General features: G+C 43.3%; 1 protein-coding gene and 1 long non-coding RNA gene across 2 annotated transcripts; one reads left to right on the top strand and one right to left on the bottom strand.

The window, feature by feature from the left end:
- Positions 1 to 4,566: 4,566 nt before the first annotated feature.
- Positions 4,567 to 80,032, bottom strand: TUT7 (terminal uridylyl transferase 7). The gene is made up of 29 exons (XM_044273587.1): positions 79,899 to 80,032; positions 73,972 to 74,446; positions 66,032 to 66,204; positions 52,764 to 52,880; positions 52,479 to 52,656; positions 49,594 to 49,682; positions 49,322 to 49,373; positions 49,119 to 49,188; positions 46,627 to 46,753; positions 41,935 to 42,054; positions 41,514 to 41,648; positions 40,171 to 40,351; positions 36,944 to 38,010; positions 32,386 to 32,536; positions 30,030 to 30,116; positions 29,783 to 29,883; positions 29,636 to 29,693; positions 28,123 to 28,226; positions 21,348 to 21,437; positions 21,148 to 21,261; positions 17,463 to 17,540; positions 15,758 to 15,935; positions 15,103 to 15,150; positions 14,924 to 15,015; positions 13,646 to 13,761; positions 11,378 to 11,682; positions 11,193 to 11,269; positions 6,287 to 6,344; positions 4,567 to 5,410 (listed from the first exon to the last, which is right to left on the bottom strand). Exons 2-29 carry the CDS (start codon positions 74,417 to 74,419, stop codon positions 5,343 to 5,345), a joined length of 4,482 nt encoding a protein of 1,493 aa, XP_044129522.1. The 5' UTR covers positions 74,420 to 74,446; positions 79,899 to 80,032; the 3' UTR covers positions 4,567 to 5,342.
- Positions 33,040 to 40,012, top strand: LOC122922841. Its single transcript, XR_006387198.1, has 3 exons — positions 33,040 to 33,102; positions 35,023 to 35,083; positions 39,976 to 40,012. It is a non-coding gene; the product is annotated as an uncharacterized LOC122922841 (long non-coding RNA).
- Positions 80,033 to 103,421: the final 23,389 nt, after the last annotated feature.

Genomic DNA, 103,421 nt, shown 5'->3' with positions numbered 1-103,421 from the left:
TGGCATCCATGATGCAACGCTTAATTTGAGGAGCTCACGGATCTGCTGCAAGAGGTCCAAAGAGCCCCCTGGACCCTTCAGACCTCCTAGGGTCCCAACCACCAGAAACTACAGCACGAATGACCCCAGGAGACAACCGCTGACCCTCCAGAGACTCCCTGGGAAGTTCTAGATCTGCGGCAAGTATTTATAGGGTTTTGCTGGTGAGCCATACCTCCTATAGGCCACCCAGACTAAATGGACCAGCCCATCTTCTTACTTCCAACCAGGAGCCATATAGATAGTCCGCCACCAAGACATGGTTGCATCTCAGGCACAGCTAGTCACGGACACCTGCTCAGAGCCAGGTATCGTCATCCAGATAATGTTGCAAGAACCGTCAGTTATGAAGACACAGCGGCACGAGCCGCAAGCCACACAGATATGGCGACCAAAGCCGCCAACCAGGCAGACAGAACTGCAGAAGCCGCCAACCATGTAGACATGGCCCATGCAATGTAAACAGCTTAACAAACACAGCTGCACTAGATAAGCCCAGCAGCAGAAGCAGCCAGCTACAATGCAAAGCTGGAGGAGCAGTCATCCCAGGCAAGCATAACATAGAAGCAATCAGCTCTATAGGAACACAAGGCCATGAAAATAGTCACCCTGCCACAAAGACTGCCTTTATTTTTTATTACCACAGGCTCAAGGCAGTGAACCAGAAAGGCCCAGGCTCCCAGGCAGCCATCATTTTTTAGGCATGGACCCAAAGAGGTAACCAGCCAGCCAGCCATAGACTCAAAGGCAGCCAAGCCTGCTTAAACAGGCACAGACTCAAAGGCAGCCAAATAAAGAAATGTAGCTCACCATAAAATTCCCTCTGCATGGAACACACCAGAGAAGTCCTTGTCGTATATGCAGAAGAAAAAGTTCCAGCATCAGGATAAAATGTTGCCAACTTCTTTATTAAATCGGTTGCAATCCAATTAAGGCTACTTTCACACCTGCGTTCAGGTGTCCGCTCGTGAGCTCCGTTTGAAGGGGCTCACAAGCGGCCCTGAACGCAGCAGTCTGGCCCTAATGCATTCTCAGTGGAGGCGTATCTGCTCAGAATGCATCCGCCTGCCAGCGCTCAGCCTCCGCTCCGCTCAGTGAGCGGACACCTGAACGCTGCAAGCAGCGTTCGGGTGTCCGCCTGGCCGTGCGGAGGCGAGCGGATCCGTTCCGACTTATAATGGAAGTCAATGGGGACGGATCCGCTTGAAGATGACACCATATGGCTCAATCTTCAAGCGGATCCGTCCCCCATTGACTTTCAATGTAAAGTCTGAACGGATCCGCTCAGGCTACTTTCACACTTAGAAATTTTTTCTAAGTTATAATGCAGACGGATCCGTTCTGAACGGAGACATCATCTGCATTAATATGAGCGGATCCGTTCAGAACGGATCCGATCGAACGCTAGTGTGAAAGTAGCCTAAACAGACGACATGATCTCCCTCCACGGCTCGGTTAACATATTTTAAACCAGCCAGGTTCTTACTCAAGACCTGGTTAACAGAGCGGTGGAGGGAGATCATGTCTGTTTAATTGGATTGTAACCGAAGTTTAATAAAATAAGTTGGCAACATTTTATCCTGGATGTTGGAACTTTTTCTTCTGTGTATATGTCAAAGACAGCCAGCCTGCTAAACAGGCACAGACACAAAAGGCAGTCAGCTGACCCAGCATGGATGCACAAGTGTTCAACCAACCAGGCATAGATACACAGGCGCTCAGCAGACCAGACTTTCAACAAAGCAGGAATAGATGCAAAGGTGGACCGCCAACCAGGCGTTCAACAAAGCCGGCATAGATGCAAAAATGTTCAGCCAGACAAGCATAGGCATATAGCCAAGCATGCACAGGGCATCAGTATTCAATGAAACCAACGTAAGATCAAAAGCATTAAGTCTGTAGGCAACCAACCAGGCCCCAAAGCTATCAGGCCTTCCCCAAAAGCCAAGAGACAGTCAAGCAGGCCCTGAAGCAAAGAGGCAGACAACCAGCATCTGAAGCCCGACATATTTAAACCTATCAATCATGCTGAAGGTATTTGTCTATTTTCTATAATAAATATGCATTATTCCATTTTGGGACTTATGCACTTTCATTTTTGGAGATTGACTGTAACCATTGGTTGACTTATTTTGAGTTAGGCCTCATGCACACAACCGTATGTATTTTGCGGTCCACAAAAAATACGGATGACGTCCATGTGCATTTGGTATTTTGCGGAACAGAACAGTTGGCCCCTAATAGAATAGTACTATCCTAGGACATATTCTATATTTTTTTTTGCAGAGCTGAAATACGGACATACGGAAACAGAATGCACACAGAGTACCATTGAAATGAATGGTTCCGTATACGGTCCGCAAAAAAAACGGAACGGACATGGAAATAAAATACGTTTGTGTGCATGAGCACTTATTTTGTTATGCTTGAATTTCTGCAAAATAGCGCATCTTAGGCCATGCTTCTCTCCCATAAAGCTCCATCCACTTCCAGTTAAGCACCATCCCTTTTCAAGCATGTTGGGAGAAAAGTGTAGAAACTCTAGATGCGCCACATTGCGCCATTAAGACAGGTTTTTGGAGAAGATACATTAGTAAATCTGGGCCAAAGTTCATTAGCCAGCATCACCCAAAGCTTAGAAATAGAGTTTTAGTCCCTCCACAAAATCTTCTAGCAAAGACACCCAACTGGTTGTAGAATGGTAGAGACACATAACATGGACTAAAGTATTGAGACACCAAATCAAGGTTTTATGACATCCCATTCTTAATCTATATCCATTAATATGGAGTTTGTCTCCTTTTCTGCTTAAACAGCTTCCACTTAAAAATTGCTCTCATAACAGCTCCATATACACATTGGCATAATACTCTGTAAAACTACACTCTCAAATCCCCATTACTGTTAAGTGCACGGTTTCTTTAATCGATGTCGCTTGATAAACACTGACACTTTTCCTGACCAGAAATGTATGTATATTTTAGTCTACATGTTGAACAGGGTAAAAGAGGTGGCCGTGGTGGTTTACGTAATACATTTACATGACCGTTGTGCACCCGTTCACCACATCGATATGGTTTCCAGAGTATCTCAGCATCTATTAGATATTTATGACCGATCCTGTAGATATGCCATTAGTCTCAAAGTAACTCTTTAAAAGGATATTAATCAATGCAGGACTTTCCAAGACTGAAAGTTACATTTAGAGCATGTTAAATGATCAGTCTCTTAAAATATATTAAACATACTTTGCCACCAATGATAGCTGTGTCCATCTTATGAAGCCGAGGTGGATACACAAGCACCATTTGTCTTTGTCTGCTAGCTCCGGCTCAGGGCTGCACACTAATCCAGTGTAATGATGCTTCTCCATTTGTCAGACAAGTAGAGAAGTATCACCTATACTGGACCAATGCATAGTCCTGAGCTATCAGACCAAGACAAAAACTGTCCACCACAACTTGTGTCACTATGTAGACACCGCAACATAAGATGATAAGACAGCACTACTCACTGTAATCCTCCAGAGGAACCTTGTAGTGGCGGTACCAGCAGTGTTGAGTCCCGTCCTGCTGGGCTCCCCAATGGCATAAGATAGAAGATACTGCAGCTCTCTGTCTTTTTCAAAATATTCCCATAATTATTTCACCAAACAAGCGACGTTTCGACTAGGACTCTTTTTCAAGCTCCAAAGGTTTGAAAAAGACTCAGTCGAAACGTCAATTGTCTGGTGAAATAAATAAGGGAATATTTTGAAAAAGACAGAGCGCTGCAGTATCTGCTATCTTATACTATGTAGACATCGGTATCAGCAAGTAAAAACTAAAAAAATAGGGGCGTTACCACTACCACCAATGTAAGCGATCTCGACAAAATATTTTCAATAAATTACTTCTTTCAACATGATTTCCCACTTTTTTTTTTTTAGACAAACTTCCTGGGCCCTAATAAAAAATAATAAAGGCATTTACACACACCTTTCCGATCCCAATCCAGAGCTACCACTCAATCCTCTTCCCTGGATAGCCAGTGACTTACTGTTTTGGCTGCATTGATGACATCCAGGACACCGCAGCAGCTAATCACTGCGATAGGACAATGTGGCAGCACTGGAACTGAAATTTGAGCAGAAGTGCTTTCAATTAGGCCCCCTTTCACGCGTCCGTGAGATACCGGACTGGCTGAGTGCAGGAGCGCATGGCATCATTGGTTGCTATGACGCCGTGTGCTTCGTGCCGCCACTGCTGTACATCAATGCACCCGTATGATGTATACGAGTGTATTACTATACAACAGCGGTGTCACGAAGCGTACAAGGTCATAGCAACCAATGACGCGGTGCGCTCTTGCACCCAGCAGGATGCCAGTCCGGTATCTCACGGACCATGTTTAACGGACGTGTGAAAGGGGCTTTATTCTCTCAGGGCCCCGGCAGTTTACCTCAATATTTAAAATAATGCGGACAACACCTTTAAGAATGTAAATTATGCCATATCCCTTGGTACCATAAAAATAGAAGTCGTTGTATGAACTTTGCTCCTTTTTATTATGACCGTAAACTACATAACTCTTTCGTTTTTTTTTGGACATTAGCAGCAAAATACTGGAACAACCCGCTTTCAGAGTCAAATCTCATGCAATACATCAAGAGCTGTTTCTCAGAACGATGTTGAAAACATACATGAATGATGAAGAGGATCAATAAAAGAACAAAATACTAGATGTAGCAATACATCCAATGAGGTATTTACATAAAAAGACTCAAAATTGAGCTGGACACAATAATTAGAGTAAAATCATGTGTGTAAATACAGCAGCGGATCACAAAGGGTTCAAACAATTTATACAAGGACTCCTGACACAATCAATAAATATAATTTACCTTTCAAAAATATTCATTTCTGTGAAAAGGAAACAAGGAATCTATTTTATAAGGGCAACCCGTATAGAGATTAATACGTCTGCTGCAATTAAAATGGTGGGGCATCAAATTATAATTTAACAATTGTTCAACTTTGTATACAAAGGTCTATTTCTCTGGATTTTTTTTGTTAAAACGTTAAAATAAAATAAATTAAGAAAAGGTGCCCAAGGTAAGAGTCTTACATTAAAACAAGGCTTCTAAATTTTACATTTTGAAATTAAAAAAGAAACTGTTCGTTATTAATGTCCAATATTTCATTGCTGCTGTTTCTTGTACAAAGATGCTTTGCTCAACGTAAACTTTGTTCCAAAAACAAAAAGGAGAGGTGTATTCCTGGACGGCCTAGGGCTACATCTCTGGCAGTGTGCTTCTTCCATCTTTAAAATTCCTGGTGTGCCTTCTTACGAGAGGCTTTTCCCTGAGTCATGTATTTAGTGGAAAGGCTGCCTAGGGGAGGGAAAAATAAAAAAATTAACTAAAATGTAAAATCAGTAAGGGGCCCAGAGAGGTGCAGCCTGGCAGATAATGGTAATTTGTATGCAGCTACTGCATTTCGGCCACAACATGTAAGGGCACCTTATCATAAGCAGACACATACTACCTGCTGATGAGAGAAACATAATAGGAAACATTCAGCAAGGTTAGGCCCGTAACCCTGTTGGAGGTCTACCACACTATTAAAGGTATACCCATGCACACTGACATAGCATGTGCCAAAAGGACATTCGCCAGGTGAATGGGAACCTATGTGCCCCGGAATATTGCTTATGTTAGTTTACAATATACACTTTTGTTTTGTTCTACAGAAACAAACACTCTTGTGGCAGCAGTGCAGAAAACAGCCCATGAACATGAGCAGCACCGTTTCAAGATGAAAGACGACAAGTTTTATCTAATTTCTTATAACCCCTTTAAAAAGGAGGGTCGTCCAGGATTAGAAAAACATAGCCACTTTCTTCCAGAAACACCAACACACTTGCCAAAGGGTTTAGATTGGTACTGCAGCTCCAATGAAGTGAAAAAAGCAGATCAGCAGTACCACACACAACCTGTGGACAGGTGTGGAGCTGTTCCTGGATGACAGCAGCCATGTTTTTTGGTGTGAAAGGGGGTTCAGACAAAGCATTTGTATAAAGCTTTGCACGCTGTCGTTCCTACAAGCATTTTCTGGATTTGGTTCTAGTAAGAACATTCAGGACTGAAAAAAGCTGCACTGACGACTCTTCTTTTTCACCTTTTAATTTTAGGATTGTATCCAATTTAATGCGTTACAAAAAAACTAAACAAAAAACACTAAAAACTGATACTTGACAAACAGTTTACCTGACTGAGGACTGAAAGACATCTTCGGTTTCCATTTTTCATCTGGTGACTGTACTACCTGAAATTTTGCACAGAATCATTGTCTGGATTCAGAACACAGGCAGTACAGATTACTACCAAACTGCAAATAAAGGCTAAAGTGCAATTTAATCTGAGAGTGCACTTTCACATATTTTGGTAATATGGTTTTAGACTTCAGGGTGAATTATGGGACTCTTGTAAGTGCTGGTCCATATAAATGAGCTGGAATTTGTAACTGCAGGGTACAGCCATATATAACCTTGGCAAAATCCACATAGGTTACAGGCGTATTTGTCATGGATTTCATCCTGTGCACTGCAGGTGGGAGTACGCAGCATACATTTATGTGCTATGGTCAATTTATGTGGATGAGATTTTGTAAAATCTCATTGACTTTGCTTATAGTGTAATACACTGTGGATTTAGAGCAGGACACAAGCAGACCGATATATATTAAAGGACAAGATTCAGTAGAACTTGTATTTTATACATTTAAATTCCTGCTCATTCTGGGCTTTGAAGTCAATGAGACTCCTAACCTCTAGGACTGAAATAGCTGCCAATCACTGCTAGGACCATCTCCTCGACTTCAAAACCCAGAATGAGCAGGAATGTAAATGGCCAAGTTACATAGTTAATACGGTTAAAAAAATAACAAGTCTATCAAGTTCAATTGAATCTTTCCCTATAAACCTACACATCAGTCTGCTCAGCTCAGACACCATGTTCAATGTGACAGGTCCCTTTGACTGTACAACGTTCACCCTTGCTCTGAAGGGTAAATGCAGGACTGTTCACTGTGCTTGTCTGTTACTGTAAAGGAACTTCCTGATAAAGGAAACCCTAAAATTATTTATTGGGAAACACTAAAAACTTTCTGCCCTGAATTCAACTAAATCAGGTATATAGTGGTATCAAGCCAGTGTTGGGGCCCCGGATAGATTGTCGGGGCCCTGGGTTTCAGTAGTTGTTGGCAGGGGTGTAATTTTCACTATATATTACTTATTAGCCTATTCTGTTGTGACGACATTACACTATGACTATCCCTACTTATCTTGCACCATCTAGAGTGGATATCACTATATGCTGCGAGGCCCCCTTGTATGATACTTACAGTAATTCTTTGTCATGGCGCGTCTGGTCACCGTCTTATCAGCATTATGTACCCATATATATATATATCACCAAATATGATATTTCATGGTGCTGTGGTCACAGCTTTCTGTATCCCTCCATCAATGCTGACTAGCATAGGTATTGATACCATGATGTGTCCTCTCCAGTAAAAGCTGACTTATTTACCATGATACCCTCTTTATGATATCTACTATGGTATAATATCGGAGTGTGGCTCCTTTGAACATTACTAGTTTTAACTGGTTTAATTGATATCCGCCTTTAGCTGCACTCACCTATACATAGCACGATCGTGCCAAATTTGGGGGCATGCTCCTGCTAACATAGGATGATGTCTTGCCACACCCCTGTATCCGATTGGTGTGTCGTCAGTGCCTGCATACGCCCCCTATAGGCGGAGTCTGCCCTCTTTCATAGCCATACTAGTGCTGCAGGGCCATGATGCCTCCTGATACCAGTGGTGGTCAGCACATTATAGGATTTTTTTTTTTTTTAAATCAAAAGTGGTGTATAGGAAAACTGGCTTAGTTACCTAATCAGATTTCACCTTTCATTTTCCAAAGGAGCTGTGAAAATGAAAGGTGGACTCTGAGCTGAGCACTGCTCTGAATTAGACTTTAAAGGGAACCTGTCATGTGTTTATCACTAGCCCTTATTATAATGACTCATTTCAATTGTATATTCTTCCCCCTTTTTTTCACATTAGTAATATAGTACCTTTTCATTCCTCGTTATTCATTTTCCCGCCAATTAAAATAAACGAATGACGTCACAAATCACGCCCCATCTTATTCTCTACAGCTCTTTTTTTATTTTCATTGTGGCTCCGAAGTCTCATTTCAAATCCCGCGCATGCGTGCAGTAACGCCACTCTCCCGGCCTTCTTTCTTATACAACGCACATGCGCCAGTTATTTGCCTTCCAGAAGCTTCAAGTTGTTGTTTAGTCACGTCAAATAACTCCCGCTGCTACTAGTTTACGGAAGTGAGGATAGACCGCGCCAGTATATCTCCAACGGATGCACAATTTACTTTATGACCTTTGAATGGAAGTCATTACACTAGTCAGACAGCACGCATGCGCAGGATTTTGAGCGTCTGATCATGTGAATAGGGGAGTTGCTACAGTGCTGAATAGAAAAAACGCTGGACTCAAATCAGCTCAAGAGCATGCGGTGCAAGGCTTCTTTACGTGTATATTATGAGGCTAACCGGTTGTCACACCACTAAGTGAATAAATCTAAGGTACTTTTTAACAGTTAGGCCTCTTTCACACGGGCGTCATATTTTTGGCCCGCATAAGAGGCGGGTGCGTTGCACTCGCGTGAGAAAAATCGCGCATGTTTGGTACCCAAACCCGAACTTCTTCACAGAAGTTCGGGCTTGGGATTGATGTTCTGAAGATTGTATTATTTTCCCTTATAACATGGTTATAAAGGGAAAATAATAGCATTCTGAATACAGAATGCATAGTATAATAGTGCTGGAGGGGTTAAAAAAAAAAAAATGTACTCGCCATCTCCTCTTGATCGCGTAGTTCCTGGTCTCTTCTTTACTTAATGATGAGCTGTGGGCTAAATGACCTGTGGTGACGTCGGATCACATGCTCCATCATCGTGGTGATGGAGCATGTGATCTGACATCACCACAGGTCCTTTAGCCCACAGCTCATCATTAAAGAAGAGACTGGGAACTACGCGATCAAGAGGAGAAGGTGAGTTAATTTTTATTTTATTTTTTTAACCCCTCCAGCACTATTATACTATGTATATGTATGTATTCAGAATGCTATTATTTTCCCTTATAATCATGTTATGAGGGAAAATACAGTGAATAGACTGTCACCAAGAAACCATGCGTGAAAATCGCACCGCATCCGCACTTGCTTGCGATTTTCACGCATCCCCATTCATTTCTATGGGGCCTGCGTTATGTGAAAAACGCTGAATATAGAACATGCTGCGATTTTCACGCAACGCATAAGTGATGCGTGAAAATCACCGCTCAGGTGAACAGCCCCATAGAAATGAATGGGTCCGGATTCAGTGCGGGTGCAATGCATTCAACCCGCGCGGAATACTCGCCCGTGTGAAAGGGGCCTTAATAAAATTGTATATAATGAGTTATATTATAATCAAATAACCACATGACAGGTTTCCTTTACACACTGAAAAATCTTCTCCAACAGCTCTCTGCCTGTGTGCTCCTGATGAACCACTCCCTTGAAGTTAGTGGGGAAAGGCATTGAGCAGTCGGGCTGATTATATCATGTCGGCTCAGCTAAAATTCTAATTCAGAGCAGTGTGGTCAGCTCAGATAATATGCTAGTCTAGAGCAGTGTAGTTGCAATTCAGCCCAGCCTTTGCTTTGATCAAGGAGGAGGACACATTACTGACACCAGCTACTATCCTTGCTGCTGATACAATATATTTGGATCTAGTCAGAGGGTAGCCATTATCCCTTTTGAGCAGTCGGCAGTTGGGCTGATTATGGTTTGTCAGCTCAGTTAATATTTTCATATTAAATCCAGAGCAGCATGGTAACTGGGCTTGCAAGTTGCAACTCAGTCAAGCCTTTGCTCTGATTAAGGGACCATTCAAATAGACCAACACGTGTTTTGCGGATCTGCAATTTGCAGACCACAGAACACAGCAGTCGCCCGTGTGCGTTCCACAATTTGAAAAACGGAATGGGCTGCCGATTACAGAAATGCCTATTCTTGTTCGCGACTGCAGACAAGAATAGGACATTCTCTATAATTTTTGCGGGGCCGTGGAACAGAACGGATGCAGACAGCATACAAGTAAGCTGTCCGCATCTTTTTGCGTCACCATTGAAATGAATGGGCCCGCACCCATTTCGCAAAATCGTGTAACGGATGCAGACCCATTCATACGATCGTGTGAAGGAGCCGTAAGGCGGAGGGCTCACTACTGGTACCAGTCAGAAACATATTGCCAATATCCTGCTGGTGATACACGTGGATCTAGTCAGAATTGAACCTTTGTCCCCACTGCCCTCTTCTTTTTATTAGTGGACTCAGAGAAGGGGGGTTATACCTGTAACTTGGAACTTTATCATCCCCGCTATCTCTGGCCGCAGTATTTAGTGATGACACTCCGTATATAGGTTTCTTTTCATTCCCTTCCTCCTTACAATTCATTAGGCGGGATTAGTATCTAAGTTGTGATCACCACTGAGAGGAAGAGCCCCGGCAATCTGTCAGGGGCCTGATTTAGTTGAATTCAGGGCAGAAAGCTTGGGTTTTTAGCGTTTACCTTATTAGCGAGTTGTAAACGCACACCTAGTGTTTAGTTAGTCAGACATGCTGTAGAGTAAAGCTATAACCAGGCATGGTCAAAATAAAAAATTTGATCAAATATTAGTCTTTCAAGGCAAGGAATCAAGAACCACATAAGGATAGGTCATCAGTTTATGATCTGTTGGGGTGTGATCACTGGGACTCCCATTGATCTTGAGAATGATTGTGTTCTAGTGTAGATTCAGCGCTGCATACCCTTTTAAGTTTTCCCTGTACAGAGGGGCTCTGGCTATCTGTCTGCAAAACAGGAACTGCAGCCCACCCCAATGACTTTAATGGGGTGGACTGAAGATACCTGTAGAGCTGGTGGTCATAAGGTGATATCATATCGCCAGGATTTGCTACAACTTTCCGCACTGCATTTACAACACAGAAAAAGCCATTATTGTCCCTTGTTTCTGGTTTTAATTTTGCTTGAAATGGTTACCTGGATAAACCTTCCCTGGTGTTTCAGTGGACTGGATGCTGATGGAGATCCAAAAGGTGCATCAGACTTGGGGCTGCCTACCATTAAAAAGAAAGAAAATTCTAGAAAAACGAGTTCAAAATATTCAGGTCAATAATATCAGCAAGACACTTCCAAAATGCCTCCAACAGGTCAGAGCTGCTCACCTGCTGCCCCTTTGTATTGAGGACACTCTTTCTTGATATGGCCTTCTCTTCCACATATGAAGCAGCGCTTTTCCCTCAGTTCATCCTGTCGTCTCCACTTTTCACTAGAATGTTTGGGTGTCCTCTCTCTGCATGCTTCAAGCGAGTTTCGGGCCCCCTGATACAGCTTTTTGGGTGTGGTGCACTGCTTGCCGTCCATATAAAAGCCATCACCTTCCATGCTATTATTCAACTCCTTATCTTCAGGTTTCCGTTGTTGCCGTTTGTCCACATATCTTTGGTTTTCATTATTTCGCCTCCTAACTCTAAAAAAAGGAGCAAAAAAAGAAAAAAAAAAAACACACGGACGTCATGCGTATTTTTTGCGGACTGCAAAATACATTAGGTCGTGTGCACGAGCTCTTAAGATGCATTTACATGAACTGAATGAGCAGGCATTTACTGGGGAAGAAGCGTTCCTTCCTGATAACTGCCTGCTTGTCAATGGAGGAAAGGGCTCCATTTACATGCTGCAATCACCTCCACTGTATGGGGACAAGTGATGGTTACTGCTTATCGCTCGTCCTCATGCAGATTCATTGCTCATGAGCAGCAGATCATGCTGTGTAAACAGCAATCTGCTGCCCTAAAACAATGATTTAATGTGCCGATAAAGTCACTCGATAATCAGAGGCACCTTTACACTGGCCGATTATTGGGAACGAGTATTAGTACTGTCTATTTCCGATTCTCGGCCGGACAATTTGTCCGGTGTAAATCCAGCACTATTCTCATACACTTTATATTACGTCAACAGTACATCCCTAGTTTACATGGAGTAATGTGCTGCTGAAAAAACGGCTGATCAGTAGACTGTACATGGGACAATGGTCATGAACGTTTGGCTGGATGCTGACCTGTGTAAGGCTCCATTCACACGTCCGCAATTTCGTTCCGCATTTTGCGGACCCATTCATTTCTATGGGGTAGCACATCCGGGTCCGCAAAAAAAAAAAAATAGAACATGTCCTATTCTTGTCCGCAATTGCACACGTCCGCAAAATACGGAACGTACATTGCCACTTTCCGTGTTTTTCGGATTTGCAGCTCTGCAAGACACGTTGCAGACGTGTGAATGGAGCCTAAAGAGACCTCAAGTCAGAACAGCCACTATCTACCTATATCATTCAAGAGAGTTCTATAGGAACTGTCTGAGATGGGAATACCCCTTTAAATGTTTGGAAATATGTTTCAAAACACAAACTGAATACCGTATTTTTCGCCGTATAAGACGCACTTTTATCCCCCCAAAAGTGGGGGGGAAATAGCAGTGCGTCTTATACGGCGAATGCAGCTTATTTTGCGATTTGCGAATTTTCGTGCGAATTTCCGCGCGAATTTTTGCGCGATTTTTTTTGCGCAAATTTTTTGCGGAGTACTTACAACTACAAACGCTCGCCGAGAGGAGGCAGGCTGGGAGGACGGGCGCTGGCAGTTTGTGAGTCATGCGTCACGCGCCTGCGCCGCCCACTTTATGAATGAAGCAGGCGGCGTGGGCGCATGACGTATGACTCACGCTGCCAGCGCCTGTCCTCCCGGCCTGCCTCCTGCCTCCTCCCTCCTCCCTCCTCTCGGCGAGCGCTTGTAGTTGTAAGTACTCCGCTCATTATGCGATTATGCACATAACTATTTACAATTAGACATACGATTATACAGTGAGCGGGGCCCGTGTAGTAGAATAGTCACTGCACGGGTCCGCTGTCATTATAAAGCCAGATGCCGGCCCCCAGCCCTGTATTGAGGGTCATTCACTGCAGGGACACTTATGGAGGGGATCTGTGGATGACACATAGCATAAGATGCTATATATGTGTCATCCACAGATCCCCCCCCATAACTGTCATACACAGAGACCCCAATAAGAGCCACCCCCAGATCCCCCATAAGTGTCACCCACAGATCCCCCCATAACAGTGTCCGTCAGCCACAGATCCCCAGTAATAGTGCCATCCACAGACCACAATTAGTTCAAAACCCACCAAAAGCACACCTTTTGGTTCAAAATATTTTTTTTCTTATTTTCCTCCTCAAAAACCTAGGTGCGTCTTATAGGCCGGTGCGTCTTATACGGCGAAAAATACGGTAAATTACTTTTTCCCTGACTTTACAAAAATCATCCAAAAGTGTCCAATATCACAGAAGTACACTTCTATATCTCATCTACATAGGCTATACATGTTCAGAGAGTTATATTGTTTTTATGTCAGGAATATTAAGCGATTTACTTACTTTCTCCTCATAGGGCAGTCTTTCATAAAGTGTCCAATTTTGCCACAAATGCGGCAACATCTGTCATTTGGAGCAACTTCTCCTTCAGTCAAAAGTTCTGGATCAAAGAAATATTCCTATAAAAAAAGGAGAACAAAAAAAATAGCCAGCTAGCTTTAGTTGTTTTAGACAATTAAAAAAAACTTGGCCAAGCCGTAAAATGGCCTAACAGGTTATTAAATCAAAAAAATAAAAGTTATACTCCTCCTTTTCTCTAGTGCCATTCTCCTGCCACTGTTTGCAGTGAAGTGCTAGGATACTTCTTCTGCAGCCAATCATGCCCCTCAGAGGTAGTGATTGGCTGCAGCAGTGACATTCCCTATAGCTGTCTATAAACTAACAGCATCAGGAGAACCAAACCAGCCCTGCCGAGAATGGCACTGGAAAAAAAGGGGGGAAGGGGGATATAACTATTTTATTTTATTTGTCCTAGATTACTGAAAATTCCTGATAACATTTTTTTATCCATGTTAAATGGGTTATCATCCAAATAGGTTCAAAATTCTGTGTTCAGTTTTATTTATAAAAGTTCTCCCAAGCCCATGGGATAGTAATAGATTTACCTAAATAATAACATGCTGCCCACAGCCACGACTAGAGGGTTCTTACGAGCTTACTGCACAAGCCCCATTAGGGACATCTTGATGCTAATGTCAGTAAAGCGCTGCGGAATATAGTAGCGCTATATAAGTGCATAAAATATTAATAATAATAATAATAATAATAATAATAATAATAATATGGTGTCATTTGGCTCAATGTAGAACAGGCCACTGTTTCAGTCTACTGAAAAGCAAAATGAAGGACACATGGAGAATCTGCTGGAGGATAAGTGAACCCATGCTCGTCCACCTTCAGCAGTCTCCATGTGTGATATTCCTTGCCCTTTTTATCCTGGATTGCAGAAAGATAACTTACACACTTACTTTGATGGGAGCAGTGCTGCAGTAACCAGCTCTGTGCAATGAATGATCAGACACCCTCACCACAATGAATGATCGGTGAGGGTGTCTGACCTCCCTGCTTTTCCCGAGACTAAGCCATCAATATTAGAGTACCAGAAAACCCATTTAAACAACAAATGCATATATTAAATGTAGAAAAGAATCTCCCCTGGTAACCACCACATACTGAGGCCAGGGTAAGCGCATTTGAAACAATAAATATATGTGTATGTGTTTGAAGGGTATAAACACTGGTAATTATAAATCACATTTCCAACAATCACGTTCCAGTCACCATTTTGGATGGATATTCCTTGGGGATTCCTTTCACTGGAGTGCCAAATAAGCGCCTTCCATTGATAAAAGCTTTCATTATAAAATTTGTCACTACGATGGAAGAAAGAGAAAATAGTTATATCAAGTCGATAATCCATACATAATATAGTACAATATGCACATATTTCCAATACTTACTTTTCCTGGATAATCCAGCTCCCAAGTTGTGAGTTAAGTCAAAAGGATCTGGTAATATAAATGGAAAAGGTGGACAATCGGTATATGCCCCATATTACATCCAAAATATAAAAGCCTAATGTTCGGAGGACAATGGTAAGTTTTAAAAGGGCTTTTCTGGGGGGAATCATTTTATGTAAAAATGGGCTTAGAATGAGTTAAAGTACCAATCACTACCCACCTCTCAGACCCTCTACCGCTGCGGTCCCCAGACCTCTCCACTTCCAGGTCTATCACTAAGGAAATGGCTTGGACTGCCAACTCAGCCAATCACTGGCCTCATCAGCGACCCACTTCAGCCACTGACTGGCTGAGCATTTCCTATGTGTGGAGCAGGGAACAGAGCCGCGGTTGAACAGTAGTGGCAGGCAATCGGTGAGGGGAGTTAATGATTGCTTCATCACTATTGTATGCAGCGCAACCGTTTTCTAAATGATGTCATTTTTTTATATTGCTAATTTCTACATACACATTTATACAGTGTAAAATAATGGAAAGGCAGAAACATTACAAGTTTAGGAACACATATATAAATGTCCATAATTATGCAACACTAATACAAAGGATTCTGCCATATTATAGCCGATTATTAAGCGGGATATCAACACGGATGTACCTTCAATGACAATATACTTGGAGGTCCATTGCTTTTTAAAAGTGGTCAGCAAACTCTTTTTTCTGATTGAGATGACATGCTCTTTAAAATCAAAGTCTTCAGTGTAAAAGCGAAGGAGGCCCACCCAGAGTTCACCAACAGATTCCTTATTTTTTCCAAATTCTGGCCAGTACTTTGCCTAATAATTAAAGTTTGTGTTAATTTTTCACCACTCAGTACAATATTGTAAAGTACACTAGTCGGCTGTGAAGGAGTTCAAAGAGAAAAAATGCAAATACAATGTGCATGAAGATGTGCCATTAATTGTGCTGGCCGGAATATCTAAATAAACAAAGAATTGTTTCTGTAATACAGACCCCTAAACACGGCTATATTATGGCTGTGCACAACTTGTAATCTTCGGGCTCTTTCACACAAGCGAGGTTTCCATCCAGACTGAATCCTGACCCATTCATTTCAATGAGTCTGTGCACATGAGCATTGTTTTTCAGGCATCCTCTCTGCGTTCAGGTTTGCCCGCTGTGCCCCTGTTCACTTTTCTCGCCTGTAGCATCGGTACAGGGAGGAGGAGACTGCCCTGTTTCTCAATGGGCGTCTCCTTCTGGCTGTAGCGCTGTCCAATCACAGCGGAGAGCATCACAGCCACTGAGAAAAAAAATAAAAAATACTTCCCTTCTCCCTGGCTGTGACGCTCTCTGCTGTGATTGGACCGCGCTACAGCCAGGGAGAAGGAGATGCCCATTGAGAAACATTAGCCTACCAGGCGAGAGAAGTGAACAGGGGCACAGCGGGCGAACGGAGCGGCGCCCAGAAAAAAAAATAAATAAATAGTAAGCGATCTTGCATCCATGGACTATGCCCTACATAACCTGCTACTTATTTCATAATGTCTGGAGCCATGAAAGCTCATCTTTCAGTTTTTCTTCATTCGCTTGGGAACACATGTAATCCAAATACAATATGAACAGAATCAATGGAAACACAACACAAATCGCAGAACAACTTATTCAACGTGTATGCAAAATCATCAGTTTATTTCCTGAACAGATCCTGACAATCCGTATTGCTCAAGTAAAAGAAGCCTTAAAGAGAATCTATCACCACGAAATGCAGTGCAATCTGCACGCAGTATGTCATACAGCAGGAGAAGCTGAGCAGACATATATAGTTTTATGGGAAAATATTTAGTAATAACAGCATTCCCTGTGTAAGTGTGTATACATAGATAGCTGTCAGTCACTGATAGCTGTACACGGGGGAGGTGTTATCAGCGATTGATAGCATTCTCTGCGCAAGTGTGTATACAGAGAAAGCTGGCAGTTACTGATAAAAAGGAAGAGCCGAGACTTAAATGTAAAAATTACAAGTTTTGCCGAAATCTTTTCCTATAAAACTATATATGAATCTGCTCAGCTCCTGTTCTATAACATGCTGCCTGCATTTTGTGCCGACAGGTCCTTAAAGATGGCTTGCACACAGACACAATGAGCCAGCATTGTGTAGTCCTCATCATATGGGAGGAGAGACAATGAGGCCAAAACTAATCTCCAAGCTCAGTGTAACAACTACAATGCCAAGTATAAGACCAGCTACTTCCATTACACAAGTAGCATTATTTTGTAGAACAATGTGTGGCGTGTATGCAGCTCCTAGAAACAAAGCTCCTTACACAAAGCAGGAGCTGGGAAAGTGGGCATATACTTACCAACTCTTCTGTCTGGGAAAAGAAGTACACATTCCAGCCATCAACCAGTATTTCAGGCTTACAGCCATTAGTGTAGATCTAGAATAAAGTTACACAGTAAACTGGTTTATAGATGGAAAAACTGAAAAGCTATTCACGTACAAAGCATTCCTGTCGGCAGCAGTAAAAGATTCACACAAATCGAAAGTTTCAAAGAAATGTCAATTTGTTCGAATTTTCTCGACAAAATTATGGGGGGGGGGGCATCAATATTTTTTCTGAGCTCTTGTGAACAGCATCCAGAGATGTGCATTACAACAGCCATATAGACCATAGGAACCTATAGACTGGATGTGTTCATTGATTTCCATGGGAAAGTTTTCTAGGTATTCATTATATATGTTAAAAATCTTGTAACAATAGGCCGCTGCAACTTCGGGGACCACCACAGGCTGTGCATTGAAAGTGAAAAATGTACCGACATCTGGTTTGTTGTCTACGTGGTTTACATTACTAAGCGGCTGAACATGGACCATGCTGCTCTCAGGTTCTATTACGCTACAATACGGTGTTAGGAGATCAGAACGTGTTAGCAGTTTTTTTTACCAATTAAAACAGAATATTAGAATATCCTTCAATTGAAATCATTAATTTTCTGATTTTGGATAATTTTATTTTTTATTTTGTATACATGATTATAGTGGCAGCCATGTTGCCAAACCTGCTGCGCTGTTAACAGAGGTTTGCTTTACAGCAGCTATATGGACATAGGGTCCAGTAGTCTGGGGATGAACCACTGAATTCTCTATGAGAGTGTTCTAGGCATTTAATGTCATGTGCAGAGAGAATTGTGCTGTGAAAGGGAGGAGGTGAGCTGTGTTCATCACCGATGTTGTGGATTCTTTGTCAGACTTTGTTCACATCTCCATTAGGAGGTCCGGCAGGCTGTTCCGGCACAGAGCAGCCTACTGGATTGTCTACTTCACTGCCGAGTCCCCATTGACTGGAATGAGGTCCGGCGGAGACCTGGGCCGATTTCCGGCATAGATGCCAGGTTTCAGATGGACAGAAACTGTTGCATGCAAATTTCTTTTGTCCAGCCAACAGCTGGCATTTGCACCAGACCTCCGAAATGAAGATGTGAACGCAGCCTTATATGGATCCAGCTTTATAACAGGCGATTTCTATCATTATGATCCTGCACGTGATGACAAAATAATCACTGAGGAGTGATCTCGCAGGATAGGAAGTGTCAGTTTATTTTGATGTTTAAAAGCCAGTGTGAAAACGGCAAGATTTACAGTACTGTGCAGAAGTCAGGCAGGTGTGGAAAAATACAGCAAACATGGAAGTGTTAATAGTTTATTTTATCAATTAACAAGATGCAAAGTGAATGAACAAAAGAAAAATCTAAATCCAGCTCCCAAGTTGTGAGTTAAGTCAAAAGGATCTGGTAATATAAATGGAAAAGGTGGACAATCGGTATATGCTCCATATTACATCCAAAATATAAAAGCCTAATGTTCGGAGGACAATGGTAAGTTTTGAAAGGGCATTTCTGGGGGGAATCATTTTATTTAAAATAAATCAAATCAATATTTGGTGCGACCACCATTTGCCTTTAAAACAGCATCAGTTCTTCTAGGTACAGTTACACACAGTTTTTGAAGGAACTCCAGAGAGGTTGTCCCAAACATCTTAGAGAACTAACCACACCTTTTGTGATGTAGAGTTGCTCAGATTCTTCTGTCTCTTCATGTAGTACCAGACCGACTGAACAATGTTGAGGTCAGGGCTCTGTGGGGGCCCATGTCGTCACTTCTAGGACTCCTCCTTTACACTGAAGATAACTATAAATGACATTGGATGTTGTTTGACATTGGCCTTGGTATTGCATGCTACATAAGTATCTGCCTGTATTTCTCAGTCTTGAGGAAATGCATGAAATGGGCAACGTTGAGGACCATAGAAAAAGGGCCAAATGCATGAAAACATAGGAATCTGATTCAGAAAAATTGCAGTAGGTGCTCTGGACTGAGGAGTCAAAATGTGAAATATATGGCTGGAACGGAAGGCAGTTTGTTTGTCAAAAAGGACTGGAGAGCGCTGCCTTCTCTTTAAACAGCTGATCGGGTGTCGGACCTCCACCGATCTGATATTGACGACATATCCTGAGGATAGGTCATCAATAATAAAAAGCAGACAACCCCTTTTAACAGCTATCTTCAGAGTAAAGAACTTCAAGGAGTCCTGGAAGAGATGGTATGGCTCCCCCAGAGCCCTGATCTCATCATCAAGCCTCTCTGGGATTACACGAAAAGAGAAGGATTTGAGCAACATCCACATAAGATCGGAGATTAGTTCTACAAGATGTTTGGAACATCCTTCCTGCCAAGTTCCTTCAAAAACAGTGTGCAAGCGTACCTAGAAGAATTGATGCTGTTGTCACACCAAATATTGGATTTGACTTAGATTTCACTCTCATTCACTTTGCATTTTGTTAATTGATAACCAAACTATTACGCTGGGTTCAGACTTGAGCGTTCTGAAACGAGCGCTCTGTATGCGCGATTGTACGGGCGTTTACAATCGCGCATACAGAGACAGGGGTGCACACATTGTCGCGCGTTCCCGAATATCTATGTGCGGGAACGCGCGACAAACGCCCAAAAAAAAGCTCAAGCACTTGTTTGAGCGTCGGGCGTTTTACAGCGCGATCGTACGCGCTGTAAAACGCCCAGGTGTGAACCCTTCCCATAGGGAATCATTGGTTCTTGCCTGTTGTGCGTTTTACAGCGCGTAGGAACGCGCTGTAAAACGCTCAGGTGTGAACCCAGCGTAAGGGTATGGCTACACAGCGACAGTAGTGGTGATCCCATAGAAGTGAATGGGATCACCACTACCCAGCAAACCTGTCTGCGATGGCTGTCGCCCGACCAGTGTCGCCGTACCCTTAACACTACTATTTTTGAAAGCATTCTTACTTTGCAGATTTTCCACACCTGCCTAAAAAACTTTTAATTAGTACTTTATTTTATTTAAACATGGAAAACAAAATCACCACAATTCTAAAATAATACAAGGTCATACTGCATAATATATAAAATATATACATTTAACATAGTAATCTTATTTTCTGTTTCTACATTCTGCAAAACAAAGGGAACACTTTTGAATCCATTTCCATTTATTTATAAACTAAATGTAGGGAGGTTAATAATTTTGTTCTTCAAACCATTAGCTTATGTCCCATTCATGCACTGAAGATTGGTGCTTTCTGATCCATTTTTAAGCCAAGATTTGAGACTAAAAAGGTTAAGTCAGGCTTCTGTTTCCTTTTTACTGACCCAAATCGGAATAAAAAAAAAACTGTGTTGTTCATACTGTATCATAAAAGATTAGTACAATTACAGGATGTGAAAAGTAGTATGTTAACGTGAAGAGGATTAAACTGCAGAATGTATGAACATGCACAGTGAGAACACCGCAAGCCTGTTAACATCAAAAGTGTATCGGGGCAGGGTACCATTTCTTTTTGTCGAGGGCACATAGTAGGGGTAAGGAATCTTACAGGCTATGCAATGCTCTTCTGGAGTAATCACCCCATAACAGCTCCCTGCAGATGAGATACTGGCTTAGCTGTAAGTTATGTCTCAAGGCCCCTTTAAAAGGTCGAACAATGAAAGTTCTAGCAATCCTAGCTCACCTCTTGGAGAACAGGTATAACAGGTGGGTTCCTTTGTTGAAGAAAGTACAGCACCATAAGTGTGTATGCATATGAAGAAAGGCTACCACGAGAGGCATCTCCTATGTCGCACATCTTTTGGAAAAACAGAGGGACAGTGTAAGATTACATCTACAGAACCGATCATGTAAAATTGAAATCTTTAAAAACAAAGCCAGTACCTTGGTGAAGACTTTCATAATGTAACAGAGATATTTGACTCTCGGGTCAATAGCAGCATACGATGATAAAAGACGAGTGTTATGAAGAGCCTGCAAAACAAGCAATGTGGGAACGTGATAAAAGAAATAAAAGCTGAAATAAATCATTGTCTATAGCACTATTCTAATCCTAACTCACCTAAGAGAGGGAATGTGTACTAGTATTAAATGTCAGAATTGTAAAAGTTTTAATGAATATGGCTCAGGTGTATGTAAACTTATGACTTCAACTGTGTATATTCAGGATGCATCAGTATACAGTTTGCATTGAGCCAACCAAACAAGCTCAATTTAAATAGCTCCACACCTAAGGGTACTTTCACACTATTCTTTTCTGGGATTGAGTTCCGTCCTAGGGGCTCAATAAGAACAGATCAGTTTTATCCCCATGCATTCTGAATGGAGAACAATCCCTTTCAGGATGCATCAGTTCAGTCTTTTTGCCTTTTCAGGACACAGATAATACCGCAGCATGCTACGGTTTTATCTCCGTCCAAAAATCCTGAACACTTGCCGGAATGCCGGATACAGCATTTTTCCCCATTGAAATGCATCAATGCCGGATGCGGCCCCGAGTGTTCCGGCAAAACTGATCTGGCATAACGGTCTGCGCATGCTCAGACCGCAAAAAATTTGAAAAAATTAATAAATGCCGGATCAGTATTTCCGGATGACACCGGAGAGATGGATCCAGCATTTCAATGCATTTGTCATACGGATCAGGATCCTGATCAGTCTGACAAATTCCATCAGTTTGCACACGTTCTGACGGATCTGGCAGGCAGTTCCGGCGACGGAACAGCCTGCCGGAATCCTCTGCCGTAAGTGTGAAAAGTACCCTTAACCATGTGGTTTCTCCAAATTCAACACAAAACACCTCATTTAGGGTTCATACACATTAGCTGTTTTGCGGTCCGCAAATTGCAGATCCGCAAAACACAGATATCAGCCATGTGAATTCTGCATTTTGCGGAACAGAGCGGCTGGCCCCTAATAGAACAGTCCTATCCTTGTCCAGACATGGAAAAAATATGTTTGTGTGTATGAGCCCTTAGGGCAGGTATGCTCAACCTGCGGCCCTCCAGCTATTGCAAAACTACAACTCCCAGCATGCCTGAACAGCCTACAGCAGGGCATTGTGGGAGTTGTAGTTTTACAACAGCTGGAGGGCCGCAGGTTGAGCATGCCTGCCTTAGGGTATGTCCACATGACTGAAAATACAGTGGAAAAGACTGCTGCAGATAAAGAATGCGCAAATTGAATGTGGTTCTAGCCGTGGATTTCACCCTCTCCATTGCAAAGGGTGAAATGAGTGGTGGCGATCTGCAGCATAAATAGGCATGCTGCAGATTTCAAATCCGAATTGCAGATCAATTTACAAGCTTTTTTTTATGCAGTGTGTACACTTCGTACTATACCAACAAGGCAATTTTTGTCTATGATTAGATTTCACTCATTTTTGGCGAAAAAGCATTACTAATTGGCCTTTATTAAAAATACTGAGCTGTTCTGTCACAAAGGGTTAACTGTTTTTCTAACTGTGTGACTGGTACTTTCACTTTGTGCCAATGTCAGAGAGCAGAGATAAGGAGCCTGTCAGTTCCCCAACTGACGGAAAAGAGAAAATCCAGAGGCTGATACTACAGCATATAGAGCAGTGATGGCTAACCTTGGCACTCCAGCTGTGGTAAAACTACAACTCCCAAGATGCCCCCCTTGCTTGACTGCTCTCAGAACTCTGTAGAAATAAATGGAACATGCTGGGAGTCGTAGTTTCACCACAGCTGGAGTGCCAAGGTTAGCCATCACTGATCTAGAGGATCTGCGCCATCTTGGTCACAGAGTGGCGATGCTAGAGACAAACCAAGATGCCATGCTAGCATTTAAAAGATAAAACGAGGGACCTGCTGAATGTACATAAAACCCTCCTAAATTAAGCTTTCCTCAGAATTAAAGATCAGGAGAATAGGAGCCGCAGGCGCAATATTCAGTGTAGAGGCCTACCTGCAACAGATGCTCCTGATGCGTTGCCTCAAGTAGCTAAAAAGATCTTCGCTACCCTCCTTGGTGAAGAGAGCGCTAATCAGGTCACCATTGAAAGAATACATAGGGCTCTAAGCCCTAAGGCTGGGTTCAGATCTGAGCGTTTTACAGCGCGTTCCTACGCGCTGTAAAACGCTCAACAGGCAAGAACCAATGATTCCCTATGGGAATGGTTCTCACCTGAGCGTTTTACAGCGCGTACGATCGCGCTGTAAAACGCCCGACGCCCCAAGAAGTACATGAGCTTCTTTGGGGCATCTTGTCGCGCGTTCCCGTACATAGACTTCAGCGGGAACGCGCAACAATGGGCGTTCGCTTGTCTCTGTATGCGCGATTGCAAATGCCCGTACAATCGCGCATACAAAGCGTTATTTTCAACTTGTGCCAAAAAAATAAAAAAAATTCTAGGAACTCGCCATGCCCCTCACGGAATACCTTGGGGTGTCTTCTTTCCAAAATGGGGTCACATGTGGGGTATTTATACTGCCCTGGCATTTTAGGGGCCCTAAAGCGTGAGAAGTAGTTTGGAATCCAAATGCGTAAAAAATGCCCTGTAAAATCCTAAAAGTACTCATTGGAATTTGGGCCCCTTTGCGCACCTAGGCTGCAAAAAAGTGTCACACATGTGGTATATACCCATACTGTGTGTGAGAAATATCTCTGTAAATGACAACTTTAAAAAAATATTTATACAAAGTTGTCAATTTACAGAGATATTTTTCTCACGCAGCATGGGTATATGTAAAAATACACCCCAAAACACATTGCCCTACTTCTCCCGAGTACGGCGATACCACATGTGTGACACTTTTTTGCAGCCTATGTGTGCAAAAGGGCCCAAATTCCAATGAGTACTTTTAGGATTTCACAGGGCATTTTTACGCATTTGGATTCCAAACTACTTCTCATGCTTTAGGGCCCCTAAAATGCAAGGGCAGTATAAATACCCCACATGTGACCCCATTTTGGAAAGAAGACACCCCAAGGTATTTCGTGAGGGGTATGGCGAGTTCATGTAAAATTTAATTTTTTGTCACAAGTTAGTGGAATATTAGACTTTGTAAGAAAAAAATAAAAAAAAATTTGCACCATAGTTTGTAAACGCTATAAATTTTTTTTTTATCAAAGACATGTAGAACAATAAATTTAGAGAAAAATTTATATAGAAATGTAGTTTTATTTGAAAAATTTTACAACAGAAAGTGAAAAATGTCATTTTTTTGCAAAAATTTTGATTAATATAAAAAAAAGTAAAAATGTCAGCAGCAATGAAATACCACCAAATGAAAGCTCTATTAGTGAGAAGAAAAGGAGGTAAAATTCATTTGGGTGGTAAGTTGTATGACCGAGCGATAAACCCTGAAAGTAGTGTAGTCCAGAATTGTAAAAAGTGGTCTGGTCATTAAGGGGGTTTAAGCTAGGGGGGCTGAGGTGGTTAATAAGATGCAGCCCTTAGCAACCAGTCTGCATAAAACTGCAATCTCACTATTCAGTTAAGATGGCCACCACTGCCCTCACCCTGAGGCTAATCCTGTCTGCCCTCACTAGCCAGTAACAATAGCCCCCCGAAAGGGTCAGTAACCAGAGCCCCCCCCCAAAGGGTTAATCTCCTGCAGCACAAAGGGGTCCTCTTACCACATGTTGCTTTCATTTATACACTGAGCAGACGGCAGATCTCCCTTCCCTGCTCTGCGCTGCTTCGGCTCTGCATTCTCCAGCTCTGCTGAGTGAGGGAGCGTCTGCCAAGCGCAGGGACCGGGAGAAGTGCACACAGCCCAGGCACTGTTATCAGCTGCTGGGGAAGACCTGGCTTTAATCATTTACTTATAGCCCCTGGCTGTCTGTAATCTGACCTTGCACGCTGCTGCTTCTGCGTCCTCCAAACACAGACGGACCATGCCTAGCAACCTGATTTTAAGCACAGGTAAAAGTGGAAAATGTGGAATTAAGGGGTAATTGAATACACAGTGAAAAGTTGAAATAGGGCCACCAAGGTGATATTAATCACCACAATCCAATACGCCAAAAAAAATTAAAAATACGACAGTTATACTTTAACATATCCTGCCACCCTCCATTATTCACTCATTAAAAAGAGCTAGTAACTTTCACCTGGGCGACCAAAAGCCTTCACTACTTGGGAACACAGATATCTGTAGACACTGGAGAGCTATATGCACTCAACTATACTACCCTCCCTCAAAAGCATTAAAACTCAACTGAAGAATACACAAATCCCTTTTATTTTATGGACTGGCAGGAATAATTTCCTTAAAACCTATATTGTACCAAATATTCTTTACTTACTCCAAACTCTCCCCATATGGCTCCCCCTTTCCTTTTTTAACTAAATCTGTTCAAGCTTTTCTGCTTCTCTCTGGGGTACAGGGGTTTGGTGGCTTTGGCCTTCCAGACATGGGTCATTATTATAAAGCGGTGTATGTTAGTAGAGGTTTATTACTCCGCTCACAAAATCCTCCTTTGCCATGTACAACTCTACAGCATCTGTTATCTCCCCAAGAGAAGTGTATCCTTTCGGGACTACGTTCTTTAGTCCAAAATACTATTTTTCCAATGCCCTATTATGGAAGGCACATTGTCAGTATGGTCCTCCCTACATAAATTTCCTACAATTTCCACACCCTAATATGCCTTTAGTTTTTTTTATAGGGATGAGCGAATAGACTTTGGATGAAACATCCGAAGTCGATTTGCATAAAAATTTGTTCCAATACTTTACGGAGCGGAGCTCTGTACAGTATCAGACTGTATTGGCTCCAATGAGCTGAAGTTATTACGGTACTTCGCGAAGTCTCGCAAGACTTTGCATAATAAACTTCATAAATCAATTTCTACTGTAAAAAAATAATTTCCCAAACTTGGGTTCGGTTCCAAGTGATACCTTGTAACCGAACCAGAGTTCGGGAAATGTTTTTTAGAGTAGAAATTGATTTATTAAATTATGCAAAGTCTTGGGAGACTTCGCTAAGTACCATAATAACTTCGGCTGATCGGAGCCAATACAGTCTAATACTCTACGAAGAGCTCGCTCTGTACAGTATTCAAACAAAGTATTATGCGAATCGACTTTGGATGTTTCATCCGAAGTAGATTCGCTCATCCCTAACAATTTACAAGCACATTTACATCCACATATTAATCTGGACCAGAAAAGGCTTTCATTCTTGCCCATTCTCATGGCTTCAGCAGATGTATCAGAATTCAAAAGAACTCCTACAAGCTCTTGACTAGATGGTACAAAACCCCTGTGTTTCTCCATATGCTTAACACAGATATACCAAACACTTTTTGGCACCCTTTTGGAAGAAAATAGAGGATTCAATGAACCAGATCTGCACCTTCCCGAAAACCACTGATCGTAAACTTATTATGCTTTGGTGTCCAAATCATAGCCTTACTCCCGCGGCCACCAATCTCCTCACTATGCTTATAACTGCCACAAGACAACTGATTCCTTCCTATGAAGAGATCCCCTCCACAGTTAATTCCTGGATAAAGCGGATCAAATATTTCGTTTTGGAGAACTTGCCGATTGGGAATTAAACACTTGACTGAAACAGTGGAGCCTGTGGATGGGTTTCCACATCTAATGCTCACTTTCATAGATATGCTAATCTATTACCGGGGTGATTTTATTTTTAATATATCCACATGCCATATTGCTCCTTTTTGCATGTAATTTTAGCTCTGAGACATGACCCTTATTGGGTTTACGTGCCTTGTTTTCCAATGCCCCACTTACCCCTTCACCCTTATCCTCCCCTCCCTACCTCATACTCTCCACATCTTCTATGCTTCCTTGTATTCCCCTTCCCCTTATCTTGATTTATGGCATATTACTTGTGCTATATTATATTGAGACTTATGTACTTTGTTCCATGTATGTCTCTCTCTTGGGCTTATTGTAGCTTACTTGTAATGTGTCTGTTTTATTTGCATTAATAAAAAAATAAATTTACACAAAAATATAGTAATGACTTCAGTGAGGAAGCTTAAGCTTTGGTGTCATTAGACCTTACAAAAGGACAATCAAGCCAAGCATACCTCAAAGGCCACCAGATCTCGGATTCAAAAGTGTGGCCATCATAGTTATAGAACTTTAATCCACAGAAAATCTTTGGTGAGATTTGAAGAAGGCGGCTGCAGCACACAAACCCAAAATATCAGTGAACAGGAGGCTTTTGCCCATAAGGAACGGATTTATATTCTTCAGGAGTCGTCGGGCTTAACATCACATTTACTGCTGGTTAAAGACTCTAATCATAAAGGCTAAAAATTCGGAGACTGCAATAATTATTAAAAGTAGCATTTTGTGATGAATTTGGAGAAAATACTTGTTATATTAGGTGTGTTGAGCTATATAAATTGTTTTTGTCAGGCTTATTCACCACATTTACAGACTTTCAGCTGTTTGCAAATAATAAATAAATTTTTTTTAATGGGGTCTGCATAACCAATTGCAACTGCAATCATTTTGAGCTGCAAATTCTGCAGTATACGTCTCGCCCCACCTCCAAGTGCAGTGGCGACAGATTCCAAGTTGAAGCATACCATCTTGTGCCCATTTCCACCTAATGGAAAACTGTGAGCCTTATACAAGCGTTGTTATCGATTTCAGACAATAGGGAGAACAATACTGCCCTGTAAAGCGCCTTTTAGTGAACGCACTTACCAGTGTATTGTATAAACTGATGTCTCCTTCAAGTCCACTTCTTACATGGTAGAACTTCACAATTGGCACTTTGGCTGTGGTAATGGGAAGAATGTTCCTCAAACCTTAAAGAGAAAGGGGGCTTATAAGAATGGGGTATGACTTTGAATAAAAGGGGGCATGGCTTAATCACATCTCCATGAGACAAAAATTGCACCAAAATTTTGGAAAAAAAAAACTTAGACTAGGCTTCTGTCATCCATATTGTTTACAATAACTTAAGCAAATTGTATAGAAATTCCACATGATTGAGCTGTATGGTTTAAATTGTGGTGAAATATTTCACTTGGTCCATCGGTTTGAGGACATTCACACCTAATAAGTAGGCACATTTGCTGGCACGTTTACAGTGTAAAGCATTAGGCTCTAGACGCTTCACATTGCCAACTTAACCACTTTCTCCTCAGTTAGTGGCAAAAATACTACAGTTCTAAAACAGACAAAATTCTGGTGCACAGGCACATTTTTGGTGCAGGGGACAGAATTCTCTGGTAAATCTGAATCAGGATTTATCATATGGCAAATTTTAAAGGTCCAAGCACCTGAAATCATAAATCTGTCTAATATTAGGGCAGGGATTTGTATTCTTACAGTGCAACTTTGGACAGTATTCGTAAATCTGCCCGTGTGCGTTTTACCACTAGCAGTTTCTTCATGGCATTTTTCCCCCATACATAAGGTGTTATCAAAATTACTGGAAAATGCAAAATGCTGCATTTTTGAAAAGAAGCTAGAAAGGAATAAAACAAACAAAAAAAAACTCCTAATAAACAAAAATAAAACATGTCAATAACAAAAAAACTTGTGTGACCTGAATTTCATATTTCCCATAGACCTTCAGCTAAGATAAAAAGCTAAATAGAATCCTCTTATGTTGGCTGGATTGGGCAATCACATGTATGGGCAGTGCAAAAAGACTAGAGACTGTCTAAAGATGTGCCAAAGTTCATCAAACTGGTGAAAGCACGGTGATTAATTTGGTTGCATCTTAAGATACTTTTGTCTCACAGTATACCAACTACTGGTTGGCTTACTTTGTGGCAAAAATGTGGTTATTAAAGGGGTTCTGCAGTACTTTTTTTAACGGATGATCTATCCTCTGGATAGATCATTAGCATCTGATTGGTGGGGATCCTATACCTGGGACCCCTGCCGATCAGCTGTTTGAGAAGGCAGCAGCCTTCTCTGTTTCCCTCAGGCCCAGTGACGGCACAACTAGTATCACTGGCCGCGGTGGGGCTAAGGTCTTGAATAGAGCTTAGCTGTGCCCAGGCCAGTGATACTGGGCCTGAGGAAAATGGAGATAAGACCATGGCGCTCCTGGAGTAGAACCCCCTGCTAAACAGACACATGTCTCAAACACATAGTAAATGTGGAGAAAAGCATGTACGCCAGTTTTTGGCACAAATTAAGCCATATTTATGGCACACTTAGCATAAAAATGTATACATTCAAATTAGCAGTTGAAGATTACCCTGATGTCTTCTAAGGTGCCTCGCCAACTCTTCAATAGTCCTTATAGAGTCCAGCTCCTAAGGCAGGAGGGAAAAAACACAACAGAAACATGTGAATAGAGTGCCAACTGCATACCACTGTACTTTGCTAAAACTATTTCAATTACCTCTGCAGTTTCAAGGCCCTCAAATGTCATGCAGATATCCAAGTCACTCTGTTTAAAGCCAAAGCCATTTTTTGAAGAACCAAACAAACTGAGCCTGGCTCCTATCAAGGACAGAGGAAAAAATAAAATAAAAGTTAATACGGTAGTTAAATATAAATTTGCCTCATTGAGTCTCAGTAGTAGGAATTAGAGGGGCTAATGTACATGATCTCAACTGTACAACGTATGTTAGATAGAAAATATTTACCCTTAAATTCACGTCTGATGAAGTCCTCAAGATCTTGTCTTATATGCTCCCGGGCTTTATCTTCCAGGGAAGTAGGATGAAAATCCTCTGTACAAGACAGACGAGTGATGAACAAGGTAAGATTCTTAAATATATCTCAGGTTTTCTGATTTAACCAATTCCACCTTGTTATGAGTGGATTATAACTAAAAAAAAAATATTTTCTTAACCAGCAGAGGGCCTCAGCGAGACATCAGAAGGGCAAGGATAAGTTCACACGCTGTGGATTTGCAGTGCAGATTCCGCACAGCAAATTCGCAGCAGAGTACAGCAAAATAAAAGTCTATGGGATTTTCTAATCCACACCTACATGTCGCAGATTTTCTTTTTTACACAGAGCTTTCAAATCCGCAGCACTTACATTATCCTACAGATTGTTCATGCATCAGTTGTGGAATTTTTCCATTACCCTTAATTCAGTTTAAATCGTCAGGTAAATTCGCAACTGACAAGCGAGTTGTGGATTTACCTGCAGATTTGGTCTTCTAACCGCTTAAAATCTGCAAGGTGAACATAAACTAAAGAAGCCTATAGACTTAGAGCAATCTGTTGGGGTGTATTGGGGCAAACATAATGGTAGCTTATGCCATTACATATTTGTATGAGTAGCAGATGAAAAAAAACCTAGATTTTTGTACTTCCCGTAAAACTCGTTTCTCTTCCGTTCATTGGGGGACACAGGCTTGACCTTGGGTAAAAGCTATTGCCACTAGGAGGCAACACTAAGCACAAAAGTGTGAGCTCTTCCCTCCAGCTATACCTTTCCTACAGGGACTAAGCTAAAACAGTTTGTGCAAAAGCAGTAGGAGAAGCAAAATAAAAAAATAGGAAAACCAACCAATGTACAAACCCAGAATCACGCAGACCACAACGAGGCCCGCAGCCAGAGAAAAGGGGTGGGAGCTGTGTCCCCCAATGAATAGAAGAGAAACAGATTTTACGGTAAGTACAAAACTCTAGTTTTCTCATCCGTATCATTGGGGGACACACAGGCTTGAAATTGGGACATTACAGAGCAGTCCCAGGGGTGGGCCATAACGAAGAAGCCCTCCGGCCAATCAGAGAACTGCCGTCTGCAATACTCTATGCCCCAGAGAAGCGTCAGAAGATGCAAAAGTGTGTACTCTGTAAAACTTGAAAAAGGTGTGTAAAGACGACCAGGTAGCCACCTTGCACAACTGAAGGGGGGAGGGGCTTGGAGTCAGGAATACTTACCCGTCCAGCATCTTCTGCCCCCCCGGTTCCAGCCAGGTCACCACCTTCGGTGTGCGGCCCCTTGGGGAGGGACGCTACACCGGAACAGAGGGAACTTTTCGTGGGTGGCCGTGGTGACCCGAAGGCTGGCGGGATGCAGAGGCTTTCAGAACGTCTGGTACTCCTTGTCTTCCGGAGACCAGGAAGGAGCAGCGGGCATGGGGACTCCCTGGTCTCCCATCTCCTGGGTGGGAGTGCAGGCAGCTAGGACTGCCTGTAATCCCGCTGGAAGAATGGAAAAAAGAAAAAGAAAAAAAAAAAAAAAAAAAAAAAAAAAAAAAAAACACTAAATAATCAGCAGACCTGCAAAGCAGGGAAGGTCTGCCTCCTACGGACACTAAGCTAAAACTGTTTTAGTTTAGTCCCTGTAGGAAAGGTATAGCTGGAGGGATAAGCTCACACTTTTGTGCTTAGTGTCACCTCCTAGTGGCAATAGCTATACCCAAGGTCAAGGCTGTGTCCCCCAATGATACGGATGAGGAAAATAAATTAACAAAATAATCTCCCGAAATGCGCTGCCCCAAAGCTGGAAATCAAGTGGCAAATCCATCATGTTAGGGAAAAGGTGGGGCTGGCTTCAGGCAAGCAACCATGAAAAATCTGAAGCTAGCTAAGCAAGGCTATATTCACATGTTTGTCACAGGCTCCATTAGGAACGTGTGTCGCAGATTCTGACATATTTGATGAGAAGGCCAGCACAGCATGCAGCAGCACTCTACCCAACAAAATTACTAACACAATTATGGGATCACAAAGAACCCTATTATAAGTCCACTGAGTCTATCCGGGTCAGTTTGCTTCAGTCACGTGATGGATCTGGCACGCCACTGTGGTTCCTGTTTATAACAAAAACCATCGTACAGATCTGGACGCAGCCTACATAAAGTAGTGACTGAATGTGGCTCAAGATCAACACAATATGAGGCAAATTCATTCCAGGCCATTACATAAACGGGAAGCAAACATGTTATTAGAGTCCGTGAGTCTCTGAATAAGGATTCATGACCGTGTACAAGGAGACAGAGCATGCGGTACGTGCTTTCCATTCACATGCAACACTCACCGTAACACTGGACACAAACTTGATCCAAAAGCTGTCTAAATTTAGCAGTGAGAGCCGGCAAAGGTTCCAGTTCGATTTTTTTGAAGTCTTCTGGACAGTCTTTCTTTAGATGCCCTTCTTTCTTGCACAAGTTACATACAACAGTGGGAAGCTGAATTGCAAATAGCAAAAAAAATATATATATAATGTTTGTCACTTCTCACACAGCTTTTTTTTGGGGGAAAAAAAGCCCAGTTTTTGATATAACTTTTTGAGCCAAGCCAGAAATGAATTCAAAAGGGATGGGAAATATAAAGGAAAGATTTGTACTCCTTCCTGCTGGATCCACTCCTTGCTTTGGCCCAAAACGTAAAAAGAGATTGAGAGATTCGAAATTAAAAACACAGATGTGAAAGTAGCTTTATACAGGTTGCTGCGAACATGGTGATACCATAGATGTGTGTGTTTTACCACTTGAAAATTTTTTTTTTTTTATAGTCACACTATGAGAAATTGCTTTTATAATGCACTGGTATACTTGTATACTTGGTTCATGTTTTCTGATGCATTTTTTTAAGCCAAAATCAGGAACGGATCATAAATGGCAGTGCTCCAGACTAAAAAAAATATTAAATTCTGAAAGAAAACAGTCAGCACTCAGTGTTCCAATGGCGTGGTGCACGTCTCTCAAGTCGGCGTCTCCGGAACAAAATGTGAAGATAAGACCAGCACTAACTGGTAAGTTGCAATTTGTCTTAAAGGGGTTGTCCGAGTTATTTTTTTGTTCTATGTTCCTAACTAAGCAAATATAACAGCTTTCCAATTAACTCACTTTATCTCCAGTGTCTGGTTTCTCAGATTTCACAGAGGGTCACATAACCTGTGATGTCAGCTTCTCTCCCTGCTCTGATAAACTTTGGCCTGTAAACAAGACTCACTGGGCTGGCCACGCCCCCCTCACTGCTGCTCTATCCTAGGCATCTTAACCCCTTCAGCTGCACACACTGGCTAGCTGCAGCAGTGACAATTCTGGGCACAGGAGCTGAAGGACTAGAGAGAGCATTGCACAAGAAGGTAGGGGGAGATCCTGTGTGTATTAGCAGTGTCATTATACAGCTGGGACTTGTAGTCCTACACATAGAACATGCTGCAGAGTCTCCCAGCACTCAGGGCAGCTCTTGCATCCACTCCCTTAGCAGTGCAGGGGGAGGGGCAAAGATTGTTTTTATTGCATGTAAACAAAGGGCCAGAAGAAAACCAGGGAAATGAGGAAATATCCTCATTCCCTCCTCCTGAGGGCCTGTGACCAAGGTCCCAAGTGTATATAGAAGAGAAAAAAGGCAGCACTCCAGATTGTGATGAAAAAAGTGGACGGTTTATTCACCCATCTAGCAGCAATGTTTCAGCTCTCTCATTGGAGCCTTTGTCCAGCTGAATAACATGTGAATGGATCACGGTGAACCAGAGACCTGGTGGAATCTGCTGGCGTCCGTACGGATTCCACCAGGTCTCTATGGTTCACCGTGATCCATTCAAAGGTTTTTAGTGTTTTAATTGATTTGTTTTTGCGATACACTGTGTACACTTTACCATACTTGATTGGTAATCATGTATGTTTTTCGATTTTCCACTGTACTTATCACGATATACATTTTATATGATGTTGACAATTATGTGGGATATAACCATGGCGACAGATTAATTGTATTCTCAACACTGTTATATTTTTGACGCACTTGCACTTTAATGTTTTATCAATTTGGAATTATGATAATTATTTGCACTACTTATGTATGTCAACTTGCACATGTTATTCAGCTGGACAAAGGCTCCAATGAGAGAGCTGAAACGTTGCTGCTAGATGGATGAATAAACCGTCCACATTATAAAAATTATATATATATATATATATATATATATATATATATATATATATATATATATATATATATATATATATATATATAAATAAAACCTGGGCTTCAGTACCATCCTGGCTGCCATGGTAACCAATCAGAGCCCCGCGACTTAACTGCTGGGGCTCCGATCAGAACTACCACTGCCACCAATGAGGAGGAGGGGAGGAGAACCTGTGGCCACTGCTTATAATATAGTTATAACACTGGGGGGTTTGCACCACCAATGATTAAACCTTACGATACTGGGGTTGGGCGCACTGCGCCACCAATTAATATAATTAACACAGTTTAAGTGTAGGCAGCGGTATCACATACCCGGCACCTGCCCTCTGACATTTTGGTTGCCATCTGGAGCGCTGAACAGATAATGGAAAGGTGGGGTTGCATCCTCTTTTTCAATCCACTCCTGGCTTTGGCTTCAGATACAAAAAACATGGAAACCAAACCCCAAAAATTGGAAGTTTTACAAATGCTCCTCATTAAAACGGTAATCCAGTAATTTCAAGATCAGTATCCCACAGACACCCCCTGAAATGAATAGAGCTCCAGGTTCGAGCAAGCACACTGCCACTTCATTCATCTCTATGGACTGGCCATGTTCATTTCGGGGGACCCTACAGAATTTGTGCCCCTGTTCTCATTTTCAGCAGGGTTACTAGCAGCAGTACCCCCACCAGTTACCCCTTATCCTGTGGACATGGGATACCTTGAAATTATGGTTATACACCTTTAATTTCAGAATCCTGTTGATGGCCAGAGAGCAGGACATGGTGTTAACTGGGCAAGTTAAACAGTCAGAGGTAAGTAGGCCTCTGTGACCTGGTGAGTGGGTCTAAGCATTTTTATCAAAACATATAAAGTGCCTTGTGTTTAAAATTGTGCTTAGCAGAAGTACATCAATGCATAGCATGTGCCTTAGGAGAATGGCACTAAGCAACTGTGTTACAGGAGAACCCTGAATTATGAAAGCCACTAAGCGTCCATTCACACGTCTGCAAAAGGGTCCGCACCCGTTCCGCAATTTTGCGGAACGGGTGCGGACCCATGCATTCTCTATGGGCCTGGACGTGAAGCGGAGAGCACACCATGTGCTCTCCGCTTCAGCATTTGCGTAGCGTGGCCCTGAACTTCCGCTCCGCAGCTCCGCAAAAGATAGAACATGTCCTATTCTTGTCCGCAGCTGCGGACAAGAATAGGCATTTCTATAGCGGGTGCCGGCCGGGTATAAGGCTGGGTTCACACTTGAGCGTTTTACAGCGCTTTTCCTACGCGCTGTAAAACGTTCAACAGGCAAGAACCAATGATTCCCTATGGGAATGGTTCTCACCTGAGCGTTTAACAGCACGTACGATCGCGCTGTAAAACGCCCGACGCCCCAAGAAGTACAGGAGCTTCTTTGGGGCGTCTTGTCGCGCTTTCCCCTACATAGACTTCCGGGAACGCGCGACAATTACGTATGGATAAAGTGCTAATCCAGAATAAGAATGGTGTTTAACGCCACACTATTTCTAAAGGCCGTGAATGGGATTTGGTGATTGGAGGTACACAACTCCATTCACCATTCAGCTCTCTGGAACACAGCGCTCTCACAAAGTAATGGATATGCAAACTAACATTAAAGGCTGAAAGCAAGCTTAAATGGAAGCACAAGTTCTTTTCATCAATTTTACAGAAACGGAAGTCTTATAATTTCACGCTCCCATTAGAGGTTTTTGAAAAGTATGTTCCCGCAAGGACTTTCTATTTGAATGCATGAAGAGCATGAGAAGTAGAAATGGACTGTTATGTTGTACCCAAACCGATTAGGCACATGGCATGTCTGTAGTAAGAGGAAATGTGGCATTTCATTTAAAGAGACCCTGTCACCTCTCCACACATACCTTTATTAGTAACTACTTGCATTCCCCATGTAATAACAATTCTGGGGCATTTATCCTTATGAATCCATGATGTGCCATTCCTTTGATATTTCTGTTAGTAGTTTATGAATGAATTGCCAGCAATCTGCAATAAAAGGTCTAGATGGGTTTTACCAGTTGGAGCATTGTCTCTACATGTTCAACATTGGCAGCATTGATTGGATAGCGTCTGACAGTGCAAGGACATGTCCTCAACTGGAAACAACCAGTTGGACCTTTATTGTAGACTGCTAGCAATTCATTCATAATGTTAAGCAGAAATAGTAAAAGAATGGCACAACAGAGTTAAAAGAAAAGATGCTCCAGTATTGTTGCAAGCAGTTACAAATACAGACATGTCAGGGGAGATGATCTTCAATAAAAGGTACATTGCATTTTAGAAAGACCACCCCCAAATAGGTGAAATGAAGAGGCAGAATAGATCAGCTATGCACAGTGCCTCTTCAGCTTTGCTTGACTCCCTTGTAGGACTTAGAAAAGCAGCACACTGGTTCATAGATGGTCTAAGAGCCTGCATGCTGCTAAGCCTCCCTCAGAGAGGTAGCTAGAGGTTGATCATTGCCAAGGGGGCTCAAAACTCAGCTGATCGATTCTGCACGGTTAGTGACTGCACACACCACTGACTAGAACTTCATGACCCCTATAAAACAATTCATAAAAAGCCATATAAAAAAGGGAACATTAGAGAAAATCAAGTTAATGTGAACAAACCAAGCTATATAAAATGGCTTCCAGACATACCTTGCCTTTCGTAAATGTTGATCTGCTGAATTCATAAAACAAACAAACATCTTCTATGGCAGAGCCTTCAGAAACTGGCAGAGGCTTCTTTGCATCTTCTGTTTTCTGAAGCACTCTGCCAGCAAGTCCTTCATTGGTCTCGTCGTGGTCTTTACAACTGCTGGCAGATACTTGTACAGTTTGGCCATCTTCGGGTAACAATTCATCCACTGAGCCAGTGTAAGTGTTCTCTAGCTCATCATCATTTAATATATCTGATGCCTCTCTATGAATCAATATCAAACTAGACTCTTCATCATCCTCTTCCTCATCATCTGAATTGGGTACAGCTGCCAGTCCAAAGTCATGGATGGTTTCCTCCAGTTCATCTGTACCCTCTGTGCTCTCCCCCTCTAGGTCAACTTTTTCACCATAAAGGTCACTGCTCTCTAAGCCAATCTCCTCACCCTCAGTCACAATACCTCCTTCAAAATCAGACAAGCTGTCGGTTTCTTCATTTCCTGGCACTGCCGCGTCTCCACTTTCACTGTCTTCCTCGTAGCTTTGATCAATCGTGATATAATCACCTTGCCCCTCATTTCCCATTAAAGGGTGGTCATCATCAGTATCTTCATGAGGGCTTTCTGGTTCTTCTGAGCCCTGGAAGAAATCTTCTGAGTCATCTAAAATAATCTCCTCTGTTATGCAGTCAGCATCCTCAAGATTAACATCTGGGTATGTAATATTATAGTCAAGTTTTTTCTTCACTTTGCTATCCAAGTTACTTTGAACCTCGCTGCAACTGGGCTGGACAATTACAGGATAGCCTGAACCATCATGATGGTCTATGGTTAAATCTTCCAGCTGCTTACTTATTTTCTGAACAAAGTTTGGACATTTCACAGCACTGGGCTTACTTCCTCTGTTAGCATTTGTAGCAGAACTGGTTTTTTTAACGCTGCATTTTCCAGACTTGTTTTGGGGCAGAGCAAAATATTTGTAGGTTGCCTTTAAACAGTGAAGAAGGTACTCATACACTAGCTGACTGTTCATTGATCTTGCTACATTCCTCTTTACAGAGTAAGGATCTAGATTTTAAAGATGAAAAGTTAGGTTGTGATTGATATACACAAGTTGTTGAAACAGACAAATATCCACTTCAAATCCCTTTAATTGTCTTTTGGATAGGTCTTAGAAATTGCCCCGCAGAACCATCAAGAAATGTGGGCTCCATTGCCACTCTCCAGCCTTGCCACTCTTTTGTATACCAGTTCTTGTTTATTTTCTGTAACTGATCTTTTATTGTTTTATTACTAATTGTACCTCAAACGGAAAGGAATGCATTTTGGAGCATTCCGTTCAGTTACATTTTGTCCCCATTGACAATGGGGACAAAACGGAAGCTTTTTTCCGGTATTGAGACCCTATGACGGATTTCAATACCGGAAAATAGAAATGCTAGTGTGAAAATAGCCTTAATTATACAAAACATCTAAATTGTTGCCTTATTAACTACTGATTTCCCATATTATCCATCCATCACCCTCTTTTACCAAGAGAGGAAAAACCGAAACCTATACAAAAATGTTATAACACCTGGAAAACTTGATGCGACTGAGCAGAGATTGACAGATATAGAAGTATAGACTGCTAGTGATGCTTGGTTTATGATCACACAACCAAGTTGGTGCACCCTTTATTTTGGGTTCTGCAGCAGGGTATATGTTGAGACAGAGTCACATTTCACCTTGCTTTGATACAGGATGCCACTCTGGCATGGTAAAAAAGTCATACAGGTGCTGGATATCCTCCTGTAGTATATTATTCCAAGCTCTTTCAACTTGGACCCATAGTTCAGTCAAGGTGCTTCATGGCCCCATCCAGTCCTAGATATTCTCAGTGTCGGAGAGATTTGTAAATTGAGCTGCTGGATACCCTGAAGAGCATGCAGTGTAGCCTAGTCATTGTGTGGAATGCCACATCTCCTGTGTCAAGAAAGGTCGTAGGGCTGGTTCTACAATGTCTTGGACATACCAAAGGCAACGTTCCCTGCATGAATGCCAAATGGGAACGACCATGGTAGCTAATGGCGGACCACTCCATGACAGCTGGTGTTGGTCCTGTGTGCCTCTGCATTATGCATGACAGTAGCAGGAGCTCTAGCACTTCTGCCAACTCTGATGCGGCCATCATTAGTACCATGGCAGAACCTGCTTTCGTCAGTGAACACTATTGTTTGCCACATCAGTTTGTAGGACGGCTGTTGAGTGCCTACTCCCATCATGCATAGTGCAAAGACACACAGGACCAACACCAGGTGTCATTGTGTGAGACACCATTAGATACCATGCCCGATCAAGTCTAGTATTAGTGGTGGGAACATTGGCAAGCCTTCGGTATGTCCAGGACATTGTGGAACCAGTTCTACTGCCTTTTTTGACTCAGTTAGGAGACCTGGTGTTCCAACAAGATAACACCTGCCCACACACTGCCCGTGGTAGGGGATCTAACAGCTCCTCTGGCCAACTCAATTGCCAGATCTCTCCTCCATCGAGAATGTCTGGGACTAGCTGGGCGATGGATCTCCCATGTACAGCAGTCAAGAACGACCTTGGCTGAACCAAGGGTCCAAGTGAAGAGTTTGGAATGACAAACCACAGGAAAATATCCAGCCTCTGTATGACTAGTGCCATGCCAGAGTGGCATCCTGTATCGCAGAAAGAGGAGATGCCACACAGTATTAATGTGCTCTGCCACAGAACCAGTAATTTATATTTTGTAAATCTTAGCTCAACTGCATTTCATTTTCCAGAAGTATATATAGACACACACACACACACACACACACACAATGCGATCCCGGCTACATAAATCTCTCTTTATTACAATAGGCGAAGTAATATGGAAACCAAGGAAAGGGCAGAAGGAAACCATTCATGCCTGGACTCCCCACAAATGTTTTTTGCATTGCTAGTATATATTTTCTATCCCCTCCACTTTTCCCCCAATGCTTTTTGTTCTTAATTTTCTTTTTTTCTCCTCATTTTTTCCAGATGTACTATCTTTCTCCATTCTGTAAATGTTGGAAATTTATGAGACATCTGCTTGCAAATCACCAACCATGCTCCAAAATACCTTATAAACTACTCCCTTTCCTTTGCCCCTAATACCTCACTCACATCACCAAGTACTGAATAGTAAAAGGTATAATTATACTTAAATATGATAGACAAGCATAGCAAGGTTACCTTCTATAGCAATTCGTTTTTTAGGCCAGTCCTTCAAATCCCTAAAAAGCTTCTCTTTGACACGAACATTGACAACTAGGTCAACCATGTTGAATTCCAGCGCATAAAATCTCAGCAGTTCAACCCACAGCTGACCAACAGAAGCAGAACACTGTTTTTCTGTGTCAAAGAAGAGTGGAGCCTGGAAAGTAACACAGAGGTACTGAGAAAATACTCAACAGCAGATTTCAATTCCATTAAAGGGGTTATGCAAGGTAATCAAACCTCCAGACATGGCAGACCCACATAGTTGATGATACTCATCGGGTCCCTGCCACTGGATTTGGTTCCAGTACTTCCACTTCTCTCTGCGCCGATATCAACAACCCTCAACCGGAAAGGAGGGGGGCAGTCCTCACATGACCGCCGCAGCCTACCACAAGCCACATTGGTGACCTGCTCCCCTTGAGGTCACATGTGACGCAAGGGGGGCAGGTCACTGCTGTGGGCTGTGATGGTCACGTGCCCCCCCATCCCACCAAAAAAAAAAAAAAAAAAAAAAGAAAAAAAAAAAATGCCCCCGACCCCTCAGTCGACGGATGTTGGTCCAGAGGGGAGCGGAAGTACCAGAACGGGAGCCGCACAGTCCGAATCCAGCGGCAGGGACCCGGTGAGTATCATCAACTGTGCGGATCTGCCATGTCTGGAGGTTTGAGGCTTGCATAATGTATAAATTACAGGTTTTACTGAATCTTTTCCCGCAAAATTGTATATCAATCTGTTAAGCTTCTACTGCTCTGTAACATAATGCTTTCAGATTGCATTGCATTTTGTTATGACAGGTCCTCTATCATATCATATTTTCTGATTGATCAGGTACTTCAATGAAAAAGTGAACTTATAAAATTAAGTGCTATAAAATTGACTTCTCTGCTATAGGACCAAGATACAGTACATGTCCACTCCTGTGCTGCACATTTCTAAAACCTGCAGAGCAGGCTAGTTTAAGAAGAACATGTCCACTGTGGGAAACACACTCTGTGTGGGAGCGCGATTTCCCACTATGGACACTTCTCCTTTGACAGTGCTGCCCGGCATTATAATGATTTTTACTGCTGTGCGTCCCTGTCCAAACTCTGAACCACTGCATTGTACTGACAGTATAAGGTCAGTACAATTCAGTAGATCCGAGGTCAGGCATAGACACAGAGCATTATAAATCGTTATAATGCCGTGCGGCACTATCAAAAGAGGAGTGTCCATAGTGGGAAATCACGCTCCACACATCTGAAATTAATCTTAGATGCTTAGTTCACATGTTGAAATTTTGTCTTTTTAATTTAACTGAATATTCCAATACTTACCTTTCCTTTAGCAGTACACCGATCATTATTTTGGTTCTCATTGTCTGCCACAGCACTGTATTCCCAAAACACATATTCATTGTTGGGTTCTTTAAGACTGAACTGGGCCAATTTAGAAATTGTAAAGCCATCAATCTATTAAATAAAAGAATTCAAAATTACAAAAAGGTAACACAATGGAGAATTGTATCAAAAGTCAAACTAAAGTGGACTAGAGTGCAATATGCCATATTTATTAAGAGGTGCACACCCCAAGTAAACCTAGCCAAAGCTAGAAGTGGATTCAAAAATGTATGAAAGATATAAAAGGAAGGAATTGCTACTTTAATCTATACATAGGTGAGTTTTACCATTTGTCACAGTAGCTCCTGTATGGTTTATTCCATGATTTCAACAATAAAATAGTGACACTAGAACATACCCATGATCCTAGGTAAGTAGGAAGCACTGGCTCCTTTCTTTGCTGGAGAAAGAAAACCACCAAGAGAGCAGCCACGTATGGTGGTAAGCCACCTTCTTCTGGCCTATCGATGCCACATAGCTGTTAAATGTAGAAAACAAGAGAAAAAAAATACAATGATATAGGAAATCTTAAAACAAAATACCTCTGGCAGGAAACCCTAGTGGAGGGCTAAACTCAGTGTGAACCTGGCTGAAGGATATCCAGCCTATAATTTGCTTAAAGCAGTATTCCAATCTCAGACTTTTATTGTATATCCACTGGATATATTAAACATCAGAGACGCAGGTCCCACCTCTAGGACCCACATATCTTGCAGTGTATGGAGAGGTGGCTGCTCATGTGCAGCTCTCTTTTCACTTCTATGGGAGTTCCAAGGATGGGTAGGCAATAAATGCCCAAGATGGAGATATGCCTTTTGAAGGGATATTGCCATTGCATTTGGTGGTTGCATATTGCTGGTCACTTGGATTTGTAAGTAACTGGCAGTCATCCCATTCATTTGAGTGGAGCTGGGTTGTAGGGGTACAGTGCCTTCCTTTTCAGGATCAGTGGGCATTCACCACCACCAGCAATCAAAGTGACTGCATGTCCTAGCAATATGTCACCACTTTGAGATTATAATAGTCCTTTTACACAGCTACAGGTTTATGCTTTGACAGATTTTGGGGCTCAACAGCTGCATTTATGCAGCAATCATCCCGTCTGTGTGGGAACAAGTAATGAGGACTGCAATCGCTTGTCCCCTACAGATTCATTTTTCAAAGGATTCTTCGTACCGCATTAAAGATCCAATCACCCGATGAACAAGTGATCCTAGGAACCCTAATGGCATAGATTACTGACACATGTAAAGGGACATTTAGGCTAGATTCAAACATGCATTTTTTGATGCAGTTCTTTTTAGCAAGAGCCAGGAAAGCATACAAAAAGGATGGAAAAGTATAGAAGAAAGACTGGATTAAAAATTTTTTTTTGGGGGGGGGGGGGGTTTAGAAGTACTCAAGGAGAGAGCACCTTTATCAGCGTAAGGAGAGGCCATACTTACTCCTCTGGAATTCTGGGAGGAAAGGGATGCAAATGAGCTCTTAACAAGCTCTGCCTCTAATGCCACCAGAAGCAAGGCAGGTATCCTATAAGTTAATGTTCGGCCCTTTCGACACGACTCGAATATTAAAAGGGGTTTTCTCATCTCAACTAAAGACTGTTCAAAGTTCAAGGGAACCTTGGACCTTCTCCTCTGTATGGCTCCACTGAGTAACAATTTGCTGTTAACCTACCTATACTGAAAGTGCTATTAAATGTACATGTGAATCCAGCCCCACGTAGGCTCATTTTGCGCAATATAAAAGCTGCAATCTGCATTCTGATGCAATAGTCCACGTGTATTAATGCGAGTTAGGCCTCTTTCACACTACAGTATGTTGAATTCAGTGTTTTGCGTTCCGTTTTTCACGGATCCGTTGTTCCGTTTTTTGCTTCCGTTGTGGTTCCGTTCCGTTGTTCAGTTTTTCCGTATGGCAAATACAGTATACAGTAATTTCATATTAAAAATTGGGCTGGGCATAACATTTTCAATAGATGGTTCCGCAAAAAACGGAACGGATACGGAAGACATACGGATGCATTTCCGTATGTGTTCCGTTTTTTTGGCGGACCCATTGACTTGAATGGAGCCACGGACTGTGATTTGCGGCCAAATATAGGACATGTTCTATCTTTTCAACGGAACGGAAAAACGGAAATACGGAAACGGAATGCATACGGAACACATTCCGTTTTTTTGCGGAACCATTGAAATGAATGGTTCCGTATACGGACCGTATACGGAACGCAAAAAACTGTAGTGTGAAAGAGCCCTTAACCTAAATTCTGGTAGGAAGAAAAAAAAAAAAAAAAAAAAACTACAAAAAAAAGTTTGGTGCATGTCTAAACAGCCCAGTAAAACTGCAATGTATAAAATTTTTATATATATATATATATATATATATATATATATATATATATATATATATATATATATATATATATATATATATATATATATATAATCTCCAGAAAATGGACGGCACTCCAGTTAGATGAAATTAAGTGATTCCTTTATTCAACCATCCGATGCAACGCTGAATGGCCACATGGAATGTGCCCCTCGCCGGCTTGGTATGTCCACATGATCGTCTCCCTGCTCCGCCCCCTGTATGCCTTATGCACACTGGACGCATCCATCGATTTGTCTACTGTGCCCGATCGATGGGTCTGTCCTTGTATTTACATGATGTATGCAAATAAGGGACATGTATAATCTTGTCCTTTGCCTTATCACCTGTTGTTTCATTGTTATTATTTTTTTCTGTTTGCTACTTTGTCACTGACATTTTGTAACACACCCACTGGGCGGGGTGGGGTCACATGACCTGTACACTGATTGATTCACATATATATTTCATTTCACTTGCATTGTATCTCTGCTTAAAAAAGGCTCATTTTGGAGCCAAAACGTTGCACCGGATGGTTGAATAAAGGAATCACTTAATTTCATCTAACTGGAGTGCCGTCCATAAGAAGTCGATTCCCCTTCTTTCCCGAATTTTTTCAGATTATAGCCAGTGCCGCCATTTTTCATATATATATATATACAGACGTGGACAAAATTGTTGGTACCCTTTGGTCAATGAAAGAAAAAGTCACAATGGTCACAGAAATAACTTTAATCTGACAAAAGTAATAATAAATTAAAATTCTATAAATGTTAACCAATGAAAGTCAGACATTGTTTTTCAACCATGCTTCAACAGAATTATGTAAAAAAATAAACTCATGAAACAGGCATGGACAAAAATGATGGTACCCCTAACTTAATATTTTGTTGCGCAACCTTTTGAGGCAATCACTGCAATCAAACGCTTCCTGTAACTGTCAATGAGACATCTGCACCTCTCAGCAGGTATTTTGGCCCACTCCTCATGAGCAAACTGCTCCAGTTGTGTCCGGTTTGAAGGGTGCCTTTTCCAGACTGCATGTTTCAGCTCCTTCCAAAGATGCTCAATAGGATTGAGGTCAGGGCTCATAGAAGGCCACTTTAGAATAGTCCAATTTTTTCCTCTTAGCCATTCTTGGGTGTTTTTAGCGGTGTGTTTTGGGTCATTGTCCTGTTGCAAGACCCATGACCTGCGACTGAGACCAAGCTTTCTGACACTGGCTAGTACATTTCTCTCTAGAATTCCTTGATAGTCTTGAGATTTCATTGTACCCTGCACAGATTCAAGACACCCTGTGCCAGACGCAGCAAAGCAGCCCCAGAACATAACAGAGCCTCCTCCATGTTTCACAGTAGGGACAGTGTTCTTTTCTTGATATGCTTCATTTTTTCGTCTGTGAACATACAGCTGATGTGCCTTGGCAAAAACTTCGATTTTTGTCTCATCTGTCCACAGGACATTCTCCCAGAAGCTTTGTGGCTTGTCAACATGTAGTTTGGCATATTCCAGTCTTGCTTTTTTATGATTCGTTTTCAACAATGGTGTCCTCCTTGGTCGTCTCCCATGTAGTCCACTTTGGCTCAAACAACGACGGATGGTGCGATCTGACACTGATGTTCCTTGAGCATGAAGTTCACCTTGAATCTCTTTAGAAGTCTTTCTAGGCTCTTTTGTTACCATTCGGATTATCCGTCTCTTAGATTTGTCATCAATTTTCCTCCTGCGGCCACGTCCAGGGAGGTTGGCTACAGTCCCATGGATCTTAAACTTATGAATAATATGTGCAACTGTACTCACAGGAACATCTAGTTGCTTGGAGATGGTCTTATAGCCTTTACCTTTAACATGCTTGTCTATAATTTTCTTTCTGATCTCTTGAGACAGCTCTTTCCTTTGCTTCCTCTGGTCCATGTCGAGTGTGGTACACACCATATCACCAAACAACACAGTGATTACCTGGAGCCATATATATAGGCCCAATGGCTGATTACAAGGTTGTAGACACCTGTGATGCTAATTAGTGGACACACCTTGAATTAACATGTCCCTTTGGTCACATTATGTTCTGTGTTTTCTAGGGGTACCATCATTTTTGTCCATGCCTGTTTCATGAGTTTATTTTTTTACATAATTCTGTTGAAGCATGGTTGAAAAACAATGTCTGACTTTCATTGGTTAACATTTATAGAATTTTAATTTATTATTACTTTTGTCAGATTAAAGTTATTTCTGTGACCATTGTGACTTTTTCTTTCATTGACCAAAGGGTACCAACAATTTTGTCCACGTCTGTATATAAATAATCATCATCAATAATAATAATGAGACTTAGCAAATGGCTTAGGTCATAGCATACAAACAAACTCTATATGTAGTCTAATCATGTGCTAGTGTTGTTCCTGAATAACCTCTAGTGCCTCATTCACACGTCAGTGTTCGGTCAGTGATTTCCGAGCCAAAAACAGGTGCGGATCTAAAACACAGAACAGGAGCAATTCTTTCCCTTATACCTTATGTCTGTGGAGGCTCCAGTCCTGGTTGTGGCTCGAAATCACTGATGTGTGAATGATGCTTAAAGCACCAAATCCTGGCAAATAAACTCTAGATTTTTAGAAATACACTCCAATATATTAAATTGGTGGAATCCCTCAGAAGGATTAGCAAGATTATTTACCTTTGCCCAATATCGGAAAGCCACCACCAAAGGTACAAGCCTTGACTCTTTTTGGCCCAAAGCAGCCAGAAGGTTGGTGGTGAGACAAGCATTTTCATTGCCAGCGCTCACTTTACATATAAGGTCACTATTAGGGGAAAGAAAACATTAGATATTACATTTGCCAATTGGCATTCACAGCCTACTCAACCATACACATACATTTACCAACATGAATGTTCTTCAAGCGAAATTTAAAGGGGTATTCCCATCTCAGACAATGGGGGCATATCGCTAGGATATGCCCCCATTGTCCGATAGGTGCGGGGACAGCTGTGGCTGGAGGACCTCGGATTTCCCGGGGTCCGTCCACCACCAAACGCTTCTCCCCACTGCTCCCACAGAAGTGAATGGGAGGCCCCTGCTCCCATTCATTTCTATGGGGCAGACTTTCGGCAGCCCCATAGAAATGAATAGAGGGCAGCTGCGCAGTGCGCCCTCTGTTCATTTCCCTGCCCCGGTCTCATTGTAGTTGCGGGTCCCAGAGGTGGAACCTGCACCCATCAGACAATGGGGGCATATCCTAGCAATATGCCCCCATTGTCTGAGATGGCAAAAATCCCTTTAACAACCACCATTTTAACCGACTGATCACAGAAGATTATTAGAAAACAAGTCAGCCATGTTTTACATTTTCTGCTGACGAAAGATCTTTCTTTTTTTAAAGCACCTTCCCAGAAAGGTCTTTCATCCATCGCCTGGTTTCACTGAACGTGTATGGGCAGTGTGAACAACTGTAACAGCCAATATGGCCTTAAATGCGTATGGCCGTGTCTGCAAAAAGATCATCCACCATATGACTGCTTGTTCAACCATCAACCAACGTCTGTCTAATGTGTATGGCCAGCTTAAAACACAATGCCCTAAAGTAAGACATTAGAACAAAGTTTCTGAAAACTAATTGAAATCATTTTTTATCTCTGGTTAATGTGATCTTCAAGGTGGTGGATGACTTCATAACAGGTCAGGTGCTGTGTAACTGTACTTAGTCCCAGCACCATAGTGTGGTGAAAGTGTCACTGTAAGTGATTATAGCCATAGCAATGAATGTCAACATGAATACTGCATCGCCCTTTGAGTCAAACAGGGATATGCTGGTCTGAATCCAACTCTATAGACCAAACTTACACTTTATGTCAGAACTTTCTCCAGTATGAATTGGGCAGCCCACTCCATACATCAGTACTGGAGAGAAGTGCCAGGTCACAGTGGCCCATTACCTAAAGGGCAAAAAAATAAATAGAATAAGCCACGGCAGTGCCGTGGCTTATTCTACTTATTTTTTGGCTATTACGGGAACCCTTGGACCAGGATGCAACGCTACGGGCACCACCACATATTGGAATTACTGCAACAACAGTGAGTAGTGCTGGCCTATTTGCGGTCCATTACCTAAAGGGGTTATCCCATCTTAGACAATGGGGGCATATCGCAAGGATATGCCCCCATTGTCAGATAGGTGCGGGTCCCACCTCAGGGACCCGCACCTACAAGGAGAACAAAGTCGGGGAGAGTTGTGGCTGGAGGACCCCGGGTTTCCCGGGCTCCGTCCACCACCAGGCGCAGCTCCGCGCCTCTCCCACTGAAGTGAATGGGAGCACACTGTGCATGCGCGGCCACCGCTCCCATTCATTTCAGTGCTCGGCTATTTTCGGCGGCTCCATAGAAAGGAATAGAGGGCAACTGCGCATGCGCAGTGCGCCCTCCTCAACTTTCTCCGCTCCGTTCTCCTTGTAGCAATATGCCCCCATTGTCTAAGATGGGATAACCCCTTTAAGGCTACTTTTACACTAGCGTTTTGGCTTTCCGTTTGTTAGATCCTTTCAGGGCTCTCAAAAGCGGTCCAAACGGATCTGTTTTGCTTATTGCATTCTGAACAGAAAAGGATCCGCTCATAATGCATCAGTTTGCCTCCGTTGACAGAGTGGAGCCAAACGGACCCATCCTGGCACACAATGTAAGTGAATGAGGACGGATCCGTTTTCTCTGACACAATAGAAAACTGATCCGTCCCCCATTGACTGTCAATGGTGTTCATGACGGATCCGTCATGGCTATAGAATACATAATACAACCGGATCCGTTCATGACGGATGCATGCGGTTGTATTATTGTAATGGAAGCGTTTTTTGCAGATCCATGACGGATCCGCAAAAAACGCTAGTGTGAAAGTAGCCCAAGGTGGCCTTTAACAGACAGAAGTAGGTTCTATATAATACAGTAAAAAATAAAAAAAATAAAACACTAGGTCACTTTCTGACAGAAATCACTGATCATACACTGACTATCAGTGATTGGGAGTCAAAACCAGGAGTGGTGGAAAAACTTACACCTTTTCTGTGTTTTGGACACACACCTGGTTTTGACACACAATCACTGATGAAACACAGACCAAACACTGACTGTGGAAGTGGCCTTAGTGTAAAGGCATTTCCAAATATCTGTGAACAGACCTTTTCTTTTCTCTGCACACCACCACGGGAACCCTGGCATGGAAGTCGGCTTCAAAGTCAGTGAATAAATCTAGAAAGCAAACACAAAGATTACACGGTCATTATATTAGATAAAAATCGATGCACTCTAACACACATGTCCAGAGGAACAGAAGCTTTGACAATAAGGGGACATTAAGTGAAAGAGGAGGATATAATCTCACCACTTTGAATCAGGCTTTCCTGAATTAGCAGAAGAACGTCGGGTTGATTCATCTAGAAGTAAAAAATCAAAGTGAAGCGCATTCACAAAAGTGTGCTCAATCTCTAGGGATTTTTTCCCACAATGTTTTCTTCTATCTACGGCAACGTTGCAAAGTAAGTATACAAATACAGTGCAATACATCCTAACAAAAATGATCAAAGTACTTTTTTAACTTTCTTAAAACAAGAAAAACTAAAAACAATAAAAACTAGCACAAACTGTATTACTTACAGTTGCAGGAAACTGAATGTCTATGTTCAGATCAGAATTCTTAAATCCCATTCTGTTGCAAGAGGATCCATAGAGTCTTAAAGAACACCCTAAGAAAGAGCACATGGATCAGGCTCTGTACATACTGACAAACCTGCCCACTGGGTATATAGTGGTCTATGGAAGAGCATATGCTGAACCTTACACACAGGTATAAAGTTAGGCCCCATTTACACAACTATTTTTGCTCCACATCGGTCTACATTTCAATGGGTCTGCAAAACATGCAGACAGCACACAGTGTGCCGTCTTCATCCGTATGTCTATTCTGCAGCCCGGCAAATAAGAAAGAACATGTCCTATTCTTGTCCGTTTTTGCGGACAAGAATAGGCATGGTTATAATGGGTGCGCAACACTGATGCAACATGGATGCCATCCGTATTTTTTGCGAATCTGAGTTTTGGAGATTGCAAAATACAAAGGTCGGGTGAATCCACCCTAAAAGACTACCATATTTTTCGCCCTTTAAGACGCACCTTTTCCCCCTAAAAGTGGGGGGGGGAATAGCAGTGCGTCTTATGGGGTTAATGCTGCCATTTAACACTGATACATCGCCGGCTGCGATTCTGCACAGCACGGCCGGCGATGTATCAGCAGGGAGGGAGGAGGGGCTGGGGGCCGGCAACTGATATTGGAATGGCAGCAGGGCTGGTGCAGTCACTGTATTTTATTACACTGGGCCCCGCTCACTGTAGTATTCATATGTAACGTGTAGGCATGGGAGCTTTGTTAAACTATAGAAATCTTATGCAGCAGTAGCGAAATCCACATAGTACTCACTTGAAACTTCTGTAGCAGCGTAACATCACTCACTACGTCAAACGCCTGCTCCATTCATAAAATGGGAGGAGCAGGCGCGTGACGTAGTAAGTAATGTTACGCTGCCACCCGGCCTGCCTGCTACGGGAGTTTCAGCGAGTACTACGTGGATTTCACTACCGCTGTAGAAGATGTCTATAGTTTAACAAAGCTCCCATGCCTACACGTTACATATGAATACTACAGTGAGCGGGGCCCAGTGTAACAGAATACAGTGACTGCACCAGGCCCCGCTGCCATTCCAACATTCCATGGGGGTCATTCACTATTTACACAGGGACACTTATGGGGGGAGGGGGGGGGGGATCTGTGGATGACGCATATATAGCATAAGATGCTATATATGTGTCATCCACAGATTCTCCCCCCCCAATAACAGCTAGTCACCCACCCATAACAGTGAGTCATCCACAGAATCCCCCCCCATAACAGTGAGTCATCCAAAGCCACCCCTCCATAACAGTGAGTCATCCACAGATCCCCTATAATAGTGTCTTCCACAGACCACCATTAGACCAAAACCTGCCAAAAGCACACCTTGTGGTTCAAAATATTTTTGTTCTCATTTTCCTCCTCAAAAACCTAGGTGCGTCTTCTGGATCTTCGTCTTATAGGGCGAAAATAGGGTAATACCTAGAGGAGTAATAATTCTGGAATAATATGATAAATGTGTGTGACTGATTTGGTTCCAGTAACATAACAGTGGTTTCCCAAGATTTTTTAATTGGTATGAAGTGTAGGGGCTGTACATAAAAGGGTGAATAAAAGTTTTTTTTCCCCATTAAATGACCTACTGCTTAGGTCCCTGCTGGGTCTGCAGCAGTCATTTGCCGTTTATCATTTATGTCACAGCTGCCACAAACTCGAGGCCACTGACTTGTTGTAAGGGGGGGGGGGGGGGGGGTCGCAAAAATAAAACGTGACTCGGACAGGTAGTGTGGGAGTGGTGGAACTTTTAAAAAGGTAAGTACAGCTTTTTTCTCTCTTTATTGCCCATTCCTTCTGCAATTTTTATTTTTTATTTTTTAAATCTTGGAAAACCCCTTTAACAATCTGGACAGCTGCAGTGTTGTCTACAATCATCAACGGCCATTTTACAAAGGTAAGTCTTGTATTTTTAAAAGGATTCAGCGGATTAGCCAATCATGTGACCTCACACGAATCTGATTGGTCTAAGTCCTCACTTTAGCTCCAGCCTTTAGTCTCGTCATTTCTACATTTATATATTTTTTTTTAACTGAAAACCACCCCCATGAACAGCTATCAGTGATTGACAGGTATCTCTGGACACACACTTGCACAAAGAATGCTATCATTTACTCATACCTCCCCCCTGTGTACAACTGAAGTCAGAAAGAGCAGAGATGTAAAAGTATAAAATAACAAGTTTTACTGAATCTTCTCTCATAAAAATATATATCAATCTGCTCAGCTCCTCCCGCTCTATAACATACTGCCTGCAGATTACACTGCATTTCATGGTGATGGGTTCTCTCTAACTTCAACTTGAAAGTTACAAAAAAAAAAAAAAAATAGCACAAAAAAATGTTATAAAAAAAATACAAAGTAAGATATAATCCCTTGTCGACAATCAGGTAAATTATATCACAAGCGAATATTGACTGCACAGTAACATATGTCTATCGAGTTCAGCCTATTATCCTAGTACGTTAATCCAGTGGGAGGTGAAAAACCCTGTAAGGTAGAAGCCAAATTTTCCTCATTTTAGGGGGAGCAAATTCCTTCCCGACTCCAATCAGGCAATCAGAATAACTCCCTGGATCAACGACCCCTCTCTAGTAGCTATAACCTGTAATATTATTACGCTCCAGAAATACATCCAGGCCCCTCTTGAATTCCTTTATTGTACTCACCATCACCACCTCCTCAGGCAGAGAGTTCCATAGTCTCACTGCTCTTACAGTAAGGAACCCCCGTCTATGTCGGTGTACAAACCCACTTCCCTCCAAACCTCAAAAATGGTGACAGATACACTATAGCAAATCCTGCATGAAATTTACTTTACCTGGGAGTTTCTCCTCAATGACAGCTTCCATGGATGAAACCGTGGACAGTCTCCTAGCTACATCATCTTCATTTAAGCCACGTTCCTGTACCACCTTGCTTATTGCGATACCAATTGCTTGTATCTGAGGCTGCGTTGGTGGTGGCAGAGTTGTGAGCAATTCATCTTCTCTTTTTTCCTACATAAATACTTACATATATTATGCATATACAGGCTGTGACATGGGTACATGCATCTTAAGTATGCTACAGACATTCAAATGTCTAACAGGAGTCAAGAACTCACCTTTAAAATTCTCCTGTGCCTCTTTTCTTTCATGTGTTTATGTGCAGAAGGTATAGAGTCCACTAGGGCATCGCAGAGCTTGCAGGTATAAATAGCTGTAGGATATTTTCGAGGACGCTTTTGTAAAAAAATAAGCAAACACAATTATTTGCATTTATATTAGTAGTAACTTTATGCTCATGCAGGCTTGATTACATTCAGCTAAAGCAGCATTTTTCTATCAGGATTAAAGCAGCAAATCTGTGGTAAAAATATGTGAAGTTAAATGAGAACTTGCAACATTTTCACAACTTATTTCACACCCAAAAAAAAAAAAAAAAAAAAAGTGACAATTCTGTAATGTCTGAACAAATATTAATAATGATAGATATCACATGATACTTATGTTACCGAGAAATAAATGAAAATGTTAGGTTTTTTTGTTCAGACTTGTGGAGGTCTACATCACCCCAAGGTTTTCCGTAAAGACAGTGTAAACTGCCAGTAGCATCTATAAAGCAGATGGAGCTGAGCAGATTGATATATATTTTTGTGGGAAAAGATTCAGGAAAATCATGTAATTGACACAGTTCGGTCATTCACACATCCCTGTGTGTTTTGCGGATCCACAAAACACGGACAGCGGCAATGTGCGTTCCGCATTTTGTGGACCGCACATTGCCGGCACTAAGAGAATAAGCCTATTCCTGTCCGCTATTGCGGACAAAGGAACGCACTCTGCAAATTTCGGAAACGTAGCCACCTCCCCATTCACCACCTTTTTATGACTCTTCTCAGGTAGATTTGACTCTTTTCGAGGCAAATGATTATGATGCTGGGTCTCACACCGCTGAAATCTGCATTTCTGTCACTATTTTATGCTGCCCTCAGTAAGGTCAGCGAAGAGTTAATGACAGGTTCCCTTTACGTTCAGAAAGAGCAGATTGTTTCAAAAGACCCTTTACCATGAAATGCAGGCAGCAGATTATACAGCAGGAGAAGCTGAACGGACTGATAAAAAGATTTGTGGGAAAAGAATCAGTAAAACTTGCATTTAAACCTTTTTCTGAACTCAAGACCACCCCCCTGCACAACTACCGGTGACCGACAGTTATCGTTGGACACATCTATACAGGGGATGTTATCAATTACCAAGACCTCCTCGTGTACATCAAGTAAAAAAGACAGATTTACTTCTGTAAATTACAAGTTAGCTGAATATTTTCCCATAAAACTATATACGAATCTGCTCAGCTCCTCCTGCTCCATAACATGCTGCCTGCAGACTGCACTGCTTTTCATGGTGACAGGTCCTCCTTAACTGAACGTGGCTAATTGTAGGATTACATATGGTCTACTAGGCTGAAGAAGAACCCTCTGCTGACCGTGGCAAAATGACCTGCAGAGATCTCTCCCATGATCCATTTATACCCAGAACCACAGCTACAAGGAGGCCTCCTCTTCGTCTAGATCGAAGGTTTCTACCCCAACAAGAGCAGAGAGTCCTTTGAACTCTGCCAGAGGAGGTGGTGATGGTGAATACACTAAAAACAGCTCAACGCTTTGAGTATAATATTACAGGTCATAATTACTAGATTTATATAGAAGGGTCATTGATCCAGGGAGTTATTCTAATTGCCAGATTGGAGTCGGGAAGGATATTTTCCCCCCTAAGAGGAAGAACATTTACCTCTACCTCATGAGATTTTTTTACCTTCATCTGAATCAACCTTGCAGGAAAGTAGGCTAAACTAGATGGACTTATGCCTTTTCAGCCTTACAAACTGATAGAGTCATTTATCAAATTGGTGTAAAGTTGAACTGGCTTAGTTGCCCATAGCAACCAGATTCCACCATTGGAAAATGAAAGGTGGAATCTGATTGGTTGCTATGGGCCTGTTCTACTTTACACCAGTTTGATAAATGACCCCATACTATGACAAGCAAGCTGCAATGTCATGAGCCACCAGCATAACAGAGTATGCTAGTTGAGGCAGACAGCTCCAAAATGATTGGATTCAGGAAATAAAAACATGACAGCAGCATAAAGCTACACTTTAAAGGGAGTCTGTCAGCATGTTTTGCCTAGTAAACCAACATATAGGGCTTGCAAATTCTGGCCAATGGCTGAGGCGAGTGCACTAGTCAGACACCTGGTCTATCACGCAGCAAGGGAAAGGGTGGCTTGCCCTGCAGAGGGAAGGAACTTGGGTGCACCAAAGTGCTAGGATCCATCCTCTGGGAGCCAAACATTTCAATGGCATGTTTGAACAAAAGAGCTTTTTATGCTGGATGCAGCAATGAATTTTCAAAATAAAGGTAATGACTTGATCATCTCCACAAGCTCTATATGCCACTATGTTTAGTTTAACCCTTCTAACTGAACACAGTTCATTCAGACAGGAAAGGACAATACTGTTTTGAATGAACTGTGTCCTAAGTGTGTGGCTGTAGTTTGAAAGCTGACAATCTAAGCTTCAAAACTAGACCAGGATCATAGTGCTAGCTGCAGTTTTGGGCTCATGCACGCAGCCGTTTGTCGGCCGTGTCCATATTGCGTCCCGCAAACAGCAGGTCCACAATATGCGGGCACCGGCAGTGTGCATCACGGATGAGAACCCATTCACTTGAATGGTTCCGCAATCTGCAAAGGTCGGTGTGGAACGGAGGCATGGAACCACTATGGAGTGCTTCAGTGGGGTTTCTCTCCCAGTCACTCCCAAATTTTTAGCGGTGTGGACGGATCACGGACCCATTAAAGTTGAATGGGTCTGGATCCTTTTGTGGCAGCCACACAGATGGTGCCCATGCATTGGGGACGGCATCCAGGGGGCCGACTCCATTTTGGGGGCGGGGCATGAGTTCTCTCCACTCCCACTCCTTCAGATGGGGCGAATCTGGGCGCTGTTTTCTGCCTCCGCCCACATCCTGTGTTTAAATGCACCTACAGCGGGACGCTGGCAAGGCTCCTCCGGACAAGCTGCGTGGAGAAACACAGGCTGGGTAAGCTCTGCCTCCCCTTCCTACAGCATTTAACCTACCCTACTCATCCTCCTGCCGGTCACTACAGGGGTCTCATTATGTCAGAGCCCAGACCCCAAAGCAGGCGGTTACTTCTGTGCGCCATTTTGCTTGTCCGTCGTGTCGCACAAAATTTCCATCTGGTTAGTCAGATCCCCTCTGCTCTGCGTGCTTGGCTCCATTGTCAAGTGGCTCTGCCTCTGACCCAATCACCCCTACTGCCCAGCCTATGGTAGAGCCGGAATGGGCGCATTCCCTGTCAAGGATGGTAAAGGACGTACGTCTCCCATACCAACAAAGCTATTGTGGAAATATTGGGGCGTTTGTCAGCAAGGTAGTTGTCTGACCAGTACGACTCTGGGGATCCTGGGGCTCATTCCCATCGCGGCCATCCCGCTAAATGGGCCAGGCAATCCTCCTCCAAAAAGGTGTCTGCGTCTCCAGTTTCCTCTGCCTCTCCGAGTCTCAACTTTGACGTGTCCTCCGTGGAAGAGGCAGGTTCCGAGGAGAGGTTGTCAGATGAAGGTCAGTCATCCAAACTGTCCTCCATGGTGGACAATCAGATTACAGCGGTAATAGAGACTTTACAGGTTGAGGACCCGACACCCTCATCGGCCAATTTGGGTTTTTCTTTTAGGAGGTCCCCTAGCTCGCACAAATGTTTCCCCAACCACCAGGATTTGGATTCCTCTTTCCAAGGAGTAGAATTTTCCTGATAGGTGTTTTGCATTGCCAAAACGCCCTAAATGTCCCTTATCCATTTATCCATTTCCGGAGGATTTGACTAAGAAATGGTCGTCCTCAGTTTCCCGCTCGGCTAAACATACTACCTTACCAATGGCGGATGGGGCTTCTTTCTCTGATATCAGGGATAAGAAAATTGATTTTTTTTTCAAAACCGGTTTTTGCCTCAAAAAAAAATAAATCCCCAAAAATATTGTTATTGCTGTTATTAAAAAAATAATAATTAAGATCATAAAGATTAGTTTCGGCTCTGAACAGGAGCCTTCCTCAAGCTTGAGGAAGGCTCCTGTTTAGAGCCGAAACGTTGCATGATCCTTATGGGTGAATAAAGTATTTTTTCTATTTTTATTCCTTGGAGTGCTGCCCGTTTTTACATTTTTTTTTTGTTTATCTGGATTGGCTTATATCCATATTGGGCCGGTGCACCCTTCATCTGTTTTCACCTAAAACGGTGCTGCCAAAACTTTTTTCACACACACACATTAAAATATATATATATATATATATATATATATATATATATATATATATATATATATATATATATTAATTAAACATCCTGAAAATACAGACGCTCGTACATCAGACAACTAAAATTCAGAAGTATCCACCAATAATTTCAAAGGTAACTTATTCAACCCGTTTAAATGCATGTGCTGATGTACCCTGTAAAGTGTTCATCACCATCCAGAGGTCGCAATAACACCTGTACAAGTGTTCCACACACACTTGTTTATGCCTTTTTACTTCCTGGAAAAAGTCTAAGGCGTACCAATACTTCTTTGATTTTTTTCCCCGAAATTTATCAGTGCAGGGCGCTCTGAACTGCACACTGCCTGTGCCTACAATAACCAATAACAAAGCTCCGTACAGCAAGGAGCATTGTTATTGGTTAGTTTGGGCAGGCTGCCAAAGCAATTCTGGACCTGCAGAACAAGGTGACAGCAGCAGCGTGTAATCATCACACACTTCACTACATACATCTCACAGTGATGTATGTGGCACAGTGTGTGATGTATGTGGAGCAGCATGTAAGGAATATCCGGCAGGCTATTATAGCCAAGTGGTAAAGTACAGGGAAGATCCGCCATATTGGACTGGACTTTATCACTTTGCTATAATTGCCTGCTGTTACCGTATTTATACTAGTAATGGTTCCCTGCATAAATACCCACCTTATAGGCCACGCTCACACCACCGCTATTTATTTCTGTTGTTCTGCTTCGTTAGGTGAGCAGAACAACGAAAATAGAGGAAGTGTTGATTAGACACGTAAAGGTGGGTTTTTGTTATACATTCAATGTACACAGAAAAAAAAATAATAATAATAATAATAATTTACGTTTTTCTATCTTGCAAAGTCCAGCAAAAACACACACACATACATACATACATACATATATATATATAAAAATATAATGGCGGCACTGGAAAAGCACAAGGAGGGTGCTAGGTCCAGGGATGTAGCAGCTTACCCAGTCTTGATAAAGATGAAAAATGGACAGCACTCCAAGTAAAAGATAGTGGTGTTTATTCACCCATGTGGATGGCAACATTTCAGCTCATACAAGACACCACTATCTTTTACTTGGAGTGCTGTGTGTAATATATATATATATATATATATATATATATATATATATATATATATATATATATATATATATATATATATATATATATATAGAAAAAAGAGAAGCAGGGGACCTGCGACCAAGGTCCCAGGTATATCAGCGACGTTTCAGCTCTCTCTATGGAGCCTTTTTCCAGCTGGAAAAAGGCTCCATAGAGAGAGCTGAAACGTCGCTGTTGAGTGAATAAACCGTCCACTTTTTCACAATCATCTGGAGTGCTGCCTTCTTTTTGCTTATATAGATATATACACATATACACAGTACAGACCAAAAGTTTGGATACACCTTCTCATTCAAAGAGTTTTCTTTATTTTCATGACTATGAAAATTGTAGATTCACACTGAAGGCATCAAAACTATGAATTAACACATGTGGAATTATATACATAACAAAAAAGTGTGAAACAACTGAAAATATGTCATATTCTAGGTTCTTCAAAGTAGCCACCTTTTGCTTTGATTACTGCTTTGCACACTCTTGGCATTCTCTTGATGAGCTTCAAGAGGTAGTCACCTGAAATGGTTTTCACTTCACAGGTGTGCCCTGTCAGGTTTAAAAAGTGGGATTTCTTGCCTTATAAATGGGGTTGGGATCATCAGTTGCGTTGTGGAGAAGTCAGGTGGATACACAGCTGATAGTCCTACTGAATAGACTGTTAGAATTTGTATTATGGCAAGAAAAAAGCAGCTAAGTAAAGAAAAACGAGTGGCCATCATTACTTTAAGAAATGAAGGTCAGTCAGTCCGAAAAATTGGGAAAACTTTGAAGGTGTCCCCAAGTGCAGTCACAAAAACTATCAAGCGCTACAAAGAAACTGGCTCACATGCGGACCGCCCCAGGAAAGGAAGACCAAGAGTCACCTCTGCTGCGGAGGATAAGTTAATCCAAGTCACCAGCCTCAGAAATCGCAGGTTAACAGCAGCTCAGATTAGAGACCAGGTCAATGCCACACAGAGTTCTAGCAGCAGACACATCTCTAGAACAACTGTTAAGAGGAGACTGTGTGAATCAGGCCTTCATGGTAGAATATCTGTTAGGAAACCACTGCTAAGGACAGGCAACAAGCAGAAGAGACTTGTTTGGGCTAAAGAACACAATGAATGGACATTAGACCAGTGGAAATCTGTGCTTTGGTCTGATGAGTCCAAATTTGAGATCTTTGGTTCCAACCACTGCGACGCAGAAAAGGTGAACGGATGGACTCTACATGCCTGGTTCCCACCGTGAAGCATGGAGAAGGAGGTGTGATGGTGCTTTGCTGGTGACACTGTTGGGGGATTTATTCAAAATTGAAGGCATACTGAACCAGCATGGCTACCACAGCATCTTGCAGCGGCATGCTATTCCATCCAGTTTGCGTTTAGTTGGATCATCATTTATTTTTCAACAGGACAATAACACCAAACACACCTCCAGGCTGTGTAAGGGCTATTTGATCATGAAGGAGAGTGATGGAGTGCTGCGCCAGATGACCTGGCCTCCACAGTTACCGGACCAGAACCCAATCGAGATGGTTTGGGGTGAGCTGGACCGCAGAGTGAAGGCAAAAGGGCCAACAAGTGCTAAGCATCTCTGGAACTCCTTCAAGACTGTTGGAAGACCATTTCAGGTGACTACATCTTGAAGCTCATCAAGAGAATGCCAAGAGTGTGCAAAGCCGTAATCAAAGCAAAAGGTGGCTACTTTGAAGAACCTAGAATATGACATATTTTCAGCTGTTTCACACTTTTTTGTTATGTATATAATTCCACATGTGTTAATTCATAGTTTTGATGCCTTCAGTGTGAATCTACAATTTTCATAGTCATGAAAATAAAACTCTTTGAATGAGAAGTCCAAACTTTTGGTGTGTGTGTGTGTGTGTGTGTGTGTGTGTGTGTGTGTGTGTTTTTTTTATGCCACAGTATGTTAACTGTCTGAGGTGTCTGTTAATCTCTTATAATATAAAAATAAGTGTCTGTCTGGACGGCTGTCTGTCCTTTATATGCAACCAAACGACTGGACCAGTCTTCACTAAATTTGGCACACAGGTACATCAGGTGTCCAGGAAGGTTTTAGACCGGGTCTCAGCTCTCTAGGACGTATCGTTCCTCAGATATTCCCCAAAAATGACCTGCATTAGCCAATACAAGCCCCCAACTGTCATACACATGGTCACATGACCCTCATCAGCCAATAGAAGCTTGTAGGTCCTTAGTCTCCACAGACACAGTTTTACACCAGGTTTCCATAACAACCCAGCCATTTTTCTTCACTGCTGCAGGTCAGCTTTAAAGGGGCAGGGCACTGTGGAGGTCACAGTTCAGGGGGCAGGTAGGATGGCCATTCAGGCCACCCTCAAAAGATGGGCCTAAATCCCTGCCCCCAGGTCTACTAAGTTACACCTCCGATCTGGTAAGGCCACGCCCCCTCCTACTCCTCAGCCAACAGGGATGTAGAAGCTTGATTGCGCCTAGCCCAGGAGGCCCCCAGTGGGGGAACCCTACCCCGGGACCGATAGGCCATGGCAATAGTCGACCGAATCCACAAGCCACAGTGGCCTTGGAGGCCGCCAGACCGTTACGAGGCCCCTCGGGAACCATAAAAGGAGTCCGAACGGTGAACTGGGGCAGTAACCGACAGGTACACCCGCACAGCACGGACAACATCCAGAGAATGGAGAGAGCGCTCTTTAGGGTTCGCGGGGGCGGGACAAAAGGAGGGCAGAATTATGTCCTCATTAAGGTGGAAGGTGGAGACCACCTTGGGCAAAAAAAGAAGGGACTGGGCGCAGTACCACCTTATCCTTGTGGAAGACCAAAAAGGGCGGCCAGCTCCGATACCCTCCTGATAGAGGTGATGGCCACCAAAGAGACCACCTTCCAGGTGAGAAGACTCAGTGAAATGTCCCTCAGGAGCTCAAAGGGAGCCGCCTGGAGAGAAGACAGAACCAGGTTCAGATCCCAGGGGGACAGGGGAGGGACATACGGAGGGACCGAATGCGCCACCCCCTGTAGGAAGGTCCGCACCGGACCGAGCAGAGCCAGAGACCGCTGAAAGAAAATGGCCAGAGCGGAGACCTGGCCCTTCAGAGAGCTCAGGGACATTCCCATCTCAAGGCCCGACTGGAGAAAGGAGAGGACCACCGTAATGGAGAAACTAAGTGAAAAAACGCCTATCTTCTCGCAAAAAGCAAGAAAGGCCTTCCAGGTACGATAGTGTATCCGGGAGGAAGCTGGTTTCCTGGCTTTTATCATGGTCCTCACAACAGAGTCTGAGAAGCCCCTCTTCTTCAAGATGGAGGTCTCAACAGCCACGCCGTTAAACGAAGTGGCTGTAAATGAGACAGCAGGTGCTCCCTGAGAGGAAGAGGCCACGGAACATCTGCCAGCATCTGAGTGACCTCTGAGAACCAGACGCAGCGAGGCCAATCGGGGGGCGATGAGGATGGTCGGGATTCCTTCTGCTGCGACCCTGCGAAAAACCTTTGGGAGTAGAGGCAGTGGTGGGAAGACATATAGGAGTGCAAAGTCTTGCCACGAAGACACCAGAGCATCCACCCCGTACACCTCCGGATCCAGAGTTCGGGCCAGGAACCTTGTTGTTGAACCTGGACGCCATCAAGTCCACGTCCGGGCGGCCCCAACGGCGAACAGACGTCCTCGAATACGTCCGGATGCAGAGGCCACTCTCCCGGATGCACCCTGTTGCGGCTGAGAAAGTCTGCCGTCCAGTTTTCGACCCCTGGGATGTAAACTGCAGACAATATTGGAACGTGAGCTTCCGCCCACTGGAAGATCCTTTTCACCTCCTGCAACACCGTCCGGCTGCGGGTTCCGCCCTGATGATTGATGTAGGCCACACAGCTGTGGCATTGTCAGACTGGACCCTTACCGGGGGTCCAATGAGACAGAGAGAGAAAAATTGCTCTGAGTTCCAGTATGTTGATCGGAAGGCGGGCTTCCGCCTCTGACCACACCCCCTGAACCCGGAGAACGCCACCCCAACCCAGGAGACTGGCATCGGTGGTGACGACCGTCCAGGAGATTGTGAGGAAGGATATCCCCGAAGTCAGATGCTGAGGGGACAGCCACCACGGGAGTTCCATGCGAACCCGAGGAGGTAGGCGGATCTGAGAGTCCAGACCCCTCGATGTCCTGTCCCAGAAGGACAGGATCGTCTGTTGCAGAGGCCGAGTGTGAAACTGGGCAAAGGGGACTGCCTCGAAGGAGGACACCATAAGCCCCAGAACCTGCATGCACTCCCGGATGGAGATACACGGGGAATGCAGAAGCCGAGACACGACTCCCGTATCCGTGAGAACTTGTAATCCGGAAGGAATACTCAGGCTGCAGTGGTGTCCAGAATGATCCCCAGGAAGGTGACCCTCTGGGAAGGTTGGAGAGAGGACTTCGGGAAGTTGATCAGCCAGCCGAACTGTTGCAGAGTCTAAACAGTGATCCTGACGCTGTCTTATCAGTATGTCGTCCAGGTAGGGCAACAGAGATATGCCCCTGGTGCGGAGAAGCGCCATGAGCGGCGCCAAGATCTTTGTGAATACCCGCAGGGGTATTAGTCGCCAAAAGGGAAGGGCGACGAACTGATAATGACAGCCGCCAATGGCGAAGCGCAGGAATCTGTGGTGAGGTTCTCAGATAGGGACATGCAGATAGGCGTCACGGATGTCCACCAACGCGAGGAACTCCCCTGGAAGAAGAGAAGCAATAACGGAGCGGAGGGATTCCATCCGGAACCTCCGCACCCGCAGAGACTTGTTTAATAGCTTCAGGTCTAGGACCGGACGCACTGATCCCTCCTTCTTTTGGCACTAGAAAGAGATTTGAGTAGAACCCTGCACCCTGTTCCTCCAGAGGAACTGGGGCAACTACTCCCCGGACCAGAAGGGAAGAGACAGCTTGTAAAAGGGCCACGGCCGAATCCCCCGGGACCTGAGAAGGAAAGAAACGTTCCGGAGGTCTGGAAGCGAATTCTATCTTGTAACCGGAAGTTACAATTTCCAGGGCCTAGGCGCCTTGAACGTGATCTCTCTAGACCTGCTGAAAGGAGAGCAGACGGCCCCCCACTGCAGGTGGTGGGGGCGCCCCTTCAGGCAGAGGACTGCTTGGGAGCCGCGGGGCGGGCAGAACTCCCCCGGAATTGTGCCCGCGGGCACCATGAAGGCTGAGGCTTAAAGGAAGGCTTTTGCGGGAGTCCTGAGAGCCGCCGGAGGAGGGGGCTGTCGCAGACCTGGAGGAGGAAAAGCGCCGAAAGGACTGGTTTCTAGAGCCAGAGGGGCGAGCTCTGAAGGCGCGCTTAGATCTAGATTGGGGCAGGTGTGTGCTCTTGCCCCCTGTAGCGTCAGAGATAATCGCGTCCAGCTTAGCACCGAAGAGCCTGGAACCCGCAAAGGGAAGGTTAGTGAGGGAGCGCTTGAAGGAAGCGTCGGTGTCCCAGACGTTTAACCAGACCTCCCTGCGCTGCGTGACCGAGAGGGCCGAGACGCGCAAAAAGAGAGTGCTCACGTCCAATGAGGCCTCACAGAGGAATGTTGTCGCCTGGGACATCCGGAGGACGAAGTTCAAGGTGTCCGCAGAGGTATCCTGCTACGCGAGGTCCTGATGATGGCACTGCAACCACGGGCCGCAGGCCTGTGCCCGCCAGAGTGAAAATGGCTTTGGAAAGAGTCCAGACGCCTGTCAACGAAGTCCTGTAAGGAGGACCCGTCCAGGACCGATATTGCCGTGTTCTTAGCCAATCTGGCCACCGGCGGGTCGACCTTAGGAGGAGAAGACCAGTGCTGCACGTTATCTGCCGGGAAAGGATAAAAAGAGTATCCACGCGCCTTGTGGCAGAAAAACGGCGATTAGGGCGCTCCCAGACCTTAGAAAGGACCTTGGCGAACTCTCCATGAATGGGGAATGTGACTGCCTCTGGTTTCCTGGAATGGAAAAGGGGGAATTCTTGGCTACTAGTGGGAGATGGTTCCCCCTGGATGTCAAAGGTGTCACGGACCGCCGTGACCAAGTCTGCCACCATGGTGGAGAGCTTAGGCGAGGGTTCCGACTCGGTGTCCTCGTCCGAGCCGGACCTTTCCCCTTCAGACCTGTAATCCCTGCGAGGGGAAGAGACTGAACACACCTCCAGGCGAGGGGGGAAGCAGAGTCATCCGAGGAGGGATGCTGATGCGTACGCTAATTCTTTATGGTAGAGCGTCCTCTGTGGGGGGCACCGAGAGGTGGAGCGGTGGTAACCACAGGACTTGGGCCAAATCTGCGGCCGCCCTAGATATGGCAGAGGCCCAGGAGGGCTCCGAAGGGGCGGTGGAGGGATTGGGCTGGATTGGTGGAGAGGGAGGAGGATGATCCTGTCCTGAGGCAAGGCAAGAGTCACATGATCCTGAAACAGATAGTGGCAGGCAGCATACCTTACAGGATTCCAGTGGGACCTGAGATGCCGCTTTAGATTTTTGGGGAGCCCCAGGCCTAGGCATGATGGCGACGGATTGTCAGGGTCTCCAAGAGTTTTGCAGAACGCTACAGTCCTACCGTGACCTGTGAGGAGCTGGAGGAGCAGCCAGGAGTGGAGAAGCGCTGAGGCAAAGCGGAAGTGCCGGAGCAGACGCGATAGGCTCTGTCTCCCAGTCACGTCATGGATCGCTCGAAATTCGCGCGCGGGAAATATGAAAAAGGCAGACCCCGGCTCCGAAAATGGCGCTCACCGCCACGGATGAAGGGGTTAAAAAACCCTTCGCAAAAAAACGGGAAAAGGCGCAGCAGCAATGCGCTGCAACTAGCCACAGCCCCAAGAAGGAATCCCTCCTCCCCCTCAACCCACCCTGATCTACAGGCAAGCCCCAAAGAAGCATGCAAAAAAAAAAAAAAAAAAAAAAAAACAGGAGAAGAGAAAAACTACAAGGACAACCCTGCAGGAGTGTCACCTCCCTATCCGACACTAAGCTACAACTGAGGGCCTCCTGTTGGAGCATTGGGGTATAGCCAGTGGAGGAGGAGCTGTTTTTACTTATTTGCAGTGTCTCCTCCTAGTGGTGGCCTAAGCTATACCCATGGTCTGTGTCCCCCTATGGAATGGGCGAGAAAATGAAGTTAAAAATCAACTTCCGTCAGCTGCAGAGGTGGGAGGGATGGCGACTTTCTCCCTGCAGCTCACACTCAGACAGCACAGTGCTGCTGTCTTAGAGTGAGCTGTTCAAAAGGACATGCCCCCGATCCAGTTAGGCCACGCCCTCTCCCACTCCTCAGCTGACAGGGATTGAAAAAATGAAGTAAAAAAAAAATCAACTGTCAGCTGCAGGGGTGGGATTGAGGTTGACTTTCTCCTTGCAGCTCACGCTCAGACAGCAGAGGGAGTCTGAAAGCCGGACTGTCCGGCCTAAAACTGGACCTCTGGCCACCCTAGGGGCAGGTTGCTGTGGAAGTCACAGTTAAGGGGATGGTCCGCTATGGAGGTCAGTGTTAAGGGGCAGATTGCTGTAAAGGCCACTGTTACAGGGGCAGGCCTCTGTGGAGGTCACTGTCAAGAGGGTGGTGTGCTGTGAAACTCACTGTTAAAAAGGGAAGGCTGCTGTGTAGGTCAAAGTTAAGGGGATGGGCTGCTGTGGAGGTCCCATTTTAAGGAGGCAGGGCACTGTGGAGGGGGTCAGTGTTAAGGGGGCAGGGTACTGTAGAGGTTACTGTTATGAGGGATACTTCTGCTAGTGTGTATATATATATATTGTATAAAAAATGTAGGCCTATGTATTAGGTGTTTGAATTACTGCAACTTTTGTACTCAAAAATGGAGAGGAGTATTTTTACTCTTCTGGGAAATATGTAGTGCGACCTCTGTCACCATCCATAGAAAACTCAAGAGAACACAGAAGGAAAAGGACTAGTGGGGCAGCCAGTTCATACCCGTTTCAGCCTGTAAATAGAGTCCCGCTTCAAGCGCTCTTCAGCCTGCTGCAGGCCTAGCAGCTCTTTTTTGGACAACATGGACTCATCTATGACAGGGCTACCAAGACAGTCCTCTTCATCTCTCTCTGACCGGGAGTACTGTCGTTCTCGCTTTATGGGGGTCTGCAAATCTGTGGAGACAAAATATATTTAATATATCCAAGACTCTAAAAATAAAGACTGTAGAAGAATAAACTAGTTATAAAAGAAACTAGTATAGAGGCCTTGCCTTTTAGGGAAGGGCAAATTATTAACATGGTGATTTACTTTAAGAGGTTGTCTGGGCTGTATTTTTTTAAGCCATCTGATATTGATGATCTATCCTGCGGACAGATCATTAATATCATAACACTGGACAACCCTTTTAACAGCAACGTTGCCTAGTGATTATGTGATATGTAAGCAAGGGGATGTATCCCAACATTACAAGAAACATTTAACAGCATGGGGGCAATAAAAGGAGCAATACTGGTTTGCCCAAAAAATATGACAGAAGACCTCCATAACTTACAGGTCCTACTTTAGGAAGAAACATTAATAAAAGTTTTTTTTAAGTAAAAGATGCATGGCAAATTCCAGCAGACAGTACAGGAGCCAGTCATCCTGTGTGGGCACAAGCAGTGTGCATGTGAAAATATACATCTATATGACTCTCTGTGGACAAGAGCAGAAAGAGACCCTCGGGCCCGTTAGCTTGTACCACTACCATGGCATTTACCAAGTGATGGTTGCTGCTTTTCTGTTCCCAATTAACTAAGAAACCAACGAGCACCAGATGCACGTACCTCCATATCCATTCAGATGCTCAAGCCCAATGTCAACTGCCACAATAACTGACAAAACTGTTTCCTTAGGAGGCTTCACCCGCTAGCACATGCATGTCTGGTGCCGTCTCATGTTCACAGTTTACATGAACATGTCAGTATCTAAACTTCAGTCCTCCTGTACCTTACATTTCAGTATGGCACTGGTGATAACTACAGCCAGCACATAAGGGACTGCCATGGGTGATATTCCCATCATTAGGAATGGTTGGGCATACTTGAAAACTGGGATTGGCAAACCCTGCCCTAGATGAGGACACCATCAACACTTGCACCAGGAGTCCGTTGTTAATGCCTCGGCAATAGGCAGACTTTTAACCCCTTCAATCATGGAAGATTTTTCTTTTTATACTCCTTTTGTTACTCCTGTTGTTCCCAGAGCCATACATTTTTTACTTTTCCATTCACATAGCCATATGAGGGTTTGTTGTTTTGTACTCTCCAAGGGCACCCACCATTAAAGGGGTTATCCAGGAAAAGATATTTATGGCTTATCCTCAGGATGAGGAGTGGACTGGCCATAGACCCTATAAGGAAATTTCCTGGTGGGCAGATACCTCCTCATGGCCATCCAGCAGGATACATAATGATATCATGCTCTCTGTAGTAACTAATGCTAGGAGTATCAGGTACTTATGCACCTGGCTGGCAGCCGCAGGTACTTCCTGAATTCAGCTGTATAGTAGTACCCAGGACAGTGATAAAGTTGAATACTACAGCAGGAGCGACAGTAGTTTGTGCTGCACTGTGGTATTTTCTGCTGCACTTCAGTATCGCTGTTCCAATCAAATTGGGATGTCCTGCCTTTTGTCATTTTGGACCTGACTATACAGCAGGCAGCCTCTTAGTTTTTTTCCAGGGCCATTTTAAGTTCCCAGTCCGCCCCTGATCAGGATAGGTCATCAGTAGCAGATCTGCAGCGGTGCAACACCCAGATCCCCCACCGATCAGCTGAGCACCGCACCCTATACCTAGGCCAGTAACATCACTAAACATCGGTCACATGGCCTTGTTGAAGAAATTCCAAATGGGATGGAATTAGAAAAACAAAAAACAAGACGCAATTCCCCAGTTTTACGGGTTTTGCTTTTACGGTGTTCCCTATGCAGTAAAACTGACCAGTTTCCTTTTTTCTCCAGGTCATAACAATTGCAAAGATACCACATTTGTATGGTTTTTCTTATACCTAAACTACGGTAAATAAAAACTTTGGAAAAAACTAATTTTCTCTTTGCATCACCATATTCTGCCCCCCCCCCCCCCATAACCTTTATACTTTCAAGTCTGGAGCTGTGTGTGGACCCATGATTTCTCTTAGGGGGCCTCTCCTCCTCCCTGGCTGTGAGATGGCCAAACGCAGCAGAGCATGCCACAGCCAGGGAGGAGACACCTCTGAGAAACAAGGCCGTCTCCTCCTCCCTGACCCGATGGTATGGATTTACATACAGGGTGGGAAAAGAACTAGGGGCACAGCAGGGGAACCGTGCAGCCCACTGGGAGGAGAAAAATAAAAATCTGCAAAAGGACATCTCCTCAATATGCCCTACACTGCCAGGAACATACATTATAACAATGTCAGGATCGGTGAAAGGTCCCCTTTAAAATACGGAATGGCCACAGCCGGTATCCATGTTTTGCGGATCTGCCATTAGCATTTTCTTCATTTTCCATATTATATCTTCGGCTATACAATACATTTTTTACACCCGTTTAACGAATACATTAAACGGATGCCTCAGACTCATGTCATACAGTGGAATCCGCTCATCGTAGAGTTCCATTCACTTTTTTTACCCGACTCTGCAGGATACAAGAACGTGGTGTGCTGTGTTTTTGTATCCTAAAAACTTGTGAACCCAGTCTTACTAAAATACTGCAACTTTCACACTGGCCGCTAAGCCTAAAGATACACTATATGGACAAAAGTATTGACACCTACAGGAGCTTTTATGACTATTTTCTGAATCAGTAAAGCAGCAATATGTAGTTGACCCCCTTCCCAGCTAAAACAGCTTTCAATCGTCTGGAAAGGCTTTCTACAAGATTTTGGAATGTGTCTATGGGAATTTTTGTGGTCTAACCCTGGCTCACAATCTCCGTTCTAGCTCATTCCCTAAGTGTTTGATAGGGTTGAGGTCAGGACTTTGTGCAGGCCAGTCCAAGTCTAACACATCAAACTTACCCAACCATGCCTTTACAGACCCTGCTTTGTGCACTGGGACAAATAACGCTATGGGGTTGTTCTTCAGGGATCAGCCTAGGCTTCTTCATTCCGGTGAAGGAAAATCTTCCAGAATACGAAGACATTTTGGAAAACTTTATGGGAACAGTTTGCAGAAGTCCCTTTTCTGTTCCAGCAAGGTCCATAAAGGCATAGTTGGGCGAGTCTAGTGTGGAAGAACATGACTGCCCTACACAGACTCCTGCAATCAACCCCATCAAACACCTTTGGGATAAACTAGAATGGAGAGCGGGAGCCAGGTCCTCTCAACCAAAATCAGTGTCTAACCTCACAAATGCTCTTCAAATAGATGAATGGACAAAGTTTCACAGCCAGGCCAAAATCTTATAGAAAGGAGAGTGGAAGCTGTTTAGCTGCAAAGAAGGGACCAATTCAATATTAACACCTTTGGATTTATAATGGGAGGTCATAGACGCTCCTGTTGGTGTAATGTGTAGGTGCCCAAATATTTTTGTCCATACCATACATGTCAAGATTTCCTGGTATGTGGAGATCAATTTTAAGCAGTCATTTCATTACCATCACAGGCAATATTATAAGAAGAGATAAAATCGGATCCACCATTTACAACAGGTGATGCTCACAGTTTATCTACTGCCTCTCCCTGCACAATGACCTTTGCACAGGTCACAGCACATGTCTAGAAAACTCTCCCACAGAAGGCTCTAACCAGTGAAATGCAGTACGCTGGCACAGCCACTACAAAGTGAACAGATCCTTCTGCTTCCAGCGCCGATGCCAGTGACTAAACAGTGGATAGAATTAGGAAGCAGAAGGCCCCATCCTCTGAACTGTAGAACGGTGGCACAGTCCGTTTCCAGCTCGGTCCACTTTTTAGTTCCCTGCGCTGGTGGCTGACTGTTGGTAGGAGTCTATTCATTGTTCGACCCCTTTGATCTGATATTAATGACTAACTCTGAGAAACCACCAGTGTTGGCCACTTTCTGGATAGTATTGACCAGTGTGTATATAAGATGACTATATGGCACTTACTTATATAGTCAATGTTGATACTCTGTGCCATTTGCTATATTTCATAATGTATGTCCCCTTGTTAAGCAAATCTTCTGTGCTGTCTGCATAGAGTTCCTGTCCATAAGATGGCTGCTGATTGAGGGTCATGGAGGACACAAAATATCAACTAAAGCTGCATTAGTAAGTGCCTTATAATTATCTAACCTAAACAACATGTAGGTATTCATCAACAGTAGCTAGAAAGTGGCCAACACATTTAGCTCTGCATGGATGATCCTTATGTCCCTGCAGAGTCTTCAGCTGCGGGGAGAGCGGGAAGCTGATTAAAAATGACAGACATATCAGCGTCATTTTTAGCGTTAAAAAAACGGCCATACCTTCCGCGCCATCTGGGCAACTATGAGAGACTGCATGAGGTGAAATATTATTTGAACTGAAAAAAAAAAAACTCCAGATTTTGGCAGGATTGACTGACTATATAATGTGTAATGGGGGGGTACATTATAGGAAAAAATTCCAGTTTACGTGAGCTCCCAGGGTCCCGGCCACCAGAGACGGTAGCATTTTTTCTTATAGTGTGGAAGCACGACCACCACTGATGGATTGCAGGGTTGTTGTAACTATGGAAAGGAGCAGTGTATAAGGCGATGGAAAAATGAATCAGGCCAGTAAAGGAGGCAATATAGACAATCACAATACATTAGTAAGTGCCTGGTATTAACTTTCTCTACATGATAAATGCCACTTGCGGAAGGGAGACAGCCCTTTAAGACCGCTCCCATTCATATGTATACACACTTAGGCCTTATGCACACAAACATATTTTCGGCTCAAATGCGGACCCATCCATTTCTATGGCCCGAATGTTATATGTGTGCTCTCGGCATCTATTTATTATGTAGAGGAAGTTAATACCAGGCACTTTGCTGATTTTTCCATTACATTATACACTGCTTGTTATCATAGTTACAATTACCCTGTAATCCATCAGTGGTGCCTGTGCTTGCACACTAAGAACAAATGCCACCCTCTCTGGTGGCCGGGACCGTGGGAGCTCACGTAGGCTGGTACTTTTTTTTCTATAATGTGCAAGCACGGCCATGCTGCTGGACCGCAGGGTGGTTGTAACCATGGAAACTTTCTCTGTATAATAAATCCCTTTAAGAGAGCTCTGGAGGCAGTATATTACCTTTTGTCACCGACATGCACAGGTTTAGGGTGGGGTTAAAAAGGTGCTGGCCAAAAACTTTTGTATGAACTGCTTAAAAAGGATCGGTCAGCTCTCGGGATACCCTTGTTTTAGTAAATACTTACCGGTAACTAATAAAGTAAGTGGCATGGTACTTTCAGTAAACTTTTGATGAGTCATAGGGACAGATCAAAAGTTTAGATTGGTTGGATCTGAGTGCCGAGACCCCCACGATCTCTAGAATGTCAGGAGAGACGAACACCACGAGACAGGCCCGCACACTATTTTGAGCCAGTATCGCTTTCTGTCCTGAGGCAAGGAGAGAAAAAGCAGTAAGTGAGCGATTCTCTCTCTCTCCCTCCCTCCCCCCCCCCCCCCATTCTAGAAATCTGTGGGGGTCTCAGCACTCAAACCCTCACCGATCTAAACTTTTGATGTCCCAATGACATATCAGGGGTTTACTTAAAGTACAGTGCTTTAATTTCTTTATGAAATTTTGGAGCATCTCTTACAACTCACAAGGTGTTCTTTCCATTATTCCTCCTAGTAATGTATGTATAAATTGAGAAAAGGCTGTTAAAAGTTGGGGTGTGTCCCTGCACAGTAGAGCATTTTCCTATCAGTGCTCAGTTTCAGACTGTGTAAGGACATATCCCTTTAAGAACTGGAATATATTAACACCCATTGTCAATTCATTCATACTTTGAGGATGAATACCAGGAATGACACATGGCACTGTTCTAAAATTATGTCATGGGGATTACATGTATTAAAGGGTTTCTACCACCAGATTTCCACCTATTTAGCTGTCTGACACTCTGCTAGTGTCTGCTGTACCTAACCATGTTCATGTATTACCTTTGTCTGGAGCAGTAGGAAAAAGTAGTTTTATTGATATGCAAATGAGCCTATAGGTGCTATGGGGGCGTCTTTTCAGCACCTAGAGGCTCCGGCTACTATTTCTGCCGCTCTGCGCGCTCCAGCCCGCCCCTCTCCTCTAGATTGACAGCCTACTTCTCTCCATCTCGGCCGAATTCTCGCGCCTGTGCCGCGTGCTTCTGTATTCGGCGCAGGGACTGTCGGACTGCTCCGTCAGTCACTGCGCCGAATACAGAAGCACACGGCGAAGGCGCGAGAATTCGGCCGAGATGGAGAGAAGTAGGCTGTCAATCTAGAGAGGGGCGGGCTGGAGCGCGCAGAGCGGCAGAAATAGTTAGTAGCCGGAGCCTCTAGGTGCTGAAAAGACGCCCCCATAGCACCTATAGGCTCTTTTGCATAAAACTACTTTTTCCTACTGCTCCAGACAAAAGGTAATACATGAACATGGTTAGGTACAGCAGACACTAGCAGAGTGTCAGACAGCTAAATAGGTGGAAATCTGGTGGTAGAAACCCTTTAAGGTGTTTCATTTTTCCCAAAGATGTGATTTTCACGACTTAGCTTACGCCCCGAGTCTCAGTGATGTAAAAGATATATATGCCAATATATATTTCAAGTAGATTTGATAGTATTTAGAGGTTCTACACATTGACCACTTTTATTACTACTCTCACTCCTGTACCTAGGAGGTTGGTCTAAAACGACTTCAGTTTGAGGATCCCAGGGGCTCTGCATCAAGCAAGGTGGATGGCAAAGGCAATATATGCACTTAAAATTGTCCTCTTCACTAAACAGTTGAATATTCCTCAACGAGAATTGAAAGGAATGAAACGGGTTGCACATTTTGTCAGCCTCATATGTTTGCTTTTTGCACAAGGCAATTGTAAGTCGATGGGCTCCAGAGAATGATTTGGATATGCTACAGCTTCTAAGCATTTACACAGATGCAGATGTAAAAAAAAAGTGCTCTCACAGTTGCTAAGAGACACCTTTGGTATCTGTCAGAAACAAATGTAGGATTTTTTGGACGAACGTATTACTCAGGCCGTTAAGGAAAATAGGACTAAAGATTTAGAAACCAAACCTGCAAACAAAATTAAACCATTAGGAGGGTAAAAACCTTGTTTTTGAAGGAAAAGACCTGAGCGATTTCGTTACTAACAAAACAAAGATGTTCTTTGAATTGTTTGGGATCCACGACGTGACAGAATACTGCAGTGATTCTCTAAGAACCCATTTGAACGCTCTTAAGGTGGTCAATCATACCGCAGAAAGAGGAATTGCTCTGATAAGAGTTTAACGAATCGGTCAGGGACGAGCAACAAAAACAATTCTTGTTGAGGGTACTCGAGCATCACAGAAAAGTCGTCACCAAGCTGACAGAAGAAGGGATTGCATCGTTCAATATAACACATGTTTTGCCTACATGTTTTTACTACCTATTAATCTTCATGTCTAGTTTAGTTCGTATTGTTTGCCTACTTTAACAAAACTGAGACTCGGGGCATAAGCAAAGTCTGGAAAAATTTTACATTTCATTTTTTTCCATTACAAAATGAAACACCCTAGTGTATTCACTATAAAACATGAGACATCAGGGAGTCGACACGTCCTCACATACAGACTGCAGACCGGTAACAGTACTTTACAGACAGTTTTCCTCCATTTTGAGGAAAGTTATTGCTGTACACGGACATTAAAAGTCCACATTAAAGGGCATTTACAGCATACAACTGAAAAACATTCCCAACATACAAGTAACCCCTCACACAAATTAAGATTCATCTACCGGAAATTCCATGATGATCAGACAAATCTCCAGGGGCAGTTTCCTTGTGGTTCTGCCGTCTTCCCATTTGATTGTGTCTGTCCCCAATTTCCTGCCATCTGGGGGAATCCCCAGACTCATTTGTTGAGTTGTTCCTTGATCTGTTACCATTCGGCGGCTGACGTCCCCTCCAGTTATCACAGTCACTTCTCTGTTCTTCTGCTGACCATCGTTTCACGGGGTCCTTGGGACTGTTGCCTGCCTGCATCACAGGACTGAAGTTCTGATGTGGCCCATTGCGTGGACGTCTGCCGTAAACTACTGGGATGGCTTTAGGGTTTGAAGAGTCCCTTCCTAATTTCTTTCCTTGGCATTCGTGACTCAGATATGATGGTTTCTTTGGACTTCTTTTAAAATCATCTTCCTCTTTTAAGCCCTTTCCTCTGACTTGATTGGCAGCATCTCCCATTTTTACAAGTTCAGAGAAAACACATGCCTAAACGAGACAAAAAGCATACTTAAAAGGCGTACTCATTTATGTATATTTTAAGACACAAGGGTAAAACGACAAAAGAGCTGAAGAAAATTCAGATTATAGAACAGGGGTAAGCAACTTACAGCATTCCAGCTGGTGTAAAACTACAACTCCCAGCATGCATACTTGCTCTGCTCAGAACTCACAAATCAATGGAGCATGCTGGGAATAGTCTCACATCAGCTGGAGTGATGAAGGTGGCTGACGCCTGTTATAGAATAATACCTGTGTAAAAAAAAAAACGGAATATCTGCAAGTGTTTTTTGCCACCTGGGGCATTTATCTTCTGATAAGAGACATGTATCAAAATGTTTACGTCACTATTGTGGTGTAAAAAAAGTCACAATTATGGCGCAAGCCCCATTTCTATCCCTATATTACTATCATTTACACTAGAAACTGGAGAAAATGTGGAAATGTATCACATTTATTGAGATACCTGTGCCTCGTGATAAATTTGCTGCCGGACTTTATACCAAGACTGCTCTCCTCACACATATCAGCTGTTTTATGACAGGCGCCTGACATGACTGCTGTATATGAGTGTGCACTTTGTACTCCAGACCGGCATTCACAGACAAAGCACCAGATAACACTGCAGCCTCCGTTGTCTGGCGCTATTTTATATCTGGTATGAAAACTGATGAGCCGGAGGATATGAACAATCTCACGGACCACTGTGGGACCAATTTCTCTCTGGTGTTCCTGTACCCTCTGCAATGCACATACGTGCCATACTTATGTGGGTATCCGACACGCAGCTGAACTTTTCCTAGGCCACATGACACAAAGGTGACGCCACTGGCCTAGCTGGCGAGCGCTGGTGCCTTCTCAACCAGCTGCTTGACCTCCACTGATCAGATACTGATGACCTATCCAGAGGGTTATCGGTATAAAAATCCGGAAAACTCCCTGTAAAAGTTCTTTAATTTTAAGGGGTCGCCCGACAAAAGAAATGCTCATCTGTTGAAAGTCCCTGTTTCTGCTACAGTCCTCCTTGCCGAAGAGGAAGAGATGACATCCCATTCTACATCACATCACCACTGCTGCCAATGTCTGGTCTCAGCAGTCATGTATTTTCTTTTTTCTTTTTTTTCAAACACACCTTCGTGTTGGTCTATAATTTTGCAGAATCTAGTTTTGCGATAGGCAGGTTAGGAACGCTAAATCTTACCTACATAAGGACATCCTGGTGGGTTAGAGCAGTGTTTCCCAACCAGTGTGCCTCCAGCTGTTGCAAAACTACAACTCCCAGCATGCCCGCACAGCCAAAGGCTGTCCAGGCGTGCTGGGAGTTGTAGTTTTGCAACAGCTGGAGGCACACTGGTTGGGAAACACTGGGTTAGAGGACCAAAACCTGCTGAACAGGTTCCCTTTAAAGTTTAAAAGTTCTTGCCATATTCACATTGCTTACTCCTCTCAAATATGGACTTTGAAAACAGACAAATCAGATGGAACCAGTAGATCTCATTACACAAAACCCTATTTGGCAAACTGAACCTTAAAATGTCCTCCCCCATGTCACCGGTCCCCCTTTAAAACCTGACTTAGAAGAGCCATGAAACGGATGTAGGTGACTTGTGACATGCTTGATAGCTTCAGTTTACAATAACAAGGGCGACACTGGCCACAACCCTTAATAGGGGTTTGTCCAGGAATAGAAAAACATGGCTGCCCTGCTCTACACCTGTCCATGACTGTGTCTGGCATCGCATCTCATTTCCACAGAAGTGAAAGGGGCTAAGGCTACTTTCACACTAGCGTTCGATCGGATCCGTTCTGAACGGATCCGATCATAATAATGCAGACGGAGGCTCCGTTCAGAACGGATCCGTCTGCATTATTTTAGCATATAACAGCTAAGTGTGAAAATAGCCTCGTACAGATCCGTCCAGACTTTCAATGTAAAGTCAATGGGGGACGGATCCACTTGAAGATTGAGCCATATTGTGGCATCTTCAAACGGATCCGTCCCCATTGACTTACATTGTAAGTCTGGACGGATCCGCACGGCCAGGCGGACACCCGAACGCTGCAAGCAGCGTTCAGCTGTCCGCCTGTCCGCGCGGAGGCGAGCGGAGCGGAGGCTGAACGCCGCCAGACTGATGCAGTCTGAGCGGATCCGCTCCATTCAGACTGCATCAGGGCTGGACGGCTGCGTTCGGGTCCGCTCGTGAGCCCCTTCAAAACGGAGCTCACGAGCGGACCGACGAACGCTAGTGTGAAAGTAGCCTAAGCTGCAACACCACACACAACCAGAAGAAATCAGCCACATTTTGTAAACCTGGACAATCCTTTAAAGGCCTCTTTCACATGAGCGAGTTTTCTGCGCGGGTGCAATGCGTGAAGAGAAATCATAGGACCCGCACTGAATCCTGACCCATTCATTTCAATGGGTCTGTGTACATTTCTTTCACGCATCAGTTCTGCTTTGCGCGAGAATCGCAGCATAATCTATAATCTTGTGTTTTTCACGCAGCCCTGACCCCATAGAATGGGGCTTCAGTGAAAAACGCAGGTGCAAGTTTCACTGAAGGCATCCGGACCCAATCCGTCACGCTCGTGTGAAAGAAGCCTAAGGCCCCTTGCAGACAAGCGTGACGGATTGGCTCCGGATGCCTTCAGTGAAACTCGCACCTCTTTGCAAGCAAGTTCAGTCAGTTTTGTCTGCGATTGCGTTCAGTTTTTTCCGTGCGTGATAAAAAAAACTTAAGGTTTACAAACAACATCTCTTAGCAACCATCAGTGAAAAACGCATTGCATACGTACTTGTTTCCGGATGCAATGCGCTTTTCACACAGCCCCATTCACTTCTTTGGGGCCAGACCTGTGTAAAAAACACAGAATATAGAACATGCTGCGATTTGCACGCAACGCACAAGTGATGCGTGAAAAACAACGCTCATGTACACAGACCTTACAGTGTATTATGGGGGCAGCCACAAGGCGACGTTACAGTGTAGTATGGGGGCAGCCACAAGGCTTTAGACGTCGGTGGGCGGAGACTGCACCATGGGAGCAAGCGAGGAGGAGCCTGGTCGGCCGCTGCGGGAAGCAATTGGTAGATAATGATGCAGGGGCGGGCAGCCGGCCGCAGTTTTTGAAGCGATCACGTCACAAAATACTGCGGTAATTAGGAAACAGCGATATCGCAGTTTTTTAATACAGTGGTATATCGTGAACACCGGTATATTGCCCAACCCTAGGTGCTACGCATTGCACCCGCATGGAAAACTCACTCGTGTGAAAGGAGCCTAAGGGTCTTTTACAAAGGCCGATCAGGAATGGACATTCATTTGGCTGATTCTTGGCCTGTCTAAACATCCCACCCATGAGATCCTAGTAATGCTTGCTGGTCGGCAGCAAATCTCATGGTGCCCACAATAATGTAAAGGATAAAGCAAGGCTGGGTTTCTACATTTAGGTTCTTTTATGCAGTTTTTGAAGCCAAAGCCCAGAATGCATTATAAACAGAGGACCTGTATAAAGGAAGTACTGAGTCGTCTCCACATTTTCAACCCACTCCTGGCTATGGCTTCAAAAACTGCACAAAAAACCCTGAAGGCTATTTAAGGAAGCATCATTATAAGGCCTCTTGCACATGACCGTATGGCCTCCGAGACCTACTGTCTGTGAGCGGGCCATACGTCCTGGAGCAGCATTGACTGTGCGCACGGGAACACATTACAATGATGCTATGCACATCGAGCCACCCGCGGGGCTATTGTCCCACAGTCATATGATCTTATGAGTGCGGGACAATAGTCCCGCGGGCGGCCCGACATGCACAGCATCATTGTAATCTATGATGCCGTGTACTCCCGTGCACATGATCAATGCCGCTCCGGGACATATGGCCCGCTCATGGACAGTATGTCTCAGAGGGTCATACAGTCGTGTGGAAGAGGCCTAAACCGGTGCTCGTTACGGCCCCACATCGGGACATCAAGAACCCTTAGGCGAGGTTCACATCAGGTTTAGGGTAAACTTCAACCATCAAGCAGTTTTACTCTTTTGGAATTATTACACATATTAAAAGGGCTTCTACCACCAGAAATACTGTTATGTAGTAGGTCTGCACAACTGACTGACATTAGCGATGTGCTAATGTCAGCACTACATAACAGTATGTTTTTTACCTTTCTCCCTGCAGCCGTTTTGGTAAAAAAAACAAAAAAAAAAAAACTGTTGTACTATGCTAATGAGCCTCTAGGTGCTATTTGGGCGTAAAATCAGCACCTAGAGGCTCCGTCTACTCACCCTTTATCCCGCCCAGGTCCCCTGTTCTGCCTGCCCTGCTCCTCTTGATTGAGGTCACTGTTCCCTGCATCGCAGACGAAATCTACTGATGAAATTCGTCGCCTGCGCCGTTCACTTCTGTATTCGAGGCAGGCGCAGTAAGTGAAGGCCGCTCTCCTGATTCCGGCTTCCTCACTGTGACGTAGTCGGCGCAGGCGCCGTGAGGAATCCGGCACCAGGAGCGCATCATTCACTCACTGCGCCTGCACCAAATACAGAAGTGAACGGCGCAGGCGACGAATTTCATCAGCAATGCAGGGAACAGGGACATCAATCAAGGAGGAGCGAGGCGGGCAGAACAGGGGACCTGGGCGGGATAAAGGGTGAGTGGACGGAGCCTCTAGATGCTGATTTTACACCCACATAGCACCTAGAGGCTCATTAGCATATTATAAAAGTGCTTATTTTATCAGAACGGCTGCAGGGAGAAAGATAGGAAAAAAAATAAATAAAAAAAAAAAAAAAAACACTTATGTAGTGCTGACATTAACGCATCGCTAAAATCAGTCAGCTACATAACAGTATTTCTGGTGGTAGAAACCCTTTAATTCCGGTTTTGAGATACGGCAGATCATCTCAAAACCTGACCAAAAAGGTTTAGTTTTGATTACACATCAGGATGCATCCGTTTTGCGTCCATACAGAAAATTGAATGTTGACGGAACGGGAGACATCCTGAACAGATTTATTTCCGTTCAGAATGCATGAGGACTAAACGGAAACCTTTTTGTACGGTATTGATATCCTCTGCCAGATCTCAATACCGGAAACCAATAACCCAAGTGTGAAACAGCCCTAAGTAACATGGGTGCATGTCACAGGCTACATTATAATGGGGGAGTGCTGTACCTTGTCACCATATTCCCTACAGTATGGCTCCCCTCTATACAGGATGCCATCTGGGGGGGGGGGGGGGGGGATCTTATGGGTTACACATGGTACACATCTAAAGAGCCAGGGATCCTAACCACAGGCACATATATTCCCCACCGGCTGCGGGTGCCGTAAAGCACTGACACACAGCTGAAGGCAATAGAGAAACAAGCGATGAGTAGCTGGAGAGGAAGGAAAACAAGTGACAAAGCCACAACAGCGCCCCCTGCCCACCACTGACCGGGTCTGTCCTGCGTGTACTCCCGGTGCAGCCGGCTATCAGCCCTACTGGCCCTCTACTTCCTCCCGGCTTTTATTTGCCACTCTCTATCTTGTAGTTCGGCTCTCTCCACCCGGAAGCAAGCAGCCGCTGACACAGGAAGTGATTATCAGTATCCAAAACTACATCCTCCTTTTCTTTCCGTTTTCTTACTGCGCATGTCCGCTCCACATGAGTACTGCGCATGTCCGCTGCTTGTTCTGCTGCAATGCTGTTATACGCCACAAGGGGGCCATAACGAGCTGGCGGCTTGTGCAGCATTACAGTGGCATTGTGGGGCACGATGTGAGAAAAACACCCCAAACACTAGTATGTTATCCTGGCGTGCACTGCAACAGAATATGATCTATATGTCCTTGAGGATGACAGTGGTGGATGTAGAAGCGCCTTATTATCGGGTGTGTACAATTCAGATTGGCAACACAAGGTTTCCACCTTTCCCAACAGAAAATGAAGGGTTTAGAGGGGGTGTGATTTTGGGGGCATGTCTTAGTACTGAGTGTTACATGACATGAGTGGTTTGATCATATTTAGAGTTTTGCGCCACTTAAAAAAAATGAATAACTATAAATATAAAATGCAGGCAAAAATGATGCAAAGTCCTTGTGTGATTGAATGAGCGCTTATGTAAAAGCAAATAACCACAAAGCAGGAAAAGTACAGCGATTTCACTGTAGCCCTATACAGGGGCCATGATTTATGCTGAGGAGCCAGTATGGATAATATAGCGGAGACTTATTTTTTCATTTTTCTGTTCTTTAATGGAAAAGAACAGTATAAACCATTAGCGCCGATGTGAACTTTGACAAATTTTACCTAAACAGAAGTCTATGCTAGGCGTCATTCACGCACTTACTAATGGCTCATGCACATCATTGCCGTATTTGTGGTCCACAAATTGAGGATCAGCAAAACACAGATACCGACTGTGTGTTCCACATTTCGTGGAACAGAACGTCCTGCCTTATGTAGAACTGTCCTATCCTTGTCCGTAAAACGGACACATATAGGACCTTCTATTAGGAATGAGCAAAGTTGTTTTTTAAGTTCGACGTACAAGGTTCGGGTTATCTAAGAATTCCGTTATGGATTTCCGCCACCACAGACCATAACTTATGGTCCGTGGTAGCGGATTCCATAACGGAATATTTAGATAACCCGAACTTTCTCCACCTTCTATCTTTTTGCAGGTGCCATGGAAGGAACATACTATGCGGACAGCACATGGTGTGCTGTCCGCATCTGTTGTGACACCAATAAAAGTAAAGGTGCACAAATCTATCACTCAACCTTCAGGTCGCCGAATTGTGGCATCAACAGACTCCATTCTCTCTCCCCCTGCAATTCTTCTAGAAAAGGTGCTGACACCACTGACTAAATTGGCACCATCGTATCTACGGGATACTGGACATTTCCTGAGTGAAATTAAACCATTGTACATGGATAAAGACTGTATTCTGGCCACATTTGACGTGTGCAGTCTTTATACCTCCATTACACATGAGAAGGGGTTCAGTGCAGTTAGACGCCTTTTAGAGCAGAGCATATATAAAGTACATGGAAAGAGACTTTCCATCCTGACTATAAAATTGGAACAGAATTATTTTGTGTTCCAAGATACCTTCTACCAACAGTGGTGTGGGACCGCTATGGGTTAGAACAACACACCGCCATACGCAAATTGTTATATGGTCCGCTTTGAGAGCGAATTAATCTATACTAATGACTTGTATCAGCAACATTGCATTTTTTGTTGACGTTTCATCAACATTTTTTTCGTATGGCGGGGCGACGTTTGAACCCTCATGGAATTTACCTCCTTCATTAACTCTATCTGGGCAGAACTCCAGTTTACCCTGCACAATGACCCACAGAAGATCTCCTTTCTAGATACATGGGTGATGAGGTGGAATGATGACAAAGTGCAAACTGATTTCTATGTAAAGAGCACAGACCGTAATAGTTTGCTTGTATATACTAGTAACCATCCTGCCTCAACAAAAAAATCCTTCCCTTATTCCCAATATCAGAGAGTGAGACGGATAGTCAGTAACCACGAGAACTGTGACACCAGATTAAATGAAATTACTTTTAAATTTAAAGAACAGAGGGAGAAAACCAACATAACACAAGAAGAGAAGATTCCCAAAAAGTCACGCATTCCCTTCATAGTGAAATACCATCCGTGGACCAAGAAAATCAGGGCTGCCATTAATAAACATTGGCACGTTATAACCAATTCCTACCCACAAATGGAGGAATTTCAGAGACCACCCATGATCTGTTATAAAAGAGTAGCTAACATTAGGGACAAAATCATCAGAGCGGACATTGGGAGCAATAGAACAGAACCCAGACAAAGTGTACTCTCCACCCCCAAGCAGGGAACCTTTCCCTGCCTGGGTAGTATATACTGTTCTAGCATTATAATAGGAACACATCTTACCCATACACACACAGGAGAGAGAATACCTATATGTGACATGTTCACATGCAACAGCAAATTAGTAATTTACATTCTCAAACACCCGTGTGGCTTACTGTATGTAGGAGAAACATCCACCAGAATGAAAGATAGATTCTGTAAGCATAAGTCTACCATCAGGAAAGGCAACCTATTGTTACCCCATACCATTTCCACCAGCAAAAACATACCATTGCACAACTACGCTTCCAGATTATTGAATATGTCTCAGCCACGCGCTGGGGGGGGGGGGGGGCGGCAGGAACAAATTATTGCTCAAGCGGGTGGCTTACTGGATCCACTGACTCCAAACACTGGAGCCGAGGGGCCTCAACCACGACTACAGTTAGGTCCATATATATTTGGACGCCGACACAATTTTTTTTTTTTTGCCTGTTTACTAAACATATTCAAGTTATATAATGGACACAGACATAAAGTCCAGGCTTTAAACTTTCATTTGAGGGTATCCACATTAAAATTGGATGAAGGGTTTATGATTTTCAGCTCCTTTACATCTGGCACCCTGTTTTTAAAGGGACCAAAAGTAATCGGACAATCGACTGAAAGGCTGTTTCATGAGCAGGTGTGGCCAATTCCTTCATTATTTCATTCTCAATTGAGCACATAAAAGGCAAAGAAGTAAAAATGCGGCCAAAGGAGCTCTCCATGCAGGTGAAACAAGCCTTCATCTGCGAAAACAGAAAAAAAACACTTGAGAAATTGCTACACTATTAGGAGTGGCAAAATCTACAGTTTGGTACATCCTGAGAACGAAAGAAAGCACTGGTGACCTCAACAATGCAAAAACACCTGGACGCCCATGAAAGACAACAGTGGTGGATGATCGCAGAATAATTACCATTGTGAAGAGAAACCCCTTCACAACAGCCAACCAAGTGAACAACGCTCTCCAGGATATAGGCGTATCAATAACCAAATCTACCATAAAGAGAAGACTGCATGAAAGTAAATACAGAGGGTTCACTGATTGGTGCAAGCCACTCATAAGCCTCAAGAATAAGAAGGCTCTTAAAAAACCAGCTCACTTCTGGAAGAACATTCTTTGGAAAGATGAAACCAAGATCGACCTCTACCAGAATGTACAGCTCATGATCCAAAGCATACCGTATCATCTGTAAAACACAGTGGTAACTTGGGCATGCATGTGATTATGTGACACAGGACAGAAGCAGCCGGAGGAATTCTGGGGTTTTCAGAGACATACTGTGTGCTCAAATGCAGCCAAACTGATTGGTCGGCGTTTCATAATACAGATGGACAATAACCTGAAACATAAAGCCTAAGCAACCCAGGAGTTTATTAAAGCAAAGAAGTGGAATATTCTTGAATGTCCAAGTCAGTCCCCTGATCTGAACCCAATAGAGCATGTAATTCACTTGCTAAGGACTAAACTTCAGATAGAAAGTCCCACAAACAAACAGCAACTGAAAACCGCTGCAGTAAAGGCCTGGCAGAGCATTAAAAAGGAGGAAACCCAGCATCTGGTGATGTCCATGAGTTCAAAACTTCAGGCAGTCATTGTCAACAAAGGGGTTTCAACCAAGTATTAGAAATTAACATTTTATTCCCAATTATTTAATTTGTCCAATTACTTTTGAGCCCCTGAAATGAAGGGATTGAGTTAAAAAAATGCTTTAGTTCCTCACATTTTTATGCAATCATTTTGTTCAACCCACTGAATTAAAGCTGAAAGTCTGAACTTCAACTGCATCTGAATTGTTTTGTTAAAAATCCATTGTGGTAATGTACAGAACAAATATTAGAAAAATGTTGTCTCTGTCCAAATATATATGGACCTAACTGTATGAGTTGAACAGCTTTTTGTGATTCATATTTTAATATATACTATTTGATATATACTATTATCTATCATTTTTCCACAGCGGAACTGAAACTATATGAACTATACAATTTTTGGATACCAATATGGACGTTATGACATTGTTTTGACTTTACACGTGATCTTTTAAAAAAAAAAAAATCTCTTTTGATTGTTTACCCTGTCGTCATGTCAACATGACGTCACTACTTGGTTATTTGGCGGGCTATTTAAATGTAATGGTGTTTGAGATTTTCACAGTCTAAGGAAGGCACAGATTGTGCCAAAACGCATTACTAGTATGTGGCAATAAACTAAGCATTCCAAAAGAAACGAACAGTGAGTTCCAGTCCTCCCTTATTACTGTTTTCATGGGAGGCCTGCCCTAGGACACGTGCACCACCCCGCTACCTCCGTAGTGCCGACCGATACACTCCGCAAAAAAAGTGGATCCGATGCGGACAAAAAACACGGCCATCTGCATGAGCCCTAACATTGTAGTTTGAAAATTCGGAACATTTAAGCCCCTTCCCTGGAAAAGTCCAAACACAACTGGACGCGGCTTACATAACTCCTGTCCATTTTCAACCTGGGACAGTGCCAAATCGCCAAGACTGTCTCAGAAAATTTATGACAATATTTTATCCGGTAAAATGCAGGTTTTCTAATGGAAACCAGATCCTATTATAGTCAATGGGGTCCCTCACGTGGCCCTCATTTCAGTTATTTGATGGAAACACTGCTCCCATTACTTTTATTGTTCTGATCCTATAATGAAAATGAAAAATGCCGGTACAAACCCAGTCTTACCCCATTTCTCTTGGGTTCATGTACAGATACATAGAAACAAGGGGATGTCTACTTTTCCTCCTTTCTATGTAGCCTGTCAGCACTTTCCCCACTGAGCCCCATCCTAGCCAGCTGAGAGGAGGCTGCTTCAACCTGCAATATCTCAGACATATAGCATCTAGAAGTATGAGCCAGTACTTGTTTTAAAGTTGTCAAATAATACTGTGCTGTGCCTTTTCCAGTAAGGTGCATGACCAATTACATCGCCCATGCCCTCTGTAGCGTAAGCATGCATTGCTGACATGTTCCTCAAGAGTGCCAGTGGCTAAAATTAATAAAGATCTGTTCCTTCTCATCTTATGCTGGATTGACATATCCATGTTCCAGTCATTTTATATGTCCGAATTACTCAGATGCGTCATGACCCACCCTCAGGATAACTAACAGCATCATAGGGAAATCCCACTGTTATGTTGGTGGCCCACACCCATGACTGTCCCGCTCCTCTGGGCTGCTTCACTCACCCTACTGTTGTCTTCTCTCTCCCTCTGCTGCAGGCCACGGCCTTCACTTGCAAACCTGGCCTCTATTTTGTCCACCTTCCCATACATTAATCATGTCAGTGAATCCTTCACTAAGACTTGATTCTTCATCGTTTATGGCTGCCAATTGAGAATCTCTCTGAGTACCTGTTTCCCAGGGGGGTTCTGGCAGCTGACTCCACTGTCAGTAATTTTTTTCAGATCTGCCAGGAGGCCAAGACTTTCCTGTTACAAACTTCTGCTCGGACGAAGAGGATTGCGAAGAGCAGAGCTCCACCTCAGTTCTCTCCTTAGGAAAAGGTCAGGCCTTCCTCAAAAACATTAGGCTTGAGGTACCCTCATACAAATTGACACTTTGCTTCATTGGGCCTTTTAAAGTGTTGAGGCAATTGAATCTGGTTTGTTACTTCTCCCTGCCTCATTACAGGTTCCTAACTCCATGTATCTCTCCTGAAGCCTGTCATATTCAACCAGTATTCCAGATGTTCTTCTGCTTCCTCTCCAGTCTGTACTGCGTGTATGAAGTAAAGAACATTCTGGACATGAAGTAGATTAGAGGCAAAATCTTCTTGATTGATTTAAAAGATTTTGGTCCGTAGAAGAAGCCTTGGGAACCGATTGAGAACATTGATGCTCCTGTCCTGTTGAAACATAGAAACATAGAATGTGTCGGCAGATAAGAACAATTTGGCCCATCTAGTCTGCCCAATATACTAAATACTATGGATAGCCCCTGGCCCTATCTTATATGAAGGATGGCCTTATGCCTATCCCATGCATGCTTAAACTCCTTCACTGTATTTGCAGCTGCCACTTCTGCAGGAAGGCTATTCCATGCATCCACTACTCTCTCAGTAAAGTAATACTTCCTGATATTACTTTTAAACCTTTGCCCCTCTAATTTAAAACGATGTCCTCTTGTAGCAGTTTTTCTTCTTTTAAATATTCTTTCCTCTTTTACCTTGTTGATTCCCTTTATGTATTTAAAAGTTTCTATCATATCCCCTCTGTCTCGTCTTTCTTCCAAGCTATACATGTTAAGTTCCTTTAATCTTTCCTGGTAAGTTTTATCCTGCAATCCATGTACCAGTTTAGTAGCTCTTCTCTGAACTCTCTCCAAAGTATCAATATCCTTCTGGAGATATGGTCTCCAGTACTGAGCACAATACTCCAAATGAGGTCTCACTAGTGCTCTGTAGAGCGGCATGAGCACCTCCCTCTTTCTACTGGTAATGCCTCTCCCTATGCACCCAAGCATTCTGCTAGCATTTCCTGCTGCTCTGTGACATTGTCTGCCTACCTTTAAGTCTTCTGAAATAATGATCCCTAAATCCCTTTCCTCAGATACTGAGGTTAGGACTGTATCACTGATTTTATATTCTGCTCTTGGGTTTTTACGTCCCAGGTGCATTATCTTGCACTTATCAACATTAAATTTTAGTTGCCAGATTTTTGACCATTCCTCTAGTTTTCCTAAGTCCTTTTCCATTTGGTGTATCCCTCCAGGAACATCAACCCTGTTACAAATCTTTGTATCATCAGCAAAAAGACACACCTTACCATTGAGGCCTTCTGCAATTTCGCTGATAAAGATATTAAACAATATGGGTCCCAGAACAGATCCCTGAGGTACCCCACTGGTAACAAGACCTTGGTCTGAATATACTCCATTGACTACAACCCTCTGTTGTCTGTCCCTCAGCCACTGCCTAATCCATTCAACAATATGGGAGTCCAAGCTCAATGACTGTACTTTATTGATAAGCCTTCTATGTGGGACAGTATCAAAAGCCTTACTAAAGTCTAGATAAGCGATGTCTACTGCACCTCCTCCATCTATTATTTTAGTCACCCAATCAAAAAAATCAATAAGATTAGTTTGACATGATCTCCCTGAAGTAAACCCATGCTGTTTTTCATCTTTCAATCTATGGGATTTTAGATGGTCCACAATCCTCTCCTTAAGTATGGTTTCCATTAATTTCCCCACTATTGATGTCAGGCTTACTGGCCTATAGTTGCCCGATTCCTCCTTACTACCTTTCTTGTGAATGGGCACAACATTTGCTAATTTCCAATCTTCTGGGACGACTCCTGTTGCCAGTGATTGGTTAAATAAATCTGTTAATGGTTTTGCTAGTTCACCGCTGAGCTCTTTTAATAGCTTTGGGTGTATCCCATCAGGCCCCTGTGACTTATTTGTATTAATTTTAGACAGTTGACTTAGAACCTCTTCCTCTGTAAAGACACATGCGTCAAAAGATTCATTAGTCTTCTTTCCTAACTGAGGTCCTTCTCCTTCATTTTCCTTTGTAAAAACGGAACAAAAGTATTCATTGAGGCAGTCAGCTAGTTCTTTATCTTCTTCCATATACCTTCCTTTAGTTTTTAATTTGGTAATTCCTTGTTTTAGTTTCCTTTTTTCATTTATGTATCTGAAGAATGCCTTATCGCCTTTTTTCCCTGACTGAGCTAATTTCTCTTCTGCCTGTGCTTTAGAAGCTCTTATAACTTGTTTGGCCTCTCTCTGCCTAATGTTATAAATTTGTCTGTCATCCTCATTTTGTTTTTTTTAATAATTCCTAAATGCTATCTTTTTGTTTTTAATAATTTTGGCCACTTCTGCTGAGTACCACAGTGGTCTCTTCCTTTTTTTGCTTTTACTGACAAGCCTAATGCAATTTTCTGTTGCCTTCAATAGTGCCACTTTTGAGTAGTCCCATTTCTCCTGGACTCCAATGAAACTGTTCCAGTCTGATAGGGACTCGTGTACCACTAATCTAATTTTAGAAAAGTCAGTTTTTCTAAAATCTAAAACTTTTGTTTTTGTGTGGCGTGACTCAGTCACTGTACTTATAGTAAACCACACTGACTGGTGATCACTAGATCCCTAGCTTTCCCCTACAGTAATATCAGATACCAAATTCCCATTTGTGAATACTAAATCTTAAATGGCCTCCTTCCGGGTTGGCTCCTCCACTACTTGCTGTAGAGATAATCCCAGTAGGGAATTTAGAATATCTGTACTCCTGGCAGAACTAGCTATTTTGGTTTTCCAGTTTACATCAGGAAGATTGAAGTCTCCCATAATGATAACTTCCCCCTTCAATGTCATTTTAGCTATTTCCTCAACTAGTAGATCATCTAATTCTTTGACTTGGCTAGGTGGTCTATATATCACACCTACACGAGTTACCTTATGATTATCAAGCTGCAAGGTAACCCAAACTGACTCCAAATTGTTCTCGCTAACTTGTATCAAATTAGATTTTATGCTATCTTTCACATACAGGGCCACCCCTCCCCCCTTCTTGCCTACTCTGTCTTTCCTGTATAGCGAGAACCCTGGTATTGATGTATCCCAGTCATTACTCCCCTTGAACCACGTCTCAGTAACAGCCACTACATCTATATTCTCAGATGCCATTATAGCCTCAAGTTCATTGATCTTATTCCCTTGACTGCGAGCATTTGTTGACAAGACTCTGAGCTTGTCATTTCTTAACCTTTGTGCTACTGGCCTCTTCTGACATTGTTCCGGGGGGCAGTCGGACTGCTGGATTATCACTCTTTTGCCCCCCTTTCCTAGTTTAAATGCTTCTTAGCAAATACTTGGAACTGTTCACCGAGGACATTCGTTCCCTTGAGAGAAAGATGCAAACCATCTTTCTTGTACAGTTCTTTTCCATTCCAACAAGAGCTAACATGAGACACAAAGCCAAACCCTTGGTTCAGACACCATTCACCAAGCCATACATTGAATTCCTTAATGCGCATCTTCCTGTCATGCTGAAGGTTCTGCACAGGCAAAACTGCAGAGAATGAAACAGTTGATGCAACCTCCCGTATAGCCTTTCCAAGTGTGTGAAAAGCTTCCTTCACCTTTGAAACCTCATTGCATGCCAGATCGTTTGTCCCAAGATGGAGAATAACATCCACTTCCCTTTCCTGCTTTGCTTGCCTAACAATATTTAGGATCCGTCGTCTATCCCTGCTAGCGGTAGCACCAGGGAGACATCTCACAACACCATTCTCCTCAAACTTCACACCTCTTATGATGGAATCGCCCACCAACAGCTGCTTACTATCAATCCTCACCTTCTCCTTTTTGTCTTTGGTTGCAGTCTTACATACTTTAGGCATGGGAGATGATTGTTTCTCACCCACTGTGCTTGAGCCATCCTCCATGTTGCTCTTGCACTCGGAAAGTGCTGCAAATGAGCCACAGACTGTGGGACATGCCTTCTATCCACAAGTCTCAGTCTACCAGAACCTACAGTAACCCATCTTCCATTTCTAGGGGGCCTCTGTGGCAGTGGCATTGCAATGTTCTCAGCCTGAGTTTGTTTAGTGGTTAATTTAAAAATCTCATATTTCAAAAAGGTAATTTCCTGCTGCATTATGGAGAGCTGTCTACAGATCAGACAGTATCCAAACCTGTGAAGAGTGGAACCTGAAATAAAAGCATAACAATTCCTGCACAGAACCAGGTCTGCCATTGTAAAGAGGGGAAAGATTTTAAACAAACAAATCTTACTTGTTTAGGCTACTTTCACACTTGCGCTTGAACGGATCCGATCATATTAATGCAGACGGAGGCTCCGTTCAGTACGGATCCGTCTGCATTAATAACTTAGAAAAATTTCTAAAGTCTGAAAGTAGCCTGAGCGGATCCGTTCAGACTTTCAATGTAAAGTCAATGGGGGACGGATCCGCTTGAAGATTGAGCCATATGGTGTCATCTTCAAGCGGATCCGTTCCCATTGACTTACATTGTAAGTCTGAACGGATCCGCTCGCCTCCGCACGGCCAGGCGGACAGCTGAACGCTGCAAGCAGCGTTCAGCTGTCCGCCTGTCCGTGCGGAGGCGAGCGGAGCGGAGGCTGAACGCCGCCAGACTGATGCAGTCTGAGCGGATCCGCTCCATTCAGACTGCATCAGGGCTGGACGGAGGCGTTCGGGTCCGCTCGTGAGCTCCTTCAAACGGAGCTCACGAGCGGACCGACGAACGGAAGTGTGAAAGTAGCCTTAGATTGTATCCACCTCCAGATTACCTCCTGAGTATCTCCAATGCACTTAGACAAGCAGCACTTGAATTAGCAGCAAGCTTTCATCTTCTGATGCAGGCTGTGGCCTGCACTTACCACCTGGCCTCTTCACGCTGCCCGTAGCCCGCACATATGCTCCTTGGCTCTTGAAGGGCCAGCATGTGTGACTCTAATTCTCCACTGCCTGACCTGAACATTGCATGACTACAGTGTTTACCTTTTTTTCCTGCCCCAATTTGGACCACTTTTCAGTATTATACAAACTCTGGCTGCCCTGACCTTGACCTGTCCCTGACTATGAATTTTCCCTGACCCTTTGGTGCTAACAACATGGAGACTACTCAAAGAGGTAGCTCCCTGGTGTGTTCCCTGCAGTCAAGTCCAGATTACTTTATAGGGGGTAAAGGGTGAATACCGGGGAACCGCCAGGTTAATGCCCTAAGGTTTAACCCTAAGTCAAATCTGTTGTTTGTCACAGTGCTTTCGTAACACCTATAGAGACTGAATATGGAGACGGAAGAGCACAAGCTTAATCTGCCTCTCCTTTCAGACGGGGGAACAGGACCCCTAAAGAAAAGGGAATAACTTTTAAAGATGACATTAGTGTTGAGCGTAAGTGTGTCTAAGATGCCATATTCGATTTAACAAAGAATTGCGATAGTGGAGGCTCATTAAAAAAGAACTAGAGGAATGTATGGCACTTGGTGCAGGGCTTTTTTCTGGAGTGCCATACATTCACAACCTAGGATTACATTTCCTGTTTCTGCCTTCTCCTTTCAGACATTGAATAGAGAAATCAGCTTTGCTGCTTCCTCTATTGGATGCCGAGTGTCTTGGGTTTTGCAGAGCTACAAGATCGCTGCAGACCCTGATCAGCTCTGCCTGTGTACAATGCCTCCACAGGGGGGCTGTTGTCCCCTGTAACTGAGGATCCTTTGGATTCCCCAGTTACAGGGGAAAAGTGTAAATATGAGAAAAAAAGGGTCAGACATCTTTTAAAGACCTCTTGGGGGACAAGCTATGTTGCAAAAAATAAATAAAAATAACAAACAAATGAAAATACCCATTCCAATCGAAACTGTCACCATAGTCACCCTGTTCACATGACACTTGTAATGCCGTCAGCTTCTACCACCAGTGTTGAAGAAAGGCAGGGACACAACAAAGTCACTTTATTGATAATTCCAGCCAACGTACAATGTAGTACAGCCAGATCGTAGCTGGGTCAGGTAGTCAATCCATAATACCAAGAACAAAGTGATACCAGCTCAGGTCTCCCTTAGAACCGTCCTCAGGCCAGTCTTGCTTCACACACGCCTTGCGCTCTGTGATCTGTAAGCCTCTCACTCATACAGACTAATAAGGGCTCATTCAGACGGCCGTATGCTGTCCGCAAAAATGCGGATCCGTTTTTTTGCTGATTAGATGCTGTCCCATCCACTTCTATGGGGCCCTTTTTTTCCATTGCACGGCTCAGCGAAAAATCTAAACATGTCCTTTAATTGTCCGTGAAAATCAGGTCTATGGATCAGCAAAAAAACGGAATGCAATCAGCAAAAAAACTGAACTATCCGCATAAATACAGATCCGCATTTTTGCAGACAGCATACGGCCGGCTGAATGAGCCCTTACCCTGCTTCATTCTGCTGAGTTTTAAATCAGAACTGTGGACATGGGCCACCTGTGAAACTCAGAGTGGATCGTGGGGAATAAGCACTCACCCAGCTCTTTGCTTATTCCCAATAAAAGCCAGGCCTGGATTAGCTGATCAAAACATCTGACACAAATTGTAAACTCACTTTAATAATTTATTTTAGTGTCAGTTTACATATTTAACCCATCAACATCAGGTGTACGCCCAATGTCAGGTCTATAATAAGTTACTGTACTTTTACACAAGTTCATTTTATTTGATAGAGAATGGAAATCGTGGATCCACAAAACCTAGATACCGCAAAACGGAAAAGAGTAGGGCATTGTATTTATTTGAAGGGCTGTGGAACGGATGTGCGTATGCAGACAGCACAAGGATGTAGCTGTCCACATCTTTTGTGGCCCCATTGAGATGAATGGGTCTGCATCCGATATACAATGTGCATGAGTCCGAAGTGTGATTTTCCCCTCCTTATCTGTTTTGTGATCTCAGGAGCCGAAAACATAGTGGAAAGTAAGGGAAAGGATGTTGCAACAGTATAGTGCCTTGAGATTCCACAGGAAGACACCTCCTGCTTGTGAGAGAAATAAATCTAGCTGTGCGGCTGAAGAGGGGAATAATTAGGCTGTTAAAGACATTATGGAAGCTCAAAAAAGGCCTATACCTTCAGTTGTGATTGTGCAAAGAAGCACAGCTATTATGCAAACTTTTTTTTTTAAACTCAGGTACACTTTAAAGATGGCACCCACTGGAGCAGAGCAGGCTCCACCACTGCTGGGTGCCTGTTGTTTTACACAGCTGACAACTGGTGAGTCTGTGATTGGCAATGACTTTGATCACAAGCTTATAGCCCTCCTCAGTAGCGACCACTGTATTTAAGCAGAGATCAAGGTAGTTGTTCGGTTGCTATGGCAGCCTCAGGCATTATAAAGGCTTTGAGGACTGTCATAGTGAAGCTGCTATCAAGCCTGCGCAGGGCTTGATAGGAACGGACTAATTTTACAATAGACTGCAATGGTAAATCATTGCAGGCTATGGGAAAAGCGATCAGAGGATCCCATGTTAAAGTCCCCTAGGGGGCCTAAAAACAAATAAAAAAAAACGTTTTTACAAATATAAAAAAACAAAAAATAAATAGAAATCAAAATACTCCCCCTTATGCATTTAAAAAATAAAGATCATAAGTATCGCTGCTTTCCAAAATTACTGAACTAGTACAGCATAAATATATTTATCCCATATGGTGAATGCTGTAATGGGAAAAAAATCAAAATGGCTGAATCGCTGTTTTCGGTCACTTCACCTCCTACCAGAAAAATTGAATGACAGGTGATGAAAAAGTCATACACAGCCCAAATGGTATCAATAAAAACTACAAATCGCCTCACAAAAAATGAACCCTTACTCAGCTCCTTAGATATAATCTAAAAAAGTTTTAGGGTCAGAATGTGGTGAAGAAAAAATGTTTATATTTTTTTTCTTTTGTATTAAAACTAAAGAAAATCTATAAAAATGTAGTATGCTTTAACAATACTGACCTAGAGAATGAAGTTAAGAGGTCAGTTTTAACCCATATTTAATTTTCTTTCCCGCTTTCCACTACATTGCATGCAATATTAAATAGTGCCATTAGAAAGTACAACTTGAGGGAAAAAAGTTACGACTTAGAAGTCAGGGGGTAAAAAAAAAAAAAGCTGAGACATGGAGAGGTTAAAAAACCAATAGCTATAGTCTGAAAATAAAATGACTTTCATGAAATTTTTGTACAGTTTTCCTAAAATAAAACTAAGGAAATTCTAAAAAAACATATGAAGTGTCACAAAAATTCCGAAAATTATTGAAAGTTAGGACCGTTATGTCACCATGTGCGCTAAGTCACCAAAAAGTATCTGTGCATACATAGAACTCCAAGAGTCTATTTTGGAAAGGATTCCAGGTAATGTAGATGGCAGCTTCAGTCCACGTGGACCTTAGTCTGAATGCCATTGATAGCACAGGGAAGCACTCTCTCCACCCAGAAATCATGTAGTTCTGTAAGTCCGTGTGGACCAAAACATAAAGCCGGTTTCTCATATATCCTTCTACATGGGAATCCTTTCCAAGATATACTCTTGAAGTTCTATGTATGCACTTTGTGAATAATTTTTTTTTTTTTTCAATTTTGCATCAATTGGGAGAGTCCTGAATTTTCTTTAACTCGTGCATGCCAAATTTCTGCAAGCACCTCCCCCACACTTGTCTCACTAGGCATAGAGTGCGTCCCATTCTCTATACAACCAAAAATGTCTGGTCTTTAAAAGGGTTGTGCAAGAATGTTTTTTTTTTTTTTTTTGGCAAACCCTTCCCCCCACTGCCAGACCTGGAAAGGGAAAATTACTTATCTGCTTCCCGGCTCCCTGCCCCTTCTTCTGCTGACCTGCGATGCTCTGCTGGGCTCCATCAATGTCAACACCTGGTTGGACATTGCCACAGGCAATCACAGGCAATGTCCAGATTCACTTGCGTCATGACAAATGGTCACATGACGCAAGGGGATCAGTACACAGCTGCGACCTGTGTTTGGCTGTGGCAATGTTAAATCGAATGTTGACATTGATCTAGCCCAGCGGAGCATCACAGGCCTGGAGGAGAAGGAGTGGGGAGCCAGCGCGGGGAAGCAGGTAAGTCATCTTCCCTTTGCAGGTCTGCCAAAATCCCTCTACTTTTGCTCAACCCCTTTAAGGCCTTTTCACACCTGATCATTAAAGGGTTATTGCAACGAAATAGCATGAGCATGACGTTCGTGTGCATTCCGTATTTTGCAGAACAGCTGGCCCCTAATAGAACAGTACTATCCTTGTCCGTAATGCGGACAATAATAATAGGACATGTTCTATTTTTTTTTGCGGAACGGAAATACGGACATACAGAAACAGAATGCACACGGATTACCTTCCATTTTTTTGTGTGGACCCATTGAAATAGATGGTTCCGTATACAGTCCGCAAAAAAAAAGTAACGGACATGGAAAGAAAATACGTCCGTGTGCATGAGCCTCTGCAGCAGATAGTCCATGTACATAACACGTGTCGAAAAGATATCACATTATGGCGGAATGCATAAGATGGTGGTTCAACTGTTCAATCTTGTCATTCAACAAAAAATGGTGGATTTATTTCTCTCTTGAGTATCTGTACTCTCACTTTAAGTTATTTAAGCACTTTGTGATCTCTATGAGATATATATCTGAGGTCTAACTAGTAGATCACTTGCTGAATTTGGTCGCAATTTGCAATATGCAGTTAGCAGTACTTATTTGCAGATTGGTTGAGTATGATCTGGTATGGTTGCATGCAATTTGGATTGCAATATGGAATTTGAATTTGGATTGTGAACTTTGTAGTTTGCAATTGATGGAACTGTAAGTAAACACACATATAACTGGTTCAGTATATATATATAGTAATCACTATATTAACAGTAGGAACATTATATAACTGTTTTAAATACCTATTTTGTCGTCTCTGCTTCCTTAAAACACAGCTCTTAGTGGAGTGAATATCTGTTAAGTTTCTTTTTCTGGTGAATATTTTTTTTTAGAAGCTCCTGCTAGGGAATTTCCCATGCAGGCTGTGTGTGATGCTTGCTGTGATTGGCCAAGACTCATGCTGTGTGTCAGGCTGGCTGTGATTGGTCTGGACTCCTGCCCAGCAACAACAGTTGTTTCTGTTGTTTCTGCTGTGTTGAGCTTACCGCATATACATATAATGAATCTTAAAGGCATATTATCTTTTCTGCTTCTGTGAACACAAAATATAACAGTTATATGACATCCAAACATGAAGTCACTGTAAAAAACTCTGCTTTTGTCTTTAAGACACAAACCTAGAAACTGTATTAAAGTTATTGGCAGGTCTAACTGTATAAACATATAAGCTATGTCAGTGATGGCGAACCTTTTAAAGGCCAAGTGCCCAAACTGCAACCCAAAACCCACTTATTTATTGCAAAGTGCCAACAAAGCAATTTAACCTGAATACTATAGTCCAATATAGTATATCCTCTATGTACTTTATTATTTAGCTATAATAGCCTGCCTACATTCAGTGCGCTGCCTGTGCTTTTCATAGTGTGCCTGAGCTGATGAATGGCAGGAAAAATCTAAGGCATATTGTACACCATAGACTTTTTCCAGAGTGCGGGTGCCCACAGAGAGGGCTCTGAGTGTCGCCTCTGGCACCCGTGCCATAGGTTCGCCATCACTGAGCTATGTTATCAACCTAGACAGGTCTTAGCTGGCTACCTACACCCTTACTTGGATATAAAAATAATTAAAAAAAACGCTAATGCTAAAACCTTTCCAGCAGCCTAATTTTTTACTTTAAAGCAGCAACTTTTCAAATAGATGGGATTACCTTACAGCGCCTTGTGAAACTGTATTTATTGCGATTCACAAGGCAAAAGTAGACATGGTCTCTGATCGCCACATAGAGTATATGCTTGTAGATTAAAAGGGATCTAATTTGGGAATGTCATTGTGCTGTAGTGGCAATAAGTAGTATCACTTACCCGAAAATTAAAATGGGATAAATTCTTCAAGACACATGATAGGAAAGAATGTGCCAAACTAGGGATTACCATGGAGGATTTGGAGGGTGTGCGTACGCTGAGCTCACTCTTAATAGAGAATGAACTAAACCCTGAACAAGGTACCTTCATGAATCTTAAACTAAAAAGTATTAGGATGCCCCCTCCACAAGATACTCCAGCCTTAGATCTATTCAGTAAATTAGTAATAGACTAGTTGGAAAAAATACAAGTAAAAAAGTAGAGGGCTTAGTAATTTAGACAAGGGAGAAATGGATGCATTGAGAAAATTAAAAACAGATTCCTCTATTGTATGCAAACCTTCATAAGGGAGGAAATGTTGTACTGATGGATCATCCTACATATCGTTATATGTGCCTGAGTCTTTTGAATGACAGAACATGTATCTAACCTTGTATCTAACCTTACGGTCCAATTTTCTGATCTGTTGGAATCTATGATTGTGAGGGCATTTGAAAATGGTATACTCTCAAAGGATGAGGTGAAGTTTCTGGTACCACGCTATCCTCAGAGCCCCACTTTTTATGCATTTCCCAAAATTCACAAAGGGTATCCTCCCTTTAAAAGACGACGAATAGTCGATGTAGGTGTCAGGTGTAGGATCCATTTCTCATAGCATGAGCACTTATGTTGACAATATTTTGCGCCCTTTTGTTTCATCTTTTCCCTCGTATATTAGAGACACATCAGATCTGTTGCTCAAAATTGAAAATATCTATGTGGATGAGAATGTACTTTTGGCGTCTATTGATGTAGAAGCTCTCTACACAAGTATTCTTGACGAATGGGGCATCATGGCGGTTAAACACTTCCTAAAAACTCGAGAGACACAATTCCATTTACACAATGAATTCAATATCCAGGCGCTTCAGTTCATCCTGTCCCATAATTACTTCATATTTGAGACACGGTTCTTCCACCAGTTCAGGGGTACAGCTATGGGGAGCCCATGTGCCCCCAGTTATGCTAATGTATTCCTCGGCTGGTGGGAGGACACTATTGTCTTCAATGAGGCTTGTCGTCAATGGACCCTCAGGATTTTATTCTGGGGGAGATACATTGACGACATTTTTATCTTGTGGGACGGTACCAGGGATTCCTTTTCTGAATTTGTGGCCCAACTTAATGTCAACATAATAGGTTTACATTTTACTTGTGAGATTGATAAAGACAGTATTGCATTCCTCTATGTTTGTATTACCAAGCATCAAGGGGAATTGCACACTAAAATCTACAGGAAACCTACGGCCACAAATGGCCTTTTACAATGGGACAGTCATCACCCTCCTAGTTTGAAGTGTGGCACCCCTAAGGGCCAGTTCCTTCGGGTCCGAAGGAACTGTTCTTCCTCTGAGTCATTTTATAAACAAGCCAGGGACTTACAACATAGATTTCAACGAATATATCCCCCTAAAGTACTTAGGGACTCTTACCATTATTCCACCAGGGTGGATCGAAATTCCCTCTTAACTAACTCTACTCAGAGACAACGAGATAAAGACACAGAAAGAATCATTAGAGTTATTAGGATTGTGAGAACAATAGAGTAAGAGATATCTTTAGAAGATATTGGGATATTCTCCTTACTGACCCGGATTTGCGAGATGTTCTATCTCCCTCACCTGCTATAACTTACAGACGTGGTAGGTCTTTGAAGGATAGGCTTGTACATAGTCATTATCAAAAACCGGCAAGTGCAAAAACATGGCTTAATAAACCAATGGGTACCTATAAATGTGGCAACGATTGTATCTGCTGCCCTTTTATTCTTAAGTCCAAAAATTTCTCCAGTGTAAGCACAGGTTTAACGTATGTAATGCACGACTTTTCCAACTGTCGCACACAGGGTGTCATTTATCTGTGTACCTGTGCATGCCCACGCAAATTTGTGGGGAAGACCAAACAGGAACTCAGAAGACGATTGGACGAACACCTGGGTGATGTTAGAAATCAGAGAGATAACCCCATTGCACCCCACGTCTTAGAAGTACATAATGGTGACCTTAATACCTTGAAATTCCAAGTAATTGAGGTGATACTACATTCACCAAGAAGAGGAGATTAGGACAAAAGAATTCTCCGCAAGGAGGCCCAATGGATATACCACCTCAAAACAGTGCATCCATTTGGCCTGAATGAGCAAATTTAATTTAGTTGCTTTATTTAACAAGACCGCAGTTGCCATTTTTGATGTTAATTCTATATATGGGATTGTTATGTATATTGTTAAGCCTGCATTCTTGCCAAGTATCGAACCAGGATTGGTTCCTACAGGCTGTTTGTCATATAGTATGGGGCGTCCCTTGTGGCATGATTTTTTGCCTCCAGTGACTTAATTACCATGCCTTAGCCCCAATAGAGGTATTTTCTGAGTGTCAGTATTGTTTAGCTCCCTTTCCAGATAACTCACAATAGGCAATATATTTATATTTCTATCTAAGCTTATATCCATACTTAGCTCTGCTCTTTCTGACAGATTGGACAGCTTGACAATACTAGCAATGTGTTCTACGCATTGTAGATCACATGGGGACCACATTTACTTCACTTATGGTTTTGGACGCACGTGTGCGTTCCACATGGTAAGCGTGCGTTCCAAACACCGGAAGTGGCACGATTAGGAAGCTAGCAGTGCTCATTGGCTCAGTAAGAGGACGGACTCGCCGTTTGGCGCCCTATGTGAGTTATTTAAGATACGGTTTTGAGTTTAACAGTGTGCCTTACTTTACCCTGACACCAATACCGGACCATAATGCAATTATCGTAGTTGCCATCATTATTTACCTCATTTTTGATCCCCTGATGAACCAGCCTTTACTGACTGGGGAAACGTGTCGGGACGAGGGACGAATATACTGTGGAGAAGTATATCTTTACTTACCTGCAGGGCTAAACTAGGTGACAGTTGAGGGCTTAGCCACCGAGAAGTGGGGTCGCTCCTTTCAAGGCGGGTGCTCGGCTGCTAGGCAGGGGTAGTGTTAGGGTCAATTTAGGGTGAATCCCCCCACCTCCACCCCTGCCCTGACCTTACTTCTCTATTATCTGGTGTGCCAATCAGCTGTCTTCTAAACTGTAAGTTACAATACTTTGCTTTATGTATTTGGGATCATCATATTTAATATAAAGTAAGGCTCTTCCTTGTTATTATTAATTGGCACAAGCCAAATTGTTATTAATTTTGTTATGGGGCTATTTTTTTAAATTAATACCAGTAAAAGTTATGTTTTAAGAGAATTCATTAATTCTCTGATAGTGCAGTGTCAATAATCAACTTTTTGTACTTGGTCAGAATTGTTTTTTATCACAGTGGCCCATTAGATTCTGTCGTAAATTGTGTCAAAATGCGGCGCAATTTTCTGCATCAAGGTTGAGAGAAATTATCCACGCTTAGCTGAAAGGGGGCATAATTAGGATATTTAGTGCCAAAATTGCACCACAAATCTGGTGTAAAATTCTGACTCCTGCCTTATCATCCAACCTGAGCCACCTTGATAAATCTGGTGCAGGTCTAGACAGCCCAGATAAGATTAATACATTTACCTCAGTGAGTTTAAAGGGGCTTTTCAGGATTACTATGGATATTCTCATGCAGTTGCTTACCTCATGTACATTTTACCCATACTTGTTTCAGTTTGGACTCTCCTGACCTGTTTTCACCATGTAAACCAATAACTCTGGTTTGTTTGTTTCCTGTATAAAGCACTTACTGTTGCTGTAGCCAACCAAACCCATGGTGCACCTCTCCTTTCTCTGCCACTTGAACATCTACAAGCCTGGTCATATAATACAGTACATGGCAGTACTCCAGTGTTGCAGCGTATTATAGCTGTCAGACTTGGGGGCCATTTTTTAGGCCAACAGCTGCCATAGAAACCCATTGGCAACCTGTGGTCGCATATACAGTACAAGGGGGTAATGGCTTAAGACAGAGAGTCCCCTCCCTCTGTGTAACCACTTAGAGCATGGGTCGTCAATCTTTTTTGTTCAGTTTGCCCAAAAAAAAAATCAGAGCTGAATCGCTCCATGTACAGTACCATGCCATACCGGAAAGTCATATAACACAAACATGTGACATAAACCAGGTTTTTGCTAGCTACAACCCAAAATTCTCAACACTGCCTGACTTGCACGGTTTATAGAGGTTTCAAACTTTTTAGAACAAATTGCCTTCCAGGAAATATAATAAAGCATATCACTGCTCCTCTCAACCTGCCTAATGTGTGAGGCACCTCTAACCATACCAACAGTGGGGGACACTTACCGGCGGTGAGGGAGAACAGCTCTCACTCATCTTAACTGACTGAGGGCTGCCCTCCACCACCATTGTAAACCATACCCTGGTGCCCCATATACTGGTCAACCCCACAATAACAACAATCAGAGCTTACTCCCACACACACAGAGTAATCACATTTAGACTCACCATCCCCACCCCACCCCTAGAATAGTCATAGAGCTTGTTCCCTATCTCCCCAGAAATCATTTTACAGGCTCAACCTCCCCCCCATCCCTGAAAGTAGTCAGAAAGCTGGTTTCACATCATAACCAGCCTCCCCAAATCCACCCCCTGGTACATTCTCCCATAACCTCTTCCCCCCCAAGAATCACATTCCAACTCACCATCCCCTCCATCTCCCAAATAGTCAGAAAGCTTGCTCCCCATCATCCCTCCAACAATCGAATGCAGGATCACCTCCCCCTCAAAGTAGTTAGAAAATTGGCTCCTCATAAACCCCCTAGCAATTACATGCATGCCCCACCCCAAACTAGTCACAGTGCTCGTTCCCCCATCTCCTCAAATTCACCAACCTCCCTCACCCCCAAACTGGTCACAGTGCTTTTTCTCCCATCTCCCCAAGATCACCATCCTCTCCCCACCTCCAAACAAGTCACAGTGCTCGTTCTCCCTTCTCCCCAAGTTCGGATCCCCCCCAAACTAGTCACAGCGTCCCTTCCTCCATCTCTCAAATTTACCAACCCCCCAAACCAGACACATTGCTCATTCTCCCATCTCCCCAAGCTCTCCATCCTCTCCCCACCCTCAAACTAGTTACACTGCTTGTTTCCCATCTACCCAGGTTCACCATCCTCCCCTTACCCCCAAACTGGTCCCTACATGTAAGACAATTGTCACACTTAACCACGTCCGGGTCAGATGTGCCTCTAAGACCTGTATCCAGAAGTGGACCCTACAGCCATAATTTTCAGATTACAGTTGCTAGCCAGAGATTCCAGAGAGAGACAATTTAGCAATATCCAGTTCCAAGAGTGCCATTATTTGCCACTTTGCCAGCCTCCATACCTCGCCATCAGGGAAAAGGATTTGCACTGTGTACAAATTATTGTTGAATGTACTACTGTATAATTCCTATTTTGCACTCAAGTAAAAAGATTACTATTTACTGATTATTCTTCTACTTCTGGCCCGGGTTCCTGACTGGCCATTGCACTACTACACCTCTCAGGAAGCACCCATACAACCACCAACATCAAGGACAGCCCAAACTAACATCAAGCAGGAACCCCAACTACAGGAAGTGCCCTGAGGAAAGAAAAGGTGCACCCTCCTCTCAATGCACACACCCTGAGGGAAACCACTGTGACATATCTTATAGTCAGAGCCACTACCACTGCCATCCCCTGCTCCAGTTCCTTCAAGGGCTCACTGCAGTTGCTCAGGGCTGAAATTTACAGTTCATGCTACCGCATTAGGCCCCATGCACAGAACCATATCCACAAATTATGGATATGCCCCTTTCTGTTGAAGCCACACCCCTTGTTGGACGAGGCAGAAAACGCCTGGAAAAGTGGGTAAAACGGTTAGTAAATGTGGCAGTTTTTTGGCATAAATTGCGCAAAGAAAAAAAAACTGCAGCATTTCATTAGATTTTCATTAGTAAGTCTGCTCCAATATGTTTTATATATACAGTAAAAGTACTATCTATCATCTATCTATCTTTCTGTATATATACAGATTTTACACACACATATATATTGATAGTAAAAGTCATTATTGAAAGTCTTAGAAATGCATATTGTGCACACTAATAGTAAAACTCCTTCACCTTGCCAATAAACTGTTAACATAGTTATTTTAAAAGGTGCAGGTGTTCGATACGGTATAGTAAAATGCATCTATTGTAATATTTCTCCTGAGTCCTTACCTAGAAATGTTAAATAGTTTTTGCGTGAGACATGTCTAATTTAATATAATTTGAAATCACCTAAACATGCTGGTAACAACCTGTGGATCAAGGCTTTCCCATAAATCTAGAGAGAACCTCATAAAATATTTATGTAACCTTGTAAATCCCCGTCTAGTAAGAAGCAATGCGTCACACTTTTTATTACATTTTGGGCTTGGGTAGTGCACCCAGTCATGTCTGATGGAGCATGCATGGTGTTGTTCAGCTGCCAAATTCAATCCTCCTACCAACATTTTGCAGCAGCTGTTATCAGTGCTGTGTAAAAACTGAAAAACAGCGCTCCAAAATCAAGAACAGTGCTGAGTCCAATGATTGGCTGCAGTAGTCACGCGTTGGCAGTAGGACATCTTC

Source organism: Bufo gargarizans, chromosome 1 (genome assembly GCF_014858855.1).
Source record: "Bufo gargarizans isolate SCDJY-AF-19 chromosome 1, ASM1485885v1, whole genome shotgun sequence".
NCBI lineage: Eukaryota > Metazoa > Chordata > Amphibia > Anura > Bufonidae > Bufo > Bufo gargarizans.
Note: the sequence above shows the minus strand (reverse complement) of the source record. Positions and strands in the feature narration are given on the sequence as shown.

Coding starts and splice junctions, on each gene's coding strand:
- TUT7 (XM_044273587.1), bottom strand. CDS start 74,419: ATGGGAGATGCTGCCAATCAAGTCAGAGGAAAGGGCTTAAAAGAGGAA. Junction 41,649..41,934: donor CTACTTACCTAGGATCATGG/GTATGTTCTAGT, acceptor TTTATTTAATAG/ATTGATGGCTTTACAATTTC. Junction 11,683..13,645: donor GACTGCCCTATGAGGAGAAA/GTAAGTAAATCG, acceptor TCCTTTTTTTAG/AGTTAGGAGGCGAAATAATG.